General features: G+C 43.9%; 8 protein-coding genes and 3 long non-coding RNA genes across 22 annotated transcripts; 4 read left to right on the forward strand and 7 right to left on the reverse strand.

Annotated features, from left to right (window-relative positions):
* Positions 1–4,826: 4,826 nt before the first annotated feature.
* hikeshi (heat shock protein nuclear import factor hikeshi) lies at positions 4,827–6,827 on the reverse strand. Its single transcript, XM_004082141.5, has one exon. It carries the CDS (start codon positions 5,856–5,858, stop codon positions 5,265–5,267), a length of 594 nt encoding a protein of 197 aa, XP_004082189.1. The 5' UTR covers positions 5,859–6,827; the 3' UTR covers positions 4,827–5,264.
* A 1,090-nt stretch (positions 6,828–7,917) lies between these two features.
* Positions 7,918–37,156, forward strand: hectd1 (HECT domain containing 1). 8 transcript variants are annotated; one of them, XM_078941131.1, is made up of 45 exons: positions 7,918–8,765; positions 13,958–14,062; positions 14,411–14,560; positions 14,635–14,869; positions 16,424–16,651; positions 16,733–17,014; positions 17,082–17,352; positions 17,479–17,555; positions 18,745–18,843; positions 18,945–19,059; positions 19,502–19,676; positions 19,846–19,984; positions 20,068–20,238; positions 21,667–21,889; positions 23,246–23,509; positions 23,647–23,858; positions 23,940–24,086; positions 24,285–24,379; positions 24,790–24,895; positions 24,983–25,117; positions 25,200–25,339; positions 25,711–25,923; positions 26,027–26,137; positions 26,458–26,624; positions 26,692–26,868; positions 27,878–27,922; positions 28,028–28,849; positions 29,945–30,166; positions 30,935–31,068; positions 31,152–31,308; positions 31,398–31,468; positions 31,784–31,935; positions 32,000–32,054; positions 32,129–32,351; positions 32,517–32,599; positions 32,942–33,069; positions 33,272–33,473; positions 33,842–33,979; positions 34,063–34,538; positions 34,683–34,841; positions 35,205–35,283; positions 35,912–36,005; positions 36,082–36,232; positions 36,315–36,459; positions 36,530–37,156. In XM_078941131.1, the coding sequence occupies exons 3-45, from the start codon at positions 14,421–14,423 to the stop codon at positions 36,665–36,667; spliced, it is 7,596 nt and encodes a 2,531-aa protein (XP_078797257.1). In that variant the 5' UTR covers positions 7,918–8,765; positions 13,958–14,062; positions 14,411–14,420; the 3' UTR covers positions 36,668–37,156. The 8 variants fall into 8 exon arrangements, with proteins under 8 accessions (XP_078797257.1, XP_011488438.1, XP_011488439.1 ...); XM_011490136.4 differs by having other exon boundaries at positions 27,878–28,849; XM_011490137.4 differs by having other exon boundaries at positions 27,878–28,849; positions 30,935–31,062.
* A 712-nt stretch (positions 37,157–37,868) lies between these two features.
* On the reverse strand, positions 37,869–40,064 carry ap4s1 (adaptor related protein complex 4 subunit sigma 1). Of its 2 annotated transcripts, XM_078941173.1 has the most exons (7): positions 39,848–40,064; positions 39,211–39,373; positions 39,050–39,136; positions 38,909–38,977; positions 38,316–38,327; positions 38,052–38,220; positions 37,869–38,001 (listed from the first exon to the last, which is right to left on the reverse strand). In XM_078941173.1, exons 2-6 carry the CDS (start codon positions 39,346–39,348, stop codon positions 38,092–38,094), a joined length of 435 nt encoding a protein of 144 aa, XP_078797299.1. In that variant the 5' UTR covers positions 39,349–39,373; positions 39,848–40,064; the 3' UTR covers positions 37,869–38,001; positions 38,052–38,091. The 2 variants fall into 2 exon arrangements, with proteins under 2 accessions (XP_078797299.1, XP_004082188.1); XM_004082140.5 differs by having other exon boundaries at positions 37,869–38,220.
* A 2,335-nt stretch (positions 40,065–42,399) lies between these two features.
* LOC144989122 (uncharacterized) lies at positions 42,400–42,729 on the reverse strand. Its single transcript, XR_013653277.1, has 2 exons — positions 42,641–42,729; positions 42,400–42,526 (listed from the first exon to the last, which is right to left on the reverse strand). It is a non-coding gene; the product is annotated as an uncharacterized LOC144989122 (long non-coding RNA).
* A 45-nt stretch (positions 42,730–42,774) lies between these two features.
* Positions 42,775–43,067, forward strand: LOC144989123 (uncharacterized). The gene is made up of 2 exons (XR_013653278.1): positions 42,775–42,831; positions 42,946–43,067. It is a non-coding gene; the product is annotated as an uncharacterized LOC144989123 (long non-coding RNA).
* Positions 43,068–43,883: 816 nt separating this feature from the next.
* On the forward strand, positions 43,884–54,698 carry strn3 (striatin, calmodulin binding protein 3). 3 transcript variants are annotated; one of them, XM_004082138.5, is made up of 16 exons: positions 43,884–44,401; positions 46,316–46,419; positions 47,062–47,135; positions 48,362–48,440; positions 48,593–48,754; positions 48,826–48,958; positions 49,035–49,170; positions 50,157–50,296; positions 50,381–50,559; positions 50,672–50,719; positions 50,870–50,991; positions 51,107–51,274; positions 51,535–51,675; positions 51,750–51,857; positions 52,697–52,783; positions 52,862–54,698. In XM_004082138.5, the coding sequence occupies exons 1-16, from the start codon at positions 44,165–44,167 to the stop codon at positions 53,029–53,031; spliced, it is 2,088 nt and encodes a 695-aa protein (XP_004082186.1). In that variant the 5' UTR covers positions 43,884–44,164; the 3' UTR covers positions 53,032–54,698. The 3 variants fall into 3 exon arrangements, with proteins under 3 accessions (XP_004082186.1, XP_011488437.1, XP_078797274.1); XM_011490135.4 differs by having other exon boundaries at positions 50,160–50,296; XM_078941148.1 differs by lacking the exon at positions 43,884–44,401 and adding an exon at positions 46,010–46,111 and having other exon boundaries at positions 46,187–46,419.
* A 169-nt stretch (positions 54,699–54,867) lies between these two features.
* On the reverse strand, positions 54,868–67,038 carry coch (coagulation factor C homolog, cochlin (Limulus polyphemus)). The gene is made up of 15 exons (XM_011490134.4): positions 66,933–67,038; positions 66,440–66,517; positions 65,430–65,471; positions 65,186–65,342; positions 64,846–64,979; positions 64,609–64,680; positions 64,411–64,470; positions 64,155–64,302; positions 63,971–64,074; positions 62,400–62,626; positions 62,163–62,277; positions 61,324–61,467; positions 61,089–61,245; positions 59,035–59,129; positions 54,868–55,637 (listed from the first exon to the last, which is right to left on the reverse strand). Exons 2-15 carry the CDS (start codon positions 66,465–66,467, stop codon positions 55,453–55,455), a joined length of 1,668 nt encoding a protein of 555 aa, XP_011488436.1. The 5' UTR covers positions 66,468–66,517; positions 66,933–67,038; the 3' UTR covers positions 54,868–55,452.
* Positions 67,039–68,140: 1,102 nt separating this feature from the next.
* scfd1 (sec1 family domain containing 1) lies at positions 68,141–80,841 on the reverse strand. Its single transcript, XM_004082137.5, has 25 exons — positions 80,705–80,841; positions 79,117–79,187; positions 78,928–79,016; positions 78,760–78,850; positions 78,560–78,682; positions 78,211–78,298; positions 77,969–78,058; positions 77,783–77,838; positions 77,618–77,703; positions 77,244–77,343; positions 77,016–77,155; positions 76,192–76,282; positions 75,880–75,953; positions 75,691–75,772; positions 75,524–75,620; positions 74,877–74,947; positions 73,331–73,410; positions 72,650–72,709; positions 72,336–72,411; positions 71,389–71,442; positions 69,291–69,343; positions 69,184–69,217; positions 68,755–68,820; positions 68,377–68,445; positions 68,141–68,295 (listed from the first exon to the last, which is right to left on the reverse strand). Exons 1-25 carry the CDS (start codon positions 80,733–80,735, stop codon positions 68,272–68,274), a joined length of 1,896 nt encoding a protein of 631 aa, XP_004082185.1. The 5' UTR covers positions 80,736–80,841; the 3' UTR covers positions 68,141–68,271.
* A 672-nt stretch (positions 80,842–81,513) lies between these two features.
* g2e3 (G2/M-phase specific E3 ubiquitin protein ligase) lies at positions 81,514–89,838 on the reverse strand. The gene is made up of 17 exons (XM_011490133.4): positions 89,695–89,838; positions 88,870–88,935; positions 88,212–88,309; positions 87,607–87,708; positions 87,385–87,509; positions 87,080–87,248; positions 86,892–86,998; positions 86,463–86,579; positions 85,003–85,127; positions 84,827–84,920; positions 84,581–84,751; positions 84,351–84,505; positions 84,088–84,272; positions 83,842–84,014; positions 82,616–82,655; positions 82,369–82,540; positions 81,514–82,295 (listed from the first exon to the last, which is right to left on the reverse strand). The coding sequence occupies exons 2-17, from the start codon at positions 88,916–88,918 to the stop codon at positions 82,009–82,011; spliced, it is 2,169 nt and encodes a 722-aa protein (XP_011488435.1). The 5' UTR covers positions 88,919–88,935; positions 89,695–89,838; the 3' UTR covers positions 81,514–82,008.
* Positions 89,839–90,640: 802 nt separating this feature from the next.
* Positions 90,641–113,524, forward strand: ehd4 (EH-domain containing 4). Of its 2 annotated transcripts, none has more exons than XM_078941155.1 (8): positions 90,641–90,722; positions 98,186–98,362; positions 100,284–100,381; positions 105,604–105,770; positions 105,841–105,974; positions 106,054–106,165; positions 109,138–109,302; positions 111,644–113,524. In XM_078941155.1, the coding sequence occupies exons 2-8, from the start codon at positions 98,214–98,216 to the stop codon at positions 112,199–112,201; spliced, it is 1,383 nt and encodes a 460-aa protein (XP_078797281.1). In that variant the 5' UTR covers positions 90,641–90,722; positions 98,186–98,213; the 3' UTR covers positions 112,202–113,524. The 2 variants fall into 2 exon arrangements, with proteins under 2 accessions (XP_078797281.1, XP_023807173.1); XM_023951405.2 differs by lacking the exon at positions 90,641–90,722 and adding an exon at positions 91,218–91,844.
* LOC144989125 (uncharacterized) lies at positions 95,636–96,259 on the reverse strand. The gene is made up of 3 exons (XR_013653280.1): positions 96,126–96,259; positions 95,878–95,957; positions 95,636–95,772 (listed from the first exon to the last, which is right to left on the reverse strand). It is a non-coding gene; the product is annotated as an uncharacterized LOC144989125 (long non-coding RNA).
* Positions 113,525–115,453: the final 1,929 nt, after the last annotated feature.

The following is a 115,453-nucleotide window of genomic DNA, read 5'->3' on the forward strand; positions in this document are numbered from 1 at the left end:
CGTGTTTCCCATTTCACATTCGCATGACAGCTGAAGTCTCAATAATGAAATCCTCTCCAATTGTATTTACATCCGGACTCACCGGAGTGAGCCGAGGTGACACGCGAGGTGCTCTGACGGCTGCCTGGATAATGATCAGCCCCATCAGTCCCTCTGCATCTTCTCACCTTGTTTATTTTTTCTTGCTGCCTGTGTTGAAACAAGCCGTCAACAAAGGCGAGGCCTGATTCTCCACGTGCGCTGTGCACAGCGGGCTGCACAGAGGAAGTAGGTGTTGCTGCAGATCAACAGGCATGGAAGGTTTTTTTAAGGAGGCTTCGGGGAGACAAGGTCTGCAGTCGGTGTCAGGTCTGTCTCTTTCATGAATCCCTTTAACCCAGAATCTGTGCTGTTGAGAGGAAGCAGCTGATTCACGGTGGAGATGCAGACAGGAGCGCAAACTGCTGCTGACAGAGGCTCAAACCATTTATTTATCCTCTCAAGAGCTCCACAAAACCTGAGTCCTTCTATAAAAAAACTGCCGCCTTGTCTCCTAACGCGAATTTTGATCTCTGGCTGTTTGGGTTCTTTAGTTCTGATGTCAAGGGTATTAGGAGTCCAAAAAGTGGCTGAACGGCTGCTCAAAGCTGCATGTGGCAAATTTTGAATAAAAAAATTCAACTGGCGGCTCTCTGTAGGTTTTATCTCCATAGCAACCATTACATTTTGTGGTCACCTATGGTTGATGAACAGGTCTGTGTCATTTTTAGGAGAATCGGCAAAAGTAAAAAAATTTATTTCCTTGGCAACGGAGGTTTTTTGTTAGCCAAACCCACTTTTCCTCATTCAGGATAAAACTTGCCTCAAATTTAGCATGAACGCTGCAAACCCTAGATACCACATCTTCACTTTTCTGTGGAATTTAACTACAAATATTGCAAGAAAAACCAAGGACCTGGGAAGATGTTCATCTTCATCCCAAACAATAAAATGTTCTTTATCAATGTGTTTCTTCATCAGCATCACCAGAAAGGTCTGTTTGGTGGTTTGTTTGCATGTCTGTTGACCTCAATCGTTTGTTAGTTTCCATCCATGTTTCACGGTTTTCTGCTCTGTCTTTCGTTACCTCTTTATGTCCCACTAGAATGTAAGATAATAAAACAAAATAAAAACTGAAAACAGCTTTACATAATCATCCAGCTGCACTCAGGGTCTGTTCTCCTTTTCTTGCAGGAAATTGCGGCGTATAGCTGAAAATCTATTGAACGCTCCAAACAAAGAGGAGAAAAGTAACTGCGGCTGTCGCTCAAACTCCTGCCTAAACACACACACACATTGTCCATCGCTTCCTTGCAATATTAAAGCCAGCAGTTTGTGTGTTTTTTTTTCCTCTGCTGTGTGCGTTGTGGAGCCGGCACCCAGTGGGAGAGCCTGTCTGCCAGATGAGTGTAATTATGCTTTTTTTTTTACCTCCTCTAGTGGCTGACTGCCAGCTCTGGGAAATTAGCATCACACCTGTGTGTAATTGGCTGAGTGAGGTTGTCGAGCCACAAAGCGGAGGCAGAGGTTGGACGTGGAGGTGTGCGACAGTGAGAGGCAGGTAAAAATCAGGCTGTTTGCAGAAAGTCGTAGAAAAGGCTGTCAGGGGAGCGACGTGTCGCTTTTTCAATGGAAAAATGTCACCCGGCAGCTCCACACACAAAAACACTGTCACAGAGTCACACAACGCGCCAAACAAACAACTGTGTGAAGAAGAGAGACACAAAACAAACAACCAACAAAACCAGGAGAGGAGCTGGGTGACACAAGGTTGGTGTCTCCACACACACTTTTGCTCCACAACTCCTCCAGTTTGGGGAAATCCTGCTCACAAATGAAGGGAAGTGACTTCAACAACTTCAGAATTTATTTATTTTTAAATGACTAATTGCCGTAAAACTGATTTTTTTGCTTTCCGATGATGACACATGTTTAGGTAGAGGCACAGTTTGTTTTTATGAGTTCACACCAACACAACAAAGCTTTGTCCGCTGACCATCCAGACCACGACTGAGAGGTTTTTTCTACAATATTAGTGATAATGCCAAATTGGTGAATCCACAGACCAGGAGTTTGCAACTTTATCCAACTAAAGAGCCAATCGGGTCGATTTCTCACCGACTCAGAATAGGAGCCACAAAGTTTTATTTCACCCTTTAGAAAAACAAAACACTGATTCATATTTATGTCATTATTTATAATGATAAATACAAATTCAATGTTGTTTTTTCATAAACATAAAGACAAAATAGCCTTTTTTTTCAAAATATGAAAAACTATTGACAGAATGTTCAGTTCACATGACTTCCTTTCAAAATAAAAGTCACCCTGTGTCACATGAGGTCATTTCAATGGAGTAATTATAGTATAGTGTGATGACTGCAGTAAGTGTCTGTTTGCACGTAATTTTTAAATATGTGCAGCCTGTGCTGAACTTTTTTCTTGGCAGCACGGACCAAGAGGAAAGGTTAGAGTTAAGATTACGGATTGCGGTCAAGGTTCAACCACCAAATAGTTTCTAAACGCGGCTGTTCCGCAGGCGACCTGCAGAGAATGCAGAGAACACATTTCACACACCTGACAGATAATGGGATTTTAATTTTAAATACCTTGGGCGCCCTTAACATGCAGCAATGCATCTTGGCAGCACGTGTTAACAGGAATTTCCCATACTTTTTGTGCTGGTTGCACGTATTTACGTTCTTATAGCCTAAAAAATAAACAGTTTATTTTACCATGTGAGGTGCATCTCAGCCAGAAATGTTTTAATCTTACTAATCAAACTTAATTCAGAGCTAAAAAAAAATGACCTTTATTGTATTTTTCAACCACTTAAAATCCTTGAATTTGTTCAATAATAGAAAATCTATTTTATATTCTGGTGCACCTTAGTTCTGGTTGATTTTCTGTGTGCTCACATTCTGTCCTTTAACCGTTTGTGAACAAGCTGAACAAAGTTTGAGTTAGTTTACTCTACTTTTTTTTTTTAACTTTACAGTTACTTTTTAAGATTAGAAACTTCATTGTTCCATGACCAGTGAGCCACAATGGAGGGGTAAAAGAGCCACTTGCTGCCTTTTGAGCCTCTGTGTGGCGAATCTTCTGATTATTTTATTTGTTTTGAATTTCTATCAAATCTTACTCATTTTGCTCTACTTATTACTTATTATTGCATTTTACTTGAACATTTTAAAGCACTTGTGGGATTTTTATCTCTAAAAAGTGCTATATAAAAAAATTCTTTTTATTTGGTCAAAGTTTATCAACACCAACTTTTTTTCCAGATTAGTTAGTCATTTAAACAACCTTCACTCGTCTGAACACATAGAGTAACTGAATCTTTCTCTTCAAACAGACAAAAACAGCTAATTAAATGTCTAAAGAAAAATGTTAAGTCTTTGGGAAGTGTGGAGTTTCTTCCCTCGTGATGTGTGTTTTCCCCTTTTAACATCCCAATATCAACAACAAAATGATCCATTCGATAGTTAAGACACTTTGGGTGCTGGGATTCCTTTATGGAAAACATGTAGACCAAATAAAAACGGATGAAAAGCTGAGCAGAACTAACTCAGTTATGTTAATTGTCAAATATAAAAAAAACTTTTTTAAGTCTGTTTTTATTTAAAAGCTGATATGTATAAAATTCCTATAAGTTAGCGTTAAAAAATTGAGTCATGAGTAGAAAAGAACTTTTTTTATTTGTTTGGACTGTGAATGAACACGCTTTTATCCATTCATCGCCTCACGTGACGTTTCAAAAATTGAGTGTGTGATCTGTTGGCTCCACCTAGCGGTGATTGACAGAAGTTCAGTTCTCAGTTTATCATCAGAATTACGCACCTTTACTGCCTTTTATGTGATATAATTGTAGAAAAATATGACTTTATATAATATAGGCATACGTGTGCTTTTTTTAAACTTTGCATTAAAAAAACATATTGTATCTGTAAGTGGTTCCATAAAAATGCTGCGACGTGAGACGTATTTTTAACTGTGTCTTAAAGGCATAGCCATAAGACAGAAAATGTCAAGTTCCACTAAAATAAAAACTTTTAAATCATTATTTTACTGTCTGGAAGAACAGTAATGCTGTTACGCTTTAACATTTACTTTGATATGAGAAATATTTTGTTTTAGACTATATAAAATATAATTTTTACTTTCATCTGCTGCTTCTCATCTAGGGTTTTTGGGGAGAGAAAATTGTATTTTCCTTTGTTACAAACGTTTTATTTTACAAAAAACACCAATATTTATTTGTGTTTCTCTTTTGAGATCAATAAAGTTGTACTCTCTTCAAGACAAGTTTTGAATAATGTGATCTCTTTGAAACAGCTAAATCAAATCCAATTACAACTGTTGGTGAGAAATTACTGATCTGCCGCTTTGAGTGCAAGGCATTCTGGGAAAATGAAGGGTAAACCTTACACCAAAACCTAAAGCTGTATATATTTTTTTTTAAACTCATCTGTGAGAAGACGTTTGCAAATGTGAGGCTTATGGAAGGACCACAGATGGTTGGTGCTCCGAGTGATAAAATCCTCTTTCCGGTGTAACCAGAGGAACTTTAACTGTTTTATATTATCAAAGACTAAAATAATCCTAAATTTTATTTTAATTTCACGTCTTTCTCGTGAGGCATCGAAGGGAACCTGTAGAAATGACAGTTAAATGCCATTTCTGCACATAAACTACATTTCCCAAGCTTCATGGGGGCAGAGCTGGACTCTGCAATATGATGGTCTGTGGGGGTTCCCGGAATGTTCCATTTGGTCTGTTCTACAATGTGAAGCAGGTGAGAAAGCAAACATCAGTAAAGTTTTTATTCAGACAAACATTCAGAATAGAGAGGAAAAAAAAAACAGGTAAAAAGCAGTTTGTTTGGTTGACAAACTCAGTCCTTCATAGTAGTGGAAAAGCAGCGTTAGACGTTGACTGTGGTCCAACTGCTTCAGACTCAGTTCTGCAGTGGTTCCGACAGAGTTTAGTGGCTTCTTTTCACACAATCACTTCAAAATCTAGACGAAAGCAAACCCAGGATGTGGGGCGTGTTAGTAGCAGCAGGTGGACTCATCCAGCACCGTTTCAGATTTGACAGAAGTTCTGGTTCTGTGCAGTAAAACCCCGAACTTTCCAGCAGATCAGATGATGAAGCAGCTTCTTCTCCCACTCTGGTTTTTAGTCTGAAGCTGTTATGAGGGGAAGAGGTGATGGTTCTGGTGGATTCTGGACCACTGAGACCCTGTTCAGCTTTTCCAGAAGTTCGGGTTCTGTGCCATCCTCCTTTGGAAGTTCTCGTACCACCTGAGCATGCAGCTGGACGGGATGAAGGTCTCCGTGAGGTTCGGCGTCATCTGCGCCTGCGTGACGGCGAAGGACGCCGCGAAGTTGTAGAGATTCTCCATCATCTTCTGCGTGAACTGCATGAAGGAGTCCACGGTGGACACCGCGGCGCTGGACACCGGCGTCTGCTGGGCCAGCTGATCGAGAGTCTCCACCGACACGCCGAGCTGCGCCACCGACGACGGCGCCGCCGCCATCATGCCGAAGGGGTGCGCCCCGCCCTTCCCGGCCTTCAGCCCGGAGATCTTGAAGATCGCGCTGGGCTTGTCGTTGGTGATGAAACCGAGCAGCTGCCACACCGGGCCGCCGCTCAGCGGGTCCGGGAAGGAGAAGTACACGGCTCCGCCCATGCCGGCGGGGAACGGCACCGTACCGAGCATGAACACCACCACGTGGTTCACGTTCTCGTAGTCCGGCAGGTTGAACACAAACTTGTCCGCGGCGACCTGCAGTGCGTCCGTCTGCACGAGCCTGCCGGCGACCAAACACCCGAACATCCTTGACGAGCCACGGTCAGTCGCGGTTTGGACCCAAAATCCACGCAGGTCGGTTAGCCTGCTAATTAGCCGAAGCTAAATGTTGGAAAAAGTTGAACTAGCGTTCTTCTTCTTCTATGGTGGACCACGCGCGCTCAGAGGTGATGCTGCCCCCCGCTGTCCATATTAAAAACTACAAAATGCCTCATGTTATCAATATTTGTATTTTTAAAATTGAGGGTCTATTATCTCCAATGTTTGAATTCAATTTTTGCACTTTTGGTCCTAATTTTTCCCCTTTTCATCAGATTGGTTACTTAATTTTTATTTATTATATTTTACAGTTTTTAATTTTTGAACCTTGATTTTAGATTCATGTCCTTTTTTACAAGTACATCGTAGAACTTTTTGATTGACGTATTCTCTTTTATATTTGTTTATAATTATCCCAAAACAAATCAGATTTTCTGTTGATTCTGATCTTTCTCTACAAAGCGTTGTAGTTTTGGGAGCCTAAATGGGGTCCAACTTCATTTATTGGAAAATAAAATAACATCTAAATTCCACTTCATAAACAAACCTCCAAAACTGTTAGTGAATAAATACATTTTGACTTTTTTAAACTTATATGGGTCTTAATATTATCCTCTGATGTTTTTAGTTGGTAAGTATTTCAAAGTTTCCTCAGTAAACTTGACTTTGTGATTATTGTTTGCAAATGTCTTTATTATATATTCGAAAGATCCAGTTTGGACGCTGGGGCTCTGTACATGTAACTGAAACCAACAGTTGTCTGATTTTCCCCGATACAATATATATTCTATAACAATTTCAGTGCAAGCTTATATTGCTTTTTTTCATTTATTGATAAGGAAACTGTTTCATTTTGAATAAACATCAGGTTTTGAGTTTAGTTTAATGCAAATATGACCTAAGTTCTGACAGTTCAGGATCTTTTTTTATATTTTAAATAAAATCCAGAATGGTTGAAGAACACATTTAGCTGCATTTCATGCTTCAGTCTCACATCAAGCCTTCTCAACTTTAGTTGAATTTGACCTTTTTTAGATGCACAACTGGAATCACCTGGTCTGCAAAATCTGCAGACCTTCAACCTGGTTTCGAACTAATTTATCCAAAACTGAGGGACCAGCCAACAGTAGAATGTGAGGGGCTCTTTATTGCAGGGTCTACATGACGAGTAAAGTGTTGCTTACAGATTCCTCTAGTAAGGAGGTTCTTTCAATAACAATACATTCAGTTCAATTGAACAGAGTTCGTAGTCAATTACCACACAATTAATCTCAGGGAAATACATTTATTTTGAACTGATAAAATTAAAATAAACACAAACAGAAGTACAACAATGATTGGCAATAATAATAATAAAACTATCACATCAAGAAATTTCAGACTCTTTTAATTTTTTTTTAGTAATAATGATTGTCCAGTTCGTGCCAGTTTGGTTTAGTTTAACTGTAATGTTAATCAAACCAATTCTTAATTTAGTCGTTTCTTTTTTAGTTGCATTCAAGAGCTCATCCAAATCATCACCACAACAAAAAAGATTTGGATCATCTGCAAATAAAACACAAAAATTATTGATTTACAGAATAAATAAAGTCTTTTACTTTTTATGTTCCTTGTCTTCTTTTTTTTCTGATTGAAATAAACCTTTTCCAAAATTCCAAGTTTTAGGAAAGTCCACTTGGTAACATTATCGTTTAGTCTGTGTATGAAAGCCCAAACTCCCCGTGATCTTCAGAGGGCTCAGTCTGTTTCCAAAGGGTCCTGAGTTCCAAACCCTGAGAAGACAGACTGTCAGGATCAGCAGCACAGGAGGGTAAACTGAGGCGACGTCTGCGAGCTGCTGAGATGCGGCGGATTTATTTCCTGTTTCGTCATCGCGTTTGCTGATGACATTAGAGTGGAAGGCCTCATCAGCAATGAAGATGAATCAATAAGCAGCTGACAAGCCTGTGTCACAACCTGGGGAGACAAAGGAAGATGATTGGCTTCACAGAAACTAACGTATTGCCTCAGCAGGTTTGTTTTTGTGGGGGCAGATTAACCCTCCTAGTTTTGCTGGTTTGTTCTGACCAACCATCTCTTGGACATGGACTGAGCAGAACACAGGAAAAAGCTGCATGTTTGACCTCAGACACATCCATCTGAAAAATGTGCACGAGTTGTTCTCTTGCCAGGCTGTAAGTGCAAACTTTCTGGTGGAGCTGCTGGTTTTTCTTTTCGAGTAACTCAGAAAACTCCATTACACACATGTTTTCACACTTAATCTCTCATAACATTCACAGAGTGTCTTTTAAATGAGTACTAAAGCAATTAGTCGTCTCTTTTTACCAACAAACCTGTTGGTGGATTTAGTTTTCCACCACACCCCATGTCGGGTCACAAGGGTCGCTGAAGGCTTTCATTTTGGTTAAATAGTTCTGCAGCACACATAAAAACACTGCATAAATCAATCATTTCTGTTTAGAATTAGTGCCACGGAAAATATGGTAATGGTTTGTGTTTAAGCTTTAAATGGTGCAGGCAGTTGTAACATGTAGTGTTTACTTTTCCTTAATTGTTGTAAAGTTATTTTAATGTTGTAGTTAAAAATGTCAGTTTTCCTCCAGTCATTGTGTTCCCCTGAGGGCATTTGAGCGGTGGAATTTCCGAGCTCGACAGCAGCCCTGAACGCCGCAGACTTGGCTCAGTTCTCGCTCTCAGTCCGGTCGGCTGAGCTCTGCTTACCGGCCCGCTGAGCTGAACTGTGTCGCCGCCTGGGATCAGCTCAAAAGAAATGGGAGTGCCTTGATTTCAGCACCAACACCGGCAAAACGAACGACTGGGAACGTCTTCGTTTGGACGCGAAAAATAGCAGCTCGGCGTATCGGTTCTTTGACGGAGAAAAACTTCGTCCTTAAGGTAAGGGGGGGGGGGTCTGGGCCCGGTGTCGCTTGTGATGAGCCTCCGCAACTGCTGCGCGGCCTCGCGGCTCTCCTGGAACTCGAGGGCCGCGGATCGCTTACACCGTAGTAGGCCACAAGTACTTTTAACGTATAATTACGAAATTATCGGAATGACTCACGCTGTGATACTTTGCGTTTTGTAGTAAGAACGCGACAACTCGAAGTGCATTTGGCTAATTTTTTAAGTGAAAAGCTGAAATCGGCACACTCGGATTGAGATAAGCTACTCTGCCGTGCTAATGACCGTTAACCGGCTAACACGGGCTCACGTCTGCCATCATCATTCGAGGCTGTTGACACACATTTCAGGACAGTTTTAGGTTTCCAGTTTATACTCTGGTGTTACATAGTAGCTGAGCGACACGTTCGAAACTGTTTTAAAAATTGCTGTCAGGAATAATCGACATAAATATAATTCTTTTTGTTATCCAGCGTTGCGGCTAACTCCTAGCAGATCTCAGCTCAGTCTATCCTCTTATGTTTGATAAAATAATCAGGCAGCTGTTGCCCCGTTACTAGCTCCGTCAGACCTTGCTGGGCGACGCAGTTTCTGTTTTTTTTTTTTTTCCTTTTTCTTCTGTGGGGTCTCAACAAATTAAAACCCAATTTGTGTGTGTTGTTTGCTTGTTGACGTTGTGTTAACCGGGAGTCACAGTTGACCGAGCTGTAACCGTGCCAACAGCGCGTGCCGTCCTGGATCCGTGACGTCTCGGACCACAGCTGCTCACATCAGGCTGTGACACACACACATACACGCACACGCGCAGCCAAAGGGGACAAAACATCTGCCGGGAATTTGACTTTTCTCTGGGCAGTCACCAAACCTAAACTGTTCAACCTCCGTCCGGTTGGTACTTCTGTCATGTAAACACAAACACTGTAATTTTAGTTTTGTAGATTCACATCAGGGATATTTACATCTAAGAGCGGCTATAGTTCCCCAAACGCATCCGGTTTCTTCATATTCAGACTGGAGGCTTTGTTTTTCCTTTGAAACAGGTTTTCTTAGAAACCTCAAACGGGTCTGAGAAAAGCAGGCACACAAAAACTTGTTTTACTTTAAACCTTAAAATTGTCTGTAATAATTTAAACTTTTTTCAGAAATCAAACATTAACTTCAATTCCTAAATTTGCTGAATTTGTTTTATTGCTTTACTGATGTGCAGCGTTTGGATATTGTCAACCGACTACATTAAACCAAAACAAACTGAGCTCTAGAATATTGAAAGATAAAGGAAAAAAAGATGTAAAAAATCTGGGATTCATTCAGGAGCAGCTGACGAGGCCAAAACCTCTTTTAACTAATCGTGCAAATATCATATTTACAATGTTACAGTAATCCTAGCAGCTGAGTGTGTACACTGCCACAAACGGTAGCCTAAAACTAGGAAAAGAACACTAATCTAAGAAGAAAATCCCTAGAAAGTAGTAAAATTATCTGCCCACGCATCAAGTAATCTTTACTTGAAAAGAAATCTGATAAGATATCAAACTCTAGAAACAAGCATAAAACATGGAAAAATTAAGCTAAAAAAGCTAACTTTTTAATATAATTACTTAAAATTAAATGTTAGTTAGTTAATAGCCCAATAAGAAGTTTCTTTTTGTTGAGTCTAAGTAAGTAGTTTGTTTTGGAGTTTTCTTGTACCCAATTGTAGTTTTTATATTGACTACAGTGACTAATCTAGTGTAATAAGTGAAAATGACTGATTTTAGAACAAACTGAGTGAAATAAGAATATGAGCTTAGTTCAAATGGGCCCATCATACTAAATCCTTCTAAAAACTAAAACTAGCTCTTATTCATAGAACATAAATTAAAATATTTGTTTCCAAAATAGATACAACCAAAGCCTGTTTAATATTTAATGAGCTTTTAAATCCTTAAAATTGAACCAAATTTACAGTGCAATTTGATTATTTCTTTTCAAGTCTTTAATCAAGTTTATTCTATTGTCAAGAGTTTGGAGCAAAATGATTTTGACTCACCTTAATAATAATTTCCTTATTTTTTAATTCTAACAGACAAAAATTCTCCATTGTGCTGATTTTGAGAAAAGCTAGAAGTTAAAACAACTTTAAACCTGGTAAAATGCCTTGAATGTCTAAAAACAAGGTTTGAAATCTTCGCAAGGATCAAATAGCTTGTGCTGTGGTTATTGTGGTTTAATGCAGTGAAATATTGAAATATTATTAATAGGCTGCTTTCATAAGCAGATTGATCTTTGAATGCTGTTTTATTAATGACCAGATCAATGTGTTTCCTAGAGTCAAACTCTCCTTGAACTGCACAGTCCATGAGTTTTCTGCAGTTCAGAACCATTAGCTGTTTTCACTTTAATATAGATCATTCTTTTAATAAAAGATCTCTGGCACCAATTTGTTTTTGTTTTTTTTAATAGTTTTGACAACATAAAGCTTCAACATTAAGGAAGAATCAGTTATACTAATCAATTCCTAATACTATAGTAATATAGAAATTGATGGATCACTTATGTGAGCATTTAGTAGTTGTTTGTGACAAATTTTCCATAATTTTGCTGTAAATTTTGACTTGAATTTTGAATTGACTTGTCAGCTTTTGGGGAAGATGCTTATCTTTAGCGCCACATGAATGAACAAACAAAAGATGCTGAAAAGAGGAGCATCTTATTTATGTCTCACAAAAACGGACAACTGTGATATTGACAAGTTCCCCTAACCTTTTTGAAGTTTTAAGTACATTTGTTCATTCACATTAGGGCTGGACGATATGGCCTAAAAATAAAATCTCCGATTTTATTGTTTTTTTTAACCCCCCCACAGACACACACATTTAAGGAAAGCAACAAGTACAAATGGCAGACAACTTAAGTTAAAGCAAATTTTGCTTTTATTTAAGCAAACGCAATGGGATGAATACTAAATAAATGATCACACTCTTGGAATCAAAGTCCCAGCTGTGTTTTGAGTCCCACTTTGTAGTCTAGACTAAAAGGAGACAAACATTCACCTTGAGAGTAGCACCATTTTCTAAAACAATACAGTTCATATCTGGGGGCTAAGGTTTTAATTAAACTAATAAACCCCGTCTTCTCCATGGTATATATGGGTACCATGTCTTTGGCTATATGCAAAGCGACCGCTTCGATGATTGTTCTCCACCGTGCCCCTTTCCTATGGATTGGTACCGAGCCCCGGTATTGAACGAGCCCCGGGGCAACATTCTTCAAGCCCGCGGTCTCTGTAAGATCTGACCTCAACGGTTCTGCTATCGGTACCGGAGAAGTCGCCTTTTTTTTGGTGTCCCTCAAAATATAAACTAGAGCTGTGACGGTATGGGATTTTTGATCACCGCGGTGATGAAGCAGCAGGAGTCGCGGTCAACCGCACCCAAATGCGGTTGCAAACCAAATGCGCCATTGCACAAAAACTGGATTTAGTTATTTTTTAAATCGCCCGTAACAAAAAATTCGAATTAATTAATTCAATCGATTTTTCGCTCAGGCCTAATTCATATTAATCATTTGATTTTGTCGTCTTGCAGTAGTGAGTATTCTGCTTGTTTTAGAGGGAAGTTTGTCGCATGTATATCCTGTACCAAATAATGTTGAGCCATTTTCCACACAAGTTTGTAGTTTAGTGTTGAGTGTTCACTTATTATGCTGTCGTCACCTTTAGCGCTTCCAATATCTGATTTAAATGGTTCCGTCAGCATTCGGCACCGACTTACTTATTTGAAGTTGGCGTGGATGTTCCAGTTATTGTTCTGATCAGCTGATTTTACACACTACCTTAGACACCGACACCGTTTTCCTGAAAGTCATGTCAGGTTCAGGGAGGGAGGTCTACTGCTCCTGGACAAGTGGAGACAAGGAGCTCATTCACTGTGCTAAGGAATCAAGCAGCCTAACTGTCTGTGCCCTCAGATAAGGTACCAACGTCTCAAAATAAATCTAGAAGTTAGAAAGTAGCAGCCAGTTACTGTTGTACTTGTTTCTCCAGAGAAAAAGCTCCTTCAAACATGCATCTTGAGGAGTTTTGACCAAAATATTTCTCTAAAACATTTCAGGATGAAACTGAATGTCCACCATGGCATGTCAGTCGGGTCTGGACCTTCACTGCATCTTCGTTCTGTTTGTGACCCAGTTTGAGCTCAGCTTTAGCTGTTGTACTGATGGACCCACATGAATATACTCTGATTGTGAAGGACATCATGCTCCTCTCACAGCAGAGGCTCCAGGAAATGAATGATCTTCATGTTTGACCGTCACCACCTGGAGTGACTTTTTATCATGGAGGTGTTCGGACGCCGATGTTGACCAGAAGTACTTTGTCAAACATTACCTGAGCTTTCCAAACCCACTGTGTTACCATGTTCATTTCAGAACAAAAGTGTCCTAAAAAGGAGACTTTGTGTCTTTAGGATTTATTTTTAAAAAAACAGAGGAACAGTTTGAGGGGGGAAAAAATTTCTGCTAATCCTTTCAAACAAGCTACACATCTGACATGTTTATTCAAGCCTGTTCATGAAGCTTATTGTGTTTACATTTATAACTAATCTCATTTAGACTCACATGGTCATAAATCAATTCAAATTACAATCAAATCTCGTTCAATTCAACATGAATTTGTCAAATTTCTGCTAGATTTAAATAACTTTTCTAAAATCAAACAAAAAGGATTTAATAGAATCAAAGTAAATGGTAAATGGCGTATACTTATATAGTGGCTTTCTTCCTACAAGGACAAAGCGCTTTACAGTCAACGACACATTCACCCAGTGACACACACATTCACTCACACATTCACACACTGGTGGCGGCTCCGCTGCCAAACACAGGCGCTCGCCTACCACCAGAGGCAAGGTGGGGTTCAGTGTCTTGCCCAAGGACACTTCGACTCATGGGCGTGCATGAGTCGAATTGTAGATAAGATATGAATTGTACTAATAAAGCTTTTAAATTTCAATAAAAACAAGGGAAACAAGAGTTCACTGACAGGTTTGGACAGAACTTGGCTTGACCACATCTGGTTGGTTTTATGAACTGATCTGTTGATCAGTATCTTCAAATGGAGTTTTTACAGTTTTTGATGCGACTTTTGAATCCAGGCTTCACAGGTAAAATCCCATTTTGGTGCACCTCTCACTCTCTTCCTGTCACCACAGAAACCTGCCCCCTCCATCTCATTGGTTGGATGAACACCAAACAGCGTCTCAGCTGTGACCAGTGATTGGGCACTGAGCCAGACGGGGCAGCCAGAGGACAGCCAGGTGAGCCTTTTATCTTTAACTATTAAGATGGGAGAATGACAGACACTGGAGATGCATGAAGATCCACTTTGTCACTTAGTGCCCTCCCAGTGCCAAAGAGAGGTTCAGAGAAATGCAGCCGGTTCTAAGTGATGCTTTGGGGTTTGGAAAGCAAAGTCCTCAGGCTGCACACGCAATGCTTTAAAAACAACTACCAAATAGACAACTTTTCTGACAGAAACTTTAAATTTTGAGCTCAGGGTTTCATATAATATTGATAATTAAGGCAATTAGAAATGACCCAGATCCCTGACAAACAATCCAACTTCGTCAAAGATGAAGTCTGACGTGGGTTTGTTTATCTGCCAGGCTTGCCATCATGGCGGATGTGGACCCAGACACGTTGCTGGAGTGGCTGCAGATGGGACAGGGCGATGAGCGGGACATGCAGCTCATCGCCTTGGAGCAGCTCTGCATGCTGCTGCTCATGTCGGACAACGTGGACCGCTGCTTTGAGACGTGAGCTTTCCTGTTTTAAGAGCCGCAGACGCTCGTGTGCTCAGACCTTTGAACTCCATCTTCCTGTCTGTCAGATGTCCTCCTCGAACGTTCCTCCCAGCGCTTTGTAAGATCTTCTTGGACGAGAGCGCTCCTGATAACGTGCTGGAGGTCACGGCCAGAGCCATCACCTACTACCTGGACGTGTCGGCAGAATGCACGCGGAGGATCGTGGGTGTGGACGGGGCCATAAAGGCCCTGTGCAACCGGCTGGTGGTGGTGGAACTCAACAACAGGACCAGCAGGGATCTGGCTGAGCAGTGTGTTAAGGTAAGAGACTTGGCTGTTGCAGCAGAGAACCTGAGACCTTCAAAACCTCTAAAATCTGCATAACATGGAAATATTACCAAGTCTTTTAGGAAGGTAAATTGCTTGTTCAGTTTCAGTTCTGGCTGCTCCATGTTCCCTGTTCCTTCATGGATGATTGATGGAGGAATTGTTGCTGTGGACCATATCGTCCTAAAATGAACAGACGTGTTGTCGGTTCCTAAATCTCTTTAGCGCAGACGACCATAACTGTCCTGGAGTCGTTGCAGCTGTTTTAAAGTCAGGAAAAATGTAATAAAAAATGCCTCCATCATGGTCTGTGTACATTGAAATAGTTGTAGTAATTTCATGAAAAGAGTACTGCGCTTTATGTGAAGCATGAATCACTGGGAGATGGAGGGCAGAGCACAGGTTCTGAGGATTCTGTCATTGCCTTCTAAAAAGATGATTACCTCAAATCTAACAAGATCCATTAGTTTTCTGGTGTGACAGAGTTCTTCTTAACATTGGAAAATAGACATTTCAAAAAAACATAGCCCAGTCAGTAATGTCAAAATAAAATGAAACATGGGATTTTACTGGTCCTAAGCTAAAGAAAGAATACAGCCGTCACTTCTGCACGGGTTACTTGTTACCACCAGTGTAACCAACACTGGCCTCAATGGAACCAGAGCCTTATAAGCCCCTCCCACAGGCCAACTAAACAAATATTGCTTTTTCCAAAGGCATTTTTACCTTTGCCTTGCAAATATTCATTCATTCATCTTCTAAACCTGTTTTCTCCCTTTTCAGGGCCTTGCAAATGTAATTTAGAAAAAACTTAAAGACATAGCAAAATTTTGAAGCAATTTATTTTATTTTAACGTCTACAATTTGAAAATAAGCTTAATTTGAAAATAATCATTCGCACAATAACAATTTTGACATGTGTCATCCATTCCCGTTTTCTGGTGTGAACATATTTGTATGATGATGTTTAGGAGGATCCGGTTTGAGAGTTTATGATGGGAATAGCTTGACGGGGATTGCAATTCTATTTCAGACCAAAGAAAATGAACTATTGGGATGAAATACAAGTGATGTATTTGTGTGTGTGTGCGCATGTGAGAGGAGGAGGGAGGGAGTGTCCGCTGCGATCCAGAGACACTGCAGGGGGACTGAGGAAAAAAACAACTTATGCTGACAATTTTGGCACCGTCATGTAACCTGTGATGTTGTTTCATCACATAAAAATGATTCAATTGTTTGTATTCTTGTTTATCTTAATCTTTTAGTCTCTGTTGAAGGAGGATTTCGGTCAGCTTTATCCCTTAATGTAAACACATCTTCATCATCTGCATTGCAGCTAAATCAACTGGGTTTTAGCTTCAATGCAGCAGCTCAGGTGCAGCTCCTGAGCTGCGTCTCAAACGCAGCGGTTTCTGTCCACGCTCATTAGATAAACACTGGTGAATTTTGCCTGCAACACTTCAGATGAATGGAGATGCCTTTAAAGAGCTCTAGCGTGATGTTAAAAAGTCCAGAACGGTTGTTTGAGTTTCAAACCTGTGACTGCAGGTGCTGGAGCTGATCTGTACCAGGGAATCTGGCGCCGTGTTTGAAGCCAGCGGTCTGAACTGCGTTTTGAGCTTCATACGCGACAGTGGTCACCTGGTCCACAAAGACACTCTGCACTCTGCAATGGCAGTGGTGTCTCGCCTCTGTAGCAAGATGGAGCCGCAGGACTCTTCTCTAGAAACCTGCGTGGAGTCTCTGTCCAGCCTCCTGAAACATGAGGATCACCAGGTAACCGGGCGGCACCCCCACCGGACACCAGCTGGTTCAGAAATGCAGCCTTCTGACTCAAAGACGCTTTCTGTCCTCCAGGTGTCAGACGGTGCTCTGCGTTGCTTCGCCTCATTGGCTGATCGGTTTACTCGTCGAGGCGTAGACCCCGCCCCTCTGGCCAAACATGGACTGACGGAGGAGCTGCTTTCCCGCATGGCGGCTGCCGGAGGTTCCGTGTCGGGCTCTTCTTCTGCCTGTAAACCAGGTCGGCCCTCCACTGGTGCCACACCGTCTGCCTCCGACTCCAAACTGAGCAACCAGGTGTCCACCATCGTTAGCCTGCTGTCCACGCTCTGCCGGGGGTCGCCAGTGGTCACTCATGTAAGTCCAGTTTTTTTTGTTTTTTTAAACAAAGTTGCCGTGTACTAAAGCTGAACCTGGTTTTCAGGACTTGTTACGTTCGGCACTCCCTAACTCCATGGAGTCTGCGCTGGGAGGAGACGAGCGCTGTGTGCTGGACACCATGCGGCTGGTCGACCTGCTGCTGGTGCTTCTGTTCGAGGGGCGGAAAGCGCTGCCAAAGTCCACCGCCGGCTCAGCAGGTCGGATCCCGGGGCTTCGCCGGCTGGACAGCTCAGGGGAGCGGTCGCACCGACAGCTCATCGACTGCATCCGCAGCAAAGACACGGACGCCCTGATAGATGCCATCGACACTGGAGGTGAGAGCGGCCGACGCACTACAGTTCCCATGAGCCTCTGCCTTCATGTAGAAACTGGAACTGAGGATCAAACGCGTGTGTGTCTGCTGCCTAAGACTTTTGATGACAGAGTTTGTTCTCTTTCAGCTTTTGAAGTGAACTTCATGGACGACGTGGGACAGACGCTGCTGAACTGGGCCTCAGCTTTTGGAACACAGGAAATGGTAAAAAAAAAAACTTTAAATCCGACTGGAGTTGAAGTTTAGACGGGCAGAGGTCTGCATCTGTTTGTTGATTAATGGGTTTTATATTGTGAATGTTATTGGGAAGACTCCTAACAAACTATTTTTTCAGAAACCGTTTAAGTCCATCTGTAATCAGCTTTTCACCTTTTCTGCTTTGATGTCTGTTGGCTGTGAATTATTTAGGCAGCAAAAAATAAATCAAAGTTAAACCCATAAAAGCAAAAGTGCAATGTTGCTGCAATAAACCATTATGTTTCATATTAGATTTTACGCAGAAGGAAATTCGCTTTCTACACTTTTTCTCGCCTTATCTGTTCAGATGCCAATGGAAAAGAAGGAACTTCTAAGTCACAGTGACTTCCTAACAGTTTCCTGCTTTTCTGGTGTTTATTTTCCTGAAACTTTGAGGTGGGGGCACAGGCCAAAAAAAAAATGCAGAGGGACGATGTAGCGCTTTCAAAAACATGAAATTAAATGGATTTTCGGGAAAGAAAAACCTTAAGTGGCATCAGATTTTCTAAGTAACATAACATTCTTCTTCCTGTTCTCAAAGACAAAAGGTTTGTTCATTTATCTTTTACTAATATGATTTTGGAACATAATTCACTAAATATGTGCTTGTTGATGAAAACATCCAGAGCTTGGCACAACTGAGAACCACAACTGTTGGATGAAGAAAGCTTAACAAGGAAAAGGAAAAATGTTAATCCCAACTGAAATGCTGGAAAAAAGCTAAGCTGAAGAAGGAATCTGGGGGGTTTTAAGTTCTGTTTTCTGCAGCAGGACTTCAGAAGACTGAAAACTAAAGCAGCACGTATCAAAGGATTAAAAAAGATTATTTTAAAAGAAAGACAGAAAAAACATGCAAAAGTTTGAATTAGAATCCGAGAATTAGAATCAATTTTCTGTTGAAATCTTATCTTCTTTTGTTTTTTTGCATTGATGACATGAAAAATTTTGTTTGGCTTTTATTTTCTAAATGATCCTAACATAAATTTAGAATTTAAAAGCTGATCGGGACCATTGACTAAAGAACTTCATGTCAAACATTCACGTCATCAAATTTGTGGTGAGGTCTCTTCTCAGCTGATCCAGTCCTCAGATTCTCCTCTTTAGAACTTCCCTCCTGTTCTGGTTTCACTCTGATGAGGTTGTGGTTCTGGTCCAGGTGGAGTTTTTGTGCGAGAGGGGTGCAGATGTGAACCGAGGCCAGAGGTCATCCTCGCTGCACTACGCTGCCTGTTTCGGACGGCCACAAGTTGCCAAGGTAACACACGGATAAAAACGCCCGTGGAGACCCGCCGTATGGCTCGTGCTGGCGTGGACGAATGATGCTGGATTTGAGGATTTTCGTGTGGTTGTGGTCAGACGCTGCTGCGGCACGGAGCCAACCCGGACCTGAGGGATGAGGACGGGAAGACTCCTTTGGACAAAGCCAGGGAGAGGGGACACAGTGAGGTGGTGGCCATCCTTCAGTCTCCGGGTACGTTTAGATTCCTGTTCACTCACGGTGTTCCCTCCTGTGTGTTTGTAGGTCGCTGGGATTCAAAACATTTGGATGTTTTTTTCTAAGTTCTGAACAGAGAAGCTCAGCGTTTTCCTCCTCATTAATCTACTCCCCTGATGAACAGGACTGTTTATAAATCCCATCCTGGTTTATTTCTGCTTTTGATTGTACTGATCAAAAGCAGAAATAAATATTGCACTAAAACAGAGGAATCATTCAAAGTAAGCCTTATTGGTCTGAAGGGCATCGGATTCATTGGATCCGTCGGGGTTCTGCTCAGTTCTTTAAGTTTTCAAACACATCAAATCACAACATGGGAAGCTCCCTCTCAGAATTGACTCCCTCACCATAATCCAAAAAGTCCAGATCGGAAACACACTTTTTTGGACTCTCAAGAACAGACGTTTGTGTGTTTCAGGAGACTGGATGTGTCCAGTGAACAAAGGAGACGACAAGAGGAAGAAAGATGCGAGTAAGGAAGAAGAGGAGGGCAGTGAACCCAAAGGAGACCCAGAAATGGCTCCTTTCTACCTGAAAAGACTCCTCCCTGTTTTTGCACAAACCTTTCAGCAAACCATGCTGCCTTCCATCAGGTAAACCCACGGCTCACCAGCGACCTCTTTTCTTTTTTTCTTTTTTTTACATGGTACAATGGCTTACCTTGAGTTGTTCACATGAAACGGCAGAAATCTGTGAGAAGAGTATTATTGGAAATATTTCACAAGAAAGCAGCAGAAAAAAAGAGACTTTTGCTTTTTTCAGGAAAGCCAGTCTGGCCCTCATCAGGAAGATGGTTCACTACAGCAGCGAGGTTCTGCTGAGGGAGGTGTGCGACAGTGAGACGGGACACAACCTGCCCACAGTGCTGGTGGAGATCACCGCCACCGTCCTCGACCAGGAGGTGCACAGCTCGTTTCCACCACCCCCCTGCACAGGAACACGTCAGCGGACATGTTTTCACCTCTGCTCCTTTCCTCTCGCTAGGATGATGACGACGGTCACCTGCTGGCTCTGCAGATCATCAGGGATCTGGTGGACAAAGGTGGAGATGTTTTCCTTGACCAGCTGGCCCGACTCGGGGTCATCAACAAGGTGTCGACCTTGGCCGGACCGACGTCTGATGATGAGAACGAGGATGAAGTCAAACCTGAAAAGGTGAGAGGCCTCAAGTTAACATAGCTTTGATTCAAAGAGAGTTGTGTATCTGATAATGGGTCCCCTGGGAACTTCATGCTTGATTCTCTTTACAGTTTGATCTAGGAATGTCTCCATCCCATCTCATAGTTTCAGATGTTGCATCAGGGATCAGATCATATTATTCTTTTTTGTTATGATATATATGTATATGTCAAGATTCTTATTATTGATAAATACCCTACTAGAAGTTTGCGTATCATGAACACATCACAACATTTTATTGCTGTAAAATGCAGCAGAATTCAGTTTGGTAAGATATTTACAGATTTGGACTTCCGGGCTCAATAACTTTTAAGAAATGTTTTAAACTGACAGCCAGTGTCTCTATTGGTTTATCTTAGCACAAACCAAACCTACATAGGCTTTGGAGACCAAAAAAAAAGTTTTTTTTTTTTTTTAAGTTTCTTACAGGAGAATTAAATGGACAAACTTGTGCTCAAGGAAAAAGTGATTTAAAAAAAAAAATCAATATTGTCTCTAAAACAACCAAAGCAAATAAAAGCTTCCATTAAAATCAGCCAGTTTTGAAAACTCATGATATTTATGCTAAAACAATGATTTTTAAATGAAATCCCTTATTATAGTTTAAGAATTTTTAATGGAAATATACCTCACTTGATCAAAAGTTTTCAATAGCTCTGAAGATCCCAAAGCTATTTTCTCCAAACTTTCTTACAAGACTAACTATCATCTATTTTTTTTTCTACTTCATGGTCAAAAACATTTTCTAGTTCATATTTGAGGCTATTTTTACCGGATTGTTGAAGCTACTCCACAGAAGTGCTCTGTTTAAATGTTACATGATAAAACAAGGTTGATTGTTTAAAAAAATCAGGGAAAACCTGGATCTTTTTATTAAATTTGTTCTTTTTCAAAAGTATTGGATCAGGATTCGTGGAATCGGCAGATAATTGAAATCAAATGACTCTGAAAAGGATTGGGACCTAAAAACTGGTTGGGACAGCCCCCGTTTATCTTCATATCAGGCAAATAACGTCCAAAAAAACAGGCCTTTATTTGTTTTTTTTGCTTTTACTGATTTTAACAAAATGTGCAGCAAATGCAAAGTACACTTACTGCTGCTGCTGCTGCTGCTGAACATCAGATCCAGATCTGTAAAGAGGACAAATAAAAATAGTTTTAAGCCTTCTGAAGAGTTTGGGGCTACAAACACCTACTTGTTGTTTCCAGATTGGAAGTGTGATAAACTGAAGGGTTTCTTTACAGGAAAACAACAGAGGATTGAAGTATTTCAGCTCCATGCATCAATAATGACCTTTATTGGTAATTCTTTACTTTGGCGTGACAACACCTGAGTGGAGAACCCACAACACTAAATGCTCTTCCAAACGTGCAGAGGATCAGAGTGATTTGGTTCTCCTGCAGGAGGAGGAGGTGCAGGAAGATGCAAAGGAAATCCAGCAGGGGAAGCCGTACCACTGGAGGGACTGGTCCATCATCAGAGGCAGGGACTGCCTCTACATTTGGTCAGACGCCGCCGCCCTCGAGCTCTCCAACGGCTCCAATGGCTGGTTTCGCTTCATCTTGGATGGGAAGCTCGCCACCATGTACTCGAGTGGGAGCCCAGAGGGGGGGTCAGACAGCTCAGGTAAGGGAGGGCCAGGTTTGGAAAGAAAACCGTTCAACAGATCAGATGCTGACAGTTGTATCAGTGATGTAGAAGACGAAGCTTGAAGTTGAAAAAGGCTTTCAGATCTCTTCAGACAGGACTTTAGTTGAACGGGCCGCTATAAACAATAAAAGCCTCCAAAGCACCGAAGAGTCTCATCACTATTAAAGTAAATAAAGGCAGATCTGTCAGTCACACATCAGTTCAGATCACCATGAATGACCAGACCACGTCAGCAGAGGATCCAGATGGACTTACGGTCAGCGTTACTGATGTGGCTGTGTTAACAGACCTTCATCCAGAAAATGTCTGAAGAGTCTTCAGTGTCTGGAGGTCTTTTGTAAAACCCAACAGCATGAGAAAGTCTCACTTTGATCATCTTCTGATATATTTTCAGTCTTTTTAAGTTTGATGATGCTGTTTTTAGCCAAAATTTAAATTCGTTATCGCTATCTAGAACGTAGTTTTAGCAGCCAGCAATAGTTAGAAATTCAATCTTGACTGACTTCTTGGTTCTTTTATCAGAAACGAATTATGTTTAAACATAAATGTTAACTAGAAGGAGCTGCATTTCCAGAAGAAACTGCAGGGTTGAATGCTGTATTGCTGAATGAAAATGAAACTTGGATGGTAATAATTGGCAAAAATAAAAAAATGATCAAAGTTGACCATAAATAAAGTAAAAACACCACAATAACAAAAATATATTTTTGTGAATAATGCAAACGCCGGATATCGAACCAGCAAGTTTCTGCACCACAGAAAGAACCAAAGGTTTTCAAGGATTCCCCGTGTATTTCAATAGAGGCAAAAAATCCTGGAATATTAAAATAGCTGAAAAATTGTAGGAGTTAAGCGACAAGACATGGAAGAAGATACTAGAATAAAGAAAAACGGGAAAACAATGGTTTGAATGCGTTATAGCCTCCTGATTCAACAATTTGGATAAACAAAATATCAAGAAATGCTGCTTGAAGCTCAGTGTTCTTTGTACATGTCATCCATCATCAGAAAAAGGTCAAAACATGTTAAAATACCAAAAACGCTTTTTTTGCTTTTTTTTTTATCAGAGTGGGTCTTTAAAAACAATCCCTGTTGTTAAAAAAAAAGACATTACTTGACTCTAATCTCCTGTTGATCCAAAAAGCTGTATTAGATCCTCAAAAGAGCATGTTGTTGAAGTTTTACTGAAAGACTGAAAGAGTTTGACATCTGGTTGTTGTAGTGCAATTAACAGTTAACAATTTTTGCTTTCTTAAAATTTTCTGCACCTTTTATTTTTATGGGACCATGAGTTCTGGAGAAGGTGGGCTCACTGGGTTGTTCTGTCTGCAGAGTCTCGCAGTGAGTTTTTGGAGAAGCTGCAGCGTGCCAGAAGTCAGGTGAAACCAGCAACAGCCAGCCAGCCCATCCTCTCCATGGTCGGACCCACCAAGCTGACGGTGGGGAACTGGTCTCTGACCTGCCTGAAGGAAGGCGAGATTGCAATTCACAACTCAGACGGGCAGCAGGCCACGATCCTGAAGGAGGATCTGCCCGGCTTCGTGTTCGAGTCCAACAGAGGAACCAAACACTCGTTCACTGCTGAAACGTCGCTCGGTTAGTGGTTCTTCTTAGAGAGACGGGAAAAACAAGTACAGAAATCTTCAGATCCAAGTGGTTTGAAGCTCGGATTGTCTTAAACCTCTGCAGATACTTAAGTCATGAACAAATTGTTCATCCTGCTGTGTTCACAGGTTCTGAGTTTGTCACTGGCTGGACGGGGAAACGTGGCAGAAAGCTGAAGTCCAAGCTGGAGAAGACCAAGCAGAAGGTGAAGAGCATGGCCAGGGAGCTGTACGACGACCACTTCAAAGCTGTGGAGAGCATGCCCAGAGGAGTGGTGGTCACCCTGAGGAACATCGCCACGCAGCTGGAGTCCGCCTGGGAGCTGCACATAAACCGACAGGTACACACGGCTCACCGCCGTCACCAGAGCCACACGTGTATGTGTGTGTGTGTTTATGACCTAAAGTGTCTGCGTTGGCAGTGTCTGGAAGGAGAGAACACGTGGAGGGACCTGATGAAGACCGCTCTGGAGAACCTGATTGTGGTTTTGAAGGATGAAAACACGATTTCTCCGTATGAAATGTGCAGCAGCGGCCTGGTTCAGGCTCTGTTTACCGTCCTCAGCAACGTAAGTGTCTGATGCCCCCAGTGTTATCACCAAAGGTCTTCTTCTTCTTGTGGGATTTAAATGCTGTGTCAGTCAGAATACAATGATTTGTGTGAAGATCTTTCTAAATCTTTTTTGGCTTCATTGACTTCTTGCTGAACTCTTTCATGACTGACTGAGATGATCTGCTGTGACTGAAACGGTTCTTCTGTCCTGCAGAGTGTGGAGCTGGACCTGAAACATGACTGTAAGCCTCTAATGGAAAGGATCAACGTCTTTAAAGCTGCTTTCAGCGAGAATGAAGACAATGAAAGGTAAACAGGACATGGAAACATTCATTTGGAAGGATTTTCAGGAATTTACAGTAAAGCAAACCTACAGGATTTTTTTTAAACGTTTTGAGACAAATGTGTTTAGTTTCATTCGCCTTTTTACATTATCTGTAAATTTGCTTCAGTCAGAAGCAGAAACGGAAATGAAAAGGAAAACCTGTCTTTGTGTCATCGCTTAGTTTTGTCGTCTCTTAATCGTCTCAAACAAAAAACAAGTTTCTAATGTCTTCAGTCTCTCAAAACTCAGTCTTAGTAATCTTTGATATTTCCACTGTTTTTTATTCAGTTTGATTTACTTTTTTATATTTTTTAATGTGTCTTTTGGGTATTTCTGAAGGAACACATTCCAGTTAAAATATATTCTTTTTGTGTGTTTGTATGCATGAATGCAGCCGACCAGCCGTTGCCTTAGTGCGGAAGCTGATAGCCGTCCTGGAATCGATCGAGCGTCTGCCCCTGCACCTGTATGACACGCCTGGATCCTCCTACAATCTGCAGGTTACTTTCCATCTTTCACTGGAACTCTGTAAACCAAGCCCCTCCCCACACGCACAGCGACCCATAACGCGCGTTTGTCTGCATCAGATTCTGACGAGGAGGCTGCGGTTCCGTCTGGAGCGAGCGCCTGGGGAGACCGCTCTCATTGACCGGACGGGACGCATGCTGAAGATGGAGCCGCTCGCCACCGTAGAGTCTCTGGAGCAGTACCTGCTGAAAATGGTGAGGTCACGCCTAAAACGCACGCCATAAACACTCGCCCCTTGTGCCGAGCTTCAGCATCTCCTCCTCCTCTGTCCGTCAGGTCGCTAAACAGTGGTACGACTTTGAACGCTCATCCTTCGTTTTTGTGAGAAAACTGAGAGAAGGACAGATCTTCACCTTCAGGCACCAGCACGACTTTGACGAGAACGGCATCATCTACTGGGTCGGAACCAACGCCAAGTAAGAGCTGAGAGACCAAAATCTGAAGGAAGATTCTCTTCCGTCTATTTTTACACTAAAGCTGCGCCCTCTTTGAGGGGTGTCAAAGGTTCATAAAGCTTTGCAAAAGTCCCGATCTGAAGTCAGTCTGACGAGGAACACCAGACTTGAGTGAGGTTTGATGGTTGAGTTCACACAGTCGATGAAGCTCTTCCTGATCAAACTGAGCCTTGAATCGGAATAAGAACTTTTGAATGGACCCTCAGGACCGTCATGGAGCAAAGCTGTTTGTCTTCTACCGTTCATGGCTGCGCTGACAGATCTTCAGTGAAAATGCGGTGGTGAATCAGCTAACATTTTCAGTTTTCTGATGCGTTTTTTTTGCTCAACAGGACGGCGTACGAGTGGGTGAACCCCGCAGCGTACGGCCTGGTGGTGGTGACCTCCTCCGAGGGGAGGAATCTGCCTTATGGGCGTTTGGAGGACATCCTGAGTCGGGATAGCTCCGCCCTCAACTGCCACACGAACGACGACAAGAACGCCTGGTTCGCAGTTGACCTCGGCCTCTGGGTGATTCCGTCAGCGTACACTCTGAGGCACGCCAGGTAAAAAGATCCTGCCGCTGAGCTGGGCTGCAGAGACCCACAGCTTGCCTGCTGCCTTACAGACTCTTCTCTCGTTGTTGATGGTTTGCGGCTCTTCCTGCAGGGGGTACGGACGCTCTGCGCTCAGGAACTGGGTTTTCCAAGTGTCCAAGGACGGACAGAACTGGTCCACACTCTACAACCACATCGACGATGGCAGTCTCAATGAACCGGGGTACAATTCTGACCAGAACTTGTTTTTTATTTTCCCTTTACACTTTAACAGTTGCTGAAAACAACAGGACAGACGAGCAGGCAACAGATAATTGAGTAGGGAAATGCTGTTTAACTGAAAACGAAACTGAAGCAAAACACAAGAATCTAAAATTTCAAAGTGTAGATTTGTTGCAAAAAAAACCTTTTTTTTTTAATAGTTTTTGAGCTGCACACTCATAAAGAGCTGCAAGTAATTCCACAGTGGCTGAACTTTGTGTTTTAATGCAAGAGCATCCATCTGTCTTTTTATTTGTGACTGACCCGGTTCTGTTCTGTCAGGTCTACGGCCACGTGGCCTCTGGACCCGTCCAAAGAGGAGAAGCAGGGCTGGAGACACATCCGCATCAAGCAGATGGGGAAGAACGCCAGCGGTCAGACACACTACCTGTCCTTATCTGGGCTGGAGCTGTACGGCACGGTCACCGCCGTATGCGAGGACCAGCTGGGTAAGTAACTACAGGCTCTTGTTTTGCTCTTCATCCCTGGTACTCAATCCTCCTCACCCACCGCCAGGTAAAGCTGTGAAAGAGGCGGAGGCCAACCTTCGTCGCCAGCGGCGCCTCTTCCGTTCTCAGGTCATGAAGTACATCGTCCCAGGTGCGCGGGTCATCCGTGGCATCGACTGGAAGTGGAGGGACCAGGATGGAAACCCGGCAGGGGAAGGCACTGTCACTGGGGAGGCGCACAACGGTAAGAGGATGAAGACGCATCGTGATGTGACCGTGCTGCTGCTTGAAAATCGGAGGTTCTCAAACTGGCCGTTTCTGTCTTTGATTTCCGTCAGCAGCAGTCTGTGTGTTTCTATCCAGTCCTGGTGTAGCACAGCCTTTTCAAAGCCTGGTCCTCAGCCCCCCCCCACACACACCACCCTGCCATTCATGTTTCCTCTATAATGAAATGATGGAAATGAGGCTTTGTGCTCCCAGAGGAGCAGAAATGGGCGTCAGGGAGGCCTGAGGACCACAGCCGGGGAAACGGTCTGTGCTGATTGGTTCCAAATCTTTCTCGTTTGACAGATGGGCGTAGAGACCAAGCTTGATTGTTTAGACAAACACATGGCCAAATTCCTGCCTTCGTCTCCTGCATACATGCAGTTAAAGAACAATGTCGTACAGCTCCTGTGATTGGCTGCTCCCATGAGCCTCAATAACTAGAAAGATCAGGGTTGGTTCAGACCTCCAGCACAACCTGCTGGAAAAAGAAGGGAAAAAAATTACATTTGTCCGGGACTGGAGTGTTTTTTAAACGTTGACAGCGGGGAAAAACAGCACACAGAACTTTCCCATTCGGTTTTTCATTATTTTTCTTCAGTTCTGCTGCATGAAGAAATGCTTTTACTGTTCAGCGTCCCTGAGTGTGTAAACCGTGCACGTGTGCCCCATGCTTTCCTGCTCCTGCCTCAGGTCCAAGTAATGCATGGCTGACTAATTACTGTGTAAATGAGTTCAGCAGAGACGTCAAAATGATGTGATCTAGAATTCACTTTGACTTAAGATTCAGTGAAGTGTTTTGTTCTTCTGCACTTTAACTGTGGTTATCACAGCAAAGTCCAGCTTTATCTGTTTCATAGTGAATAAAAAGGATGTTTGGTACCATGTGGAGCTGATGTGTGCTGTCTGCCTTCCTCTGCCACCTTCTCTCTCTGCCGGCGCTCTGACATCCATCCGTCCGTCTCCCTCCTATCTCTCTGTCCATCCAGGCTGGATTGATGTAACCTGGGATGCTGGCGGCTCTAACTCTTATCGTATGGGCGCCGAAGGGAAGTTTGACCTCAAGCTTGCTCCAGGGTACGACCCTGAGCTGGCTGCCACAGCGCCATCACCCAAACCTGTCTCATCCGCTGTTTCAGGTCCCGCCTCCTCCACGGTGGGACCCTCTGCGACGCCAGCAGCTGTTGGCGGAACCACCATCACCACCTCATCCTCCTCCACCACCTCATCGTCCTCGCAGCAGCCTTCCTGGAGCAGTTTGGTGAAAAATAACTGTCCCGACAAGGGAGGGGCCAGCTCCTCCAGCAGGAAGGGTAGCAGCAGCTCCGTCTGCAGCGTCGCTTCCTCCTCTGACATCAGTCTGAGCTCCTCCATTGGGCTGCCTGGCGCTGGGAGCCTGCAGCTGGACAGGAAGGCCGAGGGGCTGCTGCTAGATCAGGCCGCGGGGGTGGAAGGGGTGACGGGGGGAGGGACCGGTTCCGATGGACATCAGCAAGAGCCGATAGTCGTTCTGTCCTCCGTGACCGAATCCGGTTCGGCGTCCAGCTCCGGCACGCTCACCGCCGACGTGTCAACGGCGGGTGACGAGCATCACTCCCCCTCTGCAATGGCCACTGCTGTGGACCCGGCCACGGCCATCTCCATGGGCTTGGTGAGCGTCAGCTCCCCGGACGTCAGCTCCGTGTCGGAGCCCTCCAGCAAAGACACTCACTCCCAGAGGCCGCTGTGCTCGGCCGTGAACACCCGGCTGTCCGTCAGCTCCCTGCTGGCCGCCAGCGCTCCCATGAGCTCCAGCGCCAGCGTGCCCAATCTGTCCTCTCGGGAGGCCAGCCTCATGGAGTCCTTCGTCCGCCGCGCGCCCAACATGTCCCGCACCAACGCTACCAACAACATGAACCTGAGCCGCAGCAGCAGCGACAACAACACCAACACACTGGGCAGGAACGTGATGAGCACAGCCAGTGAGTACCAGCTTCATCACACATTCACATCTCTGGAGGGATCAGGGCAGCTTTCAGGCAGAAAGCAGGAGAGAAAAGTCTCAATACTTTTGAGGGTATAGTTCACCTTCACCTCTGTAAAACATCTGCAGATGCTGTAAACTTTATTTGTGGACTAGATTTCATGTAGGAGCCAATAAAATGTGATCTAGATTTCCCCGAAACCCCAAACTGTCAAAGTGGAAGCTAAAAATCAGACCTCACTTTACAACTGGTCTGACTATTGAGATGATTTTAAAAATGGTCATTAAAACCAGGTATTTTCTAAATATACAAATAAACTTGAACCCACCGTTTGGACAACTTTATTAGCAGCATTCTTATAACATTAGACAGTTACAGTTACTGAATATTATGCATAATATTATGGTCTGTGGGAACAACTGTTGCAATAAATCCATATTTAGAATAAAGACTCCAAGTTTTTGTCTGTTTAGTACAGATTTCTTTTAGTTTGAAGTGGAAGGTTATTCTTCTGTTTCCTCACTGGATCTTTTCTGCCAAAAGAAATTTTCCAGATGTTGGTTTTTCGTCAACGTTGCTAGCTAGGAGCTTCCGTTTAGGCGTCGGAGCAGCCGCTTTAAGAAAGAAGCGGATGGCGGACACGTGATCGAGCCACTTGACATGTCGGACATGGTCTAGAATCCAGTGGTTTTCCAGAATAAAACTTCAAGAATCAGATTATAAACAAAAAGGAAAGAATGTAGGTCATGTTTTTTCTTTACGCACCAGTCCGTGGCCTGGGTTTTGGGAACTACTGTCTTGAATAACCTATAATAGTTTTTAAACTAACATATTACTGATGAAGACTAATGAAGAGCAGTGTGATGAAGCCTCCTCACCCTAACAGGAGGGTTGTGGTCGAAGCTCCCAGATCCTCTATTCGGAACTTTATTTTTCCAATCCAGATCACATGACACAGGCGTCAGGAAGTCTTCCCCATAAAACAGCTGCTTTTCTTGTTGTGGTGGTTGAGAGATCCCTCAGCTGTTTCCTGTCAGCTGACCGGACTCTTCGGTTTCTGAACGACTAACTGCTGCTGTTGTTTGTTTTCAGCATCTCCTCTTATGGGCGCTCAGAGCTTTCCTAACCTCACCACCACTGGCACCACCTCCACCGTTACCATGTCAACCTCCATAGTAACCTGCGGTAATAATGTAGCCACAGCCACCACGGGGCTGTCTGTGGGACAGTTGCTAAGCAACACACTGACAACCAGCTTAACCTCCACATCCAGCGAGAGCGACACGGGACAGGAGGCCGAGTTCTCCCTCTATGGTTTGTTCACACACACCCACTAAAACACACAAACACATGAACACACACGGCCTGCTTCACTAACCTGCTCCCTAACAACAGTCTGAGCTAAAAAAAAAAGATTAAACGCATCCTTAGAGGCTGATAAACGATGCGTTTACTTTTTTGTTCTTGATAGTTTTATGTCTTAAATTGTTCTTTACATTTTCTCAAAGTGAGAATTGAAATCCGAGTCGTTGTCGTTGGAATATTAAACCCCACTTTGGATCCACTTCCAAAGCGTTCCCAGTGGTCTTTTCATCACGACGATGGCGTTTTTGGCCAAACTCTTAAAAAAAACTGTTGATTTCAAGGACATAGTTTCTGCAGAGCCACAGGAGTTCATTAGAAATTCACGTCTGTGTTGTGGGTTGTTGGTGCAGAGCATCCCCGCCCCCTTTCCCCTCTCCCTGTTGTTGAGAGCTAGAAGCAGGAAGCTTGCAGCCCTGCCCAGAGTGTTTTCAATGTCACAAATGCAACCTTTTTCAAACCGCTTTTTCCTGTCTGTTCCTGAATCACAGGATGCAGAAGAAAGAAATACCCAGAATTTAATTTTAAGCTTAGTTTTTTGCCTTCCATTATCAGAAAATTGCCACAAGAACAGGTTAAAACCCCCAAAAACTCTTATTTTCATTAGTGGTTGTGATCAGGACATAGAAGCGTCTCTTCTTCTAAATGTGGATGTTGGAGGTTCGCTGGATCTCCTCAGCGTTCTTCATCTCTCTTTGTGCTTCCTGGGATGTCCTGCAGACTTCCTGGACAGTTGCCGGGCCAACACGCTGCTAGCAGAGCTGGACGATGAGGAGGACCTCCCAGAGCCCGACGACGACGACGATGAGAATGAAGACGACAATCAGGAGGATCAGGAGTATGAGGAGGTCCTGGTGTGTTGTTTGCTCTCCTCGCTCCTCGTTTGTTCACACCGAAGCCAACAGTCTGTCAACTGCGCTTGTGGGCTGCGTTCCAGGAGGAGGAGGAGTATGAGACGAAGGGAGGACGGAGGAGGACATGGGACGATGACTTTGTCCTAAAAAGACAGTTTTCTGCTTTGGTCCCTGCCTTCGACCCCAGACCAGGAAGAACCAACGTCCAGCAGACCACCGACCTGGAGATCCCCCCACCAGGTAAAGCTCATGTGGTCATCGCTGTGGGGATGAGGCTTCGTATTCATCACCCATGGAAGAAAACGTAACGTCGCTCTGTTTCGGTTCAGGAACTCCGCGGTCGGAGGTTCGGGAGGAGGTGGAGTGTGCCCCATCCCCCCACCTCGCCCTCACACTGAAGGTGAGACACGGCAAAAGCCTGCATGAAGCTCTGCGTCTGTCTTCCTAGAATATCTCCACAGTTCTTTAAAAAGGTTTTTTTTATAAATATTTTGAATTTTCAAAAAGCAGATTTTGTTTTCTGAAATGTTGAGAGTTTTTAGAATGGTGTGATTTGACAAACCAAAGTTGATGTGAGGAGAAACATCAGCTTAGCAACAACAACAACTTTCCTGGAAATTTAAAATAGCTTCACGTACCTGAAAAGATACCGATGGCCGAAATATGTCAGTAGATCCGTTCGATCTCGTTCGCTGAAGGTCTGCATCTTTCCCAGGTGGCGGGTCTCGGCACGGCTCGGGAGGTGGAGATCCCGCTCTCCAACTACAAGTTGACCATCTTCTACTATGTGCAGCGGCTCCTGCAGCTCTCCTGCAACGGCGCCGTAAAGACGGACAAGCTGCGGCGCATCTGGGAGCCGACGTACACGTAAGTGTCTGAATGCCAACGGCTGGCAGAGGCAGAGCTTGACTGTGGGTGTGTTTTCCTGCAGGATCATGTACAGAGAGCTCAAAGACTCGGACAAAGAGAAGGAGAGCGGGAAGATGGTGAGTCTGTGTGGCGGGTGGGGGTGGAGCAGACATTTCAGGATGTTTAATGTCTGCTCTCCTTCTGCCTGCAGGACCTCTTTGAGCACGTTGTTGGAAGTCGTTCTGGAGGTCTGAGCCCCAGCTCGGGTTCAGCCAATCAGAGCAGCGAGATCCTGGGCTGGGCGAAGGAGGCGGTCCTGGCCAAGGCGGGCTGCAGCCAGAACGCCTGCGGGGTGGAAGACGTCCTGCAGCTGCTGCGCATTCTCTATGTGATTGGGAGAGACTCTACTGCAGGCGGACGCACGCTGCAAGAGGGTACGCATGCATGCACACACGCGTATGCCTGTGGACACACATACACATGCACACATAAATGCGCACACACACGTCGGTTCGAGGACCATGTTAGATCTGAGCACAGACGGAGAGGAGTCTCTGTCTTCATCGTGTGACTCTCTGATTTCTTCCCCCTGTGCTCAGATGTTGACGAGCTGCAGTTCAACTCGCCTCCTGAGGAGTTCAGCAGCAAGAAGATCACCACCAAGATCCTGCAGCAGATCGAGGTCCGTGTCTCCTGTTGGTTCTCCTCTTCACCTCCTTTTCACAGCTGTGCTGAGATCTAGACTCTTTCACTCGCCGTCAGTGCAGTGTTGGTACCTGTACGTGACGGACGCTCCCTTCTGGTCTTGATGAGATCTTTTGGTTTTAGATTTAATTGTCTGTTTATGCAGATTTCTTTCATAACAAAATTATGTCAGATTTATTCTGAAGAGATTCCTAGTTCAGACTTCGTCTGGACAGACTGATGAGGGTTAAAAGTCCAAAGAAGAAACTCTGCAGGAGGCCTTTAGTGAGCTTCTCCATCCTGGATTTGAAATGTTCTGGATGTGTTCTGATGTGTTCAGGAGCCCTTGGCTCTGGCTAGCGGAGCGCTGCCGGACTGGTGTGAGCAGCTCACCTCCAAGTGTCCTTTCCTGATCCCCTTTGAGACCAGACAGCTGTACTTCACCTGCACTGCCTTTGGGGCCTCCAGGTGAGTCTGACGGGACAAAAGAGGAAACTTTACATCAGAACCACCAAGCAGAATCTGGGAGATGGTTCTGCTAATGAAGAGTTACCTCCAGAAGAACCTTTGGAGATGGTTCTGTGTTTCTTCTCTGAGACACAACTTCAGGATCTTCTGGCGGTAAAGTTCTGGTTTTGTCCCTGTCCTAACTTCTGATCCGTGTCCACAGGGCGATCGTGTGGCTCCAGAACCGCCGCGAGGCGACCATGGAGCGCTCACGGCCATCCACCACCGTCCGGCGAGACGACCCCGGAGAGTTCAGAGTCGGTCGGCTTAAACACGAGCGCGTTAAAGTTCCTCGAGGGGAGTCCATGATGGAGTGGGCGGAGTCTGTGATGCAGATCCACGCAAACAGGAAGTCTGTTTTAGAGGTAAGAAGGAAACCCACAGCAGATTAAGAAAAACATGATATAAAAATGAGCACAAAAATTAAAATGGAGCCCCTCCCCCGACCTACACAACACCCCACCCCCTAAACTGTAGGGGATAGACAACAGGAAAACGGCTGTGATCATGTGTGCAGTTGTTTATGTTCAGGAGGTTCCGTGTGTGTTTTGCGTGCCTGTAGATGTTTGTGTTCTTCTCTGTGTGCGTCTTGTCTGCCCGTTTTTTGTGCATGTTCCATGTGTGCGTGTGTGTATCTGTTTACGTGCACATCTTGTGCGTGCGTGTTCCGTGTGTGTGTGTTCATGTTTTGGGTGGGTGTTCTGCATGCGTGATCCATGTATGTTCCGTGCAGGTGGAGTTTCTGGGTGAGGAGGGGACGGGTCTGGGTCCGACTCTGGAGTTCTACGCTCTGGTGGCGGCGGAGTTTCAGAGAACGTCTCTGGGGATCTGGCTCTGTGACGACGACTTCCCGGACGACGAGTCCCGACAGGTCGGCCTCTCCGGACACGCCGACGGCCTCCGTCCTGCAGATTCGGAGCAGACTTTGCTGAATCTTCTGCTCGCGTCCTTCAGGTGGATCTGGGTGGAGGTCTGAAGCCTCCTGGCTTCTACGTGCAGCGGTCCTGCGGGCTCTTCCCGGCGCCGTTCCCTCAGGACAGCGAGGAGCTGGAGCGGATTACGCGGCTCTTCCACTTCCTGGGGATCTTCCTGGCCAAGTGCATCCAGGACAACCGGCTGGTGGACCTGCCCGTGTCCCAGCCTTTCTTCAAGCTGCTCTGCATGGGGGACATCAAGTCCAACATGAGCAAGCTGCTGTACCAGTCCCGCGGCTCCCCCCAGGGCCACCTCTCCGAGAGGGCCCCCCTGCTGCTGCTGACGGAGGTGCAGTCGGAGGCGTCCACAGAGGAGAGCCAGGAGACCTACTCTGTGGGGAGCTTCGACGAGGACTCCAAGTCAGACTTCATCATGGACCCCCCCAAACCCAAGCCGCCCGCCTGGTTCCACGGCATCATGTCCTGGGACGACTTCCATCTGGTCAACCCGCACAGGTGAGACCGCTGTCGGGCTCCAGGTGGCGCTAAGACCACTCAGCTGTTCTCAGGTGTCCCAAAAGAAACGGGACCCTCAGACAACCGGGAGATCCGTTTGATCTGTGAAGTTTTGCTCCGAACCGAACCTTCTTCCTCCCGCAGAGCCAGTTTCCTGAAGGAGGTGAAGGAGCTGGCAGTGAGGAGGAGACAGATTCTGACCAGCAAGAGTTTGTCAGAGGATGAGAAGAACACCAGGCTGCAGGACCTGATGCTGAGGAACCCGCTGGGCTCTGGGCCCCCCTTAAGCGTCGAAGACCTCGGGTAAAAAAAGAAATGTTTGTGAAAAGTTAAAGACCCACGAAAAACGCATCATGTTTCTAATGATGGAGGATGAAGGTAGAGAAAAATGTAGCTTAAAATGTCTGTCTGAGTATTTCTTTATTTAGAACCAGGCAGATAAATATGCTGTTGGAAAAATATCCTATTTGTGACAGAAAATACTCTGGGGGGGTCACAAGCTCTGAACAACAGGGAGGGGATGGGTCCAAATGTGCCGCTCTGCAGAAACTGTGTTCCAGAAAAAGACATCATCATACTTAGAAGAGCACTGGGAACGCTGGAGGGTGATCAGAGTAAAACTCCACAGACGTGCAGCTTCATCGTTTCTGCCCCCCCCCCACACAGGTTGAACTTCCAGTTCTGTCCGTCCTCCAAGATTCACGGCTTCTTCGCGGTGGATCTGAAACCAAACGGGGATGACGAGGTAACGGACACATGAACGCTGCTCCCCCCAGTAACGTTTAGAATCCGTCGTTTCAGAATGTGCTCCTTTGAACTGTTTACGCCTGTCGATGCAAATATGCATCGAACCACTGAGAAAGCCAAAGCAGAAGTGATGATTTTTGTCCATAGCTGGATATAAATCAATTCCTGTACACTTGTTCCCTCATTTAGAGCAGGGGTTACGTTTTAAACCTGACCAGCAAGAAGGCAAATACACAAAGCAGAATTCTACGTTTCCAGGCTATCAAACTCCTCACTGCACACTTTTTCTCAGACACACGTGAACATTTTCACACTTTTGTCTCTTCTTTAAGTCCTTAAAGTTCAAACCTTCGTAGAAAACGACGACACTGGACGACATTTCACCAACATGCCGCAGCATAAAGCTGATCCCTGACACCAGGGGGCGCTCCTCTGTTTGGTAACCCTGTAACTGCTGCCATTCTGACGGCGCAAAGCCGCTTTTGTCCACGTCACCATCGGCTGATCCACGCTGGTCGCACCAACGGTCAGCGTGTTGTTGAGGCGTCGCCGCCAGCGTCTCCGGTGTTGAACTGAAACCCCCGTGGCGTTCGGTGGAACTCGACTCCTCGCTCTGATGTCTGCAGATGGTGAGTCTGGAGAACGCCGAGGAGTACGTGGAGCTGATGTTCGACTTCTGCATGCACGCCGGCATCCAGAAGCAGATGGAGGCGTTCAGAGGTGAGCGCACGCCGAGCCGTGACGGTAGGGGGTGGGGGTGCAGTGGTCAGCCGCTGACCGGCTGCGTCTCCCGCAGAGGGTTTCAACCGCGTCTTCCCCATGGAGAAGCTCAGCTCGTTCAGCCAGAAGGAGGTGCAGATGATCCTCTGCGGAAACCAATCCCCCTGCTGGACCGCCGATGACATCATCAGCTACACCGAGCCAAAGCTGGGATACACCAGAGACAGGTGGGATTATGCCCCTGAACCCCCCTACCCTCCCCCCTCTGCACAGGCGGGGTTAAACGCCGTTCTCCCCCCTCCTCCTCAGCCCTGGGTTCCTGCGCTTCATCCGAGTTTTATGCGGAATGTCGACGGACGAGAGGAAAGCTTTCCTGCAGTTCACCACCGGCTGCTCCACGCTGCCCCCCGGTGGCCTGGCTAACCTGCACCCGCGCCTCACCATCGTCAGAAAGGTAAGTGGGCTCTGATTGGCCGCTGAGGTCGACGGGCGACGGGACTCTGACTCCACGCTGCCCCCTTCAGGTGGACGCCACGGACTCCAGCTACCCATCGGTGAACACGTGCGTTCACTACCTGAAGCTGCCGGAGTACTCGTCAGAGGAGATCATGAGGGAGCGGCTGTTGGCGGCCACCATGGAGAAGGGCTTCCACCTCAACTGACCTCGCCGCCGTCGCACTGAGCATGCTCCCCAGATCCGTCCGTCCCTCCGGCCTCACGGACGGACGGACAGACTGCTGGAGGAGGACGTTTGTGTCGTAGAACCGAGAGAAGCCTCTGTCCCACCAGCTTCAACTCGCACCCCCCCTCGCCTTGCCGGCAGCCGCCAGCTCGCCGCCATGTCCAGCGTCCTCCTCCCGTCTTAGGAATTTCCTGTCTGGTTTGACACCCCCACCCCCCGGCTTGTTTTAGTTTTCCCTCGGTTCCTTTTCGCTTCGTGTGTGCCGCATTTTGGTTCGTTTCCGACCAGAAGAAGAGGTCAAAGGTCAGAGAGCCGTGAAGCTGCAGAGACAAACGGGACGGCGGCTCTGCTCTCCCTGTATTTTCTTTGTATATTATAAACCTTTATTTAACTCAAGTCGCAGTTTGAAGTAAACAGATATTTTCAAATGTGTATGCTCCAAAAACATCATTAAAATGTTTGCAAAGTATCTTCTGACTCCTGTCCTCTCAGGAACTGAACCCGCAACCTCTCAGCATTTAGGAACATTAACCAAAACCTTTATTGATCACAGCCAGAAGCAACAAATGAATCACTAATTTACCAAAACCAGGTTCTTCTAAGATTATTTCAGGTTGAATTTTCTTTACTTTTATTCATAATGTTAAAGAATTAAAAGGAAAATACAACAAATGACAGTACGACATGCTCAAGGTAATTACCAAGCTTCATATTATAATCTATCGGATATTCTGTTTACATTTTGTCTTTTTGTTTGTGGACGGCAAATGTTTGTGAGGCAAACGATTCAGTAACTGATCATATTTTACTCCCCTCTTAGAAAAGCGCTTTAGTCACCTTCTCATTTACACCGATGGCGGCGCCACTGCTGAACGCCGCCACACGCTCAGGACTAATGTGATACTCAAGGACCGTTTGACACACAAGGGTGTGATCTGATCAGAGGTCGACCACTCTACCTCAGCACCACGGTCAGCCATTCCTAAAGAATCCCAAATGTTCCGTAATATCTAGAAATAATTATTAAAATGTTTGAATTAATTTCTTTTTCTGGAGGTTTTTTTCTTTCACCCAAGAATTTTATTGTGAAAGGGACAGGAAATAGAAACCTATATACCTTGGCTTTTGGCACAGATATAAAAGCATGAATTCAGTTAAACTGAAGTGTTTTACAATCAATGTTCCGTTTTTAAAGTTTTTTATTTTGTAAAAACAGTTTTCCATGCAGACTTCCTGAGAAATTCTGGAACTTCAGCTGTGGTCTTCACCTGATTAGGCTTTATTCCTCTTCTGTTCTGGACCCACCAGAACCAGGTTCTGCAGGACCCACCAGAACCAGGTTCTGCAGGACCCACCAGAACCAGGTTCTGCAGGACCCACCAGAACCAGGTTCTGCAGGACCCATCACCCCTCAGCCATCTTGTTGATGGCGGTAAGCGGAGCCAGGATGCGGTTCTTGTTGGTTTCTACGATGTGTCCGTTCTGGATCATCTCGTCAAGGATGATGTGGATGCTGTCCAGGTTAAACATGATCTGAGGAGGTTTCAGGTGAAGGAACCGTTCTCTGCTGTGATGATGTCACTGAAAACTCCTCTTCATCCTCATGTTGACTTGATCTTAAAGGATACGTCCAGTTCACTCTGCAGAGAAACAAAAGGGGTCAAAACCAATTCCGATCTTTCTGCACATAATCATCTTAAGGCGGAACTCTTTGATCTTCTCAGGGCCTTTGGAAAAAACTGGTTTACCTCATTTAAGGTACTTGAAATAAATCATCTGCACAATAAAATCTTTTTTCATTTATTTGGGGGGTTTTGTTAAAAAAGAAATTACTTTTTTGGTTTATCAAAACTTTTATTTCCAGAGCTTTTTCTAAAAAAATATATATATTTCTTTACATTGTTTGTTTTTCAAGATATTTTTGTTGTATTTTTAGGTTTTCGATTTAAGATCATTTTGTTGGTAAAAACCCATAACTTCAAAAAAAAACCTGGAAAAAATTTAAAAAATAAATATATATTTTTAAAGAACATTTGAAAATCCTAAAAAAAAAAAAATTTAACTCGATGCTCCGTCTTGAATGAGTTTTGCTATGCTAGTGCTAACTGGAGCATCGTTCAAAGGCAACACTGCCCTCTAGTGGCTACTTTAGGGACAGCACCGTTTTTAGCTGCGAGATCAAAAATAAAAAACACCTCAAACTTGGAGGCTGTGAACTCACCACCCTGCTGAAGTGTTTGTCCAGAACCTCCACAAAGTTGTGGATCAGCTCATAGATGGACAGCTCATTCTGTGGGGGACACAAATGGTCTGGAGTACAGAAGGGAGGACAGGAAACGTGTCTGACATCCTGCAGCCTCACCTCGCCGTCTGAGACTCCCACCACGATGATGAGGGCGGCGTACTGCCGGTACACCAGCTTGAAGTCCTTGAACTCCACAAAAGAACACTGCAAACACAGCAGAGTCAGAGCAGCGTGGACTTCTCCCATTCCCACCGTGAACCACATGAACTCGAGCGGACCTGGTCCTTCTTGCGGCTCAGGCAGCAGCGGACGGCGTCGGCCTCCAGAGCCGCCCTCCTGCTCAGCTCCACGGACTCGTAGTACCTGGACAGCCGGGTCTGACCCTGCTGGTTCACCATCAGGACAAACTTGATCATCTTTGGGCCACAGAGGAGCTCGACCCTGAAAACCCAACAGGTGATGGTCAGCTGGGAGTCCACGTGGAGACAGATCAAATCATCAACCTTTAGACATGAAAAATATCAGTTTATCAGGTAGAGTTGTGGGTTTGATTCCTGCCAGGGGATCTTCTGTCACCTGAATGTTTGGAGTCCAGTCTTTTCAAACAAGCAGATTTCGGTCTAACAACTGTTGTTTACAAACTATACTTTATTTAAATGAAAAAAACAGAAACGACTCGTTTGGTGCTGAAACCTAGTTATTTTGACAGAATGCAAAGATGCGTTCACTGACTGTGATTGCGTCGTTAATAAGAGAACTCAAATGTTTTTATTTGGCCAACAGGAAAACAAAAACAACACAGCCATTAAACGTCTGATGGAACGTAAAAGTAAGAGCCCAAGAAGACATATTTGCAGTTTGATAAAAGGTTAGTTTGTGACCGATAAACTTGAGTTTTTAATGTAAAACACTTACCAAGCGCCGATGTCTGGTTATAGTAGCCCGAGAGCTCAGATAAACAATAAAAAACAAAACATGTGATTTTTCACCGCCTCATATTTAACGTATGGAGATGAGGCAGATAAAGACAGCTTTATGATTAAATCAACAACGAAACGAAGCCATTATTTCCCTATTTAGCGTCGGTGTTCTTCTATGGTTCACGATGTTCTGATGTGTGAATACTGCCCCCTCGTGGCAGCAGCTGCATCCTACAAGTCCTCCCAATTCTTCTTCTGTCAAGATTTTCAAGGGTTGACAATAATGCATTACCGCCACCTACAGCTTTTTTGTTGAATTGCACCTTGTATTATTCTTATCATTAATCATAATAATGATAATATAATATTAGCGATTGAAAATGACAGAACATGGCTTAACATTCAGTCAATTAAAAAAGGAAGAAATATGGAACAGATAACTGTGAAACAAAATAATAAAAAAAATGCAGTAATGCCAGGCTTATTTTTTTACACCTGGGAGAATTTTATCTCACATAACTTCTAAACCATTAAACAATTAAAATAAAAACAAAATTTCAAGAAAAGAAAAGAAATATCATTATAACATGCTTATGTGTCAACTAATTACAAGAGTTTTAATATACTCACTGACCACTTTCTTAGGTACATCTGTCAAATTGCTTGTCAACTCAAATTTCTAATCAGCCAATCACAAGGCAGCAACTCAATGCATTTAGGCATGTGGACGTGGTCAAGACGATCTGTTGCCGTTCAAATTGTGCATCAGAATGGAGAGGAAAACTGAAATGACTTTGAGCGTGTCATGGTTGATGTTGCCAGACAGGCAGGTCTGCAACATCGCTGTAAAAATAGAATAGAAATTTGAGAAATTTAATCTACTGAAATTTGACTCTGCAGGAGCAAATCTTTAACATTTTGGCAATCATACATTGAGCCAGAGGGTTCTCCTGAACGTCCTGACCTCAGGACCTCCCTCCAGCGTGAAAGCATCATCTGCACATTTCCATGAACACCAGCCTGTAGACCCAGCGTCTCTCTGGTTTCTTCAGGACAGATGCAGTGTGCAAAGAAACACTTTCAAAATTCCTAATTCTCTTCTTTTTATTGAACTATAGATATTTTTCCCTCATGTATTATAGTGTTTGCTTTCTTTTTAATCTGTTTAATTTACCTGAGTGGTTCAATTTAAGATTAGCCTCTTTTGCTCATATTGTGTCATTTCAATGGAATTTTTTTTTTATAAAATGCCAGAATAGGCCCGGATCTCATCACTAATTTAAAAAAAAAAATCAACAGATGGCTTCAAAGACGTTTAACTTTAAGAGGAATAACTTTATTGACTAAGACCAAACGGATTTACAGGTTTGTTTTGAAAAAAACTAATGAATCCTAAATAATCTCCACAGTTTCAGGAAGACTAATTTTTTAGACTTAATTATACTTTTAAAATCAGTTGGATTAAAACAAATTCTTTATGAACCCAGACTCACCATAAAACCTTATTACAGATTGTACATTTTCTAAACTTGGTGGCCTCTATTTTGTATTCTCCAATCTAACTATAAAATAATAATTTTAAAAAGAAAGTTTGGGGTTTTCTTGGTGTCATTATCAATATTTGTAAACGATTTTGTCAACAAAATTCAAATTCTGCCTACTATCAACAAACCTAAAGCTATCAATTACATTTTTTAAAAGTATTATATTTGCGGAATGTAACAGGTTACGTGAAGGTGATAGTAGGAAATTAAATCTTTTTGTATTTTTGTGTTATTTTATACGGAGCCCGTGTCCTGACATTAAGATATAAAAATATATCTTGTTCCCACAGATTAATATCTTGTTCCCACAGGTTATTATGTCGTTCGCACGAAATACTATTCCGTTCCCACAAGATACTATTCCGTTCCCACAAGATACTATTGCGTTCCCTCAAAATACTATTCCGTTCCCTCGAAATGATTAACTCGTGCGAACGCAATAATTATGTCGTTCGAACGCAATAATTAATCCGTTCGAACGCAATAATTATTCACGTCATAAGTCATTCACGCGGATATGCTCTCTGTACGCCGGCAAAAGCCGCTTTCAGCGGTAACTTCCGTGTCTCTGTGACCCATATTCGTTCAAAAAAGGAACATGAAAAACAAAAATGATCACTTTATTACCGTCTCAATGAATATAAGAAAAATATCAAAAGATTTATGATAACTAGGCTGCTTTGTCAAACGATAGCTCCTGCTAGGCTAGCTCCGCCGCAGAGCTCTCTGTCTGATCATGTATGCCGGCATTTGGGCAACTGGCTGGTCTGTTGTCAGACAGCTGATATTGTAGTTTAGGGTCGAATAGGAATAATAATATTCAGGACTTGTCTTTTATTAACTTTAGCAGTCAGTATTTTTACATTCGAAGGCTATTAGGCTACATGCTAACTGACTAGCCGATCATTTCCTGTTATTAATTTACGTCATAGATTTACAGCAGATACCTTCACATTTCTGTCTGTGTGTGTCTCATTACATTGCATTGAAGACACGGAGGATGTTTAGAGAACAGATTTATTTATTTTATTTATAAAAGCACAGAAGCATCCATCGTTTTCACGTTCACATCTGGTACGCCCTCAGTCATCTTGCTGCAAAAGCCGCTTCCTGCCGCTACTTCCGTGTCTCTGTGAGCATTCAATAGGGGTAAAAATAAAAGCAAGAATGGTCGATCTGTTATTTTCTCGATGAAAATCTGAAAAATATCATATTAAGCTGGATGCTTCGCCTAAAGCACTTACCTTTAGCTTGTAGCATAACAACAATAGCAGTACGTCCCGTTTCCCAGAGTGCTTTGCTGCCAATCACTAGCCAATCACCGTGTCCCTGTGACCAAGGTCTAACAACAAGACCAATGATTGGCCAGTGATTTGCAGCAAAGCACTCTGGGAAACGGGACGTACTGCTATTGTTGTTATGCTACAAGCTAAAGGTAAGTGCTTTAGGCGAAGCATCCAGCTTAATATGATATTTTTCCGATTTTCATCGAGAAAATAACAGATCGACCATTCTTGCTTTTATTTTTACCCCTATTGAATGCTCACAGAGACACGGAAGTAGCGGCAGGAAGCGGCTTTTGCAGCAAGATGACTGAGGGCGTACGAGATGTGAACGTGAAAACGATGGATGCTTCTGTGCTTTTTAAAATAAATAAATCTGTTCTCTAAACATCCTCCGTGTCTTCAATGCAATGTAATGAGACACACACAGACAGAAATGTGAAGGTATCTGCTGTAAATCTATGACGTAAATTAATAACAGGAAATGATCGGCTAGTCAGTTAGCATGTAGCCTAATAGCCTTCGAATGTAAAAATACTGACTGCTAAAGTTAATAAAAGACAAGTCCTGAATATTATTATTCCTATTCGACCCTAAACTACAATATCAGCTGTCTGACAACAGACCAGCCAGTTGCCCAAATGCCGGCATACATGATCAGACAGAGAGCTCTGCGGCGGAGCTAGCCTAGCAGGAGCTATCGTTTGACAAAGCAGCCTAGTTATCATAAATCTTTTGATATTTTTCTTATATTCATTGAGACGGTAATAAAGTGATCATTTTTGTTTTTCATGTTCCTTTTTTGAACGAATATGGGTCACAGAGACACGGAAGTTACCGCTGAAAGCGGCTTTTGCCGGCGTACAGAGAGCATATCCGCGTGAATGACTTATGACGTGAATAATTATTGCGTTCGAACGGATTAATTATTGCGTTCGAACGACATAATTATTGCGTTCGCACAAGTTAATCATTTCGAGGGAACGGAATAGTATTTTGAGGGAACGCAATAGTATCTTGTGGGAACGGAAAAGTATCTTGTGGGAACGGAATAGTATTTCGTGCGAACGACATAATAACCTGTGGGAACAAGATATTAATCTGTGGGAACAAGATATATTTTTATATCTTAATGTCAGGACACGGGCTCCGTAATTTTATTTTTAGGTTTGGGGTCTAAATGTGTGTCTGGATTTCCCGGCATGCAGCGCGGCAGGATTCCCCCTCGCAGCCGTCACATCCAGGCGGACAGCAGTGATGGCGGCCGGTGAGACTCACACGTAAACACCGCCTCCAAGTCGCCGCTCTCCGCTAAGCGCTCAGGGGCAGCCGGCCTCTTCCACGGCGGCGGTGCCAGCGCGACAAGTACCCCGGCGGAGACGCGCGAGGCCTTCGGCGCCTTTTTTTTTCCTTCTTTAATATTTAAAATCGGTTAGCTAATCATTAAGTACAAACGGCGCCGCACGTTCTAACAAAACCCGAAATATGGACGAACACCCAGGCGGGGGAGGAGCGGCCTCCCCGCGGCCGCCGCCGCTGCAGCAGCACGGGAGCAACTCCGGACCTCCCATCGGAACGGTCATGGTGCCCCAGCAGACGGACGAGTTAGCCCGGCCACAGCAGCAGTACACTATCCCGGGAATTCTACACTACATCCAGCACGAGTGGGCCCGGTTCGAAATGGAGAGGGCGCACTGGGAGGTGGAGCGGGCCGAACTCCAGGTTAGTCCGTCGCTATGGGTTAGCTGCTTAGCATTAGCATGGTTAGCTTCTTTTTTTCCACAGTCACCGGGGATCTCAAATAACCTTTTATCGGTATACGTATTAACGTGAATTTAAGGTAGCGACCGGAGCCCCACTGACATGTCAAGGGGGACGAGTAACCGGCGTGGAGGTCTGTTATCCAGCCGGGAGTCTGAGTGCGTTGGCCGTTAGCTTTGGAGCCCGTGGCTCAACTGAGATATCGGGAGCCTGCAGCCGCCGTGGATACGTTAATCGTGCTGTTTTGACATTTGGACCAGATGTTGGTCAGATGTTGTTCGTGACAGTCAGACGACCCTAAACGAATGACCTTACCGATTCAAATCCGTGATTCTGGAGGTTTTTTTTAATCAACCTATACATAGAAAAGTGGCTTTTTCTGGTTCTCTGGTTGGCTGCGAAGCATCTTTCAGGTCACACCTCCCTCTGGAAGATCTCCTGCATTCTAGGTCTTTATTTGCTGTCAGTTTTTTTATTTATTTACATGAATTCCTGTACATTTTCCATTTGAAGTCTGTGGATTTCTCCTTGGAAACAGCCTGTAAACAAACATGACTTCCCGATGAGAGAAGCGGGATCTGGAGCTGCTCCATGTTCTTCATGGAGCTCCAGGTGTGTGTTGGCTTTGCCGTGTCCAGCAGCAGATCTGCTGCTTCTACATCTCAGTTTGTGTGACAGAAGCAGACCCTTTTGGGTTTTTAGAAGGAATATCTGGCATCATCTCAGCTGTGGAGATGTTTCTGTCGGGGGGGGGGGGGGGGGGGACGCTTTAATAAAGGCTAAAAACAAAATGAGAGTGTTGGTAGTGATATCATTTCATCACCATTGAACAATAAGGTTACTCCTCAGAGCCATTGAACGTATTGTGAGTCTCCAGGATGAGGATGATGAAGAGGCCGGAGGATTCTGCTCTGATCCTGGTCTGTGATGTCACAACCCAAAGGATGGTCCAATCAGATATTTATAGAAGTAGGTGACCCTGAACCAACGTCAGGCTCTCACATCAAACTGCATGGATCTCCCTTTTGGAGATTTGATATTTAAATTCCCTTAAAATTTAACTCACGAAGCAGAAGGAGACACTGGTGGGTTTATAATAACGAGGAAAAAGGAGTTAGTTTTAACCAAAATATGCTTTTTTTTCCTGTTATGGCATTATGTCTGCGCTGTTATTGATGTACACAATATTTTACATAATAAATGTGTTTTTAAATCATTCTTTTTTTATTAGAAACTGTCGAATTCTTTCATTTTTTAGATTTTATTAAATTTTTCCTCCTCATGTTTTAAGTCTTTTTGTTCTTCTGCAATGTTGCCACTAGATGGCACTAGATGTTTACACAGCAACCTCAAAAAGCCAAAAATAAATGTAAAAAAAAAATCAATTGTATTGTATCTTCCAGCTTCCAGAGCCACGTTTTGCTCCTCTGGACATGAATTCAGAGCAAAACTCTGACAGTGTGACGTCGTCGGTCTTAAATAGCTGTACTGACACAACGACAGTGGCGTTTTAATGAGGTGACGTGGTTGAATAACTGCAGCCCACATGTGCTGTTTTGGTCAGGGGTGTTGAGAAGCTCCCGATGACTCACAGGAACTCTGTCTGGTTTGTCATCGCCATACATTTAGGCTGAGCTGCTCACCGAACCTCCTTTCCAGTGTCTGATTCATGTAGGTGTCACATGACCTCACTCAACTCAACAACCATGTAAACAATCTTTAAAGAGTGACTCCCATATCTTTCAGAAACCTATCATAAAGAGAAGATCCAGGAGGATTTGGTTTCTCTGGAAGTGACTCGGTTGTTTTCTTGACACAATATTTTTGTGTACATAAGAGTTTTGAAACATTTGTTTCTGTTCTGCGTCTTTCCAGGCCCGGATAGCGTTCCTGCAGGGGGAGAGGAAGGGCCAGGAGAACCTAAAGAACGATCTGGTTCGAAGAATCAAGATGTTAGAATATGCTTTAAAACAGGAAAGGTAGGAACCCCGACTCATCTCAATTTATTCATTTTATCATCTAAATGTTTGAGACCAAAGAAAAAAAAATCTCTGCCTTCAAACAGGAAAACGACTAAAATCCAGAGGGAATGCTTCACTTTACGAACAGAGAATTAGGTTCGTTTGGAAGTGATTTCATAGCAGAAAAACAAGTTTCAGGTCAGAATCAATGTGAAAAACCTTGACCCAAGCTTAAAGTTGATTCCCCTTGTGGTTAAAATCATTTTCATCTTTTAAAAACAAGAATTTTATATTAAAAGGATTAAGATTTTTCTCTTTGCTTTTGGTCTTTTGAACATCCAATTCAAAATATATCAAACATTTATTTCATAACATATCAGATATATTTTTTTGTTTAGACAATTAAACAGAAAATTGAGGGAAAGGCATCAGAAGAGGATCAGCAATAAGGACTGGACTGAAAAAGTCAGGAAAAGAAACGTTTTTAGGAAAGTTTGCAGAACTTTAAAACTGAATTCATAAGAAAAGTTTAAGGCAGAAATCAATTTAAAAAAACAATGTTTTCAAAGTCTGTTTACATGAAACGACTTTAGATTTTGAACTTGATCTTTGAGGTTGACATCTGTAAGAATAAATAATATTTTTTTCTCTTCCTCCTAGAGCGAAATATCACAAGTTAAAATATGGAACAGAGCTGAACCAAGGAGAGATGAAGATGCCAAGCTTTGAATCAGGTCTGAAAGTCTTCCTCAGTTTCATTTCTTGTTTCTTTCACTCTTTCCTAAACGTATTTGATGGATTAAATGCTAATTATCGGATGAGAAAACTGCTTTAATACATTAATTAGGGGGTGTTAGAAAAAATCGTTTCGGCGATATATCGCGATAGTTCATTTGGCGATACTCGTATCGATTCAAAATACTGTCAGGACGATATTTATTTAATTATTCTTCAGCGTCTTCAGCGTCTGACTCTTGCTGTCCACTTCAACCTCCGGCCACTAGTGGGCAGCAGAGAACATGGAACCTCTTTGAGGAGCTCTACACACAAGACAACAGGAAGACTGCAGCCAGAGTCAGCTTGTTTCGTTGTCATGCGACATGAACTACTTCATTTTTACTTGGGATGGGAACCGAACCATAACTCTGTTCCATGTTGCTGCAATTAACATATAAAAACGCGAATTGTGGTGCTTTTTAGCGGACTCGGACAAAAACGAGTGAAGCAGTGCAGCTGCACAGCGGCTAATCTAATGCACTTAGCATCGGCCAAAATGCTATCGGCAAAGTGGGCCAAAGTTCTGCAGAACCTCTCAGCAATAGATTCTAGTTCAGCGACCTGTTAGAGCAGAGTGACGTTTACAACGCTCTGAAAAACGGGCAACGTCGTGGCGATAACCGTTACTAGTTGACCTCCGTGTGTGAGAAGGAGCTGCAGTGCAGACTGCAAACAAAGCGTCTTAGCCACATTAAGACGCTCTCCTTCATCCTGTCATGCTGCCTCATCATCACACTTTATTGTTTCTGGAAAAATAATAGTGATTCTATAGTTTATGTTACCAAAATAAAAGCTCTATGAATTTGCTTTGGTAAAAGCAACTTATGTATGAGATACAGTTACAGTGCTTAACATTATGATCATTAAATAAACTGAATTTGACCATTACATTACAATGAAAAGACGCATTGAAATTCAGGTAGAGTTTTTCTAAGTCATATTTTTTATTTTTAAAAAGAAAGAAAATGTGTTCCCGTAAAATATCGGGATACGTATCGTATCGTATCGCCCGACTCTTGCAAATACACACCCCTACTTCCCTCAGGTTCCCCTGAGAAAAACGCAAACCTCTCGTGAGTGAACCAGCTCCCGTCCGTGGGAACATTTCAGGAAAACGTTCTGTAGTGTCCTTGCAGTGCAGCAGCTGAGTGAAGCTCAGCGTTTATCTGTGTTCGCCCCGCAGACGCCAAAGACTCAGAGGTGTCGGCGGTTCCTGCCAACAGTCAGCTGACGTGGAAACAAGGGCGGCAGCTTCTCAGACAGTAAGACCCGCTTCCTTCCGCCCCCTCTTTCATGTTTTTAAAATGCTGTTTCCCAGAGTCCAGGTCAGTCTGAGCTCCTCAGAGACACAATCTTTCACGAGCCACATCAGCGCGAGCAGAGGAGCAGAGACTTGACTCCGTGTTGTGTTCAGGTACCTTCAGGAAGTCGGGTACACGGACACCATCCTGGACGTGCGCACTCAGAGAGTCCGCTCCCTGCTCGGCCTGTCCGGGTCCGAGCAGAACGGCGCAGTGGAGAACAAGAACCTGCAGCACCTCATCAACGGGACGGAGCGCTGCAAAGACGGCAAGAGGTGAGCCGTCAGTCAAACGAAGGTCCCCAGCTTGAGGCTGTGGAGGGTCACCTGCATGGTGCTGTGAGCAGGATTCCCAGCGACGACCTGGAGACGTTCAACTTCCTGGAGAACGCGGAGGACAGCGACGAGGACGAGGAGGCGGACCTGATGGACGACCTCGGCACGGACAAACACCGCAGAGCCAAAAAACACAAAACCAAGGTCCGTTTCAAACCTGGACCGCTCCTTCTGCAGAACTCCAGGGCTCCTCTCACTCCTCTGCTTCTGGTCCCTCCAGGTGGGGAACGAGGGTTTGGCCACCGAGGACGAAGCCGTCACAGAGGAGGTCATGAAGGAGTTTGACTTCCTGGTGACGGCAGAGGATGGAGAGGGGGCGGGGGAGGCCCGGAGCTCCGGAGACGGGACGGAGTGGGGTGAGTCGGTGAACTGAACCAAAGCTTTGACATTTCTGAGACAAAACCTTCAATTTCAGTTCAAGTTTGAATTCAGAATGAAAGCTTATTTTATTATGTAAAGGTAGATTTTTAAACAAATCATTTAACTGAAGAAATAAACAGATTTTATTAGAAAAGATTATGCTAAAGACCCACTCCAATGAAAATTGAAATGTTATTTAAGCTTTTTCCCAGAAAGGAGGACTTATGACGGTTGAGCATTTTGGGGTATTTATTTTGAAGGGCTAGGTTAATAAAATCAATTAAACAATCTGAAACCAATTCAAGCTTAATAAACCAATGACCAAAGAACAAAAGATTAATATTTTATGTCTTTCTTTTCCGGTGACCTAACGCATAACAGCAGCAAAGCCAAATTCCACTAGCTCGATGCTAACATATAATGGAATTTCCCATAGGACAGATAATGCTAACACTCGGTCGACGTAAACACTGCTGACTAAATAAACAGCTTTATTTGCTCCCTTGCAGGAGTTTTACAATTTATTTTAAGGAAATATTAAAAAACAACAATTTCTTTTGCTCAAATCTTCTGGAATAAATTGTAACGCTATAGCGCCAGCTCCACCTAGTGGCCAAATATCTTCAAAACATAAATAGACTATTAATGTATTTCTATACAAAAATGTCTAAAGTGTAAAAAAAAATTGTGAATAAAGTCGATCCAGGCTCTGGTGAATCAAATCGATCGTGGGAAGTTGTAGTAACACCCAGTCCCATTTCATTGTTCAAATTGTTGTGAATCGGGAGCAGAAAGAAAACTGACTGGAAGCCCTGATAATGTTGGCCATTTTTGCTGCACCGCTAATGTGAGGGTGGGGTTGTGAAGGGCTGTAAGCTAGCTGGAGAGCGCGTCTTTAAAGGAAACAAAACTGGTTTCATTAGAACAGATGATGTTAATATGAGCTTTTTTAGTGTGTGCCAACGGAAGTTTGTCTTTGCAGCAGAGCCTCTGCCGTTTTCCAGCGGTGGGGGCAAATCCTTCTTGCTGGGGGGCTCAGACGATGCCCTGGAAAACATGCTGGGCTTGGGCGACCTCGCTGACATTTGCGTCACCAACGACGAGGTGGACTTTGGCTACGATGTGAGAGACCCACAAACACGAGTGTTGTGACATCCCCACCCCCCGTGAAGGTTCTCACATGTTCCTCCTTCCCCCCTCCCCCAGCTCTCTTCCAGTAAGGAGTCTTCCTTCAGGAAAACGTGGAATCCTAAGTACACGTTGCGGAGCCACTTTGACGGCGTCCGAGCCTTGGCGTTCCATCCCGTTGAACCTTGCCTGGTCAGCGTGTCGGAAGACCACACCCTAAAGCTGTGGAACCTCACCAAAACCGTCCCGGCCAAAAAGTACGCCAGCTCCTCCCTCCCACCCATCAGAGCGCGTCCTTAGGATCAGCTTGGCCTGAAAACCCGCTCGCCTCTTCAGCGGATCTGATCTGTTCTTCTCACTGTTTTCCAGAAGTGCCTCGTTTGATGTGGAGCCCATCTACACTTTCAGGGGACACGAGTACGTACTCCAAACATGAAGCAAACAGAAAGCTCTGAATGTGGAACCGTGTGGAAGACTCGAAGATTTATTAGTTCTCAGGGTCGATGAATTCAGGAGGGGAACCTTCCTTAGAAACCATCTTTAGAATAATTCCTTCTCCTCTTTCAGGGGCCCAGTGTTGTCGTTGGCGATGACCTCCACAGGTGAACAGTGTTTCAGCGGCGGCATCGACTCCACCATCCAGTGGTGGAACATCCCCGGCTCCAACGTCGACCCCTACGATACCTACGGTACGGACCGATTCGTCCTCACCTGAACGCGTCCCGCCGTCCACACCCCAACTCTTCTAAACCCCTCCCCCTGCTTTCACGAGCCTGAATGTGTCTGCCTTCCATGTGTCCTCAGACTCCAGTGTCCTGGCAGGTACATGGGCGGGGCATACCGATGCCGTGTGGGGATTGGCTTACAGTGGTATCAAGAACCGCCTCCTCTCCTGCTCAGCCGATGGGACGGTGAAGCTATGGAACCCGGCGGCCAAAGAGCCTTGCATCAGCACTTTCAACACAGACATGGGTGAGGAGCGCACCCCCCCCACACACACACACACACCCACCCACCCTGCAGCACACACCCCCCATCTGGGGGGGGGGTATTTTTTTGCTCAAAGGTTTAGTTAGAAAGAAGAATTGTTCCAACAACCAGGTCCCTGCAGTTCTGGCTAACAGAAAAACCGAGTGGTCCTAAAATTGATCCCTGAGGAACTCAAGTAGTTGAAAGTTAAAATGGCCTGAAATCTGAAGTGTTTTTTAACCTGTTGAGGTTTGTGTGCACAGAACACGGCATCCCCACGTCAGTGGACTTCAACGGCTGTGACCCCGCCCACATGGTGGCGTCTTTTAACGGAGGAGACGTGGCCATTTACGACTTGGAAACCTCACAGACCGCCGTGGTGCTGAAAGGACAAGGAGACGGCAGTAAGTTCCGTGCATTTGCCGATGCTTCCGGCGGCGTCTGTTTTCTCCCGATGTAACTTGGCGTTTGTCTGCAGCCGGCCCGTCTCTGAACCACATCAACAAAGTGGTGAGTCACCCCACGCTGCCCATCACCATCACGGCACACGAGGACCGCCACATCAAGTTCTTTGATAACAAAACGGGTAAGTCTGTCTTTTTTTTTTTGCCATCCTTTCTTTTTTATATCAAGAAAAGGGGGCGGGGCTCTATGTTTAGGATGTCACTAGATTTTGAATATAAACATGTTTACATTGTGTAATCCTTCAGTCTCACATCCATCCACCAAGGTCGCCATTTAATGAATCAACTCGTTACCATATTTCAGGCTAAACTATCTTCTGTTTTCCCTCTTCTTTAAAGCTCCATCGTTAAATCAGTGATGTCCCAGAATCTCTACCGTTTCTAGTTTCTTACTTGTTTCATTTTTTTAACATTTTATTTTTGATTCCTGGAAGAAACTTTTGTTTTTGGATTTAAAAAAAAAAAAAATTCTGCAGTTTTGTTGTTTGTCTCAAATGTCATGTTTTATTATTTGTGTTTTTTAAATTGTCTTTATCTTTAACATGTTTTTGCGTTCAGTGATTTGGACTTCAGGGCCACCGTACTCCTCTGTTTAAACTGGCCTTTAATCCACAAATGTCACAGTTTCGCATTTACCTTCTTTATTTTCTTTGCTCTTGTATGTTTTTTTGTTATTTGTTGTTTTTAAATCTTTGTCTTTGTCCTTCAAAAAAAATCTATCTTCTTATTTTCCTTTCAAATGCGGCTTCACACATCTGTAAACGGTTTTTATCATCTCTGACCTTCTCTTGTTTTTGACTTAGTCCGGTTTCATTTCAGTAAAAACAGTTTGAAGTTTCCAGGTTTATGGAGAACTTGGAGAACTTCGGACAGAGAATGTTCATAGAAACGGTTAAATCCGGCTTCCTGTGTGGTGACCTGCAGTCAGTTCTGACCTTGAACCCGTTTGACCTCCTTCCAGGTAAACTCATCCACGCCATGGTGGCTCACCTGGACGCCGTGACCTGCCTGGCTGTAGAGCCCAACGGCATCTATCTGATCTCAGGCAGTGAGTCTCCCAGCATGTCCATGAAGCGCACCCTTCTGTGATGTCATCAGAACGCGACCTTTCTTGTCTCCATCTCAGGTCACGACTGCTCGCTGCGTCTGTGGAACCTGGACACCAAAACCTGCGTTCAGGAGATCACCGCCCACCGGAAGAAATGCGAGGAGGCCATCTACGACGTCACCTTCCACCCCTCCAAGGCCTACATCGCCTCTGCTGGCGCCGACGCCCTCGCCAGAGTCTACGTGTAGAGGGGGAGGAGTCGGGGAAGACGCAGCCGCGGGAGGCGGAGAAAGAAACGGGCGAACTCCGCCCTGATTCAGGTTCCTGAACGCAGAAGAAACGGTAAAACTGCAGAACAGAAGGTGAAGAACATCCATCAGAAGGGGCGGGGCCACGAGTTCCGCCTGCATCTGACTGACAGCTGCTAAAATGACTGCAGGGGGCGCTGTTCCCACAGACCCCTCCCCTCCCAGTGCAGAGGCACGAGGCAGCTCGAAGGAAAAAATCCCTCCAGCTCCAGTTTAACCCGAGCCGTGGACTGTGCACGTGCTGTTGCACGGCGGAGGTCTTTTGTCTGCTCTTGTTTCAGCGCGGCTGTGCATCAGAGGCCCCTCAGGGCGCGAGCACAGGTTTGAATCCTGTGTGTTTGGCAGATTTTCAAAGAAGCTGAAATCCTTTTTCAATCTGAAAGTGAAATGAAGCTTTTCCAGGTGTTTGGTTGACCCGAATCGATCAAGTATTAACCCCTTACGCATCCTCCCGAGAAGCGGTGAGGTTCTGAGCAGCAGAGCGCCGGTTCTGAGGGGGATTTTTCCTTTCCAGCTGCTGAAGCGTGGTCCGGACCCGCTGGATCATCTCCTGTTCGAAGTGGCCACGGTTTCTATCGGTTTCAGGTTTTTCCTACATCAGTACGAAAGCTTTAGGAAACAAACACGACAAACTAATTTTTTAACGTTTGTACAGTTTTTAAGCCGTTTGAATGAAGAGACGACAAAAGGCACAGAAGCTGTGGAGGGGAGGAGGTGCGTTGCCCGGAATGGGCCAATCAGAGCCCTTCGTTTGACGCCTAGTGATATATAAAGAGCGAGAGAGTCACATGATCGACGTTACTGTAGTTACATAATTTTATTTGTGAGATAAATCTAGTTTTTATAGTCCTTTTATACAAACATAACCAGGAGCAAAGAGGATTTTCTTTTGGGGTTTTTTTCTCCAAACATCCTGGCGCTCACAAGCCCCGCCCTCCCGCCATTGCACAGCGACTCTGAATGCTCGCCACCATCCAGATTGGAGACGAGGGAACACAAACATGGCTTTTATTGAAGTGGATGAGGATGGGCAGCAGGTTCTGATGAGGTTCTGAAGGAGAACACGAGGCCCTCCAATGATGAGAACAGGGAAAAAGTCGCCATGAACTGGTAACAGTCTTTGAAATTCATTAACCCTCACCTGTGGGGGGGAGGAGCCTGAGAATTTTCATGCCTTCCTCATTTTCATGAAATCATGGAGGCTTTTATTCTCTCGCTCAGGAAGTGACATGTTCCAGCCGAAGCTGCCGCCTGATTGGCTGTGAGCCGCTCTCTGCAATGTTGTTTGTTCTGGTTCTGACCCAGTTTGATGTTTTGGTTTTGGTTTTGTTTGTTTTTTTAACGCGGGCGGATCAAACCCGTTTCAGCAACGCTAAGATCAACTCGGTACCTCCGTCCCGCTTGTGTTATGCATGAGTGATGCCAGACAGTTCTTTTCCTAGTCTTCCCAAAAAAAGTGAAACATTCAAGTTCTGCTCATTTGCAAGTTTGGATTTTTGTTTATAAAGTATGAACAACAAACTTTAAAGACTCACCATGCAGTTCAGCTGTTCAAATGTATATAAAATGTCTATGATAATTATTAAATGGTGTACATGTACACTTTACTGCTCTCCAACTCATTTATTTACAGTTTTGCATTCCAGCAGCTTTTTTTTCGTCTTTATTTTATCAAAATGTTTCCATTTAAAAGTGATTAAACAAAATCTGAACTCGCAAACCATTAAAATGATCTGAATAACGAAGATAATGTTGTACAATAACCTGTAAATACACTTAAAATCCATCAAGTTTATTCTGCAAAAAAAATCCACGATTAACAACAGAAAGTAGAGGGCAGCACGGGGGGGGGGGGGCTTCTTTTTTTGTTTTTACAGCTTCAGGATCTGTGCTAAACCAGGAAATTCTCTACATCCGAGCATTTGAATGCAAGTCCATCTGTGGGACTGTTAAAGACGGACTCAAACCAGACTAGAGGATCCGTAATCCACAATTTACAGCAGGAAAGTTAAAGAAAATTGAAGATTTGGAGGATTTTACAACCCAATCAAGAAAAAAATAAGTTTTTTTTAATGTGTTCAGGACCAGTAGGTGAGTTTCTTTGTGATTCTTACAGAGGAACTGATCCCAGGGACGTAAAAACTAAAGTGGAAATGAAGTAACATCAATGCATTTCTGCTCTAAACACTGAAAGAGAAGCTGAAGAAGAACAAAGATGTGGCCTTCAGGGTCCTGAGAGATCAATGCTTGTGTGAAAACTGAAAAAAGAAAAGCACATCTATCAAAGTTCACAGGTGGATTCAAGTCCTCAGTCTGTGGCGTCCTGGTGAGAAAAGCTCTGAGGACCGTCCCGTTTGACGTTCACGGCCGAATCTCGCTGATCTCCGTGAAGTCTTGGCAGATGGATCGGACCACGAGTGGGATGAAGTCCAAAAGGCCGGTGAACTCTCGGGTGAATAGGGTGTGGCGATCTTTTGGCTCTGATGACATCGCTCTGAGGTCATCCAAGGGTGCCCAGGCCACGCCCACTGAGAAAATGGTGATGCCTGAGGATTGACAGGCGGAAGGAATTATGTGAGCACAAAAGACCGTGATGGTGCTTCCACTCTGAGAGACTTTTCCAGAAACACATCAGAAGGAGGGCGTCCCACTAAACTCTTAAAGTCCCACTCTGATCATCTTCTGATCTGTTTTCTAAGCGTTCCCAGTGGTCTTTCAGTTACGATTATGCTGTTTCTAGCTAAAAAAAAAAAAACTTTTTTAGGGTACACAGTGGGGCAAAAAACTATTTAGTTAGCCACCACTTGTGCAAATGTTTAAATGAGTATTGTTGTAAATCCGGGCGGCAGCAGCTCAGGTGGTTGAGCAGATCGTCCAAAGATCGAAGGGTCAGCGGTTCGATCCCCGCTCCCCCCAGCCAACTGTCGTTGTGTCCTTGGGCAGACACGTCACCCTCTTTGCCTCCAGTGTGGCTCCACTGGTGTGTGGATGTGTAGGAATGTCCAGTGATGGTCAGAGGCGCCGTAGGCGTGAACTGTCAGTCTGCCCCAGGGCAGCTGTGGCTACAACAGTAGCTTACCGTCACCAAGTATGAATGAGCAGTGAATGAATAATGGACACAATGTAAGCGTCTGGAAAAACGCAGGTAAATCTAATCCATTATTATTATATCAATAAAATTGAATTGAATAGAGAGGCCTGTAATTTCCACTATAGGTTACCTCAACTATGAGAAAAAAATCCAGAATAATTTATTTGCAAATTATGGTGGAAAATAAGTATTTGGTCGTCTACAAACAAGCAAGATTTCTGTCTCTCACAGACCTGCAACTTCTTCTGTAAGAGGATCCTCTGTCCTCCACTGGTTACCTTTATTAATGGCTCCCACTTGAACTGGTTATCTATATAAAAGACACCTGTCCACAACCTCAAACAGTCACTCCAAACTCCAGCTTGGTGTGAAGAAATCAACTGTGGGAGCACATATTAGGAAATGGAAGACATACAAGACCACTGATAGTCTCCCTCCATCTGGGGCTCACCCTGATCTCACCCTGTGGGGTCAAAATGATCACAACAACACTGTGCAAAAATCCCAGAACCACACAGGGGGAGCTAGTGACCTGCAGAGAGTTGGGACCAAAGTAACAAAGAAAAGACACACGCCGCCGCCGCCGCCAGGGCCTCATACCCTGCAGTGCCAGACGTGTCCCCCTGTTAAAGCCAGTACATGTGCTGGCCCGTCTAAAGGTTACTAGAGAGTATTTCGATGATCCAGAAGAGGAATAGGAGAATAGCCTATGGTCAGTTAAAACCAAAAATGGAACTTTTTTTGGGGCTGTTTTTCAGCAAGGGGACCAGGACGACAGATCTGTGTAAATCAGTGTTTTTCAACCTTTTCTGAGCCACGGCACACTTTAACCTTAAAAAAAATGCCGCAGCACACCAGGATCCAAAAATTAAAAAAAGAGAAACTCATAGTCTGTATTGATCTACAGCCCCTCCACAATCTCACATGCATTTTTGAGATAATTGTTGCAGAAAAAGCTGGAAACTGCAGCTGTTTTTTTCTAAAAGATGCAATAAAAGATAAGTTAGAAGATTTAAAAACAGTTTGATGTGTGTTCGTTAGTTTCAAGACGTTTAACGACAGATCTCCTTGTGCGCTGTCACTCTCACAACCCAATGCATCATGGGAGATGTAGTGCATAAAACGGCTGGAGATCGTTTTTCGGAGCTTCATTGTTTTGTTCACTTGTTCCACGGTCTGATACCGGATTCTGTGGAAAGCTACACCGCTAAAGACGAGCTTTAGCTGGTATTTTTGTTAGAACTGAGCGACTTTACGAGCTAAATCGGGACAAGGAAGTGAAGACTTTAACCACTTCTGATCGGTCAGACTGATGACATGTGATTAAGCTCCCCAAGAATGATTGGTGGAGACAGTCAAAGAGACGGGACTTTTCCCAAATACAGCCGGAGCTGCAGCTGAATCGCGGTACCGTCATTCTTATCAAAATGTCTTTAATAAAATAAAATAAACGCAAAGAAAAAGTATTTTACGATCTTTTATATTCCTAACTCCTCAGTGTTTTATCAGGGCCTGTTTGGATGAACAGAGAGCTGAAATCCTGGAGATGGAAAATTTTTTTAGATCAGTTAATGAGGGCAATTTTCCACGGCACACTTGACCATCTCCCACGGCACACTAGTGTGCCGCGGCACACTGGTTGAAAAACACTGGTGTAAAGGAAAGAAAGAATGGGGCCATGTATCTTCAGATTTTGAGTTAAAAACTCCTTCCATCAGCAAGGACATTGAAGATGAAACGCGGCTGGGTCTTTCAGCATGAAAACAGTCCCAAACACACAATCTTTAGAGGGAGTTGAAAGTCCGTGTTTCCCAGCGTCAGCCCCAAAACGTGACTGCTCTAGAGGAGATCTGCATGGAGGAATGGGCCAAAACACAAGCAACAGTTTGTGAAAACCTTAAATAACATAGGATTGCGCTGAACTTTTGTTATTGACCAAATACCTATTTTTCTACAAATAAATTCTTTAAAAAATCAGATAATGTGATTTTCTGGATTGTTTTCTTCGCATTTTGTTTCTCGTAGTTGAGGTATAACTATGATGAAAATTACAGGCCTCTCTCATCTTTGTAACCCTTGTTCTATCCTAGGCACTTTAACGTTGGGAGTTGGGTCATCTAGACCCACTAGACAGTGCTCTGAACCTTTTTTCTTCAATGATTTGTGATCTTCACTGGTGTCCATGGATTACATGAAATCTTTCCACCTTTATCCACCTTTGTTATGGTAGGGAGAACACGTCAATGTAAAGGGGGGGTCATCTAAGATAGCACAAGGGTTAAGCGGGGGAAGTTGCGCAATTGGTGGCAGACTGAATACCTTTTCGCCCCACTGCGGTTTCTGCAGAGCGGCAGGAGTTCATCAGAAATTCACCTCTGAGTTGTGGGCGGGGCTGTTTAAGCAGAGACACCCCACTCCCACTTCCCCTGCTTGTTGCTCTGTTTACGTGCTCTCCCACTAGCTTACAGCCCCTCACATGCCCACGTAGCAACGTCAAGCCTTTTTCATCTGCTCCTCAGTTATAACAATTTGAATAAAGTGAAAATCAGAAACGCAGTTTTGAGCTTAATTTACTTTATACATGTCACCCAACATGACAGCAGATGGGGATTTTCTTCTGACTTGGTCTTTATCTAAAGACAGTCACAAAATTTGAGCAAGTCAAGTCTCCAGTCTTTAAACAATTCCAAATTAGCTTAATGTCAATAAAACACTTAGAAACAAGAATTCCCACAAACAAACTCCTTCATCAAATTCAATCAAATCAACATTTTTAACAAGTCCCCAAGTTCAAGCCTTAAAGTCTACAAAGGTCTTTGCCCTAAAGGCTTCTTCCACCATCGTTTTCTCACCTTGTCTCTGCGCCGCCATCGCAGGACCCCGGATGTCGTCGTACGATTGGCCGTCCGTCACCACAACAAGAAAATCATGACCCCGTCTGGGATGTCTGTGGAGGAAGAAAAATGCAAACGTCCTCCTGAGTCAGACCTGAACTTTGTCGTCGTTACATTTTTGTTAAATAACATTTGGATCATTTCAGTGATCAGAGAAGTTTTCCGATCAGGGAGCCAATAGGAGCTTTGAGAGTCCCTGTGCTCTCTGACTGATCCACTTCACCTGCGCTTGTTTGGAAACTCGTGTGAACCTGAAGTTTGGAATGTCGAGTTTCCAAAGCAACAAAAATGAATTTTCATGGAGGGGGGACCTTTAGCAAAAAGTAGTTATTTAAGTGTACCACAAGTACTGGATTATTCTATACTATACGGGGCGGCCGTGCTGGAGTGCTAGGGAAGTTGACCTCTGATCGCACTACTGCAGCCTCGATTCCTGCCTTGTGTCAAAGCGTCCTTGGGCAAGGCACAGAACCTCACCTTGCCTCCGGTGGAGCCACTATCAGCGTGTGAAAGTGACTGAGACTATGTCCGAATTCCCACCCTAACCCCTACATAGTGCATTATACAGTATAGAGCGTTCGCCATTTTCTAGTGCTGTCTGAATCTACAATTCCCAAATCTAGTGCCCTAGAAATTTCCCAAAAGTCTCTGCGAAAAACTAGTGTGCATCAATGCTCACTAGATTGGCAAACATAGACCACAATGCATTGTGTCTTAACAATTTTACCCAAAAAAATGTTTTTGTTATTTTAATCATCAAAGTTTTTATCTTCAGAAGACACAAGACTCATAAATAATGGTCGCAAACGCTCATATTTATTACATTTTAACCTTGTGAAACTCAGATGCCATTGAAGTGCAGACTGTCAGCTTTTATTCCATGGGTTGAACAAAAAGATTGCATAAAAATGTCAAAAACTAAAGCATTTTTTTAACACAATGACAGAAACTAAATTAGAAAGAATGTGTCTCTATCCAAATATTTATGGTCCTGACTGTACTTATCCTCAAGTTTACCTATTAAACTAAACTTCAATTGCAGCACTTTTTGCTTAGGGGAAGAAAAAGTGAACCTCAGCGAGAAGGTGAAGTTTTTTAGTCACTATGCACAGTTTGCGTATTTCTATGTATGAAGTTTTGGTCTTTAGTGGTGCATGCGTGATATTAATGATTCATTAGTTTTTCTTGATCATCATTCGTCGATGTGCACAGATGCCCGCTGAGAGTTTTGGCTGATGGGTCTTTACGTGATTTTTGTTTTGAGCTGCTCAAAATTTTTGGTTGGTTTAAAATTATGCGTTTTATGCGTATTTTATGTAGTTTACACACTATTATTACATGAATCTTACACAATTATGCGTGATTTTTGAGAGATCAGATGCATATAAAACTTTGTGACTATTATGTTTAACAGACTCTTCATGCATGTACCACTGATGTATAACTTTTATATCGCATATGCGGCGCACATATCACGTAAAATCACGTAATTGGCGCCACAAATCCCTACCGTGTGACCACATCCACGCAATGTGCGCAAAATGTATGTAGCAGCTGTGTGATGCGGCCTTTACTTTCTTGTAGGCCTCTCTGTCTCCGGTTCTTCTCAGGATACTTTATTTTTTTAAAGCAAAAAGACAAAAAAATCAGTTTTGATCAGTAAAGGATGCCATGTTTGCTGATGATGTGATTGTGATTAGCAATGACTAAAGCAAACCCTCAAAGCTTTTGTCTGGAATTCTAAAATAGATTTAGATCAGGTATGATGTCCTCCTGAAGTCCAAGTGACTGTAAACGAATTAAAAAAGGTTAGCTAGAGACTTTCTGCTCATTTCAGTCTCCACAGGCCCTTTAGATCTCTGGAAACAAACTAGTCGTCTATGTTTTGTGAAGACCTGCAAACGTCTTCAATGTCAAGTCTGTGTTCTCTGATGCTCAGCAGCTAGAGGTGGAGGTCATCTGAAAGGTTGAACTTATGTGCAGTTTGTCAAAATGAAAAGCTGTGGTGTTACCTGAACAAGTTCTGGGTGGCGTAGCTGATAGCAGACCCGGTGGACGTTCCTCCACTCATGTAAGAGATTCCTCTCAGGGCATTCATGGTGTCCTCCTTGGTGGAGTGGTCAAACAGACCAAACTCCATCCTCTGATCGTAGGTGAACTGGACTGCACCTGCAAGCAGCAACACAGTCGGTCAGGCCTCCATCAGCGCTTCACCAGGTTCTTGTCTGAGAGGGTTTTGAAGCTCACCAACACGAGATCCAATGTCAGAGATGTCAAAGCTCTGAGCGATTCCTGCCAGAAAGTCCAGAACCATCTTGAAGTTATCCATTCCGACGCTGGACGAGCCGTCAATGAGGAAGCCGATGTTCACAGAGTTATAGCAGGTTTTACCTGAACCCAGGTACAGTTAGGTTCAACCAAGAGCTCCAATCAAACACTTTTACATCTCCAGTTACAAAAGAACAACAACATTGCTCTTCGTTTGCTTAACGAAAGCTGCATAATTCCTCCTAACATGTCTGATCCCATACTAAGTAAACAAAAAGCAGCATAAGCAACCGTTTCCCACCATGCAGTAATGCGACTTTTGACTTCCAGAATGAAGCACGTGGAAAAACAAAATCAAAATGAAATATTTTAGTGTGGAAAAACCACAGTGGGCTGAACTTAATGAAACCAAAAATTTGAATATATTTGCCATTGATTCTTGTTTACTTGTTTGTTTGGACACATATTTAATTTACACTTGATTATTTTGAAGAAATCCAAGGAGTCTGTGAAACTTTACATAAAGTACCCAGGTCTCTGAGTCACACTGGTGGAAGTTTTAGGTCAATGAATCGGATCGTAAATTTCAAATCATGTAAATCGAATCGTTTACATGAATCATTACACCCCTGATGTAAGGTTAGAGGTCTCTAAAAAGTTTTGAAGGTTTTGCTGCGTTAGCTCCAGCTACAACAAATAAACCTGCCAAGGGAATGGCAGATGAAAAAAACGGGGTAACAAAAGACAGCAACACATGAGCATGAAGGTAGCAGGAGCTCAGATGGAAACCATGACAGGCAGGTGAAGGTCTCCCTTACTGCAGAGGAGACTATCCAGAGAACAGAGTCTCTGCGTGACAGATCTGGCGTGTTTGGTGGTGCTGAACCAGCTGGGGATGGAGTAACTGAAGAAACCGTTATCTTTGCACACCGCCTGCAAAAGAAAAAGAAATAGCTATGGCAACAAGCCTGGGGGACAAAAGAATCTGTCATTTTACAACAAACTGAAGCTTCATCTGTAGAAGATCTCTCAATCTTTGAGGAACTTTGAAGAACCTTTTTCATGAAGTCTCTGTCTGCCACCATGCTGAGCTCCTCTGCTGCTGGTTTAGCCACAGACACCAGAAACACGTTGATGCCGCTCTCTCTGGCCAATATGGCCGCCTGTTCCACATCATCGGACGGCCAGCCGTCGATCATCACGACCATCACCCGTGGGTGACCCCGCCTCATCCCGTTCTCCTGGGTAAAGAAAGTTTCTGCCGTGTGAAGGATGGCTTTGCCTGAGCAGATGAATGAACAAAAGAAAAACAAAATCACATTTAGGGAGTAAATGAAAGCCTGCAAGGCGATCACATGGAGGAACCAGAATCAGGTCATACTTTATGCAGATGACTCTTCTGTTTGTGTTCTGCACGTCACAAACGTCACTTTAAGATATGGTTTTTTGAACTCCAGGTAACCAAAAATGGATCAAATTACAATTTTGAATTAAGCTGTGGGCGGGCACAGAGCTGCTCCCCTTTGACCCACCCCCACTGGCTAAGCGGTTGCTACATGCCCTTCATTCTGCCCTGCTGCCTGTGCACGTAACAAATTCATAAAAAAAAAATAAGTTTTTCAAAGTAGGCGGTGGTTTTTTGTAGGTGTTATCTCTATAGTAACCATTTTCTTTTTGATGATCTAACAAATCTGAAAAATATGTCCATTTTGAGAATAATGGCCAAAAATACATTTTTGAATTTCCATGGCAACAGAGGTTATTGTTAACCACGCCCACTTTCCTGATATGCTTATATTGTATGTTGTTTTGTTTCGTTCAGCTTAAGACAAAGATTCATGCATTACAACTTTACAATATTCTGGTTTTAAAAAAAAGTGCGAGGAACAGGGTAACGCCACTTTTTAGAGCTCGCCACACAAAAGCCGTTAAAAATCTAACCTTTTTTCCTGAGTAGCTTCCAAATTATCCTTGATGAGTTAGGAGGCAATACATCGAAATTGTTAGGAGTTTAAATTTGTAGAACATACTTAAGGGGGAAAAAAAAAAGATGGTGGCGGTGATGATGATGGAGGTCAAAGGTTATAGGTCAACGAAACTTCACCTAGCGGTGCGTTTGTGAAATTTTGTGGTGATCGCTCAAACAAAAGTTTTCCCGTGTATTGCAAAAATGTGAAAATCGCCAAATTTCGCACACTGCCTCAAAATGGCCCTTAGACTGTCCTGTGACCAGGCCTTAATTTTTTAAAACTTCCTTTGGATTTTCATGACGCATGTGTCAAGAGATTTTGGCCCCAGTCACATTTTTGACAGTTTCTCCCGCTGTGATGTCCATTTTTGAGGGGGGGGGGCATTTACTTCGCCCAAGATTCATTTTGAATCTTATACATTAGTCATAGTACTATAAGTGCATGCAAGTGCATTTTTGACGTGGCAAAATTTTTCACTCAAAGGCAGAAAAGAAAGGAATTATGGGAACAATCTGGTCATTCAGTCCAGGGCGGCTGCCGGACACAATGACATGAACCCCAACCGAACGAGCTTCAGTTCTTCCAAATTCTCCTTTTTTCAACAGGTTTTTTGCTGTTTCAGTAAAAAGGACTCTTGGGACAGGTGTGGGACTCACCTGTGTTGCTGTCACCCCCCAGGAAGGTCAACTCCTTGATGGCAAACAGCAGGTCTTTGGGCTGAGTGTAGCTGCTCAACACAAACTCGGTCTTTGGCGAGTCACTGCCTCGATGCGGAGACGGACAGCGTTAAGAAGAAAGTAGCATCAAAAACGTGTGTGTGTGTGTGCGTGTGAGACTGACCTGGCCTGGATCAGACCAACACGTGGTCCCGAAGCTCCGACTCTCAACATGGCCGCCAGTTTGGCAACAAAGTTCTTCTGCAAGTTAAACCTCCGCTGCCCAATGTTTCTGCTGCTGTCCATCACCACGGCGACGTCCATCTGACAGTCTACCAACATCAGAGGAGCAGAGAAACCAGGAAACGGAACTTAGATCCTGAACTTGTGGGGTGAACCTGCAAAATCACTGGAGCAGATGAGGACAGACAAGCTCTCACCTTTGTTTCCGCCCGCCAGGACCTTCTTCACCAACGACGGCTTCTTCAGGGCTTTCTTTGCTGCAACACAAAGCACACATTTCTGGAAAACTCTGTGGTACTTTCTTTTTTTTTACTCCCATGTGCAAACAAACAAAAAAAAGTTGATCTGTAATAAATATTCAGGTGAATCCTGAGGTAGGGAGCCTCTGAACTCACCTGGCTGTGCACCTGCAGGCAGAGATGTGGTCCGGGTCTCAGCAATGAACTCCAGAGGAGGATGGATGCTCTCTGTTCACACAAAAACAAGACAAAAGGACCTAAAAACGTTGGTTTGATTCCAAACCCTCTAAAGAAACATCAGAGAATCTGTGCTCAAACGTGGGTCACTCTTCATCATCATCATCATCATCATCATCATCATAAAAGACCCGTTCCAGACACAAGTCCACCTACCAGACAGGCTGAAGGAGGAGGTCCAGCGGGACAGGCCCAGGGACTGGATCCCGTTGGCATAGGAGCTCACGTAGCTGTGCTGCCCTCGTTGTTTCAGAACTCTAACGGGCCCCCCAGAGGGACCCAGAGCCCCCCTTTAGGACAAAACAGGGATTCTACAGATCAAAGTTCAAATGAGGACAGACCCGATGATACGGTCAGATCATGCAAGGATGCTGTTCCAACCAAAGACTGAAGACCCCAGGAGACCTGGAGACTCTAGAGAGGAGCTGCAGTGGTGCTTGGAGGAAGTTCAGTCTGACCTGGATCCTCAGGTTTTTGAGGGAGGGGGTGGGGTTACCTGTGCAGAGCAGCTCCACAGACAGACGACACAGCAGCATACGGGCCCGTCCCAAACACCGACATCCTGGTCCGCCTGCAGCCCGGAGGACAAAGCACCACCACATCATCGAGCTCCAGGTCCGATCCTCGAGTCTCACACGACACCGGATCCACATCTGAAAGACAGAGTTCACCGTCGGCTGACCGTCTCAGGTTTCTCTCCTGCGAGGATCGAGTTCCAAAGACAGAACCTTTCTGCTCACCTGAAGATCCCGATTCCAGAGCAGAGAGGAAGATGAGGAACCCTGAAGAGGAGGAAAAAACAAAAACTTCAGGATTACTGCAGGAAACGTCAGAGTCTGCTCACCATTTACTTTGAAATTAATCCCCCCACCCAACGCAGAAAGCGTGACCCCCTCCCTCAGTGATACAGACATCCATGCACAAACTTCTGACAGAGGATCAGCAGGTTCTCCAAAAAACTCTGGACATGAAGAAAATAGAAAATAGATTTGTCATATGGTGGAAAAAATGACAAAAAATGACATTTAAAATTGAGATTAAGTGAAAAGTTGTCTTTTAAATAAATTAAAAAATTATGTTGGCTTAAATTCCTACGTAAAAGATTAAAAAAAAGATGTATGGAATGAAAATTTTCAAATAAAATCTGTTGAAATTAAATTCCTTTTTTTCTCTCAAATAAATAAACTAAAAATAAAAATTGGTTTACATGTCCGGAAAAAATTTATTTAAGAAAAAAAAACTTTATTGGATAAAAACAGTTTAGTAAAAATAAACACTTAAACAAAAAGGATCAAAACAATATAATTACAATGTATGAGTTTAAACAATGTAAAACAAATTAAAAGATCTATAGAATTAAAATACTCAAATTTAAACTTTAGTTGAAATATTTTTTATCAGTTACAAAATCCAATTCAAAAACATTCTTTACTGAAAAATATCATTAAAAATCAGTTTAATTAAAGTACGTAAATTAAAGAAAATCTAGATTTTAGGTTAAAATTCCTACTTCAAAATAAAAAAAGGAATTAAAGGATGTGATTAAAAAATTAAAATGTATTGCAATTAAATTAAAATGTGCTTTTATCAAATAAAAATAAAATAAGAGAAATAATTTTAATTGAAATAAACAAAATGGAAAATTAAACAAAATGTTAAAGTAATGAACAATATTATCAGTAAAAAAATAAAAAATTAAATAAGAAAAACTGATCAATATAATTTCATCATAAACTCCACATAAACGTACCTGTGAGCAGAACAGAAGAGAGACTCATTTCAGATCCTGAAGTTCAACAGCAGCTGATTAATTCTTCTCCTTTAAAGTCTGCAAACCAAAACAAGATCAGCTGACATCATCATGACCCCCCCACACCCAACACACACACACACACACCGCTTCATCAGATCTGTTTTCCTCAGTCCATTCAGTCAATAAATGAATCAGGCAGCAGATATTTTAGTTTATATATTATGGTCAGCAGGCAGCAAGTGACTGAATCAGTCGGTAAATCACTGGAAAGTCTAAATCAGTCTTTTAATAAAGTGTTGGCTACTGTGTAAACCTGTTAATCAGTTAGCTAGATACAACATAGGTTACTAAAACCATTAACTAACCTAAACCAGAAACCAGTCCTCAAACAAAATCAGTCTAACAAACTGAAAACAGGCAGTCAAGTATTGAATCAGCTAAGAACTTAGTCCTAACTAAAAGGAAAAAGTTAACTAACTAAAAGACTTACCAGATGAAGTTAATCTGGTTAATAAACTGGTTAGAGATCAGATCATTTAATCGATTCGCTCAGCCTTACTGACTGTTGCTTCACCTGCAGGTTTGAGGTGAAGCAGGCAGTCAGCTGGAGAGAAAGGGCTTAAATAACACACACAGGGGGCGGAGCCTCACCCCTCAGAAGATCTAGGTCTGTGAGAATCCTGCAACTCCTACGGGAAGCAACAGGAGACGGACAGAGAAACCCCAAATATCAAAAGAAAATAGCAGAAAATATTCACTGATCCACGCCCAATAAATCAATAATAAACAGGAAGGAGTCGGTTCTTCAGCTTGGGTGTCCGGCTCACCTCATGGGAACGATTCAGCCGCAGAACATCATCATCATCCAACAACCTGGAGGTGTCAGAAGCACCACAGATGCTAGAAGATCACCTCTTTCTCCTGAGTCTGCAGCATCCTGAACACTGACTTTAGTGTTGAACTTCTTTGGAACAAACCTGCACATTTTTCTGACCTCAAACCCTCTGATCCCCCCCCCCCCTCCCCAGCTTTTGGGACAACAGAAATTGTCAAAAACTTGACAGATTTACAAGACAAACTCCTAAATGTAACCTAAACGAATCAAATTAAACTAATTTTGGGAGATTTAAAAGCCTCGTGGAGATTAAATGTGCAAACATTTGAAATAAATCTTTTGTCAGCGAACAGGAAAGAGTCTGTCCTCTATAGCTGGTTGGAGGTGAGAATGAAAACATCTTTGTTTGACGGAAACACCTCCAGCGGCCGGAAGTCTGGAGCCGGAATGCGTGTGGAGCTGAAAGCGAGCTGGGAGCGCCGCAGGCGGCCCAGACGCCAGTCCATCTTCCAAAAAAATTCAGAGGCTTTTGTGCTGAGAAGGAGGGAAAGCTGGACGGCTGCCTTCCAGACGGCACGGCGTGTCCTGGCAGAGCGGAGCCGCTCGGGTTTCACCACACGGGGACAATGACTCCTCTCTGCTGCAGAAACCAGCAGCAGCATCCTCCCTCCACCAAAGCTGCTCCTCCTGAATGTTAACGGTCAACAAAGTCTCTGAAAAGAATCCGGTTTCAATGTTTGAACGCGAAAGAAAACCATGAAGAGAGCAGGACCAACAAAATATCTCTGAATAAACGCAGAAGGGATCATTTCTGACCAAAAAGGAGGTTTCTGGGTAAAGAAGACCACGTCTGCCAGAGCAGATGAAGAGGTGGTTAAACTTTATTAGTACAGAGGATGGAGACAATTTACAGAAGAAAGGTTGATCTGCAGAACACAGCCGATATAAAACAGAGGAATTAAGGAGCGGAGCGGAGGAGGTGCTGAAGGTCTCGTTACTTCTGTCCCAGCTGGGAGAGCTGTGGAGAGGAGGAGCAGGCGTGGCGTTACGTAACTGAGCTGCAGGAACAGACCGACACGGGACAGGTGTGCCTCCTCACCTGCTTCATGAACTGAGCGGCGTTGAAGAGTTCGCTGCAGCCGTAAACGACCTTCCTGCCCGGTTTGGACTGAAAGACAGAGACGCTGAGATGAGGTCGTCCTGCAAACATGACCTGCTCTCTTACCGGGCAGGAATCGGTCCGACAACCTACCAAACCTTAACGATTTAAACTTAAGCTAATGAGTGAGATTTTAATGAAAAGAGACGTTCCTTCATCAAATCAACAAAATCCAGAACATTTTAAGGAGTCTAGAGGAAAAACTGAAGTTTAATAGATCAGGAGACGGAGACGTTCTGCCACCAAACCCGGCTCCTCGTCGGCACTGAGGAGATCTCAGCTAGAACAATGCCAGACAGAACCTCAGAGGAGCAGTACCTTGGTGTAGTCCACAAGGTTCTGGTACTCTATGTAGTTTCCTCCTCCCACCACAAAGACGATGGCCTGGAAAAAAAAAAGCAGGAGCTGTGACCCAAGAAGACCTCCAGAGACAAGGATTCACAAAAATGACCATGAAATTGATCTGTGCTGTCAGAAGATCCACAGGAACCGAAACCCCATCCCGGGTTTTTAATCAAACCCAAAGTGTTATTTAAGGAGAAACTCTGCCATTAGACCAGTGGAGGTCCTTCCTCTTCTCCTAGAATGAAGTCGGCATTCTGTCTGCACATCATTCCTAAGTTAACGAGTTTCTGGAACGTTCCTCAGACTGAAGCGACTCAGGCAGGAGGAGGAGCCTCATCACCTCCGATCCCACGCGTTGTTGTTTTTTAACCCGGGAACCGTTCTGCAGGAACATAGACTCACCTCCTGGAAAGGGTTCTTGTTTCTGGGAACGGAGCTGAAAGAGAAAACAGACCAGATGAGCGAGCTCAGCGTGACCCGACGAGCTCCCATGTTCAGCGGATGGTCACCTCTCGCTGCCCCGCAGCATCTTCGGGTCGAAGTATCGATAGTCATCGGTTTCCTGGAGAGAAACAAAATGGAGCAGAAAACGAGGATCACAGGTGAGCGGTTTCCCCGGACACCAGCTCCTGAAACGACTGGACCCTTCACGCCCATGTGAGGCACCTGCTCGCCGTCCTCCTGAAGGATTCACGTCTGAATCCACGGACACCCGTGAGGATCATTGGAGTAAATCATGAAGCTACAGGCAGACCTGCTTCAGTTTTTATTCACAAATCCAAAATATTTCATCAAATAAAGTCCATTTTTTTCTTTAAGAAGCAATTGTACTTGAGTTCTTGAAAACGTTTTTCACACAAACACAGATTTAAATTCAACAAAAGCGGAACTTTTGTCAATAATATTTAATCAGAAATACCGTTTTACCTAGATTAGATTATCTAAATAATATTATTTTAATCAGTTAGAGCAGCAAGCGACCAGGTGCTACCCGCCCCCTATTTACCACACGCCCCTCACTCTCCGTTCTGCCCCTGCCATCCTGCTCAGAGCTGCATGTGAAAAAAACTCTTATTTTTTCAAAAAGGCACCTTTTCTGTTGGTTTCATCTCCATAGCAACTATTTTCTTTTTTGGTCACCTGGGGGTGACGAAGAGGTCCGTGTCATTTTTAGAAGAATCTGCAAAAGTAAACTTTTGGATTTCCTTGACAACGGAGGCTTTTTGTTAACCACGCCCACATTCCTGATTTGTTGGTATCACATGTCATAATGCTTCATTCAGCCAGAGCCAACGACTCATTGATTACATTTTCAAAACACATCGGTAAAAAAATGTGCAAACACAAGGGGAACGCCACTTTTGCGAGCTCGCCACGCTAACGCTAATCAAAATCCACAAAATTTAGAAACCAACATTTTTGCCCAAGAAATTTCCCAACGATGCAACTGGTACTAAAGGTCTTTTTTTTTAGAAAAATGTAAGATGGCAGCCTCTTCCGGAGGTCAAAAGTCTTGAAAACTTCAGTTGTGGTTGTCGAAATTTTGTGAAGATCACATGAACTGAAGTTTCATTTTCCCATGTTGTGGGAAAATGTGGCAAATTTCACACTTTGCCACAAAATGGCAAATGGTCTTGTGGCCATCCCATAATACTTTTTAAAAAATCCTTTGGATGTGTCCGACATGCGTGCTTGGGTTTCGTTAGTGGAAATACTTCTTTTGAACCCCATTACAGATTTTGACCCCATTCATTTTTGTAATGGTTTCTCCCACTGTGATGTCATCATTTTTCCCCCTCTTTTTTTTTCTTACTGCTTAAAGGCAGAGTAAGAAAACTTTGTGGGGAAAAAATCTGGTCCTCCTGTCTAAGAATACTGCCGAACATTAATATCATGATAAAGTTATAATAAAAAAATTTTTTTTTAAGATGTTAACAGTTAAACATCAAAGCGCCGCCTTTTTGATCGCATTCACACCCAATTTATAAAAGGCTGGATTTCCATTGGTCACAATATTTGCTGTTTCAATGAAGACATTTGTTCTGTGCTGCAGAACCAGACCTGTTGCCGTGTTTACACCTAACATTTTCCCGCCAAACTGGACTCTTCTCCAACCATGCGGGTGTGAGGCACATCAGAAACCAGGACTCCGGACTCCGGCGGAACCTCCTTTATGCTTTATGAGGAGGCAATCCGACCGGAGGAGAATTCCCCCCCCATCTCCACGACAACAGCCTCTCTGTTTGTGCCGTGTAACCTCAGATGCTGAGAAAGCGCATTCGTTTCCGCCTTCGGAGGTCTGGGCGTGAGGACCCAGCAGCTGGTTGGTTGGCAGGTCAACCCGCCTCTTTTTCTCTAACTAATCTGGTTTAGGTTCTGCCTGAGGGAGCATGTGACCTGCCTAAAGCTCAGAATCATCCTCCGTGGTCATTATTCCCAAAATCCAGCCGTTCTTAAGGAGAACTGGAAGCTTGTGGGAGCACAAATCTTGAAACATTTCCTGAACATTTATGCTGAAATCTCTTCTAAACCCTTCCATGGAGACATCATTTTGACAGGAAACAACAGGTTTGCATTTTCATGCTCAGCAGACAGACGGAGACTCACAGGATGAGACTTCATCTCCATCAGGTTGTCCAGGATCCGAGTGACCGGGAGGTTCTGGAACAGAAATCCACCGTGAGACACGCTTTTTGGATAAAAAAAACCTCCTTTAATGCCATTTGAATTTGCCAGTTTGACTAAACTCCATTGAAGAAATTCAGTTCAGAGCTTCTCTAAATGCTTAGGAAGTTCTGGATCTTCAATGCTCTGAGTTCAGCAGCTTTCGGTCAGTCCAGAATACTTTGACCTTTGACCTTCATGACCTTACACTGGGCCACCAAACTGAATCAAATCTATTCATTATCCTTAGAAATTCTCTATTTTCCCTGGAATTCTGGTGTTTTCGCATAGAAGTTGTTCAGCCTTCATGCAATTTCGGACGATTCCATGTTTTTCGACGCTCGTGTGTGTGTTTTTCCCAAGATGGACGGTCATTTTTCCCATCCTCTAAAATTCTCTAAACATCCAAACTGGTACTAAACTGGTACAAAAGCAACGATTTCGGAATTAAAAACTCCAAAATGTTCTGTTTTACAATCTGTCCATTATTTTTCAATGAAAACTAAAGCATGTCTTCATCCAGATCCCATCTGATTTCTTTCACATGTTCAAAACACTCCATGCATCTGCATTTCTGTCAAATCTAACCCCCCCTTTGTAGCCCAGGAGTCAAAAAGTTCGCCCACCTCGGGGCTAGCATATTTAACCTTTGTGTACATTTACTGCCGTTATGTAAAAATGTAAATTAAAAAACAATCAATAGGCTAGCATTAAAACATTTAGGTGAATTTACTGCTGTGGTTTGATTGGCTCTGCTCTCTTGCAGCCATCAATGAGGACGGACCCACCAATTTAAGTCTATGTGGTTGTTTTTAAATCACTTATAGCTTGTGTTTGCATGATCTGAGCTGACGTTTGGGGTCCAGTAGGTTCTACTGAGTTGGACTCACGTGCTGTTTGAGCACAAGGTTCTTCACGCCCTCCATGACAAACTGGGAGCCGGTGTTCATCACTCTGGAGAAGAGACTGAGGAGGAGAAGTGGAAAAACAGAGATGAGGAGGAGAACAGGGTTACGCTGGTAGTCCAGACCTTTGGGGAGGTTGCAGACTTATTTTTCTGGAGTGTGCGTTCTCCTGCTGTGCGGACAGATGTGCGCTTTCATGGATCGCGTTTCCAAATGCTGCTGAACTTCAGCGACGGCCCGCCCAAAGAAAACATTTCTGTGACAAAAAGCTCAAAGGGCTTCGGAGCTGGTGGACTCACCCCATGGGTTTCACCCCGCTGTTTCCGTAGTTGGCAGGGTTTGCCATTTTGGTGAATGCTCTGAAAAACAAAAAAGACCAGATTGACTCTTCTACAGATACGAGGGTTCGAACATACAGCTGTAAGAAAACACAGGAAGATAAGAAACGAGCACCATTGGTGGATATTTTTCAGTAAAGGCAAGAAAAAAAGGAAAATCCTGGGTCAGAAAACTTTCAAGCAAACCAAATCAAACATGGAGTCTTGACGAGTCTTTAAATGTCTGAGAATTGTTTAAAAATGTGTTTTTAATCACCATATTGAAATATTTGTGGAGACACAACATGGACCCCGATGAGGAACCAGCTTCTACTTAAGGGGGGAAATGCAGATGACATTCCACCTCAGAACATCAAGACGATCTAAGAACTGAGTCTTTGGACAAAAACCAGATGAACGGGGGATGAAATGCTGTCCAACCTGTAAAAATGTCTTCAACTAACCTGACGGGGGCGCCACTGGACTTTCAATGAAATGGAGTGGAACTAAAGCCTGAAGTTTGGTGTGGAAACTCTCAGATCCTTACAGAGGAGCACCACAAACCTCATCTGTGGTGGAAGTTACATTTAACTGCCCCTTCCCCCAAAAGGCCTAGCACCATCAGAACCCTGAACCATCAGAGTGATCAGAGCAGGAACTTACTTCCACTGTTTAATGTAGTTGAGAGGTGAGAGGTCACAGCCCGCATCCAACAAGGCCTTCCTGTACTGCTCCAAGTCCAACTGAACACAGGAATATAAGTGGGTGGAGTTAGATCGACAGTGGGTGGAGTCATATCGACAGTGGGTGGAGTTAGCTCGACAGTGGGTTAGATCATCAGAGGGGGGAGTTAGATTGACAGTAGGTGGAGTTAGATCAACAGTGGGTGGAGTTAGCTCGACAGCGGGTGGAGTTAGCTCAACAATGGGTTAGATCAGTGCTTCTCAAATAGTGGGGCGCGCCCCCGGGGGGGGGCACGAAGCGATGCCAGGGGGGGCGCGCGGTGGTGGCGGTTTTAGGCACAGGTTTGTCCGGTGCGCAAATTTAACGTGGGGGCAGCGGTGACAGCGGCTCAGTGCTTGGAAAATAATCTGGTCCACTATTCGGTTCCTATTGTCTGTTCTGTCTGTCCGCGGCTGCGCGAGTGAGAACGAAAGGGGAGGGGTGGTGTGGGCCCTGTCTGCCAGGGGAATCGGGGCACGCGGACCACTGCTACCGCTGCCTGTTGCCCAAGATCACCGCTGCCCTTAGATTCCTAAGCTCATGCTAACAATGTCATTCTTTATGAACTATTGTAGACATTTTGATGACGTGTCTTTATTTTCCATCCATGTTTTCTTTGTCTGCCTGTGGTTTAGTTGGTTTCAGACAGACAGAAAGACAGCAGGTAATGCAGGAAAACAGCTGCACTTTTATGAGATCAGAAATAAACAATCCGTCATTTAGAAAAAAAAAATCAGCACGTTTTTACCTATTTCTTCAGACTAAAAACGTTAAATATATTGGTGCTGCTGTGTTAATGTTTCAGATCAATTTAGATTTAATATTATTTATTGATTGAATTATTTTTTTCAGCATCAAATGGTTCAGTTGGTCAAAATGTTTCTAGTTTAAATAAGGAATGACAGATTTTTTTTATTTCAGGTACTTTCAGCTTCTTTTCTGTTTTAGACTAGAACAGGGTTTCTGTGGCTAAATAAAGTTAATATTTGTTGAAAGTGGATTTATTTTGCTTTTTTCTTTTGTTAGTGTTAAAAGATACAATTTTAGGTATACAAATTTTATAGATACTGACCTGATGTATTGTCACCGCGCGAGTGTGTCTGTGTGTGTGTGTGTGTGGGGGGGGGGGGGGGGTCAGGGGGGGCGCGAAACATTTTCTTTTCCTAGGGGGGGCCTGGCAAAAAATAATTGAGAAGCACTGGGTTAGATCATCAGCGGGTGGAGTTAGATTGACAGTGGGTGGAGTCAGATCGACAGCGGGTGGAATAAGATCGATAGCGGGTGGAGTCAGATCGACAGTGGGTAGAGTTAGCACGATAGTGGGTGGAGTTAGCTAAACGGTGGGTGGAGTACGTTAATGGTGGGTGGGGTTAGCTCAGCCGTGGGCGGAGTTAGCTCAGCGGTGGGTGGAGTTACATCATCAGTGGGTGGAAACAGATCAACAGTGGGTGGGGTTAAATCAAATGTGGGTGGGGTTCTGATTTACCTCAGAGGGAGCCTGCTGAGCTGTGATGTAGTAGATGAGGAAAAGTCGCATTTTGTCCTCCGGTGTCCCAGCTGACAAAAACATTCACACACATCACTGAGTTCTGTGTCCACTGAGCGCGTGCAGACAAACACAAATCTGTGTTTAAGAAAACACACCTTTCATGGAGAAACTCTGGGACAGAATGAAAACAAAAACCCTCGAGCGTAAAGCTTTGAACTTTTGTTTATGAAATTTGCTTGTGTGATTTAAAAGTCGTTTCATTTTCGGTCAATTCAAATTTAAAAATACCACTTGTGCATTTGTGTGGACATTGGTTTTTGTGTATGCATGTGTGTGTATGGGCATGCATGTGTGTGCATACAAAATGGGTGTCTGTTTGCACGTGTTTTTGAGTGTTTGTGCATGTGTAGTTACGCGTGTGTTTACACAAGTGTGTTCAAATCCTGTGTGTGCATGCCGTGTATGTGTGGGGGTGCAAGCCTGTGTGCACGTTTGTGTGAGTAAAGGCACACGCATGTGCGCTTGTTCACATGTGTGCGTGCGTGGAAGTATATGCATGTTTGTCCATGTGAATGTGCATGCCAGTGTGTTTGCATGCATGTAGGTGTGTGTGTGTGTGTGTGTGTGTGTGCACGTGTGTCTACCATCAGGGTCGGTGATGATGTCCAGCAGAGACTTGTCTAAGTTGGATTTGCTCAGCAGCTTCTCTTCATACTCAAAGTAAACGTCGAGTTTCCGGCTCTGCAGAAACAAACAGCTTTAGTGCTGCAGCTTCGGTTGACCTTCTGCAGACGGCAGACCTGCTCTGCACCTTGATGTGGTCCAGCACTGCCGTTGCAACGTTGGTGTGAAGGTCAATCAGCCTCTTCTTCTCCAACAGTTCAGGCAAAGAGCTGCAGGAAGGTCAAACAGTCGTTCATCGTTATTTTACAGGCATCAGGATGAGAAGTTTCTTCTTTACAGATGTGCCGGACACAGGTGTTAGTTTGTGGACTGTTACCTGACCGCTGAGGTGAGCTTGGCCGTGTTGTCGGACAGCATGCTGATGGCTCCTTCATCCTCGCCCTCCAAACCCTGCAGACATATCAGAGAACATGTAGGAGCCTCTGAGCAGCCTCTGTCCTGCACCAGCCATCATGTGCCGTGACCATCCCGGTGGTTTCTTCCATAAAAACGTGATGCCGGTCAGATCAGGAAACAGGATAGTGTAGGTTAAAGAAGTTCGGAGAGTCTCCTCACATACTTGACCGTACTTGGATCTTAAATAATGAAGCTCTAAAGGCTCAGCTTCTTCTTGTGCATTGTGTCTCACCATGATGCTCTTCAGGTGTTTGACCTCGTCCTCCTGGGCTCTGTAGGAGTCCAGCTCCTCCTGAACGGACTCGGCCACCTCTGGAAACGGACTGTAGAAAGGAGCAAGCATGCCGTCACTGATTTCCTGTTTGCTTCTTTTCTCCACCTCATCTCAAATCTCACACGAATAAAAGATTGCAGAATATACCCCTCCACCCGTGCTGCTGCACCTCCTCTAAAAGTTACTGTTTGCATCTTATAGGAGGAGGAGGAGGTCAGAAACAAAACTTTTTTTCAAGAAAATCATTAGAATTTCAGCAGAAAACTAACCCTCTCACACAGAGAGAAGCTGAAGGTCATCAAGTGTATGGAGCAGCTTCTTCAGCTCCAAAATCAAACCCCAGAAGCCTTGTTTCTAAACGGCATACGGCCAAATCCAAAAATGCATTTATCTCCTCTAATGTTCCAGAAGCTGCTCTGGAAGACCTTCTGGAGCCCTCTGGTGGAGAACCCTGATGGAGGCCTCTGATGGAGGCCCCTGGTGTAGCTCCCTGGTGGAGGCCCGTGGTGGAGAACCCTGATGGAGGCCCCTGATGGAGGCCCCTGATGGAGCTACTTGGTGGAGGCCCCTGGTGGAGTTCCCTGATGGAGACCCTTGATGGAGACTCCTGGTGTAGCCCCCTGATGGAGTTCCCTGATGGAGAACCCTGGTAGAGACTCCTGGTGGACCTCCTGGTGGAGACTCCTGGTGGAGCCCCATTATGGATACCCCTTGTTGGGGCCCCCTAATGAAGACCCATGATGGAGAGTCCTGGTGGAGACCCCTGGTCAGCAGAAGCTCACCTGCCCTTGTGTTTCTGCCAGAACTTGTCGGCTGCAGTGAGGTCGTAGCTCTTTTTGCTCTTCTTTTTTGGTCTGGCGCCGCCTGGTGACGGCTCCATGCTGCTGCCCTCCTCCATCACCACCCGGTTCAGGTGAAAGTCCTGATGGGAAGAGGTGAGAGCGCCACGGCTAAAGAACTCCCACCAGGAGAGGTTTAAAAAGATAAAAAAAAGCTTTCATAGCTCTCACCAGCACATCGTGGATCAGCGCCTGATAGGTCCAGGAGTGATGTAGGGGCGTGGCCATGTCCATGTTGCGATCAGCCAACACAAAGAGGGGCCTCTGGAAGCTGAAAGCAGAAGATTGAAAGACCTTCAGCTGCTCTGCCAACAGAATCTCTGTGATGTTTTTCCATTAAACATGATAATTTCAGAGTAATGGGCCAATTTGAAATATTCATATTATAGATACCAGTCCTTAAGATGCATAAAAAATGTATAATGAAAGAAAATATGCCGTTTTTATGAATTTATTACCATGAAAGTCTCAATAAAATGGCAGATTTTCTCTAATTGAGGCTGAAAATATAACAGCAGAACCCGAAAAACGGACCCATCACTGACCTGAACTGTCCCGCACTCATACTGTCTCCAGTAAAGAGGCTGTTCCTGGCGTCACGCAGGTTCTCCCGAAGCTTCTTATCCAGCTTCTACTCACAGGTTTAACACATGAGGGTTCAGAAACACACTAAAAACGCTCTAAAAAACGAAGCTCCAAGAGGAACTCACCACGGCAACCATCTCTGCGGCATTTCCTCGAGGGCAGCGGATGATGGGCACAGCACCTGATCCAAAACACCAATCATTCCGTTTGACTCTTTCAGACCAAATCGAAGCTTCATGCACCTCAGGCTGGAGACACCTGCTGCTTCAGAAGCTGCAGGAACTCTCCAAACGGGAGCCTCGCTCGCTCACCCAGAGTCACGAAGAAGCAAAAGAGGCTGTCCACGATGGAGTCCATGATGGCCTCCATGTCCGTGTCCTGGATGTCTGCTCTGTTGATGGCTGCAGGAGTGAAAGAGGGAGAAGGCCTTCAGGACCTCCATCGTGGATGACAACAAGAAGCGCCGGAAAGACGTCTCCACGCGTGACGGATGCTGTCGTTTGTGGCTTTTATGATGGTGGACTTCAGGGCGGAGCTTCTCAGAGGGACTCACCGTGATACGAGATGAGCTCTTTGTTCTGGTGGCAGAGGATGAACATCTCGTCTTCCAGGGTGATGAAGTTCAGGTACTGGTCAAACACCTGAGGAGAGTCAACAAGAGCGTCAGCTTCTCCTCAGCTTCAGAGCCGTCAGAAGGTGGAGCAGATCGACGGCAGACAGTGTCATGGGGAGGCGTGGCCAAATCCAGCCACAAACACACCGGCAGTTTGATTCTCATTCGTGCTTTCGCATCTACCGAGTGACGAAGAAGAGCTAGGATCGCGTGTGGATTCATTCCTAAGAGGAACTTGCAGTTTCTCGAGCTCTCCACACATCGTCCTGCTGGCAGAACAGGTGCTGACCTTGGTGACCTGACTGACGACGTTCGCGGCCAGAGCGGCGCTGGCGATGTCCTCCAGTTTACTCCTGCTGATGGCAGAGATGAAGTTCAGGTAGTAGGACTCATACAGCTGGTTCCTCAGGTCCTGCAGTGGAACACAGATCAGCGCTGATTATTCGTGATGACCACAGGCAGACCGAGGGGCGGGGCTTGACAGATCACCTGACAGATCCTGTCAATGTTCTCCTCCGTGGGCATGAGGAAGTAGATGGCAGGAACGTCTGGGATGGGATCTCTGTCCGAGTGAAGCAGCCTGAGCAGACACAAACGCAGAACCACACACTGAGACCCAGCAGAACCCACTGAAGGTGTCAGGAGAACCGCGCTTACAGATGCAGGGTGATGCCCATGTCCCGCAGCTCCTTGACGGACAGCAGGGGGGAGATGATGTCCTGACCGAACCGGTCGTAAATCAGAACCTGCGCGAGAACACGGACCGAGTTTCAGCACCACAAGAAGAACAAAACAGAGCCCGGGATCGAACCGGAGTCAACAGGCCTTCTGAAGATGTTCCTTTACCTTCCATACGGGCTCGGCCGCATTGTTCTTCAAAGGAGGGGTGTTGAAGTTCAGCATCCGCCTCAGAGCGACTGCAAACACACAAACACACAACTTCAACACAAACAACTATGCTCGACTTTTACCACCATGTGGATCTCTGGCTGAAGAAAAAGAAAATTATAGTTGTTGTTTTTTTACAGTAAGAGCTACTTAATTAGCATTGATCTCATTTAGATTAGTTTATAAATGTATGACTGAGTTGCACCTGGATGCAAGAAATACTAAAAGTTTTACATTACCAACTCATTACATCTAGTAAAAAGTCTGATCTTTTCTGATTTCTCAGTATTTTCTGAGTCTAAAGCATGTATGGTTAGCAGCTATCCACAGGGGAGTTGCTAATAGATATACATGTATTTGTATATTCTTTATAATTTTCCTACAAGATTATAAACCAGTGAATTTAAGTTTATGTTCAGGTTAACAGCAGTAGTAAGTAGGAAAAAGTAGACCTAAAGTATTACGAGAGAAATGTCATTTTAAAAGCTAGTACATTTACTGCACTGGGAATATCCTGTTGGGCACAGAGCATCTTTTATTTTATTTTGAAAGGAAGTCATGTGACCTACTGTCAAAAATAAAAAACAATTTCAGTTTTTGAAAAAAAATGCTACTTTCTCTTTATATTTCTGTTTTTATTTATACCATAAAAAGAAAGAAAGAAAAATTCACATTTAGTATAAAAGTTACAATGTAATAAATGCAAAGATGGAGAAAATAAGAATTTTTGGCTCCTACAAGGTTTAACAGAATCTTCTAATGTGAAAGTCTGCAAACCACTGACCTAAACCATGAAGAAGATTCAAGAAAACTGATTTATGTGACGCAATTGTGCTGATAGAATAAAGTTATTTAGAAAAATGAGGAAGAATTTCACAATAAAGCAAAGAGAACAATATGCCCCCCCCCCTAGAAAACCAATCATGAATGTTTTTTTTATTTTATTTGATTCAGATTTTCTGTTAAATAAATAAGTAAATATTTAAGTGCGATTTTTTTTGGACAATAATAAATTCTACATTTGTTGGGTAATAATACAATTTTTTTTTTGTATCTGTTTTCACAATAAGAAAATGTGTATTTATCTTAGGCTGAATTTTAAGCGGCGACTAAAGACAGATTATTATCTTAACTATTATTAATAATACTTTATATAATATTAATATTTTATTTAAAGTGTTTTGACTTTAAATAAAATGGTCCCTGCTGATTTTTTAAGCGGATAATGAAGTGTTTCCCCCCGTGAGCAGCCGCCAGCTCCACCGGCGCCTCCACTTCAGTCAACCTCCTCAAGAGTTCGGGGTTCAGCCCGTAAACTGGGTTAACAGCTGGGTTGTTTCGTTTGGGTGTGGACGGAGTAGGACCGTCCGAACCGGGCAAATGGATTGATCCAACCAGGAGCTAGGCGGCAGCGGCTCTCTGTGAAGCCCGTGAATGGTGTCCGCTCACGGGGAGCGGGGATGTCCCCACACCAGGGCTCAGAGAGGCCCTGTGTCGCTGCTGTCCGCCGGCGAACCCGCTGGAAGAAGAGGGCTTTCTCAATTACCTGTCTGCTTCTCCCGCACAGACGCCGCCATGTTTCCTGTTGTGGTGACGAATCCTGACGTGGCAACAGCGTGACGACGACGCTTCCAAAGATCGACAAACAAACAAGAGCAATCACTCCACTCCACTTACCGAGAGAAGCCGAAAAAGATCGTCTATCTGTAAAGTTTCCGGCCAGAAACACTACTGTTTCATTTTTTTGATTTTTTTTGCCATTAATGGTGAATCCGTCGAAGTCCACAATTTATCACATTAATACCTAACAAAAAAAATAATTTCCATCATAACTTACAGTATTCACTGTTCTCCTCAAAACTACATATTGATGCAAATACTTTCTTCACAAATTCAAATTAGCTGAAATTAATTTTTGTCAACATTCCGAAAATGTTTACTATTATATACAAATTTTCTTCATAATCCAGAATTAGAATTATGCAAATGTGTTCAGGCATCCTTGCTAAAATCCATAAATTTTTTAATAGTCTAAAAATGTAATTCAGGTTAGTTACCCTAAAAAATGTTTTTAAATCTGTCGTAACAATTAAATGGATTATGAAGCTTGTTTTATGTATTAAAATTTAAAAATTCTATTAAGAAAGTAATTCTTTCATGCTTTTGTGATTTTTTTCTCACCTGGAAATTTGATTTTTTTTCTGTTTTCGTTTCAGAAGGGTTAAATAAAAGTCAGACTTGTTTCTTTGTCTTTTTTTTTTTTTTAAATTCGACTGAGATCAGGTAATCCTGATGAAAGAAAAAACACCTTCTTTAAAAAGATTTTCTGGTAAAAGGACACACATCACACATCAGTTAAGAAAAAAAACTTTGTTTCTTAATGTTCTAAACTTGAAAATACACCAAAGAACAGTAAAATGTGACAAACAGAAGGATAAAACACGGAAACAGAAAAATCCGTACAAAAGTATAAAGCACCGTACTTCTGGCACCATCAGAACATTTTTTCAGAGCTGGACGGTTAAAATAAAAGTTTAAGAGCTCAGAAAAAAATACAAAACAGCTTCATTGAAGAAAAAAAACAGCTCAGAATTACAAGTTAAATGACAGAACAGTAAAATGCAAACATAATTAGAGATTTTTTTCCATGGTTGAACTGAAAGTTTAGTGCTTTAACGGTTGGAGGTCCAAAAAAGATGAACCCGCTCAACTGCATCTGGACTGAACATGTTTGATCCTTGAACAGGTGATCAGCAGAACATCTACAGGTGTTCCATCAGCCTGATAACGTACAAGAAACTTAAACCCACCCAAATAAATGTTTTTGAGTTCCTCCATTATCCTCTTAGTCTATGCTGGAAGCAGGTGAACGTGGTGGCTGATGGCCTGCTCCATGCAGCTCTTAAATGCTTTGTAGGTGGAGGTGATGGGCAGGTGGAGGCTTCTGGACTCGGGCCTGCTCTGGGGGAACAGGCCTTCATCGCTCCATTTCTCCTCCTCTTTGGGTCCTGGCGCAGAAGATTCTGGATGGTGAAGGAAGGAAACGGCAGGAGCGGGTAGGAGGCCGGCTGCCGGGAGCTCCTCCGCTCCGGTGGAGAAGCGAAGGACGTCCTGCAGCGAAACGGAGCACCTTCCAACTGCAAATGAACAGAGTTCATCCCAGTTTATAGTTTATTCATCAAGTTCCTCGTTCTAACGAAGTCATCCTACCTTCACACTCCAGCAGGAAGTGTCTCCAGAAGGTGACCACGACCATCTCTCGGTTCAGCTTGGCCTCCTGCTTGGAGAAGTGGACGCTGAAGAGCTGGCCGAGCGTCTGAGCCGTCAGGGGAACCGCAGCTTCACAGAATTTGTTGTAAAACACAGACGGGTGGAGCTGGACCTGAATCACAGCAAAGTTCTGTTCGTTTCAAGTTTCCTCTCAATCTAAACGTACCTTTAATTGACGTCCTGTCACCTGTTTAAAGACACCCAGAGTCTGCAGACCCTCCCGGAACCTGCAGCACAAAGATCCGTTTTTCCACACATCAGAACAACTTGAAAATCCAAGATTTGAGTTCTGCAGCTGCTGCTTTAGTGTTTCTGCAAAACATTCGTTTGTAATCACGATTTTTACCCTTCAAACGGCAGAATTTTAGAGCCCTGAGTGTTTTTAGTCTTAGTTTTTAACCACATGAGACTTTAGTTTGAAGCAGAGGAACTGAAGGTAAAGAGAAAAAAAAAACTGGCAGCTGTTTTTAAAACATCATTTAAATAAATTACAGTTAAATGACAAAATTTTGTATATTTGTTGATGAAATGTATATCTGTAACAAAAAACTCTTTAGGGAAAAAAACTTTCACAATTTCAAGATCAAATGTGGGATTCCTCAGGGCTCTGTTTTAGGTCCTTCCCATCATTAATAAAAAAAAACAGCTTTTTAAGATTAGTAAGATTTTGTCCCTTTTTACTTGTTTCCAAATGTTTTATTTCATGTGATGATTTAAAAAAATATATAAAAAAGAACAGTACAAAGTTTTAACAACCATTTTAAATTATTCTCAGACAAAAGTTTTATCTTCCAAAAATGTTTTTTAGTAAGGTTGCTAAACGTAAAGTCTGACAAATATTGATTTCAGACAAATATTGGCAATAACTGTTAAATAAAAAATGAAATAGGTCAGTAATCAGATTGTGAACTGTTGCCTTCACTTTCATATGAATATGTTAGCATATAATCTTTAGACAACATGATGTCTTTTCTTAAAAACACTTATTTTACAAAAAAAACAGAAATTTTCACAAGTTACAGACCTAAGAAATGTACAAAAAATTGCTGTTATGTTAAATTAAGCAAATAAATATTTTCAAATAAATTTACTTTAAAATGTAAGATTGTTTTCCCTTTAATTTTGTTTAATATCATCTCCAAAAACCACTTTAAAAAAGAGATAATTCAAAGCCACAAAATTAAACAATTCACTATTAAAAAAACAACCTAATTTTTAAATGAGAAAAATATTATTTTATTTTAGTTTTTGTTTGATTTGTTAGAATCAGCTGGATATTTGCTGGATATCTGTTGATGGAATCATAGCTCCAAGGCACAAATACTTATTTTATTTGTGGCAAAATTAATAAATGTTGACAAAATGTGACTGTGCTTTCACACATACTGACCCTTGACCTGCTGTGAGCCTCACCTCTGCAGCGGCAGCTGCATCCTGGTGATCATGGTGAAGCTGACCAGGTCCTCCACCAGATTCTGGTTGTCCTCCAGGCTGCTGACGGGTCGGCTGCAGCCGGCCAGCTGCAGAAACTCCCAGCTCTCCTCCAGTACGCCTCGCAGCTCCTCCAAAGACTTGGCCTCTGAGATCTGAAGCAGTGCCGGCAAAAGGTCAAAAGCCGTCTGCAGCTTTCACGAGTCTGTCGACCTGCGGCGCACTTACCCGATTGACCTGCTGGGTGAAGTGGCTCCCGGGGGTCATGTGGCCGACAGTGAGGGGGCAGTTTGGCGGGTAGTTGAACAGACACTGGTAAAGGCCGGGGGAAAAGAAACCAAGACGAGGACCGCCGTAAACCAAACACAGCGCCAGCAGACAGCCCACGTCGAAGTACAGATCGTCCCGGAGAGCTGAGGAGCACGGAAGAAAAACGTCTGCACGGCTGTACGCTGCAAAAACTGCACCCTAGAGGGGCCCCAAGCTCTCACCCTGAGCGTCCAGAGCCAGGTTCTTGGATCCACACGGACCCTCAAACACCACAGAGTCCTGGATCTGCTGGTGCAGCAGCTTCAGGAAGTACTGTCTGGCTGTGTTTGCGTCCTGCACGATGCTGGGGGGCCCAGTCTGCTGCACATTGTTGAACCTGGACCAAGACGGCGGACAGGTGATGAAGAATGTCAACGCATAAAGAAGAGCTAAGGAGCTTTAGTCTACTCACTTGACAGACAGTAAGTGTGTAGCGTCAAAGTCTGCTCTCCTGACCAGGTCCAGCCCAGCAGACAAAGCCTGGTCCCCATCCACCTCCACCTGGGCAACACCAGGGTGAAGCTGAGGGCCTAAACTCTGAAGAAGCTCCTCCGGCGATCCAGATTTGTCAGATAAGGTCGGTCTGAATAAAACAACACAGCAACCGTGCCTCACTTCCAGCACAGCCTGCAGTACGGAGTGCGTTTGATTTGCTCACCTTTTGCAGCTGATGGGGGAGTGGATGGGGGAGCGATGGCGTTTGGAAACCAGACTCCTCCTCTGAACAACCTGGGGTGAGGTCACCAAAGAGGCTGCGGCGCAACAAGCACACAAACTGTGACATCAGTGCGAAGAAAGGAGGTGGCGCTCTCACTTCGCAAACTGCCGCCGCACCTTTCCCGTCGGTGGCCTGGGTGCAGTCGCCACAGGCCCAGTCTGTGGTTTTCAGCGTCAGTCCAGAACACTTCCGGTGGGTCCCTCTGGATCCGCACAGGCAACAGCGGACAACCTCGAACCAGCTAAAAAAAACACATCGACTTTACCACGGATCACCGCAAAGTCTCAAAGCTGGCGGTCAACACGCTTCGCTTTGAATCCAATAATATTAAAAACCACATTCCCCTAAATTCTACACTGACCCTTGAGGGGCAGCAGGGCGATACAGCCATTAAAGACCCACTTTTAGTGGTGTTTTCTGTGTTTTTGACATGTTCTTGTGAGAATAAATCACATCAAAGCCGCGAGCAGCGTTGAGTGCCCCGCGCCCTCGCTGCCCGTCTGTACGCGACCTCACTTGCTACGGTGCCACTATACCCCTCACCCTGACTCCCCCTTTTCTCTTTCTGTGAGGCTGGTCTGGGCTATATGTCACAAAACCGCTTTTTAAAAAATGGCGGCTTTGTTATTAGCTTCATCTCCGTAGCAACCATGTTATGTTTTGTTCGCCTGCGGATCCCAAACTAGGAAAAATAGGCAAAAGTTTTTGGATTTTCGGTTATCTACTAACTCCCCCAACCCCCATTTTTCTAATATGGTCATATCCTATGTTTTAATATTTTCTTTAGGTCAAGTCTTTGATCGTTATATCCAATTTTTAAAACGTTTTGTTTAAAAATGTGCAAGCAACAGGAGAAAGCCACTTTAGCGAGCTTGCCACGGGAACGCCATCCAAAATCCACAACTTTTGCAACATTTGTTCCCACGATTGCTTCTCAATGACGCCCGAGAAGTTGGGAAACGATCAATAAAGATCCCTAAGACACATTTGTATTTGTAGCTGGTACTAAAGGAGTTTTTTTTTTAATTCAAGATGGCAGCCTCTTCCTAAAGTCAAAGGTCAATGAAAATCCAGGGGGGGTTGTAGACTCAGGCTAATATGTGAAATTGCGTAAAAATCGCTTGAACAACAGTTTCCTTTTCCCATATTTTGGAAAAACTTCATAAAGATTTGCTAAATCTAACATTTTGCCAAGCTGTAGGTTGTGTGGCCATCCCATAATAATTTCAAGACTTCCTTTGGCTATCCCGACACCTGTGGTTATGTTTGTTAGTGAATTCTGAATTTTCTATTAGGGATATTTGCTCCATTTCGTTTTTTTACGGTTTCGCTCGCTGTGATGTCATCATTTGGGGGAGGGGCTCTTCACTACATTGAAAATTCCAGTTCATTTGGCGGGCCATAAAGTTCATAATCAGAGTGGGTCTCTAATGTTGTGCAGAGTCCGGAATAAACGCACGTCTGCAGTCACACACTTCCAGGGTCACATGATCTCCAGCAGCAGCGGTGCTGCATTCAAGAACCAGTTCGAAACGGCATTTTTTTAACATTCTGCAGAGAACACAGGAGCACAAACCCGCGGATGGAAGAGTGCGAGCGTCCGTGTTCGCACAGGCAGGACGGAGAGTCGCAGTGCTTGTAAACTTCTAGAAGATCTGAATACGCATCGGACTCCAACTCCCATGAGGCATCCCTGCAGAGGAAATCAGATCCATCAGCATGTGCACACGTATCACACCACCAGGAGGCACCACCTTCATCCCCTTTGTGGAAATGAAGTGTAAAGCTATCGACACACCGGCTATGTGACATTCAACCCGCATTTACCCCATGGCGTTCACACTGGAGAAGCAGGAAGGGGCTTCTTCATTATCCTTTTTAACGGTTTACCAGTGCAGAAGCGTGTGTAACGACGCGTTTAAGTGCGTTTAGATGACTTTTCACTTATCACGCGCTTCCGAGGGCGGAGTGAACGTAGCTTAAGACGAGTGAAGGCTGTCGTCACCTCTCTGGGATGTAGATCCCCATCCGGAGCATCTCCTGCTGGAAGCGGTCCTTGTTGTTGCACAGAGTGCATTTGAAGAAGAAGAGGCCGGCGCTGAAGGCCTGACGCTGACAACACACACAGAGCACAAAGTCAGCCATAACGTTTGCTTCCACACATCCCAGCCGGGCTGGAGGTCAGGCTCGCACCTGCACGCAGTCTCTGTGGAACCAGCTGGCGTGGCAGGACGGACACTTGAGCACCGAGTAGGACAGAACCGGGTCTAAGGAGTCCAGACAGACGGAGCAGGACTGAGGCAGGCTGATGTTTGGATCCACACTGAGAGACTGGGAAGGAGCGTGGTTCTTGCAGTACGACCTGGACAAAAGCGGACAGGCTCATGGATGTTCTGCTCCCAATGGAGAGCAGGAGGAAGACTCAGACTTTCGGAGCATCACCGGGTCTCACAGCACTCATCGGATTTCTGCGTTTCACTTTGAGAGTTCAGACTCACGGGAAAGGCTCCGTAAACTGAGAGATGAAGCTGAGGTTCCTCCCACAGGGGAAGTGGACCATCTGTCTGCAGCTTCTGACATTGCAGCCGACACACGCCCCCTTCTTCTTACAGGAAACGCACGTCTGGATGGCAAAGGGAAAAACGACATTTTAGCTAAAAGACAAAGAAAAAGAAATCCCACCACATTAAAGATGAAGGAGAACATCAGAAGGAGCTTACCAGATGGGAAGACCTGCGCACCTCCTGTCTGATGTCGTCCACCAGGAAACCCAAGATCCCCTCGTTTTCTTTTCCTCTCTGGTAAACGCCACAGGACGTCAGCTGTTTGGACAAACAGAAATCGGTCTCCAGCTTCAACAGCTTCACGCAGAGTCACCATGACGGCCAACCCTGGGATTTAAACCTTTGACCAACCGGTTGGCCGACAATTGACTCCTCATTCAGACCCTACTAACCAAAGTTTACTTTCTAGTGAATGATCTAAAAAAACGGACAAAGCTGGAATTACACCCCCCTCCACCCATTAAAATGATGACATCAAAGCGGGACAAACCATCGCTAAAATTGGGGGATCCTCAGGGCTCTGCTTTAGGGCATTTTATTCATTAAAAGCTGTAAAATATTAAAGATATTGTTGTTTTGCACATTTGCAAATGTTTTTTTCAATGAAAAAATGATCTGTTTTGGATTCCAGCTATGAAAGATGGACTCTTCTGATGATGAGGAGGAGGAGGAGGAGGAGGGGTGAAGATCCTATCAGGTTAATTCACATGTAGAGATGCTCAGGGAGGCTTTCGTGGAACTGGATGCAACAGGTGACTCACCAGGCAGAGGTAGTGCACGGTTAGTTTCTGCTGTTCGAGCGTGACCTTTTCCCCGAACAAGGCTGGGTCGTCGTCGTTGATTCTGCACAGCACACAGCCTGCACACAACACAGCACATTCCTTCAGCTTTTTCCATCTTAAAAGTCTTCATCTTGCGCCTGAACAGCAGTGCTGCAGTTCCTCCTTTTCTGATATGAACCTCTGGAACTCTTCAGTTCCAGCTGATTGAGGCAGCGTGAGCATTCTGAACCTCTGAGGAAGATTCTGAGGCGCCAATAAAAGAAAAACAGAGTCAGTGTTTGGAAAGCCGTCGCGTATATCTTTTACTTGATAAATAAGAATTAAATAATTATTGAAACTAGATAATATAAAAAATAATCATTTAATTTGGGGGAATTTAGATTTCACTCATAATCATGTCTGCAGTATTCTTAAAAATGAGCTTTATTCATTATTCATCGGCTGAACCCAAACTAAAAACGTTGCAGTTGTTATGTCAATTTAAAGATTAAATCAATGCAAATCCTACAAACAAATCTGGCAGACATGAATTGTGTGGGCATGAACAGATTATCCTCAAAAAGAAGAATGCGGTCTTGATAGGCCTCGTCTGTATAAATAAAGTTTTTTTGTTAGTTTTTTTAAGTGTGTCACTCACAGTCCTGCAGGACAGTGGTCGCCTTCGGCCCCCTCGTCTTCTTCCTCATCCTCAAACCAACTCAGTCTGTTGGAGGAAAAGGACACGGATCACATGACTGAGCAGAAACAACAGCTGGAATCACCGACCAAATACTGAACGGATTCACATTTGACTCACAGTTTTAAAAGCATCATTTGTTTAAACTTAATGTTCTTTTTTTTTAATCCATCGTCAATTTTATCTGATTAAGAGAAACTTCTGGCAAAAGAAAAAGTTAGGAATTTAATGCAAAAACTGTGAATTTCAACAATCATATTGTAAATTCTTACCTAAAATTGTACAGTTTTTGTTTGAAAAAATACATAATAATAAATTATTTCTTACTGCTGCACATATGGTTTAGTTTTATTATACTTTACCAACAAAACTTTAAAAATAACCTTATCTTATGATATTATGCTTTTTATTTTTGAAATATTAACACATTTATTTGTTCATTTTATTACTTCTGTTCTGTTTTTTTTTTTTTTTTAGGATACACAATGACAGCTTTCTATTATGCTAATTTAAGTTTAACCTGATCGTCAAACCTGTTTAAATATTGTTTGTTTGTTTTTTCAGCCTTAGCCTCACAGTTTTTCTTTACTATGTGATATAAATGTGTTGTGTTGAATATGCTGACACAAATTTAAACTGTTAAAATCGTGTTTTTATATATAACTTTAACAGAGCACCACTCATGGCGTTCTTACTAAATTCCAAAAACATGCGAGTTTGAATGTCAAATATCGAAAAAGAACAAAAGAAAACCCGGAAAAAAGTTTGTTTCTCCAACCTACTTACATCTATTGTCGAAGAAATCACTCGCTGCTCATTTCAAGTAAAATAAAGGTAGTCCGTTCATTTTTGTGTTTACTTTAACGACGTCCGATTTTGAATTTTCCTCTTTCAAAACAAAAGAACCTCACTTCCGTTTCTCGTACCCCAAACGGAAGTGACGTTTCCCGGCTATTCAATGGCACCGACACATGAGGGCGGTCTAACCAAAGAGTGTACATAATCTCTTACTTATTTAGATTAATAAAGTAAAGTTATGGGAAAAAATGGGAAGATTAAAAAACGGAAATGAACCAAAACAAACAAAAAAACAACAACATTATTTTAAAAGGCATTTATTTGTCAACCAAAGCAGAATAGTTGAACTATCGATTAATACAAAAAGTACAAGAATAAAGCTTGAGACAATAGACAATTTTACAACAAGAGACAAACAAGAGACAATTTTACACATGCAGTATAAATAGACCTACGCTTTATTTCATGCAAAATATGTAAGAACTTTTTTACTTTTGCTCCACATAAAAACACATTAACCTCATTTAGTCACCTTGTCTCACAAGTTTAAAGCTTATTTAGGCTACATGTTTCCATTCCAATTTAAAGTTTAAACGTTTTTTAGAGTCTTGACTACAAATAGATGTAACACAGTTTTTTAAAGTAATAAACCGTTTAAAAAATTATTTAAAAAAATTTATGCTTTGTGTTTGATTGCATTTAATGGATTTCTTGGAAGAAGGTTATCTGTGGAAAAGCTTGTGAACAATTTGCACTGTTAAATCAAACTAAATAAAAATAGCTAGTTAAACATTAGATTGCACTTATAGGCCTATATAGAGTGTTGTTGTTTGTTTGTTTTTTACTCTTCAGGTTACAACACATGTATTGTTCTGTTAAAAGCGTGTTGACATAGAAACAAAGTGTAAATAGGCTCCTAAAATTCCAACAGACGCTTCTTAACTGTAGGTGGCGCCATCTGCCCACGACAAAGAGAAAAACGTCCTTGGGGTGTCAAGAAAATTCCAAAGCAACAGGTAGGTGTCAGATTGTGTTTAAAAACAACAACAAAAAACAAAGCAAATATGTGTTAATATATTTAGAAGCAATAGAAATTGTGTGTGATTTCTAAAAAAACGTGAACTTCCGTCACACTAATGAGAAACCATCAGAGAACATTTCAATGAAAGAACACAGTCCGTTTACAAAGACTTTATTCATATGGGTAAAATTCTGGGGAATTTGTGTATTTTTCTAAATAAATTGAGGGAAGTTTTCTCCTCTTGTTGTCAAATCTGTTGGATTTTCTGGTCTTTTCCTAAATTGAAATTATAAATCATCAGGAGAATAGTTAATCCGAACCAGGTGAGTTCTGTTCTGACTGAGGTGTTGCTCCTGCAGAGTTTAGTCAGCTCAAAGTCCAAAAGAAAGCTCTGAAAATCGGCTTAGACGCGCATTCACACCGGAATGTAATAGAATTCAATTCTGTTTGTTCTCGTGGTTTGGTTCTGCTTGAAGCGGGTGCTTTGGTCCAGTTTGGGTTTGTTTGTTCACTGCAAACATCCGCGTCGCAGCATCAGCTGACCGTCATGGATGACATCTGCTGCGCAGCTGCCGGGGATGCGCGCAGATGATCTCCGGTCAGAACGACGCGGTTCTGATCCAGGAGCGCCTTCGGCTCCCGCAGACCTGCAGCCCGGGGCCCTGGGCGCGGCAGTGGCCGTGGACTGCTCCCGCGGGGCGCGCCGGTGGTGACTGACTGCGGAGGAAGCGCAGCGTCACCGGGAAGGGCGGTGCCCGCAGGTACACCACCTCAGCGACGACGGCCAGACTCAGAGCGCGCGGAGTCAGCCATCCCACACGGGCGCACGCGTACACGCCGAGAAAAACGGGAAGTTGGGCTCGAGCTCTGGAGCGCGCGGCGTCACAATGTTCAGCTGGGTGAAGCAGGAGCACGGCAGCCACAACAAGGAGGGAGAGATGTACCAGACCGTGACGGAGGGGCTGCAGACGCTCTACAGCAAGAAGCTGCTGCCGCTGGAGGAGACATACCTCTTCCATGACTTCCACTCGCCGGCGTTGGAGCCCGCGGACTTCCAGAGCAAGCCCATGGTGCTGCTGGTGGGCCAGTACTCCACCGGGAAGACCACCTTCATCAGGTAGGACCTCTCCAACTAGGCCAAATCAACAAGTCCGAGTAGAGAGCCAGTGTTCTTGCAGAATCACTGACCTTTGGAGAGCCTGGTGACCTTTTAGAATTTTTAGTTGGGAGTAAAATTCTAGGTCAAGGCTAAACGCATTTATCAGCTGATTGAGATCAGGTTTGGGGTCAGAGACATGAAGGTCATGACTATGTCGTCACTGTAGCTGCATGAACATGTGTGTCCCTGCACCATAGGACTATTCCTGGCATGCTCTGTGCCAGAGTTCTGTGGTGTTGAAATAACATGACATCACCTTGTCTGCTTTCCTCATGTGGCCTGCAGTTCTCACAGGAACCACAGCATGACCTCATGGCTGCTCCATTTATCTACTTTCAATCACTTTTTTGGGTCAACAAACCCTCACACATCTTATCTCATCCGGTTTACACCACAGCTCTTTTGAAGTCCAATTTTACATCTAACAATATTACAAATATTTGTGATTCAACAAAAATACCATAACAATTATCTGCCGTATTTGTGCACATTATAGACCGATCACATTGAAAAAATTTTTTTTTAACGTGTTGGAGGACATATATCAAGAAAATTTGGACAAATGTTTCATTTTTGAGTATTTCTTATTTCAGATCATTGTGTGGAATATTTGTGACATAGAAAATACGCTGGGCGGGGCCTCAAGCTCCTTGCTCCGCCCCATCCTGATGCATCCACTTGCAGACAAATAGATCCACGAACGTCTCTGTTTTCCTCATCTGAGGTGGAATCTTAACTGTAGCTCCGGTATTGCTCAGTATTTTTGCAGTCCTAGTAACATTAGGTTGGAGTTGTGAGAGGGGCTGTAATCTAGCAGGAGAGTGCGTAAGCAAAGGGATGATGGGAAATGAAGGCATGCTTACTCCACAACACAGATTTTTTGATTTTGGCTAAAAACGGCAAAATCATAATTGAAAGACCTCTGGGGACGCTTTCAAAGTAGATCTAAACATGATCAGAGTGGGTCTCCAAGTATTATTGAGTATAAGTATAGCAAGTAATACTAGTGTAGTGTAGGAAGTGTAATAACTGAATCCTTCGTCCGACTAAATTTGATCTTTTTAGTCAAGTTTACGGGGACTATAGATAGTATAAAAAAGTAAACTTCAAGTATTCACTCTTAAGTATACTTGTAGTACACTTGGAGTACTTTTTGCTAACACAAACATGTCAAATCCAGCATCTCAACAAGTGCTATTGTTTGATAAATTAGTTGCTCCAACTTCTGAGTATTGAAAACTTTTTTTTTAATAAAATCATTGAAATGTTACTTTTTTAAAAACAAAAAGAGAAATAATGACGCTTTTTCCTTCCACTTTTAATGCTTTTTGCATCTCTTTTGGTTTCGACACTTTAGATTTGAACCTTAGCAACAGCTTTTCTCCATCGGCCATCAAATCAACCAACGGTGCAACCACTCCACCCCTGATCCACACAGTTATCTTTGAGCAACACCTTTTCTGAAAGAAACGTTGCAGTTTCAACGCTGACCTTGAGATTTAGACGGGCTGTCCTTTCGGAGAACTCGAGTCACAGCAAAATATTAAAATAAGAGTTTTACTGACAACAAAACGTTGAGAGAAAACAACAGAAAAACTTTATTTAAATGATTTAAGAGGCACATTTAAACCAGATTTGAGTGAAACTTTAAAGGATCCAAGAGAGAAAAATGTCAAACATTGAAGTATTTGAAGAGCAGAATCAACCAGATGTTAAAAAAAAATCAAGTATTTCCTGGCTGTGCGGTTCAAGGGGGAGTGGTCAGCACCAACAGAGGTCTAATACATGACTCCTTCAAAAGGATTTATACCCAAAACAATGTTTCTGCGCATGAAATTCATCATCTGAATTTGCTTTATTCAGTGAGTTTTATTCTGAAAAGCTGTGAAGTGTTGTGCCATCTGCAGACAAATTCTGCAGACAAATTCACCAATTCACCATTTAGTAGAAAATTATCATAAAAACAAATAATTTAAGAAACAAAAAAGAAGATGAAAATAAAGTTCAGAAATGATAAATGTCTGATATATGTTTTAGCAATGAAATAAGTTTGGATATAAAGGTTTAAAAAAAATATTTTGAGTTTGACAAAAAAATGTCCTTTGTGTTTGTTTTTTGTCTGTATTTTGTTTCCAAGAGGAAAACACGTCTGAAATGCGGCATAAATGATAAACTTATTGAAAAAATGAACACAACTTAATTTTTTTAACGAGGGGGCTTTATGGTAATTAGAGGTTTTTTAATTAAATATTTTGTAAAATAATAAAATAGAAAAAAATGCATACAATGTTTTATTTTTCAAAATAAAATCAATTTTCAGAACTTTGCCATTTTTTCTCATTCTAAATCCCTGGACTTGCTCATTGTAACATTGTAACTTTGACAACCCAAACAGTAACTTTAGTTTTATTTCCACTTTTATTTGGGTCTCTTTTGTTTTTTTACTTTATTGTTGATGCCTTGCATTATTTAAAAATGGTGGAGAACGTCTACAGAAGAAGTCAAACTTTAAGGTCTATGGAAACCAAAGCTCAGGCCCGGGTGGTTCTTCTGGAGGTGTGATGGCGTGGTCGTAGGTGTCGTGGTCGTCCTCACCACAGCCTGAACACCTGCTGGTCCTCCAGGCTCTTAAATGGAGTCTCCTCACAGGTCTGTCCGTGAGGGAAAGCTGCAGCTGACATGCAAACTCAGAACAAATGTAACCCTCAGACATGAAAGCAGCCTGGAGCTCCGCCTCCAGCCGCCTGCCAGGCTCGACTCCGACGTTTGGAAAGGAGGCAGACGGATCTGGCTGCTGGACTTGCAGCTCGCTGACCGTCTTTTTGCTCTGCACGTTTGCTGAAGAGATGATGAAACATGTGGAAATGTGTCCCTGAGGTGTCAAAGGTTCTCTGAGTTCCTTGGCTCCCCCCGGATCCGCCTGTTTTTCTCCCTGAGACGGCGTCAAACGGCTGGTGCTGTGTCTGCGCTGTGTCTGCGCAGAGCTGCGCATCAGCTACAGAGACGCAAAGAATGTGCTGATGACGGAAATGCGTTTGAGTCCCGAGTTCACTCCGGTCTTTTACGTACAGCTTTGATGTTTCCTGCCCAGATGTTCCCGCTGCCCATCCGGGCGCGGATGTGCCCCCCACACCCGCCCCAGTCCACCCCAAATGTGGTTTTATGAAGACGCCCAAAAATCCGATTTATGTATTTAGTATAAGCTTTTTTTGTTTTGTTTTTTACGTGTGAACCTTTTGGCGTCTGTTTGTGTGAGCGCGTAGTTTTCACTCTGTGACCTTCGTCCACTGTCGCCTCTCACCTGAGCTGAGGACAGGTGGATGGATGAATGAAGCAGCACTTTGTGAATCTGCTGATCGGTGGTGTTTAAACTGCAGAGGATGCTTTCCTGGCAGAAGGCGAGCAGCCTCAGTGAGTCAGTTTCCATGCAGAGTTGTGGGGCAGGTTTTCTCCCTCTGGCAGAGGAAGAGGAAGAGGCAGGCTGTGACCTGCACAGGCTCAGCTCAGCCTTCAGGAGGCCACACTGATCCTCCTCCTTTCAGCTTGTTTAATTAAGCTTCCTCTGTTGTTTTTCTGGATTTAAATGAACTTTAAAAATCCAGAAATCCATTAATGGTTCTGTGCTGCATCAGAGGTGTGAACCTGGGATATTCTAAGAGTCCAAACTTTGTGATGACATCACTAGAGGCTAGCTTGCAGAAACGGCGTCTCGGTATGCTTTGATCGTGTGGTTCAGAAGTTTCCATCTCCTCTGATGAGCTCCTCAGTTGCTTTGTGTGAGCTCCCCCTCCTCCTGAAACTCAATAAAGATCTAAAAACTCTGCACCACGAAGCTGACCTTCACGGTTTCTGTGGTCTGGGTTGATGTTGTGAATCTTCACAGCTTCTGCAGGAACATTAAAAAAGTTTAATTCCTCTCTGACGTTGGAGAAGGTTTCCTTCCAGAAATGTTCCCACAAAGTCCAAATCTCCTACATTTCCCAGAACGCACTTGTGAAGTCTTGTTGACAGCAAACATTGGTCTTGAGGGACTCGCCTCTCACCAGAGCTGCGTCATAAAAAGCGTCACGTCTGTGAAGATGAAGCAAAAAGAGAGGTGCAGTTCGTGGTCACATTTCCCATCTTCATCAAAGGCTTGTGCGTCTTCACTACAAACATCCACAGGTTTTGGCAACAAACACGGCGATTAGTCCTGACCTGAAAGCAGTTTGCATTAAACCCGCTGCAGAGGGACCGTACCTGCTAAAAACGTGCACATGTGCAGGATGTGCACATGTGCTTGTCCCCTTAGGACCATCTCAGTAACAGAGGTGGTTAGTAAGAACCTACATTTACTGTAGTTGCAAAAATTGTAATCCTAAAAGAAATATTTTTAACCTTTACTTGAATACTTTTATTTTGAAAAATCAATGCTTTTTTGTGCTTCCTTTAACATCGTTTTTTTATATAAACTTTATTAACAAATGATGCACATACAAAATACCAAACACAAAACTCCACACTGTGTGCAAAATACAATCTTAAACCACTGCTTATGTTCAGCGACTGTGGGCGGGATCTGTCAACTTATTCTGTTGTAACACATTCTTAATGATGTTTAACATCGGGAAAAGTTTGCATTATCTTGAATTAAAAAAAAAAAACTTTAACATTTTCTAAACGTTCAAACTCCTCCTGAGGATTCCGATTTATCGCCTCCTAACTCCTCGAGCGTCATTGGGAAGCTACTTGGGCGGGAAAAAATGTTGGAAATAAAGTTTGTCGATTTTCAACGGCGTAAGCCCGGCGAGCTCGCAAAAGTGGCGTTCTCCTGTTGCTCACATCTTTTTTCCCGGAATATTGTGAAAATGTTATACAGGAATCCCTAACTCAAGCTGAACAAAATAATATAACATACTATGTAAATATATCAGGAATGTGGGCGTGGTTAACAAAAAACCTCCGTTGCCAAGGAAATCCCAAACTTGACTTTTGACGTTTTTTCTAAAATTGACATACACCCCTTTGTCACCTCCAGTTGACTAAAAATGGAAATGGTTGCTATGGAGATGAAACCAACAGAACAGCTGCAGTTCAGAAAAAACAAAGAAATTGCAGTTCCGATCAAAGTGGCAGGGGCAGGAGGGGAGAGTGAGAGTAGCAGCCACTCAGACAGTGAGGGCGGGCCTAAAGGGGGCAGCGAGGGCGTGGCGGGTAGCCCCTGTGGGCCATAGCAACGCCGGTCGTTGCTTTATTAGTTTTGTGTTTGTAAGACTAACAAAACTAAATTAAATCTGTCAATCAAATGTCTTGAAAGTTGGATGTGGGGGCCAGCAGGCTCCTCCTACTTTTACTGAGTCATCTGATTGGTCAGTTTACAACTTGTACTACAGAAAAATATAAATAAAAGAAATCAGAGATGATCAAGAACACGTTTTAAAAAAAGGTAGCAGGTAAAGTGGTTATTCTGAGTAACAGCTGTTTATTTCTGTATAGACGTCTATGGGGATTTTGGCTTCTTGGAGCCAGCAGGTACTTCCTGTTTGGATTGCCAGGGGGAGGGGTCACTCAGTCCAGTTCTCTTGTACAGTCGAGGATTTTACCCATTCCAATAGTCACGGTTACCTGCGGTTCTTGTGTGGTCCTGGTGTGCAGAATGGTTTGTGGATATTTTCGGTGTCGTGGACCAAAAGCATCAAAGTCATGATTTGGTTTAAAATAACTTGTCCTCAGTGTTGGACAGATGTGCGGATCTGTGAGCCCCCACCGTCCCCATATCATGACACTACCTCCACAAGAGATTTCTCCTTGTTTGTTGATGAATTTGTCAATAAATTCAATAGTAAAAGACAAAAATAAAAGGTTGCTTCAGTCATAGCATGCTGATTTTTTTTCTTAAACTTGGAAAGGAATTTGAAGGAAGACGGAAGTGACGAAGTTCTGGGTGGGGTGACAGTAACTGAAATCTGCAGCTGCAGGCTGCCTCCGGCTAGTTTTGCATCCTCTTTGAAATCCGTCTGTCCTGGAAGGAACAGACAGCAGCGACCATCCTTCCTCTGTTTCCTTCTGGACTTTGAGTTGTTGACAAGGTCACCGATGAAGGTGAAGATGACCTTGATCCTCTGCAGTCAGCTGTTCTCTACAGTTTGTCAGCTGTGTTTGAAAAAACAAACAGAAACTTTCCACTTTATTATACGACAAAAACAATGACAGGTCTCTCTGCTAAGAGGAAGCTGGAACTCTAAACGCAGAACGTGACCGGCAAAGGCAAAAGAATATATGCAAAAAAAGTGAGTCAAATGTCTCCATCTTTGCCCTAGGTACCTGTTGGAACAGGATTTCCCCGGGATGCGGATTGGTCCGGAGCCAACCACCGATGGCTTCATCGCTGTGATGTATGGGGAAAACGAAGGCGTCGTCCCCGGCAACGCTCTTGTGGTGGACTCCAAGAAACCGTTTAGGAAGCTCAACGCCTTTGGGAACGCCTTCCTCAACAGGTAAACACCCTCATGCTGACTTAATTTAGGCGCCTGGTCAAAGCCTGGTGCTTAGAAAGAAAAGATTTAGAGAAAAACGCTGAGCCTGTAACTCTGGAGTTCAGTTGTTTCCATGGAGATAAAGATGTGTCACCTTCCTGCATCATTACATTCTAGAGCTACGCTCTTTTCTTTTTCGACTGTTTTCTAGCGCACGTCAGCCACCTACATTTGGAAGAGGCTTAGTGCGTAATTTGCTCCAGGCTATTTAAAAAAAAAACATTTTTTTATAAGTCATATAGTTCCACAAACCTCTGTTGTTGATTTCTCGTAAATTTTCAAAGAGTTGGCACTTCCCTGAATTAAAAGGGATGCCATCTGTGCATCACTACCAAATCCCAGCTGGTCAACGTTTGACCTGGGTTCATGTGTTACACAGAGAGCCCAAAAATGAAAAACATGTTTGAAGGCCGAAACACGCATTTTCGTGCGTTTGCTTTTCGTTGGAAGTGGCCACTTGAACGCACGTTGCAGTGGGCGGTGTGAACGTGAAAGAGCATTCAGTCCAGAAGAAAGTGATCAAACTGAGACGGCACAGGAGGTTCAAGAGGCTTTGAAAGACTTTGAGTTGCTTGACTGACTCTGAGCATGCTCAATGAGTCCAAACTGCAATAGATGATCAGGACCAGAAAGCAGAAGGTCTTCTGGTTTTGGACCTTGGCAGCACCTCCTGGAAACAGCAGGTTTGGGTCAGAGGTCAGCGTCACTCCTGCTGGTAAAAGTAAAGGTTTGTTTTGTCCCCAGATGAGCTGTTGTTGGTCGGAAAGGTGGCCTCATCACCTTTGTGTGTGTGCACCTCCCGCTCCTGTCACTGCATCCTCCAAACACTCAACCTGGGAAGTGACCCGTCGCCCCGAAATGACAGACAGACGCGCTCAGAGCGCCACACGCCGAGAGCTGCCGCCTCCAGAGCCTAAAATTAGCTCTGGACACGCTTCCTCTGTCCGGGGAGGAAACGAAAGCGGGAGACGCTCCATCTTGGAGCGAAGAACTCCTCCGTGTAGGAGCTCCATCTTCTCCTGAAGCAACAGCGAGCTCCACAATAAGTTATTATTTCCAGGAGGAAGTGCGCGTGCGTCAGCAGCTGTCAGCACGGCGGGTTTGTTATTTCCCGCCGCCAGAGTCGAGACTCCGACGCATGAGAGGATTTATTAAAGCGGCTATCTAACTTTATCTCCGCGGGAAGTCCAGAGATATTTTCAGCAGAACTCAGAAGATTTGCCCCCCCAAAGCGTAGATCACCCGAAGTGGAAGAGTTGTGTCTGTTTGTAATGCTGCTTGTTTGTTCTCTTTTATAATCACTGCAAAGATCTTTGGACAGAACTGGGGGGGAAAATAATCTAAAATAAAAGAAGAAAATTCATTAGTGCTTTAATATCACTATGGCAACCATCAGAAGATGAGCATTTCTTCTCTACGCCACAGCATAAAGCTGCAACATTTTGTCATGACCTTTGACCCACACAGAGGCAGACATCTTTCTTCAACTTTTGCGTAACTTTTGCCGACTTCTCCAGATTCATCTGTAGATGCGAAAGGTTTCTAAAAGTGTTTCCTCTTAAGAATTCCAATTTAAATCCTTGCTAATAATTCTAAAATACATCCTCCTGACTATACCAGAGAAAAAAATAACAATATTTTTTGTTTTAAATCCACCAATATCTATAGTTTAGAAGTATGCCGTGGGTGAGAGATATTCAGGTTTAGAAATGTCCTCTACAGAGAATACATTTGCATTGTTGGTACAAAAAGAGAAACATTTGCATTTTAAGAATTGTTTTGTGTGAAATAAATGTTCAAGACTTCGACATTTGTGTCACAACAAACGTGTCAGTTGAGCATGTCAGCTGCAGAGCTGTTCAACAGCTTTCTCTGTCTGCAGGTTCATCTGCTCTCAGATGCCCAATCAGGTCCTTCAGAGCATCAGCATCATCGACACACCTGGAATTTTGTCGGGAGAAAAGCAGCGAATCAGCAGAGGTACAGTGTCTATGTGTTTGTGTTTGTGTGTTTGTGTGTCAAGTTGTGGTTTCACAGTCTGAAATACTAAAACGGATCAACATTTTTCTTTCTAAATGGTTCCAGTATAGGCTCTTTCATGAATTAAAAATGATTCCAGTATTTCAGCACGGTTACACACATGCACACAGTTATATTATTCTAAGTAATCAGATTACAAGTTGCTATCTTAAAGACCCACTCTGATAATCTATTGATCTATTTTCCAAACTTTCCTAGTCGTCTTTTTAATTCTAATAATAGGTTGTTGTTTTTTTTAGCCAAAACGTTTTTTTTTATTGTTTTCTAGGACATAGTTTCTGCAGAGGGTCAGGAGTTCATGTAAACATTGAGCTCTGCATTTTGAGAGGGACTGTTGGCTCCCTTCCCCTCCCTGTTGCTGATATTGTCAGGCAGGGAGCGTATTTTCTACTTCACAAATAGGATATTTTTTTAAACAACATTTTTTTAAAAACAGGAAGACTCAGAAATGCAACTTAATTCTTAATTTTCTTCATAAAAAGTCCTCCATCATCAGAAAAATGCAGCAAGACCATGTTAAAAACACCAGAAACACATTTTTTTATTGGAGGGGGGTCTTTCAATAACCAGTGAAGTAACACAGAAACTTCTGTGACAAGCTTTGGCCTTAACTCTGCACAGTGGCGTCCCTTCAAAGCCAGAAGGGTAGCGCTTCGAATCCTTGCTTCTCGTTGTGGACTTTACGTGATCTCGTTGTGCGTTTGCGGGTTCTCTTCCTGAACTCACAGTTTAAAAACACATTGAAGTTCCTTTCTGGTTTGTGGTTTTCCCTTTTGCAGAATGAGATGGATCAGTAGTTTAGGTAAAAATAGATCAGTGAAAGGCTCCGGCAACCTTCATGAATGAAACGTGTGAAGCTACTGATGTCTGAACATGAAAGATTTCTGTCAGAAAAAGCCTCATTTCGTCAGTTTGTTGACGGTCAGTCGGCAGGTAAAAAGTCCAGCCGATGTTCCGGATCAGCGCCGCCGTTATTGAGCCATAAACGGAATTCTCTGGTAACCAAGTTTCTCTCAGAAAGCAGAGTAAACACCCCCTGTCTGGTTTTAAGCATTGAGCAAGCTCCTAAAGGGGCATTGCCACATCTTTTTGTTGTAACATCAAACACAACATAAGCTTCCAGAGCTGAAGGCGCGGTGAGGCTGACTCCAGAACCTGCAATGGACCTTCAGCCTTAAACGCTGCAGGGTTGTTGTTTTTTTAGTTCCCAGCCTGAGAAAAAAAAACCTCCGAATGCAGACGTCTGTTCCAGTGACACAAACTTTTTCAGCACGTTGACTGCAGAGGGGTCCTCCTCCTCCAACCGGAAACTCCTGCTGTTTCCTGTCATGAATCAGTGGTGTGAGTCTCCAAACCGCAAATGCAGATCTGAAACCTCAAAGACAGGAACCAACTGTCAGAGAGGCTTCCTCGTTCTGTGACCCGGCTTCCAGCTATCCGCTCCGACTCTCCTTTCAGCAGATGCAGGAGCAGCAAACAGTGACAGCTTTGGCAGGAGCAGCAGAGGTTTCCTAACTTTTCTCTCTGAATTGGCTCCTGAAATATAGTAGGTAGTAGGTAAAAATGTGACCGAATGGACTCCTCATGACGAACTGTGGCTCCTGTCGGTTCCTGCATTCATTTCATTTTAGCGATATTAATATCCTTTTTCTAATTGACCAAATCTCTCAAATGAAAATAAAATTAAAAGCAGCCCTCCCACACCCTTGCTGGCCCTCCTTTGCCCCCCCCCTCACTGGCTAAGTGGCCCTGATGGTTGCTTTTCTGTTGGTTTTATCCCCATAGCAACCATTTACTGTTTTGGTCGCCTGGGGGTGACGAACACGTCTGTGTCATTTTTTGAACAATCGGCAAAAGTAAATTTTTAGATTTCCACGGCAACAGAGGTTGTTTTTTTTGACCCCACCCAGATTCCTAATATGTTCACATTGTATGTTATGTCACTTCATTCAGCTTGATCCAGAGATTCATGTATAATATTTTCACACTATTTGGGTGAAAAATGAGCAGGCGACAGGGAAACGCCACTTTGGCGGGCTCTCCACGGTAACGCCTTTCAAAATTTACAACTTCTACAAACCAACATATTGATGCTCAATGAGTTCAAATGTGATAAATCAAAAATCCCTAGGAAGAGTTTTAATATGTAGAAGGGACTACAGGGGAGTTTTTCTCTTTTATTTAAAGATAGCTGCCCCCACTCAGGGTCAAAGGTCAAAAAAGCTAGAGTTGTGGTTGCAGACCTTTTGGCATGTGTGTCAAATTTTGTGAAGATCACTCAAACAAATATTTTCTTGGCCATCCCATGACACGCGTGTTTTGGTTACGTTTGGAAATTTTAGGATCTGAAATTCAGCAACCCTAACTGAACCGGTTTTCCTCCCAACACGACGGCGATGCAGCAGCTTCTGCAGCTCCACCTCTTTTTTTTCCCCCTGCTGATCCCAGTGACTCATTCTGGAGCCATGACAGCATCAGCTGAGCGGGCGGAGGCTTAGGTGGATGGATGGAGTGACAGCAGGGGAAATGGCAGCTCTCCCTCCATCTGGAAACAGTTAAAGGCTGAGCTCAGGTTGCTGCAGAAGACGGGGTTGCAAAAGATGCCGCTGTGCTCGGGGTCCTCTGTGACCCGTTAGTCTAAAAGGCTGCAGTCATTTACTGTGCGCAAAGTTTTCTGGATCAAAATTGGGATTTTTCCCACGGTGTACTGTGTTGTTGGATGCTGGGTCATTGGCACATGCTCAAGCATCGTTCAGAGTCTGCAGGAGATCCGGATCTTGGGGAGATGGTTGCGCACTCTGTTGCACGGGTCATGGAAACCTTCCTGCTGCCTGTTTGACTTGCATGTGGAGTGTGGCTCGTCGGCTGGGTGGAGCTGCTGTTTGCCCTCCAGGCGCCGGTCCAAAATGTTCAGGCAGACCTGCTGTAGTCACAGGGTGGAGTCTCAGAGAGTGTGGAGCAAACATGAACGTCCTTCACTGCTTTCCTTTCAAAGTGACCTGCAGAGTCCTGGAATATTACCCGCTGTTGCAGCTGTTTTAGAGAATTATTCAACCAATAGAAGGAATGTAAGAAAACTTGGAACAATAAAGTTCCTTTAAAAAAACAACAACAGTGCAATACAGTGAATGAAATGTGTTTTTTCTTGACAGTAAACACCTGCAGCTCTGGGTTTTCTAGAAAAATCCTCCTCAACCTTCCAGCAGGAGAACCACGGTTCCTCGTTCTTTCTTTGTAATATGGTAAATGGCGTATACTTATATATCGCCTTCTTCAAGGCCCAAAGCGCTTTACAGTCACAGACCCATTCGCCCAGTCACACACACACCAGAGGCAAGGTGGGGTTCAGTGTCTTGCCCAAGGACACTTCGACTCATGGGGGTGCAGGGCGGGAATAGAACCTGCAATCTCACGATCATTGGTCGAGCGCCCTACCACTGCACCACCGCTCTCTAAACCTTGATCTAAGACGGTTTTGAGAGCACTCTGATTGGTTGAGGGCCTCGGTGACACACAAACTGCAGAAAATGAAGGCATCTCTCAGCTGTGGACTGTGGTCCTGGTTTCTCTGCAGCTGGCTCTCAGATCCTCCAATCCTTCTATGTGGATCTCTGGAACACCTGTGGTTCTGCGTTATTCTTCATCTCCTCAAACTTATCATCAGTTAAAGCTGAAGCCTGTGTGTAGATGATGAAGTAGCATCTCACCAAGCAGCTCCTGTTAACACAAACTCGCGTGAGAAACGTGGCAGGAACAAGATTAGAGAATCTACAGCCCTGGTGATGAATGCCTGAAGCTGACCAAAAAACCAGCAGGGCGGTGTGTTCAGTCTCCATACTGCTGGATGTGTTCTCCACCTCTGGATGTGTTCTCCACCTCTGGATGTGTTCTCCACCTTTGCCATAAGCAAGTTTAGATCTGCAGTTTGGGATTTAAAGTCCAACCCTTGATGCTTGATTTACCAGACAGGAACCCAACCAGGGAATTGAACCCTTGACCTGCTACTTCTTCTAATTTAAAAACTGCGATAAGACAGTGACTGTGATGTCAAACTTTTTTAATAGAAATAGAGATTACTTTTTTTTTCTTTTTTCCTCCTCAGTGGTCCGGTTAAAGTTAAAGATTAAAGGTTCTTTTTTTAGCCTTTCTGTTTGGGTTTTCAGGGAACTCGGTGTGTATTTCAGGTCGTGTCAAGGTTGAGGTGAAGACAGTGGACGCAGTGTTTTTGGACGCAGGCGTTTCCCTCACAGGAAGTGGAAACTCGGCGTGTTGGAGATCAGCTCACATCAGATGAATTTCCTTCACTCAACCTCACAGGAGTTTTACATGTGTTTACCTTCACCCCCCTCCTCCTCCTCCATGGCTGCTCGCCGTCACCACTGTAACCTGAAGCATGGCGGCGGGGGGGGGCGTGGCTGCTGAGTAGCCAGCCTCTTTTATTCATGAGGGCTCCTTTCTAGTGGACAGACGTTAAGCATCAAGCAGGGATCTGTTCAGTCTGCTGAGATCTGAGGTGGAAATGTTCATGATGTGCTAATTCTTTGACCTGGTTTTCCCCTTTTTTTTGAGGAGTAAAAATGAATGAAACGCCAAAAATGTACGTTTTTTAAAATGTTCTCACATTGAGGATCTGTGGTTTTGGGGGAGCAGTAGAAACCTCTGGAAATGTCCTTCACGTTTAAAGCCTTCCAGGTCTGAGATCATTGTGATCGACTTCAACCACACCCAGATCCCGTTACGCACGCCAGATACGCTCTGCTGCTCCGGCTGTATCCTGTGAGTCTTTCACAGAGACCAGCGACACATTCGTCAGTCTGAGGAACATCTGCTCACATCTGTCCAGCATCAGCCTGCGTGGCCCAGCACTGCTGAGATTCTGAAAATCCATTCAACACTAAAGTGATGCTTTTTATTTTCAAAGATCTATCCGATCTGTGTGATTCCAACTGAAAATAACCTTAAAAAGTTGGCAGCACACTCTACCCCTTGGTCACAGGGGAAGAGTGTGCTGCCTCAAATAGGAGAGTGTGGGTGTTTGACTGTTAAGATCAAGCTTTGGATTTGGGAGTCAAACCAATTGTTCGATGTTCACGTCAATTAAATTTGTTTGAATGCCCCTGCCTGTTTCTCTCTGGCGCCCTCACCTGTCCGCGTCTCGTCAGGTTACGACTTTGCGGAGGTTCTGCGCTGGTTCGGTGAGCGGGTGGACCGCATCATCCTGCTGTTCGACGCCCACAAACTGGACATCTCCGACGAGTTCTCGGAGGCCATCCGGGCCCTGAAGGGCCAAGACGACAAGATCCGGGTGGTCCTCAACAAGGCCGACCAGGTGAGAACGCTGGAAACCCTGAAGGCCACAGGAAGGATCACATCCTAACCTGTGTCTCACCTGCGCTCAGGTGGACACCCAGCAGCTGATGAGGGTGTATGGCGCCCTCATGTGGTCGCTGGGGAAGGTGATCAACACTCCTGAGGTGGTGAGAGTTTATCTGGGCTCCTTCTGGGCCAAACCTCTGCAGAACACGGAGAACAGGTACGTGCACACACACCTCAGAAGAAATGCGCACGCCAGTCCTTCATCCATTCATTCCTTCACCCCCTCCCCCCTGCAGGCGGCTGTTCGAGGCCGAGTCTCAGGACCTCTTTCGGGACATCCAGAGTCTCCCCAGGAACGCGGCTCTCCGTAAACTCAATGACCTCATTAAGAGAGCGCGGCTGGCGAAGGTGAGACGGGAAGTCACGTGTTTGTCCTTGGAGCCGACTCAGGAAAGCTGGGAATGATCCGGAATGTCAGGCTGATCATCTAGAAACAAAAGAACGTCCGTTCATGTCATGTTCATGCCACATCTCAAAGGCTTTCATTCCTTTTAAAAAGCTGTTTTAAAAAAAAATCCTACTTTTAGACCAAAATACCCAAATAAATGTATTAGATTTCCACTCCAATCCTCTTTAGATCTATTTTCAAAGTGTTCCTGGTGTTCTTTTAGTTATGGTTATGCTGTTTAAACCAAAAATAAAAATAAAACGTTGTTGTTTTCTAGTAGTTTCTGCAGACTAGTTCATTAGAAATTAGAAAACTGTTGGCGCAGAGTAAGCCTGCCCTCATTTCCCATCATCCCTTTCACTTTACCCTCTCTCCTGCTAGCAAAAATTATTTGTTTGGCCTGCGTGCACTACTTGCCCTCGCCACCCCCTTTTTGCCACGACTTACTGGCTGAGCGGCTGCTACACGACCTTCACTCCCCCCCTCTGGTCAGAGCTTCATGTGAAAAGTTAAAACTTAAAAAAGAGACTTTCTGTTGGTTTTATCTCCATAGAAACCATTTAACTTTTTGGTCGTCTGATGTTGACGAACAGGTTTATGTCATTTTTAGAAGAATCGGCATAAGTACGTTTTTGAATTTCCTTGACAACGGAGGTTTTTCTGTTGATTAGGCCCATATTTCTAAAATGTTCATATCGTGTGTTTTCAGGTTGAGCCAACTATTCATGTATTACATTTTCACAATATTCTGATAAAAATTTGCTAGCAAGGAAACGCCATTTTTTGGTAGCTCGCCAAGGTAACGCCATTTAAATCTACAAACTTTAAAACCAACAATTTTTTCCCATGATGCTCGAGAAATTACGAGGCAAAAATCCTAGGAGGACTTTAAATTTGTAGGATATACTAAAAGTGATTTTTTTTTTAAATGGTGGCCTCCTCTGAGGCTAAAGGTCAACAAAGCTTTAGGTGTGGTTGCAGACTTAGGCTATGCCAGAATTCCCACCCTAACCCCTAATGACTAAAAGTGTTGTAAGCCCGTCCTCTTTTCCCATCATCCCTTTCATTTACACACTCTTTCCTGCCTGCTTACAGCCCCTCACAACCTAACATTACTGCTTTTGAATCAGATTCCAATTTGTCTTCCAGATTGGAACGGGCCGGGCGTTCAGGGCCGACGGGTTGTAGACTTTACGTAACAAGCTTTTTTCTAACAGCATGTTTTCATCTGCTTCTGATTCACAAGAATTAGAATAAAGAAATCCATTAGAAAAACAGTTTTAATCTTAATTTTCTTTATGAATGTCCTCCATCAGAAAAATGCTACAAGAACATGTTAAAAACACTCAAAGCATTAAAAATGGATAAGTTTGTGTTCAAACGTCCATAGAAACAGAGACGTTTGTCGGAGAGATCGTAGAGAAGAGGCAGCTTCTGGTGGAATCGTCATAAAATAACAGGAGAGGCTGAAGCTTCGTGTGATGAACAAGCAGGGAGTTTGCTGCTCCACGGCGAGGGTGGAGTCACTCCACATTCTGTAGATCTCAAGAAGGAGATGCAGTTTGAATCCATCCACTGGTGAAGCGTTTCCCAGCTGCTCACAAACAATGACGTCGGGCCGGAGAAGGTCACCCGGGACGGTTTTCCTCATTTGACAAAAGAAACTTTGATGTTTCCACCACATTTTCAAGTGCTTTCCCTGCTTCTGCGATTGACGGGAGCCTGTGAACGCAGCTCTGCGGCCTTTCGGAAGGGATGAGCTGAAACAATCAGCTCGTTGCTCACTCAGCACTTTTTTTTGTTTGTTTGTTCCTGATTTCAGAATTGAGACACCAAATACAACGAGTTTCATTTCCTCTGCGGCGCCGTTGGGTCATAGTTTTGGATTCCGGCGAAATTGTCCAGATCTTCCATCAGTTTCATTCTTTTTTTGTCGTCTGTTTGTTCAGAAAAGAAACTTTCTAAGTGAGAGTTCTTGGTTTCTGTGGGTCCTGACCTCTCACTTCTGAGTTATTGTTTGGAGAAACCTTCAACCCTTTGGATTCATTCGTGAGAAGCTGCCCTGCTGCACTTTGGGTCGGTGACCTCACTGCTTTTGTTTGCAGCCCCTCCCTTCCTTCCATTTCCCATCATACCTTTCCCTGGTATGCAGGACTGGAGGGGGCTCTATTGCCCTCATTCTTCTCTGGCACCCCCCCCCCCCCCTCCCCCCAGTGTCCTGAGTCATGTCACACAGACCTCAGGTTGAGGTTCTGTTACTGCAGGAGGGAACCGGACCGTAGTTCTGCATGCAGAACCAGTTTGCTTTATTGCTCATTTCAATCATTTTTATGTTCTAAACAGATCAAGAAGTAACTAAGATGTTTCTGTGAAGAGAAACAAAGTGCTGCAACAAGCTGATTTACGTCGTTTGAATTGGAATCTTCCTCAGCACGCACTTTTATATGACCCACTCCGATGAAAATCAGCGTTTTTGGTGATTTTAACAGGTTCTGATGCTTATTTCTTTGCTCCAAGTGTTGTGAATGAGGAGCAGATGAAAATACTTGAATATGATCGTACTTGTGACATAGAAAGTACGCTGGCGGACCGCAAGCTTCCTGCTTCGAGCTCTCCGTTGGCCCCGCCCACAACTCAGAGGGGAATTTCTGCAGAAACTGTCCTAGAAAATGACAGATTTTTTTTATTTTTTGCGGAAAAACAGGATAATAATAACTAAAAGATGACTGGGAATGTTTTGAAAATGGATCAAAAGATGATCAGAGCGGGACTTTAATTCCTAGCTTCCTCTCTTGAAGATGTCTTCCTTGTTCAGCAGCTCCTCGGGGTCATGACCTTCACTCAGGCAGCTTCCTGTCAACAACTCTTCGGCTGAGAGGACTTTAGGGTCAACAGCTGAGAAACCAGCCTGATGCTTACTGTCATCCTCCAGGTGCACGCCTACATCATCAGCTACCTGAAGAAGGAGATGCCCACTCTCTTCGGACGGGAAAAGAAGAAGGAGGAGCTGATCATGAGACTGCCAGAGATCTACACCATCCTGCAAAGAGAGCATCACATCAGCGCCGGAGATTTCCCCAACGTCAACAAGATGCAGGTAAAGCAAACGGCATCCGGTCCGCCAGAATGAGTAAACGAGTTACCTGTCGAACTCAAAAGAGAAATGCCCTGCTTCAAATCCAGCAGCTTCCTGACCGTCAGACTCTGACCAAAGCTCCGATTCGCAGCTCAGCATCAAGTTACAACAACCAATCAAACACTGGTGGATTAAAAGCACTAGAACAAAAAGGAAAGCTTTCCTCCTTTCATGATTCAACACCAAACTCCAGAAAACCGGAAAGAATAAAGGCAGCACATGCATCCTGTTTTCAGGCTGCAGGGGCTCATCAATAATCCCCGTTCAGTCCAGATTCTTCCAAGGGAGATGATCCCTGAACTCAGATGCAAAGATGTTTGGACAGAGCAAACGGATCTGCAGCTGCTCTGCAGAGACTCGAGTGTGCGAGTTTGAGAGCTGCCAGGCCTCGCTCATATCTGAGAGATTATTGTTGAAGTGTTTGTTTCAGCTCTTTCCTCCCCTGGTGAGATGTGAGCTCAGCTGACGGAGACACGATGTCCTGACAAAGACCTCTGGAGGTCTGACATGTTCAGAAATTCATTTTCATACGTTTAAAAAAATGAGAAATAATCAAATTTTAAAAGAATTCCTGTGGCCCGCCAAATACAAGGGACTTTGTTTTATTTTTTACTGTTCTGGGTCTTCATATGGAAGCCCAGAAGGAACAAACCAAAACAGCTTATAGTCGGTTATGACTCTTCGTCTAAATCCAGGACTTTATAGCACGCAGGTCGAATGATTTGACAAAAAATACAAAAATGAATCAAAGCCGCGGGTGATATTGTTTTGCCTGCCCTCGCCACCCACTTTTGACACGCCCTTCTTGGCTGAGTGGCGGCTGCACCCCCGAACTCTCCCCCTCTCTGGTCAGAGCTTCATGTGGCAATTTCTAACTTAAAAAAAGACACTTTCTGGTGGCTTTATCTCCATAGCAACCATTCAATTTTTTGGCCGCCTGAGGCTGACGAACAGATTTATGTCATTTTTAGAAGAATCGGCATAACTACGTTTTTGAATTTCCTTGGCAACGGAGGTTTTTTGTTGACTACGCCCATATTCCTAAAATGTTCATATTGTGTGTTATATCGTTTTGTTCATCTGTACCAGCTTTTTTTTGGGGGGGGGGGGGGGGTTAAATGGCAGCCTCTTCTGAGGTTAGAGGTCGACAAAGCTTCAGTTGTGGTTATAGACATACACTTGCAGCGTTTGTGGGAAATTTTGTGCAGATCGCTTTTCCCATGTGAGAAAATATGAAAATTGCCAAATTTCACAACCGGAACACCATAGGTCCTGTGGCCATCCCATAATAATTTCAGAACTTCTGTTAAGTATCCCTGACGTGTGCGTTTTGGTTTCTTTAGTTGATTTGGAAATATTTTTGATCCCCATAAGGGATTATAGCCCAGTTCATTTTTTTTAATGGTTTCTCCCGCTGTGATGTCATCACATAACTAAATTTTTACTAGGTGTGTGCAAATTTTGTGTGTTAAAAGCAATCCTGATAAAAGGAGTCAGATCAGAGAAAAAACATTAAAAAAATTAAAATAAATGAATTTTATTCTCATTTTCAGACCAGAATATTTGTACCTGTGATGTTTTTATGATTCTGTTCAAAAATGAACCTCAGTAATTTCAAACAAGTAGACTCAAGTAGATGTCTCTAAACCATAAACACAATCAAGTCACAATTCTGTATGTGAGACATTAGAGATTAACTTGGATTATTGGAATTAACCACTTCACACCGCTAATTCACAACGTACCAGTAAATCCAGGACTTCATTTAGCTTCACTTGAACGGAAAAAGCACTCCGATATAATTTTAGTAAATATTTGGAAAATAATTCAAGCATTTTTCCTGCTTCTCTTAAGCTTTCATTGTGATTAGCGCCACCTTCAGCAAGCAGGAAGCAGGAAAATCGGTTTAATTTGAATCAGTTGTCCTTCACTTTTGCAAATGTTGCTTTGTTTCCTATTCAGTCAGAGCATGGAGAAGCATGTGCGCTCTCACGTGCACTTCTCGTGCAGCTGTAGGCAGCAGGAGGGGAGACCTCCCGCTCTGCTGCAGGTCGGAAAGAAACACATTCTGTTCATAAAAACATCTGCGACGCTCGCTTCCTGTGGTCTTTGGAAACCAGCGGCGACACGAGTCTCTGCTGAAAACGTTCAGCTGTTCGGACAAAACAGTCGTGACGTACACAGGATCACAGCTGGACTCCATCCGGGTCTTGGAAGTGAAGTTTTGGTTGGTTGATGGTCAGGTTGCGGTTGTTGGAGCAGATGACGTGTCTGGATAAACTGTGGCCGTGTCTTCCTGCAGGACATGCTGCAGCACTACGACTTCCACAAGTTCCCGTCTTTGAAGATGAAGCTGATCGAGTCCGTGGACAAGATGCTGGCCACCAAGATCGCCGTTCTGATGGCCATGATCCGGGAGGAGGAGTCTAAGCAGCCGGCACCCTTTGTGTCGGGCGGGGCTTTCGAGGGCTCCCAGGACGGGCCCTTCGGTCAGGGCTACGGCGAGGGCATCAGCGCCGGGGCGGACGCCGAGGATTGGATCGTGAGTCGAGACAAGCACCGCTACGACGAGATCTTCTACACGCTGATGCCCGTCAACGGCAAGATCACCGGCGTCAACGCCAAAAAGGAGATGATGAATTCCCGGCTGCCCAACACCGTGCTGGGAAAGATCTGGAAGCTGGCCGACTGCGACCAGGACGGCATGCTGGACGACGACGAGTTCGCCCTCGCCCAGCACCTCATCAAGATCAAACTGGAGGGCTACGAGCTGCCGAGCGAGCTGCCCGACCACCTGGTGCCTCCGTCCCACCGCAAGAACCCCGCCGCCAACACCCTCTACAACCACACCGAGGACTAACACGGCGCCCGCGGAGCCAGGAGGAGCGCCGCCACAGGTCAGGAGTTTTAGTCAGGCGTGTGATGAGGCAGCCCTGAACTCAGGGGGACGCTTAGAGAGAAACCACCTTCGTGTTCCGAGACGTTTCTGTGCTTCTGTCTGAAAATAAAACCCCACTCATCTACTCGCGCCTCTGAAGAGCGGCGGCGGTTTGATGCCACAGACACTCTCATTCTTCACTTTACTGTATCAGAAAACAACAAACCTCCAGATTCTTCTTAGAGAAGAAACTGGAAATGAATTTAAATCAAGGCAGAAAAAAAACCAAAAATCTAAATCGCCTGAAACCAAACCTCACTAGAAAGCTCCCGATGGTGTTTTGATGCAGGACGGCGTCCCTGAGGTCAAGCGTCTGCCTCCGCAGACCACATTGTGACAGCAGCAGATGGAGACTCCAGTGCAGAAATATTCTCATCTCTTTATGTGGAGCATTTTCTGAACTTTTGCAAGACTCACAACTGCAACTGTTTGATGTAAATCCCTGTTCTTTTGCCTTATGATTCTTTCACGCTGTCGATCGCCGCCAGCAGGTGGCGCCGCAGTGCCTCAGTCCGCCTCTGACTGTGACGTTTCTAACAACAGAGTTAGAGTTTCTATTGAATTGTCTGTATATTCAAATAATCTTAAGTTTTTTTTTTTGAGGAATCTTGATGTGAGGAATCATCTTGTCATGATTTCTTCATGATCAGGTCTGGATAGCAGATCCATCAACTTCCAGTTTGATTCCATGTCTAATTTGATTAATAAATACCTATGTTTGTTTCCAGAATTGACATTTTAAAACCAATTTTGTTTAGTTTAAAAAAAAACTTACTTTATAGCTAGTGATTTAAACTCCAGAAATCTGGAACTTTTATTAATAAAACAATCAATTCGAGTTTTACGGCCAGTTAACCAACACGTTTCTTTTTTTAATTTACGACATTTAAGTCGTAGATTTATGATGAAAAACACCAAAGCTGTCTGTTTATCAGAGCCTAAAGATGAAAGATATGGAGTATATTGTGAAGTTTTTTTCTTGTAAATTTACAACTTTAAATCACGGGATTTTACTTTTTTTTTGTGGACCTCTGTCTTAAAAAAAAAAACCCTGCAGTTTTTGGGCTTAAAAAATAAAAATAAAAAGCTTTAAAATATTTTTCTAAACCCAGCCCTGACTGTGACCTTGTAACGCTTCCACTGAGGCCTTCAGGAGTTCCCACCTCCATGTTGTTCTTCTCCAAAGAGGAGCAGCTTTTGACGTATGCTCTGATGTTAAATAAAAACAGCCGAAATGTGCCGTAATACTGCCGCGCCTCTTTGTTGACGGTGACTGAAGGAGCCTCCGTGGGACAAATTAAAACAAAAATGGATTGGAGGTGAAGGCATTTTAGGCTAAACGCTCGTGACACATGGGCCCGGTTCTTATTGGGTCTTCAGATTGATCAAAAATGCATATGAAATAAGGGGATTTCAGTTTAAACCAGGGATCTGCAACCTTTAACAAACTTTAACCTTTCTTAGTGGCCAAAATACAGCCTTCTTGCTCTTTTTTATAATTTCATTTATAAAATCTAGCTTTAAAATATTTACTTTGATTAGTGTTTTATTTGAAAATTACCTATTTATTATTATTTCTTTTTATATTAAAATCTTTAGTTTCCTTCATTTATGGCAGCACTACATGCAAGCTCCTTTCAAAATAAAACACATCCTGTGTCAAATAAGATCCTCCTGCTATAGCAAATTTATTTAAGTTTTAAATGCAAGAAAATCTAATCAAACGTGGTGTTTTCTATCATTATGATACATTTTCTCCCAATACTATTAAATATAACCATGACCATAGTAGTGAAGAACAATTCTATAGATGATACAATTATATATATATATGCTGCGTGCAGCAGGAGGTAAAGAGATGAGCTTATTTTGAAAATAAAACACCACAAAATTCAATGAACTAAAACTAATTAACCAAATTATTTGAATGTTTTCTTTAAAGCGATGAAAGGATTTGAGGCGCGCCCCCTTGTGGTCACCTTGTGCCTCCAGAGGCTCAGGTTGCAGACCCCTGATTTAAACCAATCATCAAGACATCAAAGTGTCTGCAGCTGCTTCCGTCCACAAACATGAAGGATCTCCATGAGGACGGTGAAGCCAAACTTCTTTTTAAAAAACAAGAAACAATTAAAATGAACAGCATCTCTGTGATTTCACAAAACTTTTTATTTATTTTAACGTTTTATATATAGTTTTAACAGCCCTCTCACCCTCTGTGGGTGGTTTCTCCTCCGAGATCGGGTCCTCTACCAGAGGCCTGGGAGCTTGAGGGTCCTGCAGTATCTTAGCTGTTCCTAGCACTGCGCTTTTCTGGACTGAGAGGTCTGAGGTCCTTCCAGGTATCTGTTGTAGCCACTCCTCCAGCTTGGGGGTTACTGCCCCGAGTGCTCCAATTACCACAGGCACCACTGTCACCTTCACTTTCCATGCTTTCTCCAGTTCTTCTCGGAGTCCCTGGTATTTCTCCAGTTTCTCATGTTCCTTCTTCCTGATGTTCCCATCTCTTGGCACTGCCACATCCACCACAATGGATTTCCTCTGTTCTTTATCCACCACTACAATGTCTGGTTGCTTCGCCATTACCATCCTGTCAGTCTGGATCTGGAAGTCCCACAGGATCTTTGCCCTCTCATTCTCTACCACCTTTGGAGGTGTTTCCCATTTTGACCTTGGGGTTTCCAGTCCATATTCTGCACACATGTTCCTGTATATTATTCCAGCCACTTGATTGTGGCGCTCCATGCATGCTTTCCCTGCCAGCATCTTACACCCTGCAGTTATGGATTGTTGCTGGATTGTTTCACACACCTCTTTGCACAGCCTACACACACACACACACACACACACACACACACACACACACACACACACACACACACACACACACACACACACACACACATATATATATATATATATATATATATATATATATATATATATATATAATGTATATATATATATAATGACTTTTTAAATTCCTTACTACAGAAAAACAAAAACATTTTTGTATCTAAAACCCAAAAAAAACAAGTGAAAACCATGAACAGAGTTGAGTCAGATTGGTTTTGGTGGCGCGCCCTCTTGTGGTCACTTTACGCCTCGTTTCTGAATTTCATTTTTTCTGAATCACGACTTTTTGGTGACCGGAGCGAGCTGGTTTCGTGCTGCCTT

Source organism: Oryzias latipes, chromosome 22 (assembly GCF_053564925.1).
Source record: "Oryzias latipes strain Hd-rR chromosome 22, Olatipes_Hd-rR_3.1".
NCBI classification, from domain to species: domain Eukaryota; kingdom Metazoa; phylum Chordata; class Actinopteri; order Beloniformes; family Adrianichthyidae; genus Oryzias; species Oryzias latipes.

Coding starts and splice junctions, on each gene's coding strand:
- strn3 (XM_004082138.5), top strand. CDS start 44,165: ATGGACGAACACCCAGGCGGGGGAGGAGCGGCCTCCCCGCGGCCGCCG. Junction 44,402..46,315: donor TGGAGCGGGCCGAACTCCAG/GTTAGTCCGTCG, acceptor GCGTCTTTCCAG/GCCCGGATAGCGTTCCTGCA. Junction 51,676..51,749: donor GAAAGGACAAGGAGACGGCA/GTAAGTTCCGTG, acceptor GTTTGTCTGCAG/CCGGCCCGTCTCTGAACCAC.
- hikeshi (XM_004082141.5), bottom strand. CDS start 5,858: ATGTTCGGGTGTTTGGTCGCCGGCAGGCTCGTGCAGACGGACGCACTG.
- ehd4 (XM_023951405.2), top strand. CDS start 91,615: ATGTTCAGCTGGGTGAAGCAGGAGCACGGCAGCCACAACAAGGAGGGA. Junction 105,771..105,840: donor TCCTCAACAAGGCCGACCAG/GTGAGAACGCTG, acceptor ACCTGCGCTCAG/GTGGACACCCAGCAGCTGAT. Junction 105,975..106,053: donor CTGCAGAACACGGAGAACAG/GTACGTGCACAC, acceptor TCCCCCCTGCAG/GCGGCTGTTCGAGGCCGAGT.
- hectd1 (XM_011490136.4), top strand. CDS start 14,421: ATGGCGGATGTGGACCCAGACACGTTGCTGGAGTGGCTGCAGATGGGA. Junction 21,890..23,245: donor GGGGGGGTCAGACAGCTCAG/GTAAGGGAGGGC, acceptor TTCTGTCTGCAG/AGTCTCGCAGTGAGTTTTTG. Junction 36,006..36,081: donor GCAGATGGAGGCGTTCAGAG/GTGAGCGCACGC, acceptor CGTCTCCCGCAG/AGGGTTTCAACCGCGTCTTC.
- scfd1 (XM_004082137.5), bottom strand. CDS start 80,735: ATGGCGGCGTCTGTGCGGGAGAAGCAGACAG. Junction 78,851..78,927: donor ATGGGCATCACCCTGCATCT/GTAAGCGCGGTT, acceptor GTGTCTGCTCAG/GCTGCTTCACTCGGACAGAG. Junction 78,299..78,559: donor TCGTCAGTCAGGTCACCAAG/GTCAGCACCTGT, acceptor GACTCTCCTCAG/GTGTTTGACCAGTACCTGAA.
- g2e3 (XM_011490133.4), bottom strand. CDS start 88,918: ATGAGGAAGAAGACGAGGGGGCCGAAGGCGACCACTGTCCTGCAGGAC. Junction 88,310..88,869: donor GACCACTGTCCTGCAGGACT/GTGAGTGACACA, acceptor TGTTGTGTGCAG/GCTGTGTGCTGTGCAGAATC. Junction 84,015..84,087: donor TCACCCAGCAGGTCAATCGG/GTAAGTGCGCCG, acceptor GCACTGCTTCAG/ATCTCAGAGGCCAAGTCTTT.
- coch (XM_011490134.4), bottom strand. CDS start 66,467: ATGAGTCTCTCTTCTGTTCTGCTCACAG. Junction 65,472..66,439: donor CTCTTCTGTTCTGCTCACAG/GTACGTTTATGT, acceptor CCTCCTCTTCAG/GGTTCCTCATCTTCCTCTCT. Junction 59,130..61,088: donor GCCACCCAGAACTTGTTCAG/GTAACACCACAG, acceptor CTTCCTCCACAG/ACATCCCAGACGGGGTCATG.
- ap4s1 (XM_078941173.1), bottom strand. CDS start 39,348: ATGATCAAGTTTGTCCTGATGGTGAACCAGCAGGGTCAGACCCGGCTG. Junction 39,137..39,210: donor TGAGCCGCAAGAAGGACCAG/GTCCGCTCGAGT, acceptor CTGTGTTTGCAG/TGTTCTTTTGTGGAGTTCAA. Junction 38,978..39,049: donor TGGGAGTCTCAGACGGCGAG/GTGAGGCTGCAG, acceptor TGTCCCCCACAG/AATGAGCTGTCCATCTATGA.